This window comes from Dryobates pubescens, chromosome 2 (assembly GCF_014839835.1).
Source record: "Dryobates pubescens isolate bDryPub1 chromosome 2, bDryPub1.pri, whole genome shotgun sequence".
Taxonomy (NCBI): Eukaryota; Metazoa; Chordata; class Aves; order Piciformes; family Picidae; genus Dryobates; species Dryobates pubescens.
The window spans coordinates 33591438-33713333 of record NC_071613.1 but is presented as its reverse complement, the minus strand read 5'-3'; the positions used below and the strand labels follow the sequence as shown (position 1 = coordinate 33713333).

The following is a 121896-nucleotide window of genomic DNA, read 5'->3' as shown; positions in this document are numbered from 1 at the left end:
ATGGTGTTGGATGATGGGTTGGACATGATGATCTTGAAGGTCTCTTCCAACCTGGACTATTCTATTCTGTTCTATTCAATTCTATTCTATTCTTTTGCTAGCAATGTCTGCATAGGATTACAGCACTTTTTCCCCCCCTTAAATCAGAGAATACTTGAGAATACTTGGAATTTGATCCTTAAAGGCAGAAATAACTTGCAGTGTAACTTCTAAGTTCATACACTTTGGGGGCTTTTTTTTTTCAGAGTACAGAGGAGTAAATAGTATCTGCTTTGGGCAGATATTGAATTACAAAACAGGCACAAACTACTAACTGCTATACCAGGAGATGAAAAAAACAATAATGCAGACAAACAGTCGCCTTCAGTAATCATTTGAGAATTTGTGTATTTACCCCACAGGTTACCTCTATGTGTGTATACATGCATGTGTGTAAGGATACAAAGACCGTTACATGTGTGTAAGGATATAAGAATGGATATTTGTATTACATTTTTGTCTCTTCCCTCTACTCTTAGAATCACTACACTAATGCATTCTATTCATTCGGTGATTTGATTCCATTACCTTAGTATTTGCCTGACAGCTGTTGGATTTATGCCCCGTAACAGTGTTTCTGAAACTCTGATTAGCTGGAAGACCTTAATTTTAAAATCCATTTAATTGTTCATACAGGCAAGCTAAATGCAGGCAAGGAAAGAAAACAATGGAAAATAAAAATGATACATGGACATGATAAGTTCATTTTGATTTTTTGAGTGAAAATGAAAGCTCTCATACAGTGTGTAAGATGGTTTTTGGATATTTGTTTAGGGTAAGATGATACGTGTACAAAAAAGGCTGGAAAGACACTGCTCTACTCAAAAGTTTGCTCTTTTAGATCATTTCTACAAGTACGAGCAACAGAAACTTCGTTCATAAATAGTAGTTTATCTTTTATTTAAAAACAATAAAAAAGTTTTGTTTCTTTAGGTTTTTTTTTTTAATTCAAGAAAAAATAAGGGGGGGTGAGGGGAGCGAGAAATTGTGAAGTAGCGTCAGCAGTCATAGCATAGTATGACTGCAACTGTTCTGAGGCTGAGTACCAGTTTGGGAGGTGCTGTCGCGCTGCTGTGTCTCTTGCTGGTGGAAACAGTTCTCCGTGCTTGCCGGGCACATTACAAAGGTGAGCAGGATAGAGACTACAGACAAGGGCACTTCAGCAGAGAACAACTCCAAGACCGCCCGTTCCGCCGTAGTACAGGCCCAGGCTACCACTAACAGCAGCACGGATCAGCAACAACTAAAGGTTCTCACCTACAAACCCTAGTCCGCGGGGTCAACGGCAGAGCCTGTCGCGCCCCACTCCGCCCGCCCCACCGCCTGGACAATCCTTGCAGCCCCACACCGTGGAAGGGCGGGAAGGGGGCGCTCCCGCCCCGCCGCCACAGCCGAGGAGCTAAAGAGCTGCACCCTCCGAGGGCAGCGAGAGTGGGCTGCACGGCGGTGACAGCCACTGGCTCCAGCAGCAGGTTCCCTCTGCGGGAGGGGCGGCCTATGTCGCAGCCCTGCCCAAGACCAGCGGGCGGCACTCACCTGCCGGGCCCCACGTCCGGCACCGCCGCCGCCGCGCGCGAGTCGACCCCACACCGCCACGTCCCTCGCGTACTCGGCGCGAGGCAATCAAGCCGCCCTCCACCCCCACGCGCCTGCCCTCCGCCTGGCCTGCCGCGAGCGGCCACGTGACGCCGCCTCACATGAGCAAGATGGCGGCGCCCACAGTTGTTAACGTGCTGCGGGGCAGAGGTGAGTACGCGCTGCTATGCAGCGGGAGGGGGGATGTGTGAAGTGCAGGCTCGGCGCGGTGTGGTGTTTGGCCGTCCTCCCGCTTTTCCGGGAAGCCGCCACGACGCTGCATCTGAGTTGGGGCCCCCTTTGAGCACGAGGTCCAGCCGCCGCCGCCTCAGCGGCGAGACCGCCGCTCCTCCGGGAAGCAGCGGGAGAGCGTTTTGCCGGCCGCAGCCATGTGGTGGCGGGGCCCGGCGAGCCGCAGCGGGGTTCCGCAGCAGTTGCCGCAGCTGTCAAGGCTTGACTTTCGTTAATTCGTGTTGTCTTGGCGTTGTGGTGGGGCATGAAGCCGGCCTGGCCTTCTCACCTAGATGATACCTGCTGCCGCCGTGGTGATGGAACAGTCCCGAGGGCCTCACAGCAGGGCGGGAAGGCGGGGCGGGGCTGCAGGAGTGTTGCGCTCTAGTTTTGCTGTGTAATTTTTGTAAGTGTTTGGCGGGGGGGCCGGGGGAGGCGGGAAAGTAATCTGACATAAGTATACGTGCCTCTTTTTCCGTCCCACTCAACTGCAGAACTTTTCACGTGTTGACATGTCAGGGTATGTCATGGCTTTTCGGGTCTCATCCCACATATGCCAAGGTACCCCTAAAAGCACCTTTTCTATCAAAGAACCTTTCACCGGGGAATCATTGTAATGTGTCTTAGTGACTAATTAATGTATAAGAGTAGCTGTACAAGGTGTTGTATTTTGCTGAAAATATACATTATCTTACTGTTATAATGTTATTTACCCTTCATTCCTTCCTTTCAGGGTTTTACTGTCTTATGCTAAGTAGATTAGAAGCTCTTTGGGCCAGTCTTGCATTGAGTGTTTCTATTAAGGTCTCATGGTAAAATCGTGTGTGTGAACGGAAGGAAACACTGACAACAATCTTGACGAAAGACTTGTAGGATTAATTTTTTTGTAAGACTGTTAAATACTTAGTGTAGTAATAGGAGATAGAGTGATCCCAGATTAATTTAAACATCAAATTGAATGCTGTGTGCAGTGCTTTAGAGCTGGCATAACAAAATTTCAATCCCTTTTCTCATAGTACTGATTCTGGCCTTCTACTGTACTTTTATTTTTCCTTGTGTCTAACTGTTGAAAAATATTGCAAAATGTAATGGCCTTTTCTTCATGCATAATCCTGAATTTTGCAGAAGATAAATGCCATGTAAGTTGTTTTTTTTTCAGTAGCAAAGGCTCACATCTGTGACCTAATTTCAGTTTGGCCGGACTTTTGGAATCTGAGTATCTGCTTAATTCTGGGAAGAGCTGCAACACTCAACTTTTAGAGTTTCCTATTTGTTTTATTTATAACAGCTGTCAAAACCTTCATTCTTTCATGTGTGTGGAAATATGTGGAACAAAGTCACCAATTTTTTACTATATAATACCATACACACAATAGTGTTTTTGTTGAATCTCAAGTTAATTGAATGTAGTGTGCAGCTTCCTACTATTCTTCATTGTTTGCTTCAGCAAGTTCTGCCACCTTTTTGCTCCGGGTATTGCTTTGGTCACATGTCCAAACTTACCACTGCCTCCAGTTTCCTGCACACCTAGAAACCCCATGTCTGTCATCCAGTTAAAAAAATCAAAACCATTTAAATATGTTAAGCCTTCATACCTTCCCTTAAGGCATCAAACCTTGTTCACCTCCCCTAGTGGATATGCATTTCCAGGAGTTGAAAAAGCAGAACTGTCTTATTTCAGACAAGACTGGTTAAACTAAATCAAATTTTGTCTGAATTGGACAGTTTAGTGTAATTTAATTTGTAATACTGAAAGAAGTAATTTAAATTAGATTTCTGTTCACCTAAGGGAACTCTTCTACCTAGACTGAACAAAATTTTACTTTTTTGTAGCCTCTGTTGTGATTATTTTTCATATTTATTTATGATACTCTGTTTTTATAGCTGAGGAAATTTTTATTTATGATGGAACTCTTTCTAGATAAGTGCATTTGAGTGGCAGAGATCTCAGAAGTTTTTATACTGGTTAAAGACTTCTTCCACATATCAGAATAACTTGGGCTAGTGTAGAAAATCTATGCTGTATTTGAAAAAAAGGGGGGAAAAAAGAAAACAGTGTGAGTGAAAGGTGGTAAGAAGTTAAAAAGTTTCTGCCTTTTCAGTGGGCACATCAATTTATGTGAATAGTGTCTTCCTTGCTAGTGTTAGAATGCAACACTGACAGCCCAAGGAGAAGGTGCACAACTTTGTAAGTGTGCATGGCTTGCACAAACCTTTGGGAAATTCTGTATACCCAAACTGCGTTTCAGAAAGGCCTTGCAGTGGGTGGAACTGCATTTTACCTGCCACCCCTTTCTGGAATAGTATTGAAAAGAATTTATGGGTCATGTGTGGAGATGTGAATTGTGTTTGCTGTTTTGTAAAAGACGAAGAAACATCCAGAACATGAACACATCAGATCTGTGTGTCTTGTTGCGGCTTGTATTTATAAACAGTATGGATTATACAGCGATTTGTTGGCTTATAAATGTTTTAATCGTGTATTATAACAGTTTCAGGCATTACAATAATGGCATTTGGGATACTTCATTAGTAATATAATTAAGTAGAAGATATCAAAGAACTGCATGTGTAAAATACAACTTGGATGATTTAAGCCTTAGTAGTCTCTTACTGATTTATTCATTTTAGGCAAGTGAGTAGACGATCCTAATTTCTTGTAATGAAGTTTGAGGACACTGGGCCACGGGAAAGTAACTAATGAGAGGACATCATTTGTAAAATGAGTCAGTTACTTTGTTACGTACTGATATAGCTGATTCATGATATTGCTTTGTCATCATTAACAAAGAATAAGTATTCTGTAATGTATTCTGTAATAATCTGTGTGGTGTGTTATTGGACTGTAGGCTGACAGTGTGGGATATATCTCCTAGACATGTCGTCTGTGTTCTCCTAGGCACGTCATCTGTGTTTCAAGACTGTACATTTGCTTGTACATTGCCTTGTTAAAACTCCTTGCAAAACTGGGAATTTATGTGCAGGCTCCTATTGGGTACCAATAAACCTGGTGACTGCTGTCAGGGAGAAGATACAGGTGTCTCCAGCTGCTCAGTATGTTAGATGTTGTGAGAGACTTCCCTTCTGCAGATGCAGAGCATTTAGAAATCGTTGGTTGTTTGGGTTTTTTTCCTGAGAATGTTATTCTTTTCCCCTCCAGAGGAGGCTCAGGGGTGACCTCATTGCCCTCTACAACTACCTGAAGGGAGGTTGTAGCCAGGTGGGGGTTGGTCTCTTCTCCCAGGCAACCAGCACCAGAACAAGGGGACACAGTCTCAAGCTGTGCCAGGGGAAATTTAGGCTTGAGGTGAGGAGAAAGTTCTTCACCGAGAGAGTCATTAGTCATTGGAATGGGCTGCCCAGGGAGGTGGAGTCACCATCACTTGAGGTCTTCAGGAGGAGATTGGACGTGGCACTTGGTGCCATGCTCTAGTCACGAGGTTTGTGGTGTCAGGGTGGACTCGATGATCCTCGAGATCTCTTCCAACCTTGGTGATACTGTGATATTGTGATTAGCATAATGAAGGGGAGATCACAGGATGATAGGGGTGGGAAGGGACCTCTGGAGGTCATATGGTCCAACCCCCCTGCTAAATCAGGTGTGCCTAGACCAGGTGTTTTAAGCATGCTTTTAAAACTTTTTCTAAAAAAGGAGGGAGGCATAGCTGGAGTTTGATTTTTTTGCAATATAGCTTCAAAGCCTCTTACTTCCATTTTTTTCTTAAAGTGATGAGTCACGTTAGAAATCAGTCTTTTTAATATTACAGAGCATTTTTATTTGGACCATATAGATCACTTTTTTGGTTCACAGGTCCTGTCAGTAATACATGGTTGAGTATTGTCTATCATTCGTAGTCTAGGGAAAAAAAATAGTATTTCAATGAAATAAAAACTCTCTCCATTTATATGAAAACCATTAAACTGTTCTGAAGCCTTGAAGAAGTTAGAAGTATAAGCTTGGGTCATGTAAGAACTAATAGAAGATGTAGCAAGTGACTGAGGCAATATGAAGTGATCCGGTTTACCTCCTTTATCTAAAGTGCACATACGTAATTTTGTATTATTTTTGGTGATCAGACATGGCATTGCCTTTTTGGATGGTAAAACTAATAGCTAACTTTCAAATTACTGGGTTTTCTTGAAGTCTGCATGTTAGTGTACAGAAACATGCTATGGAACCTCCAGCTAGGAGGTGCTTACATAACTAAATAAAGTGCCTGCTGAGTCTCTTCAGGTCTCCATTTTCATGCCTTTTTGATTTTCAGAAACATTCCATTACCTCATTGAATATCTATCCCAAACTGTTGCAGTTTCCACCACCTGCAAGGGGAGAGGACTAGCTTCATTTTCTGGGAATCTTTGGAAGCAGTTCCTGTTACATTATTGCCATTGGTAGCCCATTTCTTCCATAGGCAGGAACCTGGACTTGACAGCAGGTCACCACACAGCCTGCTATAGAGAACACAGCCTTTTTTCAAATAGTTAGCAGAATCAGTATCATAGCTGTGTAGGGACATCTTTTCTGAAATGTGCTTGGTTTCCTTTTCTTTTATATTTCTTTAAGAAGAATTGAGAAATGGTACTTTTCACGAGACACCCCTGTGAAAAATAAAGTACTGAACTGTGTTTTTAGGGTCATGTAATTTCCATTACCTGAATTTGGAGTCAGTCTTTATCCTTATCAATATTTAACTAGTTTGTGGGAACCTCTTATTTTTCTACTCCTGCACTGAATTTAGAGTTAACATAAAACATTCAACCTAACTTAAGAAACTGAGTGAATTTGAGTTAGAAGATGGATCAGTAATGACTGTTACAAGACTCCTGTCTCTTGAGTTACCCATAAAAAACTACTGAATCTTTTGCTAAGCAGTATTTCTGATACACACAGTCCAGATCTTGTATTTTGTTTGTCTGCAGCCCATGATAATGTTTCTAGTCACATGAAATGCAAACTTTCTGATATCTTAAAGAGGACTTGAAAGAAGCATTCAATATAAGGTAATTTTTTCTTTGCTGAAATCAAAGCATGCATGCCAGATTTTTAAACTGCTATGTGCTACTGAATCAATCTTTTTTCCATCTTTTTGGTGATGTGTTTCAAAATAGGAATGATGTTATTTTTTTCAGTCATCGTTTCTTGCTCTTTGATAAGTGTGAGATTATTTCATGTTAAGAATGAATCATAAAAATCTCCCTAGCACTATTAATATTCAAATGACAAAAGTAATAAAAGTGTCTTTTAATCCTTCTCTCCCTCACCATTAAAGAAGAAACTTAAAGCATGCAACCCAAAAAATTAATCCTTGTGTATGGTAATTCTCAATACTTCTAAACTAGTGCTTTTTTAAAAAACATTAACCATAGCATATAGAGCTAACAGGTTTGGGGAAACTTGACTAAATGTTTTCTGGTATTCCAGACTGATAATTAAATATATTCTGTAATTCTGAGGGGGTTTTTTGGCAGATGAGGAAAAAGTGATTGCAAACTTCCACAAGAGAATTTTCAAGATCAGACATTGTTTGGCTGCACTGTACAATATAGAAGCTGGGCAATTAGCTGGAAGAAAATATTAATTCATATTTTCCATTCATTTGTAGCCAGACTCATGTCTCCAGAATTTAACATTAGCATCATCAGCTGCAAGTGATGCACGGTGGAAGTTCAAACCATTTGACTGCAGTACACTTTTAACGTTTTTCAAATGATCCTAAGGTAGTTTCATCCCTGTCTTGAAAATAATCAGGCAGACAAGGAATTATTCCCATTTCAACAGTGCAGCAATGAGTAATTCTGGGGGAGACATGCACTTTCATGGTTTGAGACACAAGAGAAAAAATATTCCCCTTTCAATAAAGTGTTTAATTGTTCTTGCAGTTGAGAGGTAATGTATTGTTGGCGGCACACAGTGCCTTTGTTCTGACAAGATCTATCACTTCTGGATGTGGGTGGATTTGTAGGGTATGATTTCTCTGTGAGATTAGCTTTCTCTATCAGCATTAGCTAAGATTGCCTATAAATGCAAGTAAGTCATTAACAGATGTCCAGCCATGGTGTAAATTGGATCAACTTGTTGATCTACTTGAAAACCAGATGCTGTGGGGGAGGCTATGTTGGGTCAGCAGCTCCCCAGTCCAGTTTGATGCAGGGGTGAGGGTAGGTTATAAAGCATCAGGCTTTTCAGGTGCGGCCACATTTCAGTGATCTGTGTAAGTGACATTAGGCATTAAATGAGGATTTTTAATTATTGTCTGGTTGCTGAAACTCAGCATTTTCTACCACATCAATAGCTTCACTGATTATGCCTACTCATGTAGCCATTAATTCCAGAACATGGAAAGACTTCTCTTCTTTGTAGGAAGGTGCACACTAACCTTGTGCTGGAGGCCAAATTTGTATAGAGACAAAATTCATGACAATTTCTGAAGAGTAGTTTCTTCCCCTTTTGTGAATGCTTTCTCCGCTCTGCAAGCCTTGTATCTTGAGTGACCAGGTCCTGGCCAGTGTCCTGTATGTGCCAGTACCTAGTCTCTGGTGAATACATTGGACAGGTACATTTTTAGGTATGAGAAGTGAAATGAGGTAAGCCTAGCTGTAATCCTTAAGGCAAGATTGAACTTCTTTGTAAATTTATTTTATATGTATCACTTTTCATTTTGCAGAGCTTTCCTAAAAGCTCACCTGGGCTGTTCTCTAAGCAGAAAGCTACCTCTTTCCATTCCCATTGCACAGCTCTAAAACTTTTCCACTGTCTGCAGCAGCCCACCACCCTGGTACGATGATTCACTGGTAAAGGGCTCGTGTCCAGCTACTCACCCCGAAGGAAAATGCCAGAAAGCTCTGGGAGAGCCTCTACCAAGAAACCAGTATGCCCTATCATAGGGACTTGGCTAGCTGCTGTTTCCAAATGGTGTTTTCTCAGTCTTCAAAGTTAGATGTGGGGATGTCCGTGAGTGAGGAGCAGTCTCTGTTTGCATGTACTTCTGCCTTGTCTGCCAGAGGGTGTTGTCCTCATCTGGTGTTTCCTTACCTGGCTTCAGGTGTAGAGACTAAGGCTCAACATAATGCCACATAATAAGGTGGAAAGTCTGAAACAGAAAGGTATGTCTGTGGTTGTAATTGCAGGTGTGCGGTTCAGTGCTGCCTTTGGGCAGTACAAAAAGCAAACTTTGTCCCTTGCTCTCTTTGGGATCATAAATGCAGTGTTAACACACAAATCTTTGTGTTGCTCTGAAAGAATAATGACTGATTTAACCTCATACAGCAAATCAATGAAATAAAGGATACCATTTCACAGTCTCTAGGGATTAAATTAACAACAAAACCCCACAAAACCAAACAGGCTCTTAAAATCTACAGAAGGCGACCCTGCTGAGTCTATGTACAGTATCAAACTGCAGGTGAAGTCTCTGGGTTCTTGGTCTTTGCACATTCTGTTGATTAAAACATCAGGAGTAGTGATAGAGTGTATCACAGCTCTCTGGTGGTCCTAGGCTTATTTACTGTAATATGTAGTGTTTGAAGAGAAGCAATAGAGGGATGAATCATCCCTAAAGAAATTCTGGACTTCAAATTATGACTTAGAGTGGATAGGTCCACTAACCAAAATCACAGTATCGGTCTGAGAGTGTATAGTATAACATCTTTCTTTGAGAGCTCACAGAGCAAGTTGCTATGGCAGACAAAAGGGACTGAAATCATGAGCACTAGCTGAATGGTTGCAGAAACTGTAGCACCAAGAGCATCATTTGTGGACAGTCTTGTGGCAGTGTGGCATCAGCAGGATGAAAGGGGCCTGAGGCTGTCCTGACGCCTGCTGCACCTAAGCTGCCAGGCTAACACACAGTTCAACAGTGGACACATGTGAGGTGACTTTCTAGATTTAGATAATGTATTCTTTTTATTCAAGCTTTTGCACTAAATGGCTCTACATAGGCCAGAAGATGGATTTAAGGCATACATAAAAACAAAGTACCAATTGTCTGTAAAGATGAGGAATTGTGTCTTGTGGCTGTTCTCCAGCTGCACAGAGGAAAGTGAACTGAGCCAGTCTGGCATGCTTCTCCCAATTTCTTGTATGGCTTTCTAGGTGTAACCAGAGTTGAAGTGTTAGGCTGTGACTGCCAAAAGAGGTTTCTATAGCGTTGTGGTATTTCATTCTGAAGAGTCCTGGATTTCTGCTGAAGTCACCTTGAAGACAAGCTACTTCTGATTTTGAACCTATTCTGGTACCAAAGCTGCAGCAGAGATCTGTGGTGCAAAATTTGAGCTAGTTTTCCTTTCCACGATACTGAGACATACTAGATACTGGTTGGACTTGATGATCTTTGAGTTCTCTTCCAACCTTGGTGATACAGTGATAATGTTTTGATTGTGACAGTTGTGAATTGTGATGAAATTTAAGAGAAAACTTAGGAGTCTGAGCATTCTTCAGTGACAATTTTGCAGGTTCACTGCAAACTATGATTTCAAAGGAATGCTTGATGATGTTTGCAGTCTATGAAAGGCTTTTTCTGTGCTAAAATCACCTGCAGGACCCCAAGTCACAATGAACTTTTTTTCTTCTTATTCCTTCTTCCTTCTGTCCTATAGCACTTGAAAATGCATATCTAGTAAGACATTCTCACTCTTTGTTTTTGACAGTTTGACACGATGATGTGCCAACCCTGCATAGCTTGCAGTGCTTCTAGACACCGTGTCCCAATGCTGTCGATCTAGCAATATTTATTAGCATTAAAATTTAACTTGAAAATACTGTGAAGCAATGAATGGGAGGGAGATAACAATTGACCCCCCCCTTTCTTTTTTTCGCCTGGTGGTGTGCCTGTTCAAGATGTGTGCCTTTGTGGCAATAAGGTGTGTTTTTTTTCCTAAGACTTAGAGTTATTGCATCTTGTAGAAAGAGGCTGGCTGCAGCAATGTTTTAATTTCATTTTTTAGTGTTCAGTTACACATTTCTGGAGTCTCCCTGGCCACTGCTGTTACCTGATGGCGCCTATATTTCATCAGGTTTAGACAAACAGTCTACCTGGACTTAGGCCCAGAGGAGGAGCTGCTATAACTGATGAACATGATCCTGGCTGCCTGGGAATCCATGACCTATAGTACCACGATTCCCAAGGGAATTGAAAGAAAATTGTGCTCAAGCCTCACCTCCTGCCTTTTTTTAAATTTTGTTGTTGTTGTTTTTATGTAGTATTGCCTAGTATTGATGGGTAGCATACCTCACCATGACTAAAATCTGGTATTAGTTTATTGATAATTAGGAGAAAATATTATCTTTTACCCTAGAACAAAAACAGAAGCAGCAAAGATCAAGACACCTCCTGATTACTGCTTACAAATGAAGTGAAAGGTCACTAAGTGAAACAACAAACAACATTGCAGCTCTAACATTACCATGCGGGGGGGGAGGGATTGGGGTTTTTTAACTTACATTATCATTTTTATGCTTTCAGAGTTTAGTGTATGTATTTTTATTTTACTCTTGCATGTTTCACTGTAATCAGGTTCATTCCATTTTAAAAGCTATGTTGTATTTTGGCTGCAGAATATTATCAGGATGGATTTTTTTATTTTAGATTTCTTTTTTAATGATTGCAATGTGAATGTTAGTGTTCAATGTAATTAATTGCATTTCCTGATGTTTTATTTTTAGTTTGCTCTTATATGCCTTTATTTTCATCAGGAGTTGTAAATTTTTATTAAAAAAACCCCAAACCTGGAGCTGGCAGTTGGGCACAAGCCCACCTGAATCCAATGAAGCAATAATCCAGAGAAGGGCAACAAAGTTGGTGAGGGGTTTGGAACACAAGCCCTATGAGGAGAGACTGAGGGAGCTGGGGTTGCTTAGCCTGGAGAAGAGGAGACTCAGAGGTGACCTTATTGCTCTCTACAAGGGAGGTTGTAGACAGGCAGAGGTTGGTCTCTTCTCCCAGGCAACCAGCACCAGAACAAGAGGACACAGTCTCAAGCTGCACCAGGAGAGGCTTAGGCTGGAGGTTAGGAGGAAGTTCTACACAGAGAGAGTGATTGCCCATTGGAAGGGGCTGCCTGAGGAGGTGGTGGGGTCGCCATCACTGGAGGTGTTCAGGAGGAGACTTGATAGGGTGTTTGGTTGCATGGTTTAGTTGATTAGGTGGTGTTGGATGATAGGTTGGACACGATGATCTCGAAGATCTCTTCCCTTCCAACCTGGTCTATTCTATTCTATTCTAATAATCTTAAATTTCTTCTAAATGTGGGGAACATGTAGTTTCTGCTTAGTGATCAAGAGCTGTTTCTCCATGTTTTGGATTGTGTGTCCTTGTTAGTATTTTGCTTCTCTAAGTAAAAAAAAATAAGATGGGGAAGAGTAATTAAAAGCTGCTTCTTTCTTCCTAATTCTAGTTTTTATGTTCAGATTGATGGGATAGGCAGAAAGAACATATTAATTACTCTTTTACCTACATATATTTTGGGTTTGATCATCTGTCTTTCATTGTTGTTTACCTAACTGACATGATATACCATTACATGTAGAGAGACTTTTTTCTTTGGTATCTTAAGACAAAGCATGGAAAATTTTGCCTTCAGCTATTTTTTTTTCTGTTATTGTAACAGTTTTTCTGACTATTTTTCTAAACATGAGCTGTTTACCTTGAGAGGAGCTACAGTGGTGAAGAACTTGTAAAGATCTGGATTTATGAGTATGGAGACAGAACAGACAGCAATTCTCAGATTTACTTATCTAAATTTAGTGACTAATAAACTTAAATAGGGATGTCATTACTAAAGTTTCATTATTCTTTTTCTCTGTGTAAGGAAATACAGAGGCTACTGTAGCACAGTACAGGTATTGTATTGCAGTTCATAACTTAAGGGAGGTTGTAGACAGGCAGAGGTTGGTCTCTTCTCTCAGGCAACCCCTGGTTTATTCTATTCCATTCTGTTCTATTCTACTCTATTCTATTCTAGGCTTTATGTCTGCTCTGGGTTTAACATTCCTGATATCTCTGAATTGTGCTGGGATGGATATTTTTGGGGTTTTGTTTGGTTTTGGTGCCTCTTTTTTTTTCTTTTAAACATGAAAAAAAAACCCAACCAAACAACATATCAGATCTGTTTAAACCTCAAAAATGTAAAAATACAATCATGTGGTATAATCACATTAAAGTGTGTTTTATTCTGGTCAAAAGCAAGGGAGAGAGTTACTGTTCTTGCTAGACAAGGTTTATTACAAGTTTTTGATACTTGGAGAATGCCTGAGGAGTGAGGCTGGAGCTGTTTTCTGGCACCGTGGCAGCACTTGGAAGCCGCAGGCTTCAGGTTTCTCTTTTTTGAATAGTAGGAATTCCGTGATTCTGTGATCTCTTACAGAGGTGATAGAGCTTATCCAATACCCAACATACCTGTGAGCAGACCGCCAGCCTTCAGTCAGAGAGTTAATGAGACACCGTGCCTTCCTGAGTAAACCCCAGAAAAACAGATTCCTGTCCCAGGAATCTTCTCCTCCTCCTCTAGGCTGGTTCACAGTGTTGCCAAGGTTGGAAGAGACCTCAAGGATCATCGAGTCCAACCTGTCACCACAAGCCTCATGACTAGAGCATGGCACCAAGTGCCACGTCCAATCTCCTCTTGAAGACCTCAAGGGATGGTGACTCCACCACCTCCCTGGGCAGCCCATTCCAATGACGAATGACTCTCTCGGTGAAGAACTTTCTCCTCACCTCAAGCCTAAACTTACCCTGGTGCAGCTTGAGACTGTGTCCCCTTGTTCTGGTGCTGGTTGCCTGGGAGAAGAGACCAACCCCCACCTGGCTACAACCACCTTTCAGGTAGTTGTAGAGGGCAATGAGGTCCCCCCTGAGCCTCCTCTTCTCCAGGCTAAACAATCCCAGCTCCCTCAGCCTCTCCTCATAGGGCTTGTGCTCAAGGCCTCTCACCAGCCTTGTTGCCCTTCTCTGGACACGTTTAAGTGTCTCGATGTCCTTCTTAAACTGAGGGGCCCAGAACTGGACACAGGACTCAAGGGTGTGGCCTAACCAATGCAGAGTACAGTGGCACAATGACCTCCCTGCTCCTGCTGGCCACACTATTCTTAATGCAGGCCAGGATGCCATTGGCCCTCTTGGCCACCTGGGCACACTGCTGGCTCATGTTTAGGCAGCTGTCAATCAGCACCCCCAGGTCCCTCTCCGTTTGGCAGCTCTCCAGCCACTCTGACCCCAGCCTGTAGCTCTGCATGGGGTTGCTGTGGCCAAACTGCAGCACCCGGCACTTGGACTTGTTAAATGACATCCTGTTGGGCTCCACCCATCTGTCCAGTCAGTTGAGGTTCTTCGGATGGAGCTGGCCTGAGCAGCAGGTATGGCACTTTTGTGAGTCTCTTCCCTGCATTATAAACCGCAGACAAACTTCTCTTCATAACCTACAGGGACAGGCTGAGAGAGTTAGGGCTGTTCAGCTTAGAGAACAGAAGGCTCCATGGAGACCTTAGACCAACCTTTCACTACCTGATGAAGGCTACAGGAGGACTGGGGAGGGACTTTTTACAAGGACTTGTAGTAATAGGGGAGTGGATTGAAGCTTGAGAATGGGAGATTTAGACTGGATATTAGAAAGATTTGGACCAGCTATTGGACTAGATATTAGAATTCTTTACATTGAGACACTGGAACAGGTTGCCCAGGGAGGTTGTGGATGCCCCCTCCCTGGAGGTCGTCAAGGCTAGGTTGGATGAGGCCTTGAGCAACCTGGTCTAGTCGAAAGCATCCCTGCCCATGGCAGGGAGATTGGAACTAGATGATCTTTAAGGTCCCTTCCAACACAAACTATTCTGTGAATCTCCTGGCCCAGACCATGCAGCAGTTTGCCAAATAAGTAAGGGAGAGAGGTAGAGGCTTTTGCCAGCACAGAGGCTTTCTCATCCCACTACTTAGTTTGAGTACCTACATCATGATTCTCATCTTGGTGTCTCATGGACTTCCCACTTCCTGGGCTTGATGGTCCTGGTAGGAGCTAGCAGTATTTGGGTACTCTCCTCCTTTCAGAAACAAGAGGCTCTCCTGCCAGTCTCCCACCATCTTCTCACAGTAAGATAAGTTCTTACTACAATTGTGTAGCTGAAGAGAAGGCATGATCTCAACCTAGAGTGGGGCTCAGGTCCCTCATGGGACTAGGAGCCAGGAGCAGGGGATTTAGAGGCTGATGGTGTGCATGGCCTTGGATAAGCCATTGAACTTTCTATGTCTTTCTCCACCTAAAACACAGATATTTATCTACCTTGCAGGTGCATTGGTTGAGATTAATGAGATGTTTGTAAAGCACTTTGAAGGTGAAAAGCACTATAAAAATGCTAAGTATTATTATGTATGAGCTCTTGAGTGCATAATGGCTGTTTGCCTGCCAGTATTTAAAGCAATTTGTTCCACACTAAGTATGAAAGTCACTGTATGAAGCCAAGTTCTAGTTTCAGTTTAAGAAAAGTCACTCATATTTTGTGTTAGAATAGAATAGAATAAAATTAACCAGGTTGGAAAAGACCTTTGAGATCATCGAGTCGGACCTATTCCCCAACACTATCTAATCAACTAAACCATGTTCAGGAGTTTAGGTCCACACCACCGGTCTTTGGTGTTATCTACAGGGAAAAGAGACTCTTGGAGATTTATTTATTTTTTTAAATAACCTTTTCGAAACTTTAAAATTGGACTTCTTCTCAATTGATCATTTCTTACCCTTTTTAGATGTTTTGCGTTTCATTTTCCATATTTCCAGGTCTTCTACCTTACTCTGTTTTGCCAAATGCTTCTTCTGTCCCTTCTTACGGTTCTGTCTGAACTGCTGTAACTTTTGTTACCAGACATTTCCATCCATCTCTGCAGTTGTCACCAAAGCTCCTGTTCCTCATGCTGCTTCTGCTCAGCGGCTCTTGCCATATTGCACAAGTTTCCTCTACCTTTTCTCTACCTGTCTTTCACCTTGGTCATTCCTGCACCCAGGCTTCCCTTGTGCTCCTGCCCCAAGGAGTCTCCCACCTCAGGCTCTTGTGCCAACACTGCCCTGTGTTTAACAGCAGAAGTCCCTGGCAGTGACCTGTTGGTACAAAGATCTTCAACCTTTTTCAGCATGGGTTTTTCTAAGCATCCTCCAGTGGTGATGTAGACCCCCCCCATCTAGGGAGCTGAAACAAACTGCTTTCTAAAAAGAAAATTATATTTTCACAGTCTTTGGATGTGACCATCAAATTCCCTTATTTTCTTGAATAACAAGATGATAACAACTGCATCTTGTTTATCAGCACCATATGATCTGTCCAGCTTGGATAATAAAATGCTCATTTTGTCCCCAGTCTTGTGAATGAAATAAAAGCCCCATCATAAATAGATTCATGCTTTGTATTATATCTATTTTTTAAGTGCAGTGCCCTTCATTTTATAAGGTATGTCATGTAACTAGAATAGTGTGTGTTTTAATTGCAGAAGTAAAATATGAGAGTAGGCATGAAAATTCATATACAGCAGAGTAAGGTGTTGTGGTTTATTGGATGCAATTAAGGCAGAAAAATATAGTATGTGAGTATGTTTAGTATCATAAGAAGTGTCAGAATTCTCTTTTGTCTTAGATACTGCATTATCTTGCTATGGTTTTCTAAAGGATCTAGGAGAAGTCTTTTAAGGTAATATTTACAAGCTGAACTGTTCCTTGGCACAGGGCTTTTTCCATATGATAACTAGCTGTTCCTCAGAGGTAGTTACTACAGGTGTTCCCAGACAAAGGAAGTTTGAATTGCTCTTAATTTTAGTCCTTTAAGATAGCTCATATTAAAAACATTTGTTCAGTCTAAAATAACCTGGAAATATTTTCTGACATAGAAACAAAGTGTGGAAAATTTATTTTGTTAAATGATTTATTCCCTGGGGAGTTCTTTTACAGCTGTTGTCCTTTCCAAATCAGTAGATGGCTTTTCCCTTTACTTCTTGAGTTCTGAACAAAGAGGAAAATGTTGGAAACCAAGTGTTCAGCAAACTACCCTGCTGCATGGAAGCCTTAGAAAAGTGGCATAAAGGGCTCTTCAGAGCTCCTCTTTTGGCAGGCGTACTCCATAGTGCGCAGCCTGAGAAAACTTTCCTGAGTGTTTTCGAAAGTAGCACTGTTCTGTTTCAAGTTTAGATGATAAACAACCAGCTTGTCTAACCGGCTGTATAGTGTCACCATATTTTAAAGATTTTTACTTTCAGATTTTTTTATGGTTAAAATACCTGTTTAAGGCTTTGTTTCAATTTTGGATCAAGCTCATTTTAAACCTCAGAGGACTATTGTAGTAATGATCTAAATTTATACATTAATACTATGGTATATCAGATGTTCTCTAAATGAACGTGTACACTTCTCACATTTTGGTTCATGTTTAATTGTACATAAATTAGGTCCTGCCTTAAGTGTTTTTCAAATCATGAAATAAACAGGTGTGCAGAAAAAAAAAACGAAACCACCACAGAAAACAGTAAAAGAAAATGGCAATTAAATGATTTGGTTCCTACATAAATCACATCTGTTCAGTCTCAGATTTTCTGATAGACACAGGTTAAGATGGAGTTGGAAAAAAGGAATATTGACCTCCTTCCATAAGTTGTAAAAATTAAGTGCTTTATGTAACAGGTGATGCAGTCACTGCGCATCTGCTTGTGTGCTGCTTGGGTTTGTAGCACTATTAAATGTGCTTGTAAACTTACTCACTGGACAAAGTGATAGTCATCTTGCAGAGACATCCTCATTTGACACTGAGATGAGATGCTCCCCACAGTGATTTGTGCAGGTCTGAGAATCAATTTGCACTCCTGCATTGTAGATGAAATGGCAGGCAGTGACGAGGACTAATTTTATTGCCATGAGCTTTCTGAACTAGCACCAGTGAGGTGACTAGGCAGGTCTCACTTCTCTGACCATTTCTGGTTGTTTTGCACTGATTGATCTGCTTCTTATGGTTCATGACAGAGACTTGAAGGAAATGAGTGTTCTTTAAAGAAATAAAGAAAGTAGTGAGACCTGTCTGGGTTTATAAGGTTTTATTCATGCTTTAGCACACCCTACTATTTCAACAGAAGCTCAGTTTACAAGAAGAGTTCTCTCCTGGGAAAGCTTAAATCAGTTCTTTAAAAATGTCAAGTTGTACCAGCAGGAATTATTTTCCTGGTACAGCTTTGTCCCAGTGGTTTTCTGAGTGTTACATTGTCTAAGAGTTTTGGGTTGCAATGTATTCAACTAATACATGTTTTCAGGCAAAACTTTAATTGCAGAGCAACTAAAAAACTGCAGTAGAAGTGGCTGTTTCTAAAGCCAGCTTCACAGAATCACAGAAACATTCAGGTTGGAAAAGACCAAGTCCAACCAATAACCCTACTTTACAAGGTTCATCCCTAAACCATATCCCCAAGCACCACATCCAAACAACCCCTAAACATATCCAGGGTTGGTGACTCAACCAGCTCCCTGGGCAGCATATTCCAATGCCTGACCACTCTTTCCAAGAAAAAAATTTTCCTAATGTCTGGTCTAAACCTACCCAATCGCAGCTGGAGGCCGTTCCTTCTTGTTCTATTGCTAATTACCTGTGAGAAGAGACCAGCACCAGCCTCTCTACAACATCCTTTCAGGTAGTTGTAGACAGAAATGAGGTTTCCCCTCAGCCTCCTCTTTTTTTTAAACTAAAGAGCCCCATCTCCCTATGCAGATCTTCGGTTACTAAAGCACTGTCAAGACAGGTCTGCACTATCATCAAATTCAGCAGGAGCTACCAGGGTAACTGGCTTTTCTTCATGGCACTGTTACGTGCTTCTCGCCACGTATGTGGCTTTACTAATAGCCCTTTTTTTGTTTGGGTTTTTTTTTCAGTTCTCCCTATGAGAACTGCAATATGTGCACATCTTGCATGACACACAGACAGCTATGCAGCCTTCTCTTCCAGTCACATTAAATCTTACTTAGAAGTAAAAATGCCCCAAGAACTGAGGTGGATGTTGGACAAATCATACAGAACAATAGAAAAATTCTAAGCAAATTAGTAATTGGTTAAGTGGGATGGTGTCCACATGGAGAATCTCATGGATTAGTGCCCGGCTTTGAGAGAGGCAGCTAAGCCTACTCTGAAGAAATGCCTGTCATGTTTAGTTGGCAAGTTAGATTATCTTCATCTTATGGAAAGCAAAGCGTTCATTGCTTCTCATAGATTTAGTATCTCTGCAGGTAAGAGCTGTGTAAACCCTTTTCTGTCTAGAGAAAGGGGCTGGAGGCCTAATTTACTCCAGAAACCCTTTCCTACTCTACCTATCTTAGACATTGGGATGGTGGAGTAGTCCCATAAACTATAAAACATGCATGAACAGCCTGGTGAAGATTGTTTAGAAATTAACTCTTCTATGTCTTTTAAGTTGCCCCTTGTGGGGAGTGGCTGTCATGGCCCTTGCTGTACCCATCCTTGAAGGACTTCAAGGATGCGGTAGGGTAGTGTTATGTGGGTGACCGATACCAGTAAAGTGTGCATCAGAAGTGGTGACTGAGAGCAAAGCCAAGACTGGGGGAGAAGAGGTCAGAGGCATTGCCTGGAGTGCAACCGGACTGCACATTCCCCTCTCTGTAATTAGTGACTTATTGTCTTTGTTACAGCAGGGTAAGTACTGCTTGCAGTTCCTCCAGGAAATGTCCTGTAGCGGTAGCTGAAGTGTTGACTGTGGGATATGCAACAGTGGAGAAATCTTTCTTACTGCTTAGAGCTCCCAGCTGGCACTTGGGATTCAAATGTGAGTTTTGCACTGGAAAGCGAAGGCCAGATGGACAGGGCCAGAGCTGGTCCCAAAGATGTGCTTTAGGAATCTCACAGATGTTGAATGTTAGTTGTCTTGACTCCTCCTGATGTGCATTACCTGGGACAGGGTGCAGGGGAAATGAGCATGCCAGATACTGGCCTGCATGTGAGTTGTCACACCATGGAATATGCTGACCTCTACTCCATGTTCCTAACACTTAGGTGAAGTTCCTAACACATGGTGAAGGCAGAACCTGAATTATCACCCCAGAAGGCCCAACTGGGTCCTGGGCTGTATCAAAACAAGTGTGACCAGCTGGGACAATGGAGGTGATTCTGCCCCTCTACTCTGCTCCTGTGAGACCCCACCTGGACTACTGCATCTAGTTACATATACATAGAATATACATAGTTCTGGTGCCCCTAGCACAAGAGGGACATCAAACTGCTGGAGCAGGTCCATGGGAGGCCACAAAGATGACCAGAGGGCTGGAGCATCTCCCCCATGGCGACAGATTGCAAGAGTTAGGGCTGTTTAGCCTGGAGAAAAGAAGGCTCTGAGAAGACCTTACAGTGGCCTTCCAGTACCTGAAAGGGGCCTACAAAAAATGGGAAGAGACTTTTTACAAGGGCTTGTAGTGATAGGATGAGAGGGAATGGATTGTAGGGGCTACATTTAGACCAGATATTAGGAAGAAATTGTCTATGGTAAGGATGGTGAGACTGGTAAAACTTAACCGTCCATTGCTGGATGCCCAGCAGTGATAAGGGAGGAGGCATGCATCCCATCTCAAAGAAGCCTGGACCCTCCTTTGTGCTGTCCAGCAGAGTCTACTCCATAGTATGAATAGTATGAGGTTTCCTAAGCCAGCTTTGCCAGCCCTTTTACACCATAATAGAGTCAAATGTGTCATCACTGCCTTTGTAGAGATTTTGTGCTGTGGCAGTACTTTTGTGTTTGAGGCAATCTTGATTGCTTCTTCTTTTTAACCTTAATAGTATATTTATTAAGTAAATTAATCTGAATGTTTGGTAGCAAATCATCCTGTCACTTTCTGCCTGTTTTGTACTTAAGTTCATTCCCTTTATTATTTATTGGAACAGCTTCCTTTTCCACAGAAATGCTATGTTTTTTATAAATTACCATTTTAATTGCAATATGCCATATATGAAGTGGGCTGTAGGTGATGGTTACATGGCTTGAGAACAAAGCCCTTAATTTTGATGTGTTTTTTAAACAATCAGCAATAAATGTCCTAATCTTGTGTCCTTTCACTTTAGTGGGAGTTTTCCAACAATTGTATTTACGCAAGAGCAGCCTGGCTGCCAGTGCAGCATCAGTGGGCAGCACGCCTTTGCATTCAGTGCAGTTGCATGTCCTCGTGCCAAGCACAAATTTTGCTGATTCAAATTTGCTCAGTTTGTCAACACACAGCTCCCACTGAACTTTGCAGGGTGAGAATCATTCTTGGCATGGGGCCGCTGGCAGCTTGGGGAGTGCTGCCGGCTGCCAGCACCAGAAGCACCAGCCTTAGCTCCCCAGTTTGCAAAGCTCCCAACTCCTGCAGCATGTGCTTGCTGTTGTTGGACTAGTGGCACAAGTCAGTGATAAAAGGAGATTTCCTAGGTTAGTTTTCAAGGCTTTTTTTTTTTTTTTTCAGTGGTTTCAGTGGCTGTCTGCATGATTAATGGGAATAGGAAAATACTGTTGACCCATTTAAATCATGTTAGACGACATCCATTGCTCTTCTGCATAATGAAATACACACTGAACATTACAGCCTAAGAGCCCGTGAACTACAAAAATAGTCTTTTACTCATTTAGATTACAAAGCAAAATATAGGACATTAGTACTAACCACAGTATTAAATTTTAAGCCATGCAGATTGTACTTGTCAGTGAAAAAGAAATATAAGTTGAAAAGGATATTAACAGTTCAGCTTCAACAGTTAATTTGAGTGGGTTTTTTTTCTACTAGCATGCAGCTTAGAAAAATCTATAGGCAAAACATTTAATGGTAAGTACAGGAATGTTTGTTTTATATCATTATTTAATTGCATCTGTTGAATAAATGTTAGAAATACTAATTTGCAGCATTAAAATCTATTAACATTTTATATTACAGAGTAAACTTCACCTTTACTTTAATTAAGTCAAATATAAAAGGCAAATTTAGTAACCAAGAGATTTAAGTACCAAAGCAAAAATTGAAGCCCTTAGAAATACAGATCTCATCAAATATAAACATCATTTTCAGCATTTTAAACTAAATACAAATTTTAAAGTATTGAATTTAGGCTGTCAGGTTTCTATGGTTACCTGCCTTTCCAGTAGTTTGGTGAGATGTGTAAATACGCCTATGAGTCACTTGCAATTATTTGGGTTTTGTTTGTTATAGTTGTAATTCTGTGTTCAGTTTGAATCTAATATAGTTCACACCACATGCTTTGGTTTATGTATATTTTAGTGCATGTGATTGACAGTGATTGAGCATTTCTTATGGAGTGCTTGTTTTTTTTGTCAGAAGTGATGTATGTTGGTACTTCTGAAAATGTAAACAACTTCTTCCTGTATCACTGTTTGATAAACAGGGACTTTAATGATAAGAAAGAGGTCTTTGTAAATGTTAAGCAAGGAGATAAGTAGAAGGTATTTAAAAAAAAAAAAAAGGTGAATTAAAACAGTTCCCAAACCATGCTCTTCAAAATTCGATCCATAATCCTATCATAATTCATTCAGTTACCCAAATGTCATATATTTATGAATAAGCTTCCAATTTGTGCATTAGTAGCACATACTAACAACTGAGAGGTTTAAAAATAAATGTTTTAATAAGGATGCTTCAAGTATCTCCAGCAAACTCTTGATTGGAACATCTCTGTGCAGAACATCTTCTTGAAAAAAAAATAAGAGCCTATTTCCACAGTAGTTTAGTAGAAACAGCTGTATACTCTTACAGCTCTCTGCTGATACATTTTGATGTCTGGGTTATAGGATGTAATTCCCCAACCACCATGAAGGACGGGTACGTGTTTTCTCAGGAAAGACTAACTTGTGTTTTTGTGTAAAAACGGGATGATACAACTAGTTAACAATGTTTAATAAAAGGCAAGAAATATTGCTGGCTGTCATTTTTCCAGTTGAGTAGTAATGTATTTTATTAAGGTATTCATCCCAAAAGTGCTGGCAGTGTGCACCTTTTTTTTTCTTTTAATTTTGATATGAAACTGGCTTACGATTCAGAAATCATCCTGTATCCTTAGAGATTCAGCTGGAAGTGTGTTGAAAATTATGATAGTTATGAGTCTTGCATTTTGTGCAGGGGAGACTCCTGACTGCCCATGCTCTTCCTATGTCTCAAAGCTACTCAGGAAATCCTGATACAATGTTCAGGAGCATTCCTAAATTTTCTCTTCAAAGGTTATTTGCATTTCAGTAGCCTTCCTCAATCACTGGAAGGATTTCTGTGTGAAATGGGGGCGGGGGTTGTGTTTGGGGCTTTTTTGTGGTGATTCAGACATATTTTTTCCATTTCAGATAGAAATGTAAGAGATTAAAGTAGGATTTATTTCTAACATTTAATACTCTGTCAAGCATATGTATAGGACATAAACACGCCAGTTGAAAAACAGTTGCCTCACAGTGCACCTGAAAAGATTTTATCCCAGTAGGATTCAATGAAATGTTAAAGCTGTGGGTGGGTGCATATTAACAGCAAGATTTGGTATTGTGTGTGTGTAAGGACTATCTGAATAGCTTATTCTTTCAATCTGAAACAACTGCTTTTTTCTTTTTTAACTAAGTAACTTGTTCTAACAGTTGTTACTTCCCTACAAAATCAAAATAATGAATACAATAGCAAATCTCTCAAGTGAAAGTAATTTTTCTGATATATTTTTTAAAAATAAAGATGGTTAGAAAGTGATTGAAAGTTCTATTTAAATATGCAAAGCTTAGCAGAAACGTTTCTTGTTCTAATTTGTTCACTTTGCGATAAATTAATTTACTTAATTTAGGAATGCAGTAACATAAGAGGAATGTTTCTCCTGACAGTCACAGAAGTTGAAACTTGCCAGATGCTGTGATCTGGAGCCTAAATTCCCCTGACATTAACTGTGTGTGAAACTCTTAATATTGCCTTGTCCAGCTTTTGTACTTGACTTGTTTTATTTTACTGTGATACTGCTCTAGGCAATACTTTCTTTTTATTTTCTGCTATGTTATTCTATTGGAGAGAGAAAAAGTAGTAGGAATAACCATAGGATGGAAGGCTCTATTGGAGAACTCCAATGTCCTGTTCCCAAAGTTAAGCCTGTGTAGCCCAGTGCCATTTTCTGTAACAGACAGTTAATTTCCTTTGGTATGTGAATGAACATCATTCAGATACAGTTAGATTGAATTCTGTATTTTTTACATGCTGTAATAAAAAGAGAAAGTACTGCTTACTGATACCAGAATTTTACTCAGTCAATGAATTTATTTCTTATGCCAGCTTGGTGTGACTCTCTGTGTGTGTATATAAATATATATATATATACACATATATGCACACAGTTGCTCAATTGGTCAAATGGGCTTTTGAGGATATAAAATTAATTTTTCCTTTTCTTCTTGTTTGTTAAAGTTGCATTGTCAGTTGCTGCTGATAAAAGGTGGCACTGAGCCAGCTTCCTGAAGGAGGGTCATGGCTTGTCATGACCTGGGCACTGTTACTTGAATGTTGTTATTATTGGGATGAAGTACCCTTAGGCTGTCATCCTTCCTATAAATAGAAGAGATTCTGGTTCTCTGTGGTTTCCCAGTTTACCAACTTGTAGAACAGCTATTTTGTTGGCCCTAAGTTTGACTGAATAATGAATCAGAAGAACAGCACTGTTCCAGAAGGCACCAATTCATCATTGTAGTGTGCTGGTCTAAAATAAGTCATAATAACTAAAGGCAAACAAGAATGTATTTCCATACAGTTTATACATTTACACCCAATTGAGAAACTCGTGTATACTGACATATGGCAAACAAATTGCCCTGATCCACTCTCTGTGAAACAAGAACCAAACTGTAACTGTAGCAGGGAGCCAAGCCTGACTTTTTGCGGTGCCATGGTGGAATCCCAATGGTGTTGGCAGAGGGGCTTACTCTGCTCTCTTGGAGACAGATGGCATTTGGCCATTGCTTTGCTTTATTGCCTCTTATGAGAGTAACAAGAACAGCAATTCTGTTAATGTCTTTATTAACTAAACAACTTCTGTTGTTGATTTCTAGTTAATTTCAATATTTAAATAAAAGAATGCCAATTAGAATAGAACATTTGCAAGATACTGGCCTATGCCTTGGTTTGTCAGGGTACAGTCATAAACATGCTGTTGTTGAGGTTTTCTCCAATATGTTACTGTTTTAACTGAAGTAACATCTATCCCGATAAATATTTAATTTTCCCAATCATGGTACGAAAAACACAGTGGTTTTACCCTTTCATTTCTTTTTTCTCTTTTCCAGTATCACCATGACAGTTGTGGCAGTGTCCTGTTTACAAATTGCTGCTAGTCACATTTTCAGTAGTCCTTACGGGTTTTGCTTTCCCCTAATATGGACAATTAGGAGGAAATAGTTATCATGAGCATGGACTTGCTCTTCTCCTTGTAATGACATAGTCCTGCAATCCAGGAAACAGTGCTGCATGGTGTCCATGTCTGCAATTTCCTGATGTGGGAAAAACGTGTGGAAAGCATCTGGAGAGGAGGAGACCCCCTTTACCAGCTTGTTTCCTGTAAGCGAAATTGGAAGACCTTGTCTGTGCAAATAGATTTCAAAATAGAGTCTGCCCTTTGACTGTCTCCATAATTACACAGTGCTCTCTGTATTTTATTTGGCTGCCAGAGCAGTTAACCCCTGGAAGTAAGGTGCTGATGATGGCATGACCAGCACGGGTATGCAGACATGACCATGTGAATACACTCTTGTTTGGAGAAGCCTGTTGTTAAGACCTCATTACAATATACTTTTAACAAATTTTAAAATTATTCTATATTGGGTTGTGTTGATTAAGATAAGTTATATCCTTAATGTACAGAAAACACAGAGGTATTAGTTGCAAAACAGAAAAAAAAAAAAAAAAGGAAGTAAAAAAAGAGAAATAAAAGTTCTTTCTTGGCTTTGATGTAATCAACATCTGTCAACAGAATGAATTTGCTTTTGTTTAATTTTCAAGGGCTCTTGTCCTTCTACTCTGCCCAATCAGTTTCAACTTCTGCCTCAGGCATTTCCCTATGTTGTTCTTCATCCAATCTTTTTCTTTTTCTTTTTCTTTTTTTTGGCAAATGCACAGGTTATTGCTTGTGAAATGTGAGCTACTCTTCTGCTACACAGGTTACACAGAGTTGGAGAGAACCTTTAATCTTTCCCATCCTATTTTTGAAGCTTAGACCTTTGTAACATCAGGATTACAAAGTCAGTGTTTTGTTATGCAGTTAGAATTACAAGTAAAGATCTTTCAAACCACAACCATTACTTCAGATTGAAAAGTGGGAAAATTTGATAAGTAACAGTAAAAGCAATATATTCTTACCTAGCTGCATGGGTTGGATTCAACATATTATTTCCCATAGAGATTCTTAATACTTCAGTTTAAACTTTATTCCTCTGATGTTTCAGTAAAATGAGTATTTGCACAGGAAGCTGAATTATGACACCCTATTAAAATGACCTGACAAGCCAAATTTTACACAGATTAACAGACTGCGTTGGGTTGGAAAGGACCCTCAAAGGTCATCTTGTCAAACTCCCCTCATGTTTTAGCCTCAAATGCATAGTAATTCTTTCAGTTTAAAAGAAAAAAAAAAATCACACATTTTTCAAAGAGTTATCAGGGCAATGCACTTGATTTTGTCAATTGTTTGTGTCTATTAAAATGTACTTTATCAAGAGCAAGTTGATTTTATTTCCTAAAGGAGTTGGATATTAAATCTTACAATCCTCAATGATTTTGGTAATGTACTTCTGTTGATACTATGACTAAATTATTTTAAAATCTTGTTATTTCTTGTCTCTTTTGAGATGTACTCTTGTATGTATTGTAGCTTAGAGCTGTCATGAAGTTTATTCTTTGGTAACATTATTGCTAATTGCTTGGAAATTTTAAGTCTTTCATAAATACAAACAAACCAAAAAAGCTGGTAACAATCACATTTGATGAATCATGCACAACAGCGGATTTTTGCACAGCTACCCCACACCTCATTCATTGAAAACATAGCGGATAAATTGCTGTAACTGTTAAACAAGAGGCATTCAAAAAGAGCTTATGTGAGAGTTCATTTCCAGCATCTCCCTTTAAAAATACTTCTTGACCAGAGGAAAATCACATTTAAATGACTAAAATCAACTTAATTAAGGGTCATTAATAGAGATACACATAAAAAACTCTCTACTCTGTGAGTGAAATGGGAGCATTTCATTATATAGTGTAGCATGCATGAACAGATAACAATTAAAATAGACCTAGAGTAAAAGGCTAATAAATAGAGGGCACATTGTGCTGCAAAATCAGTCACTTAAAATGCTCCCACCCATCATCATACTTTAATTCCATATTCAGCCCCATTGGCTGACTCATTTAAAAAAGAAAGGAAATGTAATTTCTGCACAAAATAAATTCATCTGGTAATTCACAAAAGCTCACAGTGCATATTTACTTTATTAATACAAATTAAGGTCTGTAAGGTATGCTGAGGAATCCAGCAGCTACAGCGGGACATGCGTGCATACAAATTGCACAGTGTGATTCAGAGTCAGAGGAGCAGTTGTCTGTAATTTTCTCTGCTCAGTACATTGTATCTGCAGATGTGATTCAGTAATGCTGGTAAAAATTCTGCTTATTGCAGCTGATAATAAATACTCTGTCACTTGTGGAAAGTGACGTAGCCTTGCCGTTAGGGAAGAGAAAAAAACACAAAAAGGGTCAACTTTGCATCCTGGCTGTGCTAGTCATCTTCAAGCTCTGGGCTCTCTTTGATGGCTGCAGTTTCTGCTGGAAACTGCATAAATCCTGCATTTGTGAACTATCTCACAGTAATTAGTATACGTAGAAAGCTTAACAGAAGAGAGGTGCTTGAGTACCAGTGCTCCAGAACTAAATAAGGCACTGGGAAAAGCTTTGATAGGTGTAAGGGATGGGTAGGAGATAATATGTGAACCAGACTTGGAGAATACAGCTAGTTGTTCCTGTCTCTGGTGATTGATGATGTTGGTATATTGAATTAGCTGTGAATGTGAGAGCTTAAAAAATAAGAAGAGCTGTGGAGGTATTAGAAAGGCCTTCTTACAGAAGTGTGTGGATGAAGTCCAGATTTTCATTATAAAACAGTAACTTCATTATATTTTAATGCCATTTTATTTAATTTATTTTTACATTGGAGGAGAATGTTTTCTGTTACATTTTCCATATTTCAAATAATGTTTTAGTTGTTCTGTGCTTCTAATTCTTCTGGTGTATTTTAGGAGTCATATACTGTGGCGATATTTATTTGGTTGTCGCATTCACCTGTTCAAGTAGTAGATATTTTTGTATGTGTCTGGTTTATAATGAGTAGTTAGTAGAATAACAACAGTCTACAGTACCTTATTATCCTGTTATCTTGTGACAACAGTGTATCTTTGGGAGAATGGAGGTAAAAATTTTATTCCAAATAAAAAGGTATCCCTTCTTAACGTGGGATAGTCAATAGATGTGCAGGCATGAATATAAACTGGTTTAATGCATTTAAGAGTCTGTATTTTGGACTTTTTGACGAGTTTTGCTGAATAATTGACAAGCACACTTGCACCTTTTCCTCCCAGATTAAGCTTCTATGTAGTAGACAAGGTGCCCAGCACACGTTCACTTACTGATGTCTGCATGGACTTTAGCTGACCGCATCAATGAGTACAGGTTTTCAGTATATTTGTAATAACTTCAGCTGTGGTAAAAACAAGGTATTTCTGCCCACTGTAGATGAGCTACCTTAGCTTACATTGGTGGACTGATTCCTACTTCTGATGGTCCAGAAGTTGCTGCCTCAGTGGATTCTGTGCTTTCAGCTGCTAGAAGTGGCTGCAAACCACACGGAAGCTTGGGGGATGCCTTGGGCTCTCTGGGTTTACTTCAACATTGTGCAGGTTAGATGGCCCAGATTTATTTTTAATTACTTTGCTAATCAGACAATTTTTTTTCTTACGAAGGAGACCCTAGGAGGGTGATAGATGATGAGGTTGTTTATTAAATTAAAATTAAACCACCATCAAAACAATCCAACCCTCTATTAAATGGTCAGCTCCACTTCTGTGGAGACATTCTCTTCACTTTTGAATCAGGCAGATTCCATTGGGGTACCTAGTTTATATTGATCCTCACTCTCCAGCTTGTTACTTACGAACAAGTTTTTAAAACAGTAAAAATTTGCTTGCATTGACTAAAAGTCTTTAAAACCTTTCAGATAATAGTAACTAAACATTGCACTTGTTAGTGTGCAAAGAGACAGTTGGGAACACTTCTAAAGCAACCTCCTTGCAACTATTTCATTCATTCTGGGTTTTGGGGCTTCAAAAGGATGTGTAATTTGAATCTCCTGTGTATGATGGAATGCTGTAAAAAGGCTGTCTGTGAAGCTGAGTGTGTATGTGGAAGGATAATTTCTGCATCTGGACATGATAAATGCATCCAAAGGAAAGGAAGGAAGGTATAATAAAATAAGATCATACCCAATATGGCAGAAACTCTTTAAAAAAAAAGAGAAGGGGAAAAAAAGGAAAAAAAACCCCAAGCCCACATCATTACAAAATATGCAGTAGATTATTTTCTGAATTTCTGTGATGTGAAAATGTTTAGATACTTCTGTTTAAACAAAAATACTTCCTTTTTACTTAAGAGTAATTATTCGTATGTGTTACTTGCCACAAAAGATTGCTTTTGTGTTTGTATACATATGACATTTTTCAGAAGCAGATTAACTATTATGTGAAATTTAGGTTTCAAGAAAACCCTCTGTTTAGATTGTAGAATATTTAAGTAATGGAAATACGCACTACATGTAATTGTAGTTTAATTGGGCAGTGTCAATAACCCTTTTGAATTTAGTATACTTCCTGGTTTTGAAGCTAGCATGGTCTTTTGTGATGCATTATTTTGGTTTTGATGTCTCTGACAACCTCTAGGGCTTAATGCCTTTTTTCCCCCTTCTCTCCTTTTTTTTTTTTTTTCCCCTGTTTTGAGGGGAGCGAAAATGTGTCTTTGCCCAACAATTAAGTTTGAGCAATGAATACTCTGATGAACTGTCATCCCAAACTCCCATGTGAATTAAATGAAAATCCAATTCAAGTATTCCGAGTCAGTGACAAATCTTAATCCTTTCAATTAACCTGTGGATAAGATTGAAAATATCTCCTGAAGTTTGTTGTGTTGCCCTGCTACACAGGAAAAATTGAACCATGTTCCTTGTGTCTTGGTGCAAATGAAAAGAGCAACATTAACATGGTTATGCTCAAATTTATGGCCAATTCTGCAAATGTGCAGCAGAAAATATTGTCTGAAATCAACATTAAATAATTTTTTTTCTCCCCTCTTTTCTTGCTGTTGCCCCATACTCACCACTTCACTAAGACTGGAACAATGCACCAAGCTGCTCTGAGCAGGCACCAGTTGGAGCATCCCTCCTGGCTGTAAGCTTCGGGGAATTTATCCACACTACTTTTTAATGTGTCAAACCAAAACAGATCCGGTATTTTATAAAGCTTTGCAGTATTGTTTGGGGAGATATTTGTTCTCATTGATTCTCCATGTTAATGCTTTCCTTTTAACAGTACAAGACTTGAACTACCCTTGGCTATTACTTGGGTTCTGTGGTTTGTTTGACATGATACCCTTCTTTTTGCATGCTTTCAATTTTGTAACATTGTAGTGGGGAAAAAAATGTTAACCATTTTTAACTTGCCTGTTAACAGGTTCTGTGACTGGCTGCCACATAATCTTTTCTTCACGCAATTGTATCTACCTGCACAGGCAGTCAAGCAATCAACAGCGAAGATGCTGCTTTTCTCAGGGACAAAGAAATAGTGCTTATAGTGTAGTTTGGCCAGCCACTGTTTCTCCAGCTCACCCAGTTCCTAAGGTACTGCTATTTCTATTATCTAATCTGTTCTTCAGTCAATATAGAGTTTGACTGCAGGCGTGATCAGTTGTATTCATAGTCTGACAACTGGGGACCTGGATCACCATCTTGTTGCTTGATCTGGTATTTGAAATAGGAGCATTGGTGGGAGGGGTTTTCAGCTGCCTACTCTGTTAAACACAGTGCTATATCTAGTTATTAAGAAGTTTAAAACTGGAGTTTGTTCAATTATGGTATAAACATTAAATATTACAATAATCTGTCAACACTTAATATTTCAGGGTCCAGATTCTTGTTTTAGATAATTGTAGATGATCCTACAGAAAACCAGTAGGAATCATTCATGATCATCTGAGTCCTTTTCTGTACAAATCTCTAGCAAGCTGATTATAAAAATGTTTAGATTTTTCTGAAGGTTTTCTTAATTGGTTATGTCATGTTTAGGAAGAGAACATACAATACTTGCTGGTAGTTACCCTTCAACCTCATCTTGTCTGAGGGTTTTTTCCTTGCAAAGTATACTTTTATTTGTATTTACTTTAGAGCCAAAAGGAGCCCTTTCGTGCACTTTTAACATGTTTTCTGCTTCTGGTTTCCTTTATTTTTCTTTTTTTTGTTTTCTTTTTTTCTTTTTTTTTTTGCTGCTGTTGTTTTGGTTTGGGTTTGGGTTTTTTTTGTTTTTATTGGTTGATGTTGGTTTTGTTTCAGTTTCTTTTACTGTTTTTTTTCTTTTTTCTTGTTTAATTACAGCATAGAGGTTGTTCAGTTAATATTTCCTGTAGCCAAAATAATACCAAAATAGCCTATCTAAGCAGTGCTTTTTAGGTTGTGTATTAGCACTTTTAAAAAAATTTTACTTTTCTTTTTATTACTGAGTTCTTATGCAAAATACAGAATATTTTCATGAGCCAGGAATACTAAAAAGTTGTTCCATAGGAAAGTAGATAAGGACTTTTACACATAGGAGGCTGTGAAAGCTCTGTGTGCAGGGGTGACATTTTTGAAAGTTTAAAAATTTTACAACTTAAAACCTTTTTTTGCTGTATTTAGATGCTTCTGTTAGAATAAAGGGTGAAAAAACCATTGTCATACTGAAAAGCTGCCTTCACAAATCAGAATTCACAGGCTGTCTAAAAATCAGTCCAATTCTTCAACTTATAAAACTGGAGAGCAAAGTTATTACTTTATATGGAGTATGCCAGAACTCACATTGAAATAATGTGAATTTTTTTAAGATGTTGGTGTGAGCCTGTATACATAGACATAAGTATGAATGCTTCTTTGGGCTTCTCCTTTAGCAGGTCTTGCAGATCTGTAGGGTCTGTTCTCAGCAGTTCCTATATAAGTCTCCTGCAAGAAGAAAGCAGTGGTACTACTGTGAATGGAGTTGCTAATCCATTAAATTACGTGGGGTTTTTCTATATTAAATGTCAAACTGCTGCAATAGGATGTTGTTAGGGTTGCTATGCCATTAATTTGAATGAAGTAAAAATCTGAAATTTTGTTAACGTAAGCCCAGTAAACACAGTGTCACTTTTTATCAGAGTAGAAATTAAATACCCATAGGTGTAACAATAATCTTCCTATTTGAAGTACTGCTAGACCTAATTAGTTGACCCACTCTTCTTCATGGCCATCTTGTATACAGCCCAAATGCCACTTTGTTTTCTGCCTGATGGCTTGATTCTTCTGTATTTTGTGAAGTTAGTGCAAAACTCTCCCTGTGGCTGAGGTGGCAGAGAATCTTCCCAGCTGTGGTGGGCAAAGGGTCTCTTCTCTAGCCAGTGAAGCAGCCCAGAGAGAAAGTGCACTTCCATGTCTGTGCAAGATTTTACCATTACTGTTAGTTTATTGTGTTTATACATGTGTAATGAAGTTGAGAATTTGAAAAAAAGAGAAATGACATTTCTTTACCTCTGTACTGGAGCTGAGAACTTTATGTGGGGGAAAAAAACAGGAAGCTTATGATATTTTTCTCAGCACAGCAAATTGGTATACCCTTGCATAGTGTTGCACATGGACAAATTTGGGCACAGTATATGAACTAGATTAATATATAAAAGCCTCTAAATTAAAATAAATTAAATCCTAAGGCTCTTAGTCAAAAAGCAAACTCGTGGAAGGTAACAGTTTTGTCTGAACATGAAACAGAGGGTTTGATCAGTTTGTCCTGATTCCTTATGTCTGTCATGTCAGTTCCAGTAATCAGATCCCCTTTGTAGAAAATATGCGTCCTTGCAAAAGAAAATTAAGAGTTTTTAAGTCTCTTTCTAACAGTTTCAAAACTTGCTTCTGTGCTGGAAGTCAGCTGCAGTATCTGAGGTTTCAGCACTGGAAGGCTAACAGCCTGTGTAAGTCAGTAGTAACAGGCAATGTTAAGTTCAAAAGGGCAGTGGAAGAAACACTGAGGCAGCCTTGAGGGTTTGCCCTGATGGCTTAGGAAGGTCGATACTACAACAAAAAGGGCAAGCTGCCATGAAGCAGGAGGCAGAATCTGAGAAAATGATCCCATTGTCATGCTCAGTTTTCTGATCTTCATTTTCAATCCTTTTTCTCCAAGCACATAAAGAAGCCAGACTATGTGACGACAGGCATTGTACCAGACTGGGGAGACGACATAGAAATTAAGAATGAAGATCAGATTCAAGGGCTTCGTCAAGCTTGTCAGTTGGCCCGCCATGTCCTGCTTCTGGCTGGAAAGGGCTTAAAGGTAACAATTACAGAAGTCCTATAACAGCTTAGATGTCTTTTAGGCTTTCACTTATTTGGAACTATTTTCTAATATTTTTCTTTCTTTCTTTCTTTTTTAACTTTACCTTAATATGCATCCAGCTTTTAGTTAGATCCTGAAAAAAAAAGAGTTATTAGCTTTTGTTTCAGTCCCTGATAGGTTTGTGTAATTATTTCTGTACTTTACACCCATGTAGTAATTATAGTGAGTTGCTGGCTCAGGTGTAGAATCTTTGTCTATAATCTCTCTCTGTTCAGATTATGCCAAATCACATGAGTTTCTCATAAGGCCCACGCTACATTTTTTTCCTTAGTTTCATGGCCCCTATTCCTTGTGCGTTGTGCTCTCTAGCTCTGCGTGTGTGCAAATCCAAAGGGCTTGGCTACCTCCTCCATTCCTGTCCATCCTTCAGCCCCTTGCCATCCTGTGTGTCCAGAATGACTCATAGAGTCATTGCAAAAAATATCTGCCAAATTCCACTCCATTTTCCAGAGTGCATTGGTAATAAAGCCTTGTGGTTTCTATAAATGTTTTTATGGTATGCTTTTTGGGATGCCTACCAAGTTAAAACTTACTGCAAGAAGCACTACCAAGTTTTGCAGATGAAGGAGTGCTTTTTTAGCCTTGCCTTGGTATTTCATGTAATAGCATACTGGATAGAGTAAAATGAGTTGAGTAGCTATGAGATGCAGAGATGAATAGGGACTGTAGGTCAATGCCATTGACTTAAAAGGGGGGGTGGAATTACCAGTTTACCATGCTTTTTTTTTTTTTTTTTTTCATCTATCATCACACTTTTCCAGAGGTTTAGTTCTGGAGCTGGAGTGGCAAATGACAGAACTGCCTAAAGCTTTAGCCTGTGCGTGTTGAACTTCTTTATATACAGTTATTTCCCAGTACAGTAGAACTTACTCATATAAAGTTAAGGGCTTATGCGTGTTTCTGAAGGATCAGGATGCAGTGTGAGTTTTGAATGAGAGCAGTTCCTCATTAATACTCTGTTTCTTGTGATGTGTAAAATACATATGTATGCTGCACAGTTTAGCCTAAGACGCAGTTCATAGTATATGCCCATTCATACATGATAGCAAAATACTACATACATAATGAATATTCTGGAGCAAGAAAGTCTGTAAGGTTAGAATTACCTGACCAGGAGCTGTACAGTGGGAGGAAGGTGGCATTTGGAGTCACAGCGCCAAGAGTGCTACATAGGTCAGCTGCAGACAGGTGGTGAGCTCTGTTTTAAACCAGTAAGTGTTTGACCAAGACTCCCCTGACTGGTAGGATGCTCCAGAACTGTCCCTCAATGACAGCAAGTGTCATCTGCTTTCCAGCCTGGCACTATGTGTGGCCAGTTTATCTCCCTTTTTTCTTCTGCCAATGCCATTCCTGGGTTTGAGGTAGAGATTAGGGAATGAAGCAGCAAATTCTATGACATAGATGTGTTTTCTTAGATGCTATCAAGTTGCCCTGTCCAAAATAAGGGATGAGGTACACAGTACCTCATCTGTCAAAAACTCCTTTTAAAGTGAGGTGGATACTGTTAAAAGCAGAACTTTCCACAGTGTCAGCCTGCCATGCAGAGAGCACTTGTGTGTGCTGAGTATCCGAAAGCTGTGTCAAATTCCTTGAGTAGAGCAGCAGCAGGCAGCACCTAGTCTGGTGCATAGTGGTTCAGTTTGTCTGTGGGCTGAAGATAGTAGATAAGTGAGCAAAGGCAGGAACAACAAACCTGTATTTATCCAGAAGCAATGGCTGTGGTATCCAATACAGGCAGCATGCTGGGGCTGGGGCTGCTATCCAGCACAGAGGCTGCAATGGCTACTGCAAAGCAGAGGGCTTGCACAGTAACCCCAAACCCTGGTCTTGAGTGGGTTCATCGCTCCTCATCATGCTGAACAAGATGCAAGCTGAGCAAATAGACCCATTTGTATCCTCAGCACAGTATACAAGTGCACTCTGCTGCATTCACTGTGTGTGATCACTAAATATTCCAATATGTGGATAAGCATGCCTCCTGTGCCACAGCCTACCTATATTCCACCTGACTAAAAATTCCTCCAAAATCGCAGCCACTGTAGTGTGTGTGTATGGAGTCTGATTTTCAAAGGCTCAAAACTCATTGAAATCAAAATCAATTTGCAGAGGAACTTTCAAAGGCACTTCTTCTCAATGAGGGAGGTTTCCCTACCAAATTTCAAATTTCAGCTCTAACCATTCCAGAGACAGAGTCAATGCAAAAGAAAAGTGAGAAGGGCATTATTTTAAGTGTGTGCATTTTCCACTCCATGGATACTCAGAAAATGGCTGAATGACTTGGGGGGGGGTGGGGGGGGGTGTTAATATGTAAAACTCTGAGAAAAAGATTAATCTAGAAAATGTCAAGCATAAAAATGAAGGTTTCTAAAAGCAATGCATAAGTGCTGGGAGGTTCACTGTGATCATATGAGCTATGGCAACTTTAAGTAAAATACCCTCAGCATAATGAAGCCAAATATTTTATAAAATTAAAGAATATTTTGGAAACAATTTCATTAAAATGCACAAGTACATGAGGATACATGTGCTGAGCAGTTATATTTTACAAATCAAAAGGGAAAGTAATGTTTTGTTTTAAAGGGCTGGAAGCATTGAAACCAAACATTTCTACAGCAGCTACTGAAACGAGATGCCATGGAAAATTGGTGTCTTTGAGAAAGCAAATGTGGAAAAAACACCGGAAAGGAAGTAGACAGTGCTTTAGGTTTTCTAGGAACCTCTGAGTGCTTGTTTCTATTGCATGCTTTATTTAAACCTTTTCTCTCTCTCTTTTTTTTAAAGGGTCCAGCATAGCAATAAAGCATTGTCAGAGAGTGTTTTGTATCAAAGCAACGCATTTAAAATATCCAAGATTTCATTGAGATGCTTGGCTGCAATCACATTCAGTAAATATGATAAACTCTCTTTGCTTTTTTAACAAGATGTTATGTTTGATATTTTAGGTTGGCATGACAACTGAAGAAATAGATTCCATTGTTCATCATGAAATAATCAGACGGAATGCCTATCCATCACCTCTGGGCTATGGAGGTTTTCCAAAATCTGTTTGTACTTCTGTAAACAACGTAGTATGTCATGGTATTCCTGACAGGTATTTCCCCAATAATATATGTTTTACCACTGGGAATGAACAGTGTTAAATTGAAATTAATAAATGGTGTTTAATATTGAACATACTTCAGCTTAACTACATGTCCTATGTAAACATACTGCAGATGCATATCATGTTACCACACGATTCTGATAGATGTTACAGAAATGCATGTGAAATAGGAAAAAAAAAATATTATCCCAGTTGTCCAGACACTTTAAAAAAATAGCATAATGTCTTTAGAGTTTAGTGTGTGGAAAAAGACCTAGTACAGTCTGCTTTATTTTTTTTCCCTCCAGCAAAATAAGTATAGGATAATAATAAATATATTTGAATTTATGTAGTTGTTGGGGTTTTGTGGGTGGTTGGTTGGGTTTTTTTTCATTTGCAATACATTCAGCTACTCACAAAGTAAAATATGAACCCTAGTGAGAGAGAAAGAATAAATACAATGGTAGATTTTTCAGATGTTGATATGTTTTTCTGGTAGTTGTTTCTCATTATTTTATATTCAGCTACACTTGTTCTCTAAGTAGCGAGAGCTGAACATTAAAAATGGTTATTCTGTTTGCCTCTGCCTTCCTCCATCACAAACTATCTACCCCCTGTTTTTTTATGTGTGTGTCATTAGGTGTTTATTCTTTTATTCCCTTTGTTGGGAACTGTCTGTCACCATTTTTTTTTTTCCTGTTTATGTTTCAGTCGACCTCTTCAGGATGGAGATATTATCAACATTGATGTCACGGTGAGTAATTCATATAAAAAATAGTCTTTGATCAACTTTAGAATCACTAGTAGCAACAGGAAGAACAGTGGATTGTAGATGGGGGATGCACAGATGGATGTGCTGTTTACTTCAGAGCCAGGGCACAAGCAGCTGGTTTCCTTTTTTGTTTTAAACTGTGTGTTTATTCCAGCTAGACCCAGGCCTGACTTGAATTTAGGACTGGAATCAGATGCACTGAGATCAATGTTGGCCTAAGTGAAATGTCAACCCAATCCTGCTATGTGTCATGTTTTTGAGAAGGTGTAATTGTTATTGATCCACTGTGTAGTTAATGCAGAGCACCACAGTACTGGGCAGCAGCTGAAGATAGATATGTATGAGATGAGCTAACATGAAGAAAGCCAGCATTTTTCCTTCACTCTGCCAAGATTGATCTTCCTCTTCCTGCTGATTTTGAGTGGGGCCTGTCATTATCTTACTCTGTCATTAGAGGCTACATTGGCCTGTGTATGTCAGTCTATTTGGACAGCAACTCTTTTGCTAGCAGTGTTCCCTACATTTATTAAAATCCCCGAAGGTAGTGTTGTGTTCCATTTCTAGTATAAAAGCCCTGAACCTTTTGCACAGAAAGAGAAATTGTGTGATATAACTGTGACTTAATATTTCCAGAGAATGATCAATTCAATATTTAAATTAACACTTGCTGGATTTTCTTAGGAGCAAGAAAGTACAGGAACTGGAAACCTAATAATAATTTAATTTACCTTTTTTTTTTTTTTTAAGTATTCATCTCTTGCAGAAGCTTTTTTTGTTTGTTTTTATTGTGCATATTATTTTGCCAAAGTGCCATTTATTTCTGATACGAACACAGGCATCTTCTGACTCCCACCACTATTTTGCAATAATATGTCATGTACAAGACAGTTACATCTCATGAAACCAAGCTTTTTTAATCATTAAAGAAACACTTGGTAACTTGATACCATTTTCCATGGGACCAAATTTCATACTGGCAGAGTCAAGGAATTCTCCAACTAACGTATTTCTGAGTGTGAGACTCGAGCTTTCAAAAATATTTTTCCATTAGAATTAGGGTCAGTGACCTTTTTCCTATGGTTTACTCACATGTATTCCGGAAATGCATTTTGTTTGGTTTTGTATCCCTTCTAAATTTTTCTCTATCTCCATACTGTCTAGTCATAGAATTCTGACTATCAGGTTTATACATTGCAATCTATAACTTTTAAAGCACATTTTTGTATGCTTTTTAAAATACATTTTTACTTTGGTGAACTGGTGTGGCTTTGCTCATATTATTAGAGTTCATCAGTTTGCAACAGCTAAACATTTAGCATCTGATCTCTTTGTATCTCATTAAGGTTCATTTTTTTGTGTTGGGTTGGGGTTTTGTTGTTGTTGTTTTTCTGTTCTGTCAGGATAATAATGATGCCTTAGATTAAAAAGTAGTGTAGATTCGTATTACAGATGCTTTCCATGATGAACAAAATGAAACTTATGTTACTGATCTTTTTGAAGATACATCTTTATTTGTTTTCTATTTACCCTCAACAAATAAAATATATCTTGATGTTTCTTTGAGTGTGGAGATTCCTGAAAAGATAGAAATTGCTGATTATCTTTTTAAAGCTTTTATCATTTAAAACCAAACCCTGCTGTGTTTGATAATTGCTGAGGCAAAAATACTTTTCAGCATTACTAACTGATCTTTTAGCTTATTTTACCAAGCAAACCCAGGACATTTCCCAGGTGGACAGAGCAAAAATCAAAGTAAATATTGCATAACAAATTGTTTATAACTGTGTATAGATTCTATAAAATGATTAAATAATATTCTGGTTATTAAGTGTAAACACTTCACACTATGTACAAATTACTTGAAGAAAAAATCCATTTTAGCACAGTTAAGATAGTAGAATTTCATAGGTGAAATACAAGTTTTATTGGTTTGTATCACATAGGCTTTAAAATATATTTTAGTGTAGAAATTATAGCATTATCCTTCAATGAATCCTCAGCACAGTGCAATTTTCAGCTTGCCATTACCAGGTTAATGTTTCTTACAACTTGGTTTTTTTGTTGACTTTTATGGAGTTAATGTGTTAAGAGTTGCTGTGGTTGTAGCTTATTAAAGTCCAAAATACGTAATTGCAGTTATGTGCTGCAGTAAATATTGCTATTAGTATTTATAATTATTATTATGGTCGTTTATCATTGTTATTATTAAACTCGCCTGTGTTTTAAATCTGTATTTGCTTTTCCAGGATGGTGATGTTTAATGATGGGCTTCTGTATGCTGTACTTGCTAGAAGTAAAAATGAACTAGTTTGGTTTAAATATGAACTTATTAAAAAAAAATTACTGCAGTCTGGACTGACAGAGGAAGGTGTAGAGCAGTGGATTGCAGCTGCTCCCTGATGGAGCAGTGGCATCATAGTTGGGCCCTTGCTGGCACTCACCTTTCTTTAAAATACCCCTCATTTCTAACTGCCTTTATTTTCTTCATATCTCTGCCTGAACACAAACCTGGCCTTGGGATAAACTGTCTGTAGCCATATTTTTTTTTTTCTTTGAACCTGGTCAGTTATTAGTTCTAGAAGGATAGTTGCCCACCATTTGAGGAAGAAAAAATGTTTTAGAAGATCAAAACTGTGTACCATTATAATTTGTCTTTACATAGGGATATTTGAGTCTTGCAATTATTTGCCTGTCTGCCATACTTCAGAGCGGCAAACCCCATTTTAACGGTGCATTGCCGAGCTCTGTAGTGACTGGTAAAGAATTTCCTAAGAGCTGAAGTTTAAAACCTATGAAATGTCAAAAAAATAACCCCAGCAATATGTAAGGGATTCAACAGTGTGCTACATTTTCAGCATGTGAAACTTTGCAGTGCAAGAATGCTGTATTTATTCTCTTTCAAAATTAATCTCTGGAAGTAAGAAGTAGAATCCAATGTTAATGCCACATGTTACTTGAAAAATTAGATTAAACATAAAGTGTAATGGCTGGTGGTGGATTTGTCCCACACTTTCCATGGGGCTCCCTCTGGGTGTTCATAGCAGGGTACAGCTCTCACCCAGCTGTTCACAGCATCATCTCAAAATCCCTTCTGTGCAGGGGATACTGTCTGTGGAGATACAGGTGTCCCTGCCAGCTGCCAATGGGTCTCCCAGTGCCTGCAGCCAGCAGTGGGGCTTGATACCCGACTCCTGTGGGGTGCAACCTTGTTGCAGGCTCCAAAGGCCGATGTCCAGGGTGTTTGGGCACCTGATGGCTCCCAGAGCCCCCCTTAGTGGATGCATGAGCCCCACTTGTCTTCTCAAATACAGACCAGTTAGTCCCACATCCTGTAGCTGAGCAATGGCATTGTCTGGTGCACTGCTAGGGCAGTAAAGCACAAATTCTGCTTTTCTTGAATTTTAATTGGCAAGCCTTACAGACCTTGCAGTCTTTCATGCCTTTTTTTTTCCCCTCTGCAATATTTTGCTTTTCCCATCTCATTCTCTCAAACACAGCTTACCCATGGTCTGTCTATCTGTTGCAATATATAGCTCATTCCTAGAAAGAATGGATTTAATTAAAGAAACAATCTGTTTCTGGATGCAGAGTGAGAAAATGTCTTTACATTTCTGCATATGTTTAGGTGTATTACAATGGCTACCATGGTGACACTTCTGAAACCTTTTTGGTGGGCAGTGTGGATAAATCTGGTCAAAAGTTAGTGGAGGTTGCCAGGAAATGTAGAGATGAAGCAATTGCAGCTTGCAGAGCAGGGGCTCCCTTCTCTGTAATTGGAAACACAATCAGGTAAGCCTTATATTGACAAGTAAAGGGAGGGCTGGCAAGTGGGACAAAGGTTATTGGTGGTTTGGTATAAAGCTGATGACATGTTTTATGATTCAAAACCATCATTTCAGTCTGATATGAGTATGTGAACTGCCAAGCTATAATGTTGTTCTTTGGGTAAGAGAGAAATTTTTTTTTCTAAGTGAATTACACGAGAGTCAGCAGAGATAACTGAAGAGCCACAGATGTTCCTAAGGTAGATTCAAATTAACAGATGTAATTTACGATTTTTTGTTTATTTTTAATTTGTGTGTCAAACACATCTGTCTAAGGATGTAAAAGGGTTAGAAACCATTGTGTTCATTGTATAGCAATGATGAACGTTACAAAAGAATTAGTCAACATAAATAAGCCCTCTTTGTTTAAAAAGTACAAAAATATTTAACTCAAGAGCTTCTGATCGTACAAAGAGCAGTGCATGCTAACGTCAGAGGGTAAAAAGAGCTCACATTCAGGGATTTTTTCCTATTTTGCATCTCTTCTAGCTTTGCATAGAGGCAGTCATGACTCTGCTGCTGCTGGTAGTTTTTAAAGAAAAACACAGCTTAATTTTATAAAGGTACATATGGATAATTGTAAAATGTTTGCAAAGAAGAAACAAACCCAAACATATATCATATACATTTCATTAAGCAATACTTCTCTGGACTATTAATAGTCCAAACATGCTATTGAATACATTCTGATTACTTGAAAGCTGCAAGGCTTAGTCACCTTGAAAGGATGCTGCTTTTTTTTCTTTGCAAATCTTCAAATACTTTAAGGCAAAAAAGAGAACAGCAAAATATCAGTTAGATGTATTTATAGCTTTAAAAATATTGTAACAGAGTCTGAATCAAACTTTAGTAAAACCTCTTTGGTTTATATGTGAGAAGCTTTTATTGAAGACTTTGTATAAAATTGTGTTTTTGACAGTTTTAAATTATAGGCTAACTAGCCTGGAGAAAAAGGATAGTGTCTTTCTGTTCTTTCATAGGAAATGTTGAATCAGACCCCTACTGGGAAAAGAAATTTAATGCATATCTCACTATCTTACTGTCCATGAATATAATAGAAGTGAATTCAAATGTAGTTTTATTTTTGCAAATGGGATGAGTCGATAGATGCACCTCATATTTTTGAACACCTAGGGTTCAACAAATTTACTGGTGGTGCTCTTGCATTTTAACAAAATTTATTCTTGAGTAGAAGGGGGCACAGAACACTGGATTCTTATTCAAGCATTCTATCGAGCTCTGCATTCATGGCTGTGTCTAAAGGGCATGTCAGCCTTTGATTCTCTCTGAGAGGTAATTATCCTTTTCCTGTCACGGAACAACAAATGATAGCTAACTACAGAGGCACATTTGCAGTAGTCACATTCATCAACTGCAGAAAAAAAAATTCAATTTAATTGTGCAACACAGCTGCACATAGGCTTTTTGAGCATTTCTGTTGTTCTCCCTGTCTTGCTATTCCTCCCTCCAGATCTATTTTTTAAACTTTTTTCTGGTTATTTTTTTCCCCTTTTTTGTCTCTTCTTCCATTTTTACTCTCTGTACTTTCTTGTTAAAGTAATTTTCCTTTGTGGCTCTCATTCTTTTTTCCCCATTGAAGGCTATGAATGTAGAAAATTATCACAATTACTCATATAATTGAGCCTCTTTGTAGCAAGTGCAACTCCAGTAGCCTTTCTCCATCATGAAAATGGTTTCATTATAGGGTTTTTCATATTCTCTGACACCATCTACACAGAGGAACAGGCGTGCAGATGAGATGTACTAGGAACAGGGTAGATCAGTAAGGTCACAGTAGGAATAATTAGCTCTGCTATGGAAAGAGCATCTAGGCCTTTTACTGCTACATAAATGTACTGTCCGTGGCTTTTAGTCACAAAAAAACTTACTAACAAATGGAGCTCCCGCCTACTACTTTGAAAAAAAGATTTGTATCAACACTACAATTTTCCATCATTAAGACTAATAACACAGAGCCTAGTATACATCAAGGGGAATAAAAAGAAAAATCTCACATTCAAGTGGCGGCTGGGTGCTGACCTTTGTTCCCTTTTTTTGTGTTCAACTTAACTCTTTACAAAAAAGAGCCACACGCCACACCAACATGCAGGTGAACTCCAGCTAGTGCTAGCAAAGCATGGCATTCAGTTGGAAAATCTGGTAAATCTCCATGCAGAATAATGCATTTCATTACAGATTCACTACATTAATTCTAGCTGTAGTAAAAAAAAAAAAAAAAAAAAGAAAAAAAAGAAAAAAAAAAGAAGAAATAAAAAAGAACAGAACTGAATGTGACATTGGGTTTTAGCTGTGTTGGTACAGAGGTCAGTTTACTTGCAAAGTGTAAATATATAGTCAGCGCCCCCTTTACAAAGCAGATTAATTAAAGCTAGTGGCTGTTCAAAGCTACATATGAAATAGCAGGTCATTAACTTTATTTCTCAAGATTTTATCGTGTTGATGATTTCAATGTGCTGATTTATTTAGAATTACTGTAACGCTGCCTCTGCTGAAAGATGGCTTTGATTTGGCGAAGCTGTGTGTCATTTGTTATTCAGTTTGTTATTTGTCATTCGGTATTTGCATGCAGTCAGACATATATAATACATACTTCCATCAAAATCTTAAGGTTTCAGAAAAGTTAAATAGCATAGCTACCTGGGAACAGGCACCTACAAGCTGAAAACATTTAGGCCCATCAGAATGGAAATTCATCTAGGTTTCTTTCATCCATATTTCTATAAAGGTTCTCAAGTGAAAGGCAAAACGTATCTTACACACAAATAATCAGAATATTTCCCTTCTACAGTAGATTTAGGAATAAATGTATCATAGAGGTAAGATTGCATTCAATATTCTAACTTAGTCTTTGCTACAGAAGCTTGATAGCCAACACTGTTCCATGGATAGCAGTTCCTTCTCCCTTCAGCTACAAGTTGCAAATAAAAGGCTACATGGGGTCCTGAGTTACTTTGCTTAGGAAATCTGAATCTTTGATAACCTGCTGTTGTTGAAGGTGGTGGCCAAACTATCAGTCAGCTCCAGTGGAAACAGAATTGGGCCCTATGTTTCATATTCCACTGTTTCTGACATTTGTCTTTCAGACAGAAACAAATCTAGTTTGAAATCTACTTTTTAGACAGTGGGTTAAAGAACTTGAAAGTTGTGAGTGTAGTAAGCCAAAAAAACATAAATGTGATATTGTTAAATAAACCAGTTTCCAAATCCTAGGAAAAAATGGTAGTGATGAAAATATTAATAAATGGTTTTAAATGTTTAACTCATAAGTATATGTTTTGATATTAATTTAGAACAATATAAAGGCAGTTTTTAGAAAAAAAATCTGTTTCTATCAGATTATGCACATTTAAACAATAAGTGGCTCAGGCAAAATAAGTCATTTTAACGTCATCTGTGATGGATTTTCCTTGACAGCTACTGTAAATTACAATTACACTGCTTCTCTCTTCACTTGAAAGTAAGCATTGCAATAAATTATCTTTTATTTCAATCCATCATGTCTGCTTTCAGAAAAAGAAAACCTCAAATAAAAGTTCAGTACTATTGTAAGAAAAATACAGTAATTTATGTTACAGTTTGAAACTAAAATGTACCTTTCTTTTACAAAAAAAAACCCGTTGGTTTTCAAAAATATTACTAATTATACCTCAGCACTTATTGTCATTATAGGGAATCCCTGAAGTTATGCATTCCCTCAGTCTAGGATTACTATTTAAGAGAAAAATACTTCAATATTTTCCCAGTATGATTTTGTAATTTCTCAAATAGGTATTTTTATCATGAACAAGTCTAGGTTAGGGTGATGCTGTTTATAAGAATAAATAAAAAGCAAACAATAAATTAAAACAACAACAAAAGGCAAGATATGCCATTCAGTGGTCTGTTTGCTAACTACATCTAAGAAAAAGATGAATGCTTCTAATTAAAAAAAAAAAAATCCCCAGGAAAGAAAAGTTATCATAGGTTTGTTATCTATTTCATTGTTTGCCAAATGTGTTCAGTGCCCAGAAGTGTCAGACAGGTTCATTTAGCAACTTCAGCCATTCATACTGTACTGCTCTGCAAGACAGTTGTTGACAAAGTTTCGTCCCAGGGGAAAGAAGCTGGAGAAGCATCCCTAGGATCAGTTCACCAGGATGTTTAGCCTGGGTAGTGAAGCAGTCTGTGCTATCTTGTCTGATCAGCCAAATTCTTCCTTGTGCCACCAGAGAGCCCAGAGAAGCAGTTACTGTCCATGCTGAAAATGGGATTTGTTTCACTTTATTTCTCTAATGAGAGCTTAGAATACTGGACCAGACCTGCCTTGAGGAAGAATAGACAAAATTGATACTGGAAAAAACCCCCAAGGTGTTCATGTCCTAAGACAGAGTGGTTTTTCCTTCCTATTGAGCTGGGTGGGATACCTGTTATCCCACAGATGCTCCCTGGAACCTATCTGCACAGGATAAGGAAATTCTAAGAAAATTCTTAGCCACCTAAGGAAATTATTTCAACCTGCTTTTCAGCTTCCTAGCAGGAGGGATTTATCACCCAAGAGCTTCTTTCAGGGGAGGCTTCTGAGTATCAGGGAGAGCTTTGTAAAAAGTCTGCCTGTTGCTACTTTGTGGCAGTTCCCGTTGGGCTTCTTGAAGGACAGCAGTGCACGTCTCTACATTCATCCCTTCTTTTGAGAATTAGCTGTTGTCTGGCAACATGAGGAGAGGATGCTCAGGAGGGAACTGATACCAAACTCTCCTGTCTCTGTCCACTCTCAGAAACATGATACCACCATATAAGAGGCTCTGCCTATCAGTTTAGGCACACACCCTGGCCCTCAGTGATGTTCTTTTCTCAGCTTGGCCACTGCCAGTCCATCCCAGCATGACACTTTACCTGGCTTTGCCATCAGCAAAAGAGAAGCAGCACTGCAGGTACTCTTGACTCCACAGCCACTGGGCTGGAACACATGGCCATAAAACCTAAGTACTGGGATCATTAAATGATTGTGTTTTTAATCCTGCCTAATTCACCTCTGCCAAACATGCAACATGGATCAAAGAACACAATGTGTGATGACAAATGTTGTCAATGGGTATTTTTAACAACAATCATTGTGAAGAAACTCTTTTTTTCTCCATTGATGCTATTGGTGTGGTGTGGCTCTGCTGCCCCAGCCTTTGCTCTTCAAGTGATTTAACTGGAGTATGCCCTATGGCCAAAGGGAACTGACAGACTAGCACATCCACCCAGCAGTGCAGCTCTCCTTTCCCATGGCAGCTGCCAGACAGCCTAGCTCAGCCATGCCAGCTCCTGCATCCTACCGTCACTGCTTTCCCACTTGCAATCAGGACTCCTCCAACTGCCTGATTTTATACTGCCTGTTTGCAAGAAGCAGCGCACATAACTGGAGCTCCAGTCTTGTAAGGGTGCCTTCCAGGGAAAGCTGGAAAGAAAGGCCCATCACTGACAGATCCTGAACTGGAAAGTGAGACAGCAAGACCATAGTGTTGAGCTGCTGTCAGCAGCAAAAGGCAAACTTGTGCAAAAATGCTCCACTCCATGGCGTCCCTATTTTGTAATTGGATTCCACAGCCTGGGAATACTCAGGGCTGGAGAAGATGAGCAAGATCAACAGTTCAATTCACTCTTCTCAGAGCTGCTTCAAAATTCTCCCTGACACCATTTGCAGCCAACGTGCACATTCTCAGGACTACTTTGCAAGTTGTAGCTGGGGTTAGCTTTGGGTTTTTATGAGAGCTGAGTGTTTTATTGAATTCCACAAGGCTCTAAGAGCTCACAAGGGTTTTTTAAATATTCCAGAGTAAAGCTGGTAGTTGTGAAGTTACTCATAAAGTGCTTCCGAGGCATGTGTGATACTAAAACCCAATTGAACATGGCTGAGTTTCATATCTGCAGCATATTTTCACTACAGTTTTCCTCTGTATTGCTTCAGGTTCATTGACCGTGTAAGATTTTATGTAAAGAATACCCAAGCTGTGTAAGTAGACATCACTAAGTGGGAAGGAGGAGGGGCATGGGCATCTGTCAGTGCAGATGTCAAAGCCCTGTGAGTTCTAAGATCACTTGTTTTGAAGCTGTTTGGCAAAAAAAGTGGGAGAATTCACCATTGAAATGCACAAGAACCACTTCTTTCACAATGTAAGGACAGGATACTGTCTTAATGCTGCCTTCTGTGTGCACTGGTACTCATGCTCCCAGTGCCCAGTATGCAGCTGCTGCTACTGCTGCCCTCCTCAGTAGCAGCTGAGTGCTGGGGCAAGAGCTTCCTCTGACACAGGAAAGTATGTAGCTGTGATGCTCAGAAGAAAGCTGCACAGAAAAGAAGCTTTTGTGTATGTTTCTAAGTAATTTGGCTTCCTAACTCCTTTCTATTCCCTGGGCTTCTTCCTTACCTTTCAGCACTTTCATAGCCAGTGGGCCAAGTCCCTGACCCAGGCATGGGTGACATGATAGAAAGGCAGGGAAGAAAGTCTTTTCCATCTCTAGTAGGACTTTTCAATGCGTAAACTTTCATAATTTTTTTTTCACATAAATGATGTGTAAGGTGAAAGCCTGGGATTTGAATGCAGCTAAGTGAAGCCCAACTGCTAGCCTTATTGTGTAGCACTCTTTGATAGTACTTGCGAGTTTGAGGGCACCTAAACTTAAAATTGCCATTCTTCTCCAGAGTTAATGAAATAAATATTGCAAGTCTTTGTATCAAGGTAAAAGCTAATATGCAAGTCCTGTTAAAAAGTGCTCTTAAGGTCTGAACACTGCAGCATTATTAACCATTCACTCTCCTCCCTCATTGCCTTTTCACTGTAGTGGAGCACTATGTCCCTCAATTGTGGTGACATTAAATTCTGGGGCGGTGACATTAAATTCTGGGACAGTGACCCACAGGCACTGGAGTCGTCACTGCAGGGTCTGTGAAGCCTGGTGTGCAAAGGGATTACTTCATACAGCAAGCTGAGGCCACATTGTACTGAGTAAGATCCTCCCTGTGGTTTAACATTTTAATTGCTATGAGACCATACACTTCTGAGTTCCTTAACTTTTCTTAATGTTCTTTTTTTTTTTTAACATTTTTAAGTGCCTACCCTGTTCTATAACAAACAGATGAAGCTTTTTATGTTGTAGGTGAAGTCTTTTCAGGCTAAGTGTCTTCCTGTCTTGCTCCTCTTTGATTTTTAGAAGCAGCGTGAGGATGATATGCAGGGACAACTGTAGCTTCCTTGTCACTTCTAATCCACCTCCAGGTCAAATCTTCATATATTTCTGTTTTGGATGTGGGCAGCCCTCCTGACTGAGCTGTCTCAAGTCACCCCCTCTACCACTGCATCCACCTTGAGTAAGGGTAGAGCCCTGAAGAGTGAAGCCTGCAGACATGGGTTGACCCAGCAGCTAGAGGACACCCCACATATCTCCAGGTCCTCTATTTATTTAGGGATCAAGATAGGAATTTGCTTTCTTGACATGGGTAAGGATCAGTGGTTGGTTGTGTACCTGCAGGCACCTCTTAAAGATGGTCCTCCTTGAGGCAGGACATGAGGGACAGGGCAGATGTCCCAGGAAGAACCGAAACAACATAGTTATGATTTGGGTTTGCTGCTGTGGTGATGGATTAGTTAGAAATATGTTGTTAATTAATGTAAACAGATTTGCTGAAGTTTCAATGTGTTTTGGTACTGAATGTTTGCAGTATTCTTCAAGGGAGGTGGTAGGGTTCGTAGACTCACCCTGCTAGCATCAGGACTCTCATCTCCTGCAGAAAAAGAAACAGTGCTGGCAATGTGTACATGGCCCAGCATGGGCTCTGTACCTAGGGTGGACTCTGCAGAGGTTGCAGTTTGGTGGTGTGCTGGGTCTTGTCTGTGGACTTGGCTGCCATTATCTGTCCCATGTTAAAATGAGTTCCCAGTGCTCTCATGACAAAGGTTACCCTCAACCAGACAAGCAGACAACACACTGCCATCTTGCTTAGACAGCAAGGCTGGCACAGAAGCTACCAGCCTCCACTGGCAGGTAGGCATGTTAACTCTGAAACTTAACAACAGTTCACCAGTGCTAGTTCCCATGACTGCTGTCTTTCAGCATGGGCACAAAGTGGTGATGCAACACTGGGGCAGGAGTGAAAGCATGCATGAGCCAAGGCATGCCACTAATGTGGTGGCAGGGGCCAAAAGTCAGTTTGCAGGTGTGGTGCCCAGGGCATGATGCCTCACCTTGTCCCCTTTGCCCCTTCAGCTCCGTGGCACAACGTGGTGGCTTCCAGGTTTGCCCGTCCTTCATTGGCCATGGCATCGGGTCGTACTTCCATGGGCACCCCGAGGTGTGGCACCATGGTAAGTCTGTCAGACCCGCCTGCCCCCGTGCTCACACGGACACCGCAGGAGCGGGGGAGGGCGGTAAAACGCGTGGACCGCCCCCATACACACATCCGCGCACGCTGCCGGTCCCAGCAGGGTAGCTTTCCACGCTGGGAAGCTGGCGGGCAGCCTCGGCCTCCTTTGCGGAGAGCTGCGTGGGTATTTTTGAAGACAAATCAGTCGCTTAATGTAGTCATCTGGGCAGCCGGGCCCCGCGAATTGCTGCCCCTGGCTCGCTGTGTCCCGCGCACTCCTGCACCCCTCATCCCGCCCGCGCCCCAACCACGCCGGCAAAGTTTGTCACGGAGCAAAGAAAAATCCCCGCTGAAATGTTAAAACTTCGGGCCCGGCGTGGAAGGAGCCGCCGTAGGGGCGGTCCCGCAGGGCCGGGGTGGGAGCGCTTTCGGCGGGTGCTGCGGTTCGTGGCGGGGACAGGCGTGTGCGGCGCCTGCGAGCCAAAAAGGGGTCGTTTCAGCCAAGTGCTGGTTGCGTTTACTCAAAACAAACAAAAAAGCCACAGCTGCGTTTTTATTTTGTTTTGCAGCCAATGACAGCGATTTGATAATGGAAGAAGGAATGGCGTTCACAGTAGGTTCGTAACGCTCTGCTCTGGTTTCCGTTTAAACGTTACACACAGAGCAGCCCAGGTTTGCCTCACCTCTTTATTCAGGCACAGAGACCCCCATGCAGACAGAGGGGTGTTTGCAACACTGACCCCTTAGGAACAAGATTAGAGCATCATTTTTTTTAAAGGCATTAAGGAACCAATTGTGTAAAATAACTTCCAAATGACAAGATTTAGAAAATTAAATGTTTATTATAAATCTTATTAAATTGCATATTTGACATCTATGTTTGGCAAAAGGAAGACTCTGCAGGCAGACTTGCGCTGTGGAGGATGAAAAGGATGCAGTGTCTCCCAAGCCATGGTTTGCCAGCAAGCAGCCTGGTGACTCTTCTGTCATTTGCTGCTGTTTGGGTTTGGGGACTGCAACACTGGTAACCAGTCAGAGCCTCGCCCCACAGACAGAGCTTGCTAAATACCAGTCCTGGAGAGCTGACAGGAAAAGCCCTTTTTCTCACTGTGTGGCTAAATGGTGCAGCAATTAGAGGGAAATAAGAAAATTGTTGTTTTGCTGGTTTAATGAACATTTTAAGCCTGTTTAAAAAAATCAAATATTTAAAACTATCTGCTGCTTATAAGTGTGGTTAGTGCTTTGGTTATTATCCACAGGATCTTAATTAAAGCTTGATTAAAATTTCCCGCTTTTGCAACTTCCTGCCTTGATATTTCATCATCTTTGGTTCACATTTTAGTGCTGCAAGAGAATACTGGCCCAGGAAGGACATGTCCTATTCAGAAAGGGAGCTACCTCCTGGGACACCTGCACCTTGCTTTCTTGCTTCACAGTCCACATGGGAGTGCAACTAACTTTAGCATATTTTGTTTTTCTTACTGCAGAACCAATAATAATGGAAGGATCCCCCGAATTTAAGATTCTAAAGGATAAATGGACTGCAATTTCTGTAGACAATAAAAGGTGCCTAATTTCATTTTTCGGTCTTTCTTAAACCATGGAGCTGATCACTGACAGACAGAACAAAATAAAAAACAACCAACCAAAACCAGGTGAGTTTAAGAGCATGGAGAATGTATTGACCCCTAATTGCTAAATGTGCATTTCAGATCAGCGCAGTTTGAACATACCATTGTGATTACCTCAGAGGGAGCAGAAATCCTCTCTAAGCTGGTAGAAGAATCCTGAAGATGGAATAAGAATCAGAGGAACCTGCTGTACTTGTGGGATTTCAAGTTTCACTCAGGACAGAGAAGAGGTTTCTATAATGCCTGTGGGCAATGGGTGCTGCATAATTTGCTGCAGGGGAGAGAACAAGCAGCTTGAGGAGTCAGTTCTGGACATAGTCCTTTCTGTGTTTTACCTGTTGAGTGTTTAATAAAAGACTTGTGGCTTTTTGTGACCCCGGAAGCAGCCATGCGCAGCCTGCAAGCGCAAAGGGTTTGGGTTATTTGGGGTGAGGAGCAAAGAGCCTGCCCTCTCTCTTCCAAATCCTATGTGGGACAAACATATATCAGATGACACAGCCTCTGTGCAGCTGAGAGAACACAGGAACATAGCATTTTCCCTTTATAGCTGAGCTATTGAGTCAATTTGTCTTCACTGCGATTAGCACAGTGCCGTTTCTCAGGCTGTAGCTTCTACTAGGATGGAAAAAGTTTCCCAAGGGTGGCAGGCAGAGGCAGCAGGCTTTTCCCCCTCAATCTTCCTAGCAGCAGTACTCTTGTGTCCTGCCCTGGATAATTCTCTTTACACAACACACACACACACAAAAAGTAATTAAAAATTAGATGCAAAGTGTGCTTCTCTTGAGATCAATATTTGCAACAGTTAAAGAATTAGCCAGTTTGGGGTAATTGCTGCTCTGTGGTGCCCAAGTTAGTTAAGAGAAAGGCACTCCACAGTTTAGGCATTTATGAGTCCTGGGTCCTGCTCAAAGTTTGGAACTCATGGTCCCTGTGAGCTGTTGGGTCCTGCTCTTCCCTGTGGTCACCATGCTTGTGTCCTGGGCTTGCCGGGGATGGAGGGTTTCCTTTGCAATTCTCCAGTTGCTGATGCCCTGTTGGGACAGATGGGTCCAGCCTTGGTACTTAGAGGCAACTGGAGTAGGACCCAGTCCTGTGAAATGCAGGGTAACCTTGGAGGAAAACAAATACCTCTAGAATTGCCCCATACCTGCAGCGATGCCAGTTTGTAGACAGGTGAAATGCAGTGCTGAGGAGGGGCCAGTTGCAGGTGACCAGGGCCACTTGGCACTGGCATCCTCCAGTGGTACAGGACAGGAATAAGCCACCTTCTGGCTCTGATGTTTGTTTTCACTCGAGTACAACGAGCTGCCAGCTCTAATAGTATCTAACAACATCTTTTCAAAAAGCAGGACACACACACCCCAGCAACCCCGAACACAGTGAAAACGGTGGGGCATCCGTCTTTCCTGAGAGGAGCTCAGAAGGCCTGAAACCTGGAAAACAACCCATGCAGCCAAGTTCATCAGTGCGGCAGGGTTAAAGAGTGGGGCACACCATCCCTGTTCGGGGTGGGGGGAAGGAGACGATGTATTTTCTTCCCCAAGACCCTGCTGCCGAGCCTCCTTCAAGTGGGGCTGGGAGTGATTTGGGGTTCTGTGTGTCTCGGGGCACACCAGGGCCGCATCCTGGATTTTTTGGCAGTGCCAGGAACCCCTGGATTGCACTGCAGATGCTAAGCTATTCCGTGTGCCCTACCCCTCCATCGGCCACCGCCACCTCCCATTCAGTCAGGAGGGGTGAGGAGATACAAGGGAGTGTGGAGCAAGGAATCACCCCCCTCCGCACCCCAGCGTAAGGCGATTGCTGGCAGTTTCTGGTAGATCTCTGAGGTCCTCTTGGTGACTAGTATGGCACTGTGGGTTTTACCCACCGCTGCGGAGCGCTGTCAGTGATGGCACACATTTGTAATCCTAATTATGAACGGGACTTAAAAAGATACCTACTCGGCTGCGCGGGAAGAGCCAGCAAGCGCCTTGCACAAGCCCTTCACGCAGGAGGTCTTGAAGGGAAAGCACGATGAGACCCCCGACGGGCCGATCGCCTTCGCGGAGCCGGGTCCTGCCGCGGCCCCTCTGTGCCGGCCGAAGCCGCGTTGGGGCAGGGATGGAGGGGAGGGGCAGCGGCGGCCCTGCGGCAGAAGGACGAGTATGAGCATAGTCGTAGCGTCCGGCCTACGGGGATTTGGCAAGGCCGGCGGTATTGTGATTCGCCCCGGGGCCGCCTGCACCCAGTAGACCGACAGACCCGATGAGCAGCGAGCAGACTCCCCTTCCCGCAGCCTCCGAGCTCGGGCCCGGCAAAGTTGCCGGAGCTGCCGGGAAGCCCGTTCCTGCCTCAGATAAGCGCGCATACCCACCTCGGGTGGTCACTTACATGGCCCGGGGGGCAGAGCTGGAGCTGAAGGAGTCCGTGCGGGGACACACCACCTCTGCCCGCGCCTGGCCGCCGCCGTTTGGGGAAAATCAGCGCTTGGAGAACAAAACAACAAAAACAAGGCGGGGGCGGGGGGGGGGGGGGGGGGGGGGGGAAGAAGTAAAAGAGGCGTTAGGAAATGGGCAATTAAACCCGACAGAGACACTAATGAAAGTTGGGGGGGGCGGCGGCGGCGGCGCCGTGAAGGGAGTGGGTAAAGACCAGGAACAGACAGGCTCGGTCTTGTCAGCTTCACACGAGTCGGTTGCTTCCAGGACTGTCGCGGACGAAGGAGCCCGAGCACCGTACGGGCACGGCTGCGGATACCTCAGCCCCGCTGCCGGGAGAGCCTGCCGCCGCCGGCGGGGGGACGGCAGACGGCAGGTCGGAACTGACACCTCGAGCGACATCAGCGCCGCGATTTGTTTTGAATGTTCACTTTTATTGGTGGTCTCCCTTTGCCAAAATGTGCTTGATTACAGAGATGCGGTGCCGTGATAACTGTACCCTAGACAGCCTAGGTGTAACCGGGAAAGTTCAGACCAGACCAGATCAAATCCCAGGCTGCTTAATGCTGGAAGGCTGCATGTTGCTATTAGTGTTAAATATATGGCTAATTATGCGTATGAAAATTAAACATCAGTGTTATGCTAATGGGGCCGCCTTCAGCTGTGGATCAGAGCACTTGAGACTAGCATTTAATCAAATGAATCAGTAACTAATACATCTGCACGTGTGAACTTTCACAAGATCATTTTCCTGTTACAGTCACACCGCTGAATTATGAAAGAAATAATTATCAACACTTTCTAATTATCTAACAAAGTAATTTGGGATTCATCGTGGGCTTTCTGGGGAGGATCTCCCAAGTCCCACCTCATTTACCGCTCACGGGCACGGAAGTTTTCTTTAATTTTAAGATCAAATTCGGCGTTTGGCTCTTTCAGGGCCATTTATGCTTCGTGGGGTGTAGTTTTGGGGTTTTTTTGGGGTGTTTTTGTTTGTTTGTTTTGGGAGAGGGGGTGGTTGGTTGGGTTTTGATGTGGGTTTTTTGGTTGGGGCTATGCGTGTTTATTTTGTTGCTGTTGGGGTTTATTTCCCTCTTCAATAGCAATAGCGGCATTAACCGGGCGGCGCTGGGACCGCGGGCCAGAGCGATAAGCCCCCGCGCGCCCGCGGAGTGTGCGAGGCCGGGTAGGCGGGGGCGGCCCGCATTGCCTGCCGGAATGGGGAGGGAAGCAGGATCCGCACCGTGGGCCAGCACCCCCGGGAGCCCGCTGGGGCCAACGGCGGGTGCCTGCCAGCCCCACCGCGCCGCTTGCGCGGCAAGGGGCGGAGGGAAAGGGCGGAGAGAGGTGCGCTACCTCCTGCCAAGCTTCATCTCGCTGCCTTCCCTGGCCGGCGGCAGGAGCGGGAGGCCCGCGATGGGAACTGGGAGCCCAGGCGGCCTCCCCGGCCGGAGAGCGGGACCGGGGAGCCGGCAGAGCGGGTCAGAGGCCGCGGAGCGATGCCGGCGATGCCGTCGGGGCGTGCGGCCGGCGCTCGAGGACGCGCGGCGCTGCCAGTCCGGCTCTCCGCGCTCACCGGGGTCCGGGCGAGCCCTGAGCGCCTTGGACCAATCCAAAGCGATTATGCAAGACGGCGGACCAATCAGCTCCGCCAGCTCATGAATATTCATAGACTTGGCTGAGTCAAAGCTTTTAGGCGAGTTTGTGTAGATCTACAGCATCATGCTTAGACTTTTCAAAGAGACAAACTCCATTTTCTTATGAATGGAAAGTGAAAAACCCTGTTCCGCTTAAATTGGGTTCTTTCCTGTCCTGAGAAACACAACAGACCCCAAAAAGGCAAGCTGAAGAGAGAACACACACACAGACCAAGCGACAAGAAATGACCATGACTACCATGCCAGAGAGTCTAAATAGCCCCGTCTCAGGGAAGGCTGTTTTTATGGAGTTTGGGCCGCCCAGCCAGCAAATGTCTCCTTCTCCCATGTCCCACGGACACTATTCCATGCACTGTTTACACTCCGCGGGCCACTCTCAGCCTGACAGCTCGTACAGCACAGCTTCGTCCTTCTCCCGACCGCTGGGCTACCCCTATGTGAACTCGGTCAGCAGCCACTCGACCAACCCCTACATCAGTTCAGTGCAGTCCTACCCCAACAGCTCCAGCCTGACTCAGACCCGGTTAGAGGAGACAGGTAGGTGCACTCGGCTTTGGGAAGTTGGGGGAGTGGGGGGAGGGAAGGAAAGAAGGGAAGGAGGGGGCTTGTGTAAGAAAAAAAAAAAAAAAGGGGGGGGGTGGAAATTAAATTAAATTACAAAATATTAGTCAGGAGAGGCTGAGGATCACAGGGGAGCAGTACACAGAGCACACAATGCCAGGCTGAAAAATAAATCAACCCAGATGTGCACGTATTAGTCTTCGTAATTATTTATTGCGTAGCACTATAAACAATGTATGCAATTAAGGGTAATTAAACCTCAACTGCAGCTTGTAAAAATAGCAAACTTTCTCTGGGAAGAAGCCTGGGCTGCCATAATCGCCCGCAGCCTTTGTTAGCTTTACTCGAGCTTCACTTTTCTTCCTTCTCATTATTGTTATTGTTGATGTTGCTGCTGTTATTGTTGCTCTTGCTGCTGCTATTGCTGTTACTGCTATTGCTGCTGTTATTATTATTTATTCTGCATCGTTTGTTGTTTGTAGGGGCCGAATCGGAGAAAAGCACTGTGGTAGAAGGAGGGGAAGTTCGCTTTAATGGGAAAGGGAAAAAAATCCGCAAACCCAGAACTATTTATTCCAGTTTGCAGCTGCAGGCTTTGAATAGGAGGTTCCAGCAAACTCAGTACCTGGCTCTCCCAGAAAGAGCTGAGCTCGCAGCATCTCTGGGACTCACTCAGACCCAGGTATAGCTCCCACTAAGCCGACCCTTCTCCCATGTCCTTTCTCTATCCCCGGTACCGGCGTGAAAGACCCCACGCATGCTGCAGACGGGTCACAGCCTCAGGCAACGGCACATGGCGCGACGCCCACCCCACCGCGGTGTTGCCGCCTGTGCCGGGGGAACCGTGGGGCCTCCGCGGCACCGGCAGCGCCTCCGCGGCGGGGTGGGTGTGTGTAGGGACTGTTACCGGATATTTTGCCGTGACAAAATGGCAATGGACCCAGCAGTCGCGGGGAGGATAGTGGGAAGAAGCTGGGAAGCCGCTGGGTGCAGGGGTCCATCGGACCCCGAGGGAGGGAAAATTCTGGACCGTACTGAGGGATGCTGAGCCCTGCCCTGTTTCCATTGCAGGTGAAGATTTGGTTTCAGAACAAGCGCTCCAAATTCAAGAAGCTGATGAAGCAAGGAGGGGCCGCCCTGGAGAGCAGCGCCTTGAGCAACGGCAGGGCTCTTTCAGGAAGCTCGCCGCCGGTGCCCCCGGTGTGGAATACCACCTCCGCATCCGGTAAGGCCTCGTCGGGGACCCCGGGCACCTACATCCCCAGCTACACGTCGTGGTATCCTTCAGCCCATCAAGAAGCAATGCAGCAGCCGCAGCTTATGTGATTATAAACCCTTTTACCCTACCGCAAGCACTACCGGTCATGAAAATAATTTAAATTATTACGGAAACAAAAACAATCAAACAAACAAAAATAAAATTAAGGAAAATAAAAGGAAATGGGGGGGAAGGAAAAAGAAAAAAAAAAAAGAAAAAAAAAAAGAGAGAGAGAGAGAAGAGAGAGGGAAAGAGAGAGGAGAGAGAAAAACCCACAAAGAAACCCAAGCGTGCAAACAAACAGGAGGTCTCTTGCCCATCCAGCCATTAGGACGCTGCACTGTAGCTCGGTGCAGGAGAGCACAGATGTGATGCGGGCCGGTTCCCACCGCTGACAGCTGACGGAGCGGCCCCGAGCACCGCACAACAGCCCGGGAGCAGAGCGAGCGGCGGCCGCGGCTTTGTGGGACAATCAGAGAAAGATGTTTGTGGGGGGGAAGTCCTCTCCTCTGTCCTGTCTGTCTGTGTCTGTTGAAATGTAGGTCATTTATTTACCACCCGGACCTGACGGTCTCTTCAATTGCAAAGAGAAAGGAAGCTGTACAATTTCCAGAGCTTCTTTCCCTCGGCGTTTTCTGTATCTTTCACTCTTCATCTATATATTTTTTGTTGTTGTTAAAAGGGGAACACAGGGTTTTTATTTATTGATTTAAATTACCACTACGAGAATGCTAGAGACAAATGGACAATCCGGCTTGAATCCACTGTTCGGACACACAGATTACCTTAAACAAAATCACACAAAATCACTCCCCTGGCCGCGGTCCCCTCTCCCCCAATAAATTACCGCAAGAGAAGAATGCGATTTTTAACTTTTACAATAACTTTTATACTTCGCTGGTGTGGAGAGGTTTGTTCCGAATGATTTGCATTTCTTGCGTATTAAACAAAATGAAATAAATAAATACACATTGTATGGTAGTCTGAAGTGGAACTGCAGCAGCTGCCGAGCGCTTTGCTGAGGTGAAGCAAGGCATGGAGTACGGAAAGACACGAGGGCGGCAGCGGGGGAGCACCCGCCGGGCGGGCGCAGCCGCGCAGCCTCGGCGAAGCTTCCCGCGGAAAGCCGGTCCGAAGTCGAAATGCACAAACCGACGTGCAGGAGCTACTCTCTGTACATATTTTATTCTTTATTATTATTATGATTATTATTATTATTGTTCTGTAAACATGTTGCACAAATTTAGCCTTTTTCTATTATTATTATTTTTTCTGTTCTGTTTCGTGTGGCTGTAAAACATGATGCTTTGTGTACTGAGATCCTGACATTTTACTTGTGAAACTCGGAAGATGTGATAAGCTGAGTTCGTCTGTGTTTAGTGTTCTATATGTCAAAGTTTAGTTTTATATTGAGAATGTTAACTTATTACTTTGTATCTGGGGAAGGAAAAAAAAACCCACACAAGCAAACAAAACCCCACAAATCTTTGTATATAAGTTATAAAGTTTCTTTGAGACAGTAAAATTATGGTTTGGAAAAAGAGACACGTGTGCTTCCTGTCTGGTAGCGCGGCCAGGAGTGGGGCCCGGGCCCCGTTCCATGCTCCTCGGCGAAACGGCGATGGCTGTAACCAGGAGGCAAGGCAAGGAAAGACGACGGCGCGGTTAGGGCCAGTCCGCTTTCCCCCAGTGCGCCCAGCCGAACCTAGCCATGCAGCTGGGACACCGCGCTAGGCTGCGGAACCCCCCGCGGAGGGGCGGCTAGAGGCCGGGGAGGACGCGGGAACATTTCGGAGGCAGGAACAGCGGGATGCGGGTGTGCCGGCACAGCCTCGGCCCCGACTGCCGGGCCGGTGGCCTGGACCGCGCATCACCTCAGCGGTGGAGCCGTTCTGGTGCCGTCGTCGCTACCCTAACGCCGGGCCCAGACGTGCCTTCTCTCTGGGCAGCGTAGCGCCGGGCACGGCCCGCGGCTACTCTTTGGAGGCAAAGTACTGCAGAACGGAAGGCTCGGCCCACTGGCCGTGCGCGGCTCAGCAGGCAGGTTCGCGGTGAAGCGGGTGCACAGCCCTTCTGGGGCAATGCTTGCCCGCCACGAGGTACGCACCCGCTCCACGATGCGCGACGTGGACGCACAGCCTATGAGCCGCAGCACAGCATCCCCCTGGGCGCACAGAAGCGGCGCGGCGGCCTGCAGGGGTACCGGACACGGCCCGGAAAACACTTCCCAGCTCTGTCATTTCCCCAGCGCCACGGTCCAAGGCCGATCCCGGGCCGCTTCGAAGCCCCGAGAGGGAGCGGTGAGGCCCCGCAGCACCCCAGGACCCTAGCAGCTCTTGCGACAACTGAGCCAGAGACCAGACGCCTTTGGCTGGACAGGAATGAGGTGGTCAAGTAGTTCGGAGAGCTTTAAAGATATATTAGCTCCACCTAATTCAATAACGTCTTACTAACAGTTCAAATAGAGAAATTATTAGTTTTCTCACAGCGAGGCAGTTTGCGTTAGAGTCTACTATAATTGTATATTTGAAAATGTTAATCTCAATACTGGCCTAATTAATTCTGCCTTGTTGCTGACAAGTAGTTCATCAAATATCTGATTCGAAGATTTTCATAATGAGGATATTAATTAAACTATGAATAATCCAAAGGTGCTTATATTGAAACAATACCTCATTACAATGATTAAGTCCTGATTTCGAATATTATACCTTTAACAATTGTCACCCTGCAAACACAACCTTATGGATGAGCCTGTAAATGGCAAAATGTAATTTTGGGATATATTTTTTCCTTGTTGGGGGGAAAAAAAAAAGTGCCCCTCATTTTCAAACACTTCTGAAATAGGTTACACACAGCTTAATGATGATCAAAATGACTCTTTTCTGCAAAAAAAGACCCCAAAGTGCGCGTACAGCTGCAAACCCAAGAGGGTCAGCATCATTTCACTGTATTCTCTTCTTGATTACAAGCCGAGCCCATCAAACACAACATAATTACAGTAATTTCAGGTTTATTTATTCTAATGCAGTTTCCCCATCTCTCTGGTAATTATGAGCAATTTTTTCGCCCAGGGAATCTTTTTGCATTAACAAAAGAGATAACGCACTGAAAGCCAAATTTGCTGTGCATTGAGAAAAGCGAAGAAAAAAAAAATAAAATAGGTGCGAGCTGCCATCTCTGCAATTCTCCTATATTGGAGCTCTGCAAATTGCTTGCAGGTGTATGGAGCAGAGCTGTCAATAGGAAGGGGCTTCCAAATTAGCAAATGCACAATGTTGAAGTAATGAAGACAGACTTAGCAAAATCGCCAAACAACAGATACCTCTTTAATATCTTCTACCCAAAAAGAAAAAGGAGGGAAAAAAATCCTTTGGAGTATCCCTGCGAACCCCCTTGAATGGCTGGGGATGTTGTACATGTGTCAATCTAATTACAGAGCGGCCCCTGAAACTAGGAGGGGGGAAAAAAATCAAATATCAGAGCCCAAGACCGTTTGCATTCTGTGTTTGCTCCCTTCGTGTGACAGAGGGGAGCAAGCAGTCCCCGCCGCCGCCCTCTCCCCGCCGCCGGCCGCCTGCCCCGCTCCCGATACCTCCGACGCTCTCACGCTGGTCAAAAAGTACCATGTCCCCCCCGCGCCGGTGCCCTCTTCTCCCGCCTCCAGGCTGGGAACAGGGCAGTAACTCTCCCCTTTCCAAGGAACCAACCAACAAGCGCGAACAACCGTCGAAATCGAGCGCGCCTCGTCCTCAGCAGCCCCCGGCCCCCGCGGAAGCCCGGGGCGGCCAGTGTCCCCTCTCCGGCTCGGCGCTGCTTTACCCGCGCAGCGCTCCGTGGCTCGGGCCGAGGGACGCCCCGAAGCGGCGATGTGCGGCGCCCCCGACGCCCCGCTCACTTCCCTCGCCCTGGCGCCGCGGCGGGAAGTTTTGCGGGTAGACTGGGCCGGCGGAGCCGCCGCCGGTTATTTCCCACCACCACCCCTTCCGCGGCCCACGCGGGGCATCCGTCCACGTCGCGCCCCGTGCACTCACCTACCCCCGCGGGAAAGGAGCCTGTGCCGCAGCCCTCACCTTCCGCCTCAGTCCCCGAGGGTGTGAACACAAGTCTTTGCTTTACAACAAACCAAAGGACAGAAGCGGCTTTTTGCTACGAAAGTTACAGGAGCAAGAGAGTGTGAGAAAGACGGGGAGAGGTTTGGGAAGGGAGAAAGAAAGAAAAAGGGAGGAAGAAGGGGAAAAAAAAAAAAAAAAAGAAGAAGAACAACAAAAAAGAACAAAAAGATTTAAAAAAAAAAAAAAAAAAAGAACCCGAGCACAATAATAATATCCTTAGAGTGTAAATGTGGATGGAGATCCCCCAGAGATGCACATGCCTCTGAGCGCAGCAGCCTTTTTGCAGCTCTGCTCTTGCAGAATATGACTGAAATTTTCTGCTATATAGCCTCTGTCTTTATAGCTGATGAAAAAAATTGCAGATTATTAGCATAAATGTTTACTCTTCATTACGCTGATGACATTGTGCACTCGAGATCTTGGTAATCTTTGGGAAAATTATGAGTAATTTTTAAAAATTTTAAAGCAGCAGCAGTTACCATGCAATTCAGGCTAATTCTGCGTAGGCTCCGAACGGATATAATTATCGAGGAGTCAAGATGTTATGCTAAAAACTATGCATTGATATTCCCATTTATTATGTACATACAACTTTGACAATGTTGATGCTTGAAATAGCAGGAAATTGTCTTGCGCAAAAATTACAGTCCATATTAGGACATGTGAAATTGCGAAGAATTATATAGTAATTGCAGGCTTTCAGATGGGAGAGCCAGAATGCTCAAACTAGTGCAAATGTGGATAAAATTACAGATCAGAGCAAAAATTAGGGAAAAAAGGGGTCTGGGATTTTTCAAGTTGGCTATAGGATTCCGGAAGTGTCTAATGCCACATGATTGCTGCAGCTTTAGGGGAGACATTCATGCCTCAAATAACTCCTTTTGCCAGAGCCGCTTTAATTGAATTTCTCGTGCTTTTTCTTTTCACCAGGGTAAATGAGTAAATTGCCTGCCCACGGCACAAGCCCGGCCAGCCCCGCCCGTGCGCCGGGGAGGCAGAGGGTGCCTGCCCCTAGCTCGGGCGGCTGACGGGCCGGCTAGCCTGGACCGGGCTGGCCACGGATCAGTCACTTACCCCTGCCGGCCCCTCCGGGGACACCCTGCTCAGCCGCCTCCGGCCGAGGCCGGGACCGCCCTGGGGCCATCGTCGCTGGGACGTGGGGCGGAATTCGCCCAGCCTCCATCCCCCCACCTCCCCGAGACCCCCAGCCTTCCCCCTCCCGTCTTTCCAGAGTGCTGGCGGGGCAGAGGTAGCCCTCGTCCCCCGGCTGCCTTGCTCACCGCGGCTCTTCTCTGCCACGGGCGGTGGAGCCCCGAGTATCTACCGCTGTGTGGGGGACACATTGGTTCACCGCGGTGCCTGCCCCATCTTTTCGGACAGGAAAAGAGAGTGATAAAAGCGATTGCAAACCCTATACATATCTATACGTATGCATCTGCTGTACGTGCGGAGGTGTAGCGTTCCTGTGCACCCTCTTTACTTTCGCCGTCCCCAAGTACGGTGTGAGCCGCAATCCCTAGCCCGCTCCAGCAGTGGGCAAAATGTGGAACCTTGGAGGGCTCAGGGAGCTGAGGAGATGCTGTAGGGTGAAGCACGAACATCACCACGCACACGAATGCTGCAGGCAGCCCAGGGAGAACTGCAGCTATCAAGCAGTAAATAAATGCTAATGAATATGTAATAAAATAATAACTAAATAGGAGAAAGAAAGCGCGGAGGTCAGCTGGGGTGTCCCGCGGAGCAGACCGTTCCGAAGAGGGGTGTTCTGCTCCCGGACCACTAACAAGTGTCCCTCGCCTTGGCAGGGCCCCGCCCCGGGAACCCCACACCGCTGTCCGCATTCTCCTGCCCGGCCCCGGGGGGCTGACCCATGCCTCACAACACACCGCTGCACCGGGAGGAAGTCGGTAGACTAGGACGGACGGCGGGGAGGAGACGGAAGAGGTGTTTGGGGGACGCTTAATTTAAACAGCGAGAAACGCTTGTGAAAGCGAAGGGGCGGGTGGGGGCTTATCCACATCTCGGCTACGTCCCACGCGTGCGGTATAACTCATGCATTCCGGACGAGCAGTTTAGCAAAACTGGTCACCTGGCAGAGGGGTGTCCCAGACACTCCACCCTCTCCCCCGTCGATGCCCGCGGGAGGCACTACGCGCTGCCGGGAGCACAGCCCCTTCCAGCCCACGGGGGCGGAAGGCTCCGTGGGGGCCCAGCCACGAGTGACCTTGTCTCTGTAGGCGGCCCCACTGCTTCCCATCGTGCACTCTGCCGGCCGCCCCAGCGCTTCGACGCCCGCCAGCGGAGAAATTATTTCCCCTCTGCCCGAGCGGGCGGTCGACGCCGCTGCCGCCGCGTCTCCCCCGGGGGATGACATGGGGCAGAGGTGCGGGACAGTTCGGTCCAACTGTTTCTCGAGCGGCTCTGGGTTGTCCTCCCCTCCCGCGACACTAGGGAAGTGCCGGTGGGCAGCGGCCACTTCCCCCTTTGTCTCTCCATGTTCCTCCTCTTGCCTCCTCAGCCGCCTCTCTCGCCCTCCAACCCCCCCCCCACACCTTGTCCCTCCCCCGCCTTTTTATATTTTCTTCACTCCTCCTTCGCCCCTCTGCTCTCCCTAGGTTTTCCCCAAGCTCTCAGGGCAATCCGTCCTCTCGGCTTCCCCCAACCCCTTTCCTCCGGTGTGTCCCTTTTGGGGCCTCCCCCCTCGCCTGCGCCCTCCCCGGCTCCGCCTGGGGTCCTCATGCCATGCTAAGGTCGTAAGAGTCCGATCCGGGCTGCACGTTCCCTGCCCCGGGAGAGATGGCCAAGCCTCTTCATCATCGTGCCTGCAGTGGGATCCTCTGCATGGGATTCTTCCTCTTCGCACCCCATACCATCAGGCTGGCAGGACCCTCGGGGCGACAAGGGGCATAAACCACTCTCTCACCTCCCTTTTACTTCTTTCATCGGCCAGAACCTCCGGGACTGCAGTCTGGAGGAGTACACTCGTCATGGACACAGTTTGGAGGGGTACAGCCCGTGAGGGGTATACATGTCGAGGAGGGTAGCCTATAAGTGTGAACCCTAGGAAGACGGTCCATCTCAGAGGGGTGCAGGGAGGGGTACGAAGCCTGCCAGAGGACTACATTCTGGTGTGGTCCCCCCCTCAGAGGGGTGCAACTTGGAGAGGATGCAGCCTGGGAGGGAATTCAGCCTTGGAGGGTTACACCCCAGGAGGGGTACATTCTGAGGTGTCCAGCCCGCCAGGAGCACATCCCGAAAAGGTCCAGCCAGCGTCTCCAGTCCTCGAAGGACTGCCCCTGGTAATGGTTCAGGCAAAGCTCTCACACATGCTACCGGCCTGGGTGTCACATTCTCGGGCAGTGGGAATCGGTCGCAGGAGTACTTCTGTCCATGGACACAGCCCTGACTCAAACCCCTCCCGCCCGTCTGGGAGACTGACGGTAAGAGCTAGACCCGGGCGAAATGTCGCTGGCGCCAGTAGGCGCGGAAGGGGGCGGGGGGTCGACTCTGGCGTTCGGCAAGCAGCGGTGAGTGATTCATACGCTCGTCGAGATGGCTGGCAGGACCGAGACGGGGAAGGAGATGGGGGGTAGAAGGGGAAAGTTACCAGACTGACACAACAGTTTCAATAGGGACGGAGCAGCAATCCCTCCTAACGAGCCACCGGGGTCCGGGATCGACACCCACACCTTCCCCCATGCAAAGAAACTCATCGCGGGCACCGTGGAAACAATAATTTATTTAAATAATCTCTGCTTATTGTAAAAGAAACATTAAAGAGTGTTTATTTTTTCCATAATAAATAACCAAAACCATCCTGTTTGTTTGTCCCCCCCACCGTCTCAAAACATCAAACGACGCAGGGGCAGGTTGCTGGCGGAGGGGGCAGAGGGGATGGCTCGCCGCGGCTCGATGCCCAGTCTGAAAGGCGCCTGGGGGCACCGCGCGAGCGGGAGCCCCCGGACCAGGGCAGACAGTCGCGCCCTCACTGCCGCTTGTGACCATCGCTGTACAGTTTCGTTCACCATGAAAAAGGGTAACTTAAACACGAGAGGCTCTTGTTTTAAATCTACATATAAAAATTATGTATCTTGGGTTTGGTGGGGTTTATTTTTTTTTTTTAATTATTTTGTTTTAATCCCCAGCATCAAAGTGAGGTTATCTGCAAAGGCACCTAGCAACTTTAAAAAAATAAAAAATAAAGTTAACCAAAGTTCTGCACCGGTGGTTTGATGCAAAAGCCGGGGAGAAGGAAGAGGGACGGAGGGAGAGGAAGGTGGGCGCTTGCTCCGCAGAGTGGGTATTTTGGCGGCAGCAGGGCAGACCCCGCGGATCCGCCGCTGATGGCGCGATAGGATGGGGTGCGGAGCTGTTCTCGTCCGGGACGGCCGGAGACAGGCTTCACCAAAACAACAGTGCTGCACCTCGATGCTCCGCGGCTGCCGGGCTCGGCACCGCGGGCTTAAGTCTCTGCGGCGTCTAGAAGATGCTGCTGCCGTGGTGATGCGCTGGCTGCGCTGGCTGAGGGAGCGACGCGGCTGCCGGCGGGTACCACGAGTAGCTACCGAGGAAGGCGGCGGCGGGGCTGGGGCTGGCGGTGCCGGCGCCGCCCGCTGTGCGCGGGTGCGGGGTGAAGTCCCAGGCGGGGGGCGAGGCAGGAGGCGGCGGCGAGACGCTGCGGCGAGGGGGCGGTTCTGCCGGGATCTCGCCGCTTTTCCACATCTTTTTAAACTTGGAGCGGCGATTCTGAAACCAGATCTTCACCTGGGGTGAGACGGGTGTCAGGCGGCCGCAGCCTCCGCAGAGCTGCCCTGGCTCCCGTGCCGCCCGCAGCGGGGCGGGGACGAGCAGCTTTCTTAGCCCCGAGCGGTCCCGGAGCTGCTTTGGTGGCGTGGCCACTTCCCCAGCACTCCGGGGCCGTCGAAGAGCCGCGGGCCAGCTTCCCTCCCCTGCCCACACCCGACCCTGCCGAGGGCTAGTGGCCATGGCGGGGCGAGACGTATCTGGCGCCCGCGGTTGGAGAACCCTACCTGTGTTTGGGTGAGGCCGAGTGAGGCCGCCAGCTCCGCTCTCTCGGGCAGGGCGAGGTACTGGGTTTTCTGGAAGCGCCGCTGCAGAGCTGCTAGTTGGAAGCTGGAATAGATGGTCCGAGGCTTCCGCACTTTCTTCGGCTTTCCGTTCACGATCCTGATCTCCGGCTCGCAGTCTTCCTTCTCTGCTGCGGCAGAAACGGCGGCCCCGGTAAAGAGAAACGCCCCCTCCATCCCGGGCCCTGCCCGCCGCGCGGCTTCGCTGCCCGCCCCATCGGGGCAGCCCACCGGAGGCAAGCGTCCTCCCGGCCCACCCTGAGTCCCGTCTGCCTCCTCGATAGGCCTAGAGGGTCCGTCTGTCTCCCTCGAGCCGCCCTCTCCCACGCCCCGGGGCTCGGACGTACCGGAGTCGTTGTTGGCCGGAGAGGACCTGCTTCCGTATGGCCCGTAGGATCCGTAGGCGCCCACATAGCCCAGGTCGTAGGCAGCCTTGGTGGAGTACGGGGCGGTGCCGCCTCCTGTGTAGGGGTAGGAGCCCACTGGGCCGTAGGGAGGCCCGCCCGCCGACCCATGCTGCTGGTTGTTGTAATAGCTGCTGTCGGTGGCCGTGGAGACGGGCAGCGTGGGGGACTCCTGCGGCTTGTGCAGGCCGCCGTGCTGGTGGTAGCTGCTGGCGGAGATCTGGCTGGCGTGCATGTCCGGCACCAGGCTCTCCAACACTCCGGTCATCCCGCGCCCCTGCCCGCCGGGGCACGGGCCGCCGCCGACCCGCAGACGTCCCCACCGGGGAGAAGCGGTCAGTGTCGCGCCACCATGCTCACCGCACTGCGCCGTGCTCCGTGCCCGAGGGGTCGGGCCTGGGAGGGCAGCCGCGCTCCCGCCGCCGCCAGCGGGACGGGCTCTGCGGCGCCGCGCGCCGCCGGGACGGCATTTAACAGCGGTCACGTGGCGCGGCGCACGTCACCTAGCAACGGCCAATGGGACGCCCGGCTGCGCGGTATCCCCGCAGGTTCGCGGAGCGTAAGACAGGAACGGCGCCGGGCACAGGCACGAGTGGCCGTGGGGTCGCGCCCTGGGCGACACTCAGCAGCGCCACGGAGCGCCTGGGCTCCGGTGCCGGTATCGGTACAGTACCCGTGCCTTCTCCGGCCGCATTGTACGGTTCATGCCGCTGCCCGTCTTCACTGCCACCGGCGCGGTAGGACGGCACGGTCTCCCACTCCCGCCCATGAGCGTTTGACTGTGGCTCAACCCGGTCACTTCTGCTGCTTGATCCCGCTCGGCCAGCGACCCCAGGGGGTCATTCGCGGCCTTTCTCCCTTCTTGAGTGGCATTCAAGTGCGGCCGCGGCTGGCGCTGGTAGGACAGCAAACGGCAAGCAGAACTAGGTGGGCCGCGGTCGGTGGGCTAGGTGGTCCCTCCTAGGTGTCTCGGCTCGGAAGTATCGGCCACGTGGGGAGAGCACTGCCCACCTTCTACACACACACGCCTATACTCCCCAAATTGCCAAGGTGTTAGTCCTTTCTAGTGAAACGGCATCAACATTACACATTGAGAGCCGGCACTCCACCTGGTGCACATGTACATGTATGTTACACAGCAGCTGCTGACGGCACCCACGGGACGTCCCTCCATGCGGCAACCGAGAACGGCGCGTTTTTGCAGACCTAACACGGACATGAGAGCAGCGGTGCCGGGCACCCCCGAGCGGCTACCCGTGTCCCTGCCCCGTCCCTGCCCGCTTGCGGCTGCACCGAGGACTGCGCCGGCCGTCGGGGGCAGATGTCAGGTGGGCGCGGCAGCACTGCCCTCGGCCGCCCTTTGTGGTGGGGAATGCCACGAGACATCAGAAATCAGTGTGGTGACCGTGGGCAGCCCGTCTGTGCTGGCGGCTGCCGTCGCCAGCTGGAATGGCGTCTCGGAGGCGATGGGAAATTACTTCGGAACTGTCTTTACATATCTTCGGCGGTCCCTCTGCAGGGCGCACCCGCTCGTCAGGGAACGCGGGGACTCAAAACTCGGCCAGTCTTCGCGCTGCCCAGAAAGAGGATGGGAACCTCACGGGTGTTTGTCTTAGGCCCCGCAGAGTGGGCAGGGAGGGAGGCGGCACTGGTGAGAGGGTGGCTACAAATGGGACAAAAAGGAAGTAACAAGGATAAGAAAATAATAGAGCTGCACTGTGTCGTTATTTTGAAGCTTCGGGGGTGTCTGATCCGCGCGTCCCTTAGAGCCCCGCGCGTGTCGACCGCGTGCCCCGTCTCACGAGCCGCGGCTCGTGCCCCCTCAGGACTCGCCCTGGCTCTTGCTCCCGCCGGAGGGAACCCGTTCCCTCACCATGCCGGTACCGGGAGTACCGCCCCCGCCACGGAGCGGCTTCGCTTGCGGTCGTTTTGAAGTGGGGCGCTGCTGGAGCCTGTCCGTCTGTGCCTGGCGGGGCGGCGGCTCAACGCCGGGCCCCGAAGGTGAGCGGGGCCCGGGCGGAAAACAGAAGCGGCGCTTAGGCAGAGAGGACGACGCCCGTATGGCTGCCTCTCGGAGAGGGGGTAGCGTTTCGCGAGTGCCAGCAGAGATCGCGGCCCCCTGCTGCTCTTCGTTGCGCGCAATTAGAAGCCTGCGAGATAGTTTTAAAAAAGAAATATACAGCGGAGAAGGGATACGGCACCTTATTATCTCATTCTGAGGACTTAATGCAAAGGACTTTCTTGGCAATTTGTCTTGCTATGTGGCAAAACGTCTTAGTTTTGTTGTTGTTGTTTGTTAGTAATTATTTTAGTGATCTATAGCCCCTTGCATGATCATAGTGATTTGCACAAAACGTAAAGGGCATGGTTTTGTTTACTTCAGTTCATATGAATAGTCTTTCTCATATAAGTTGTTCCTCACAAGTTAGCACAGTGCTCACAAATGTAAGTGAACTGTCACATGGTAGCTGCTCCAGAGCCTTATGGCAATTTGTTTTGCCTGTGTGGAGGCACAGACTCTGCTGAAATGACCACTGGAGAGTTATTTATGCATATATTCACATGGCTGATTTTATTATTTGCCATTTACTTGAACTCTGCTCGTAAGTCAGGTAGTTGTTTAAACACCAGCTTGTATAAATAAGGACATGACTTTCTGTGCCTTGAAGGTGAACAGGTTATGATGCAGAGAGGGAAGACATTAACAGGAAAGGAGGATTGTACTAAGTGCGCTTGACTACCATGAATGTTCTAAACCCATGCTTCTCTGAATCACTTTTGATATTAGTGAGGTGTTTTTAAAACATAATAGCTTTAAGCTAGCCCATGTTTATATGTTTTAATGTTTTCATGTTATTACTAATTTTAAGTCTACTTTTGTGTGTGTGTCTGCTGTGGGAGTTGTGAATGCTGTCTGGATGGGTAATAAGAAAGGACCTAGGGAGGCTGAGGCATGAGGTAAAACTCACGTGAGTATTTTATGTACCAGCTATCACTACTTGGCAGTCTTGTTTGGTTTTGGTGTAATAGATCATGTGTTATTATTTATGTCTTGTGAGAAGGAATATTTGGATGGTGCAAAAAGGTATTAGCCATTTGGTTGGACACGGGAGAAAGATGCTTGCTTTCATTGCACAGCAGCTGAGTATTCAAATATTTTGGTTGTGAGATTTATGTAAATGTACATTTATACTCATTGCCAGAGGCTGCAAAACAACTGAGCTGGCTTTGTTGTTGTTGGCTTTTCTGTTTTAGAAGCATCATCATGCTGCTAGGACTGTGAATACATTTTGTTTATCAAGTATACTAAACATAGTGTGTACAAACACAATAAAGGACTGTTGGTCTTCAAAATCATTATCTCTCCAGCTGATTTTTTGTTTTTTCTTTTTTTAAACAGGTCAGTTGTGTACGACTAGAAATGACTACAGAACTCCTGCCTGGTATGTTGTTTGTTTGGCTTTGGGTTTGATTTTGAATTTTTGTCCCCATTAACTAGCATTTCTATGATTCTCTTCCTAAAACAGACTTCATCTGAGAAAAATGTGAAAGCACTGAAAGGCTGTTGTACTCAGCCTTTATATATGGTATCGATTTAACCTAGAGGTCAACAGAGCAAATTGTCCCATAATGCTTTATCTCAGATTTGACTTGAAGAGAACCACACTCAGCATTAAGAAAGAGACTCATTTTTAATAAACTCTAGTTACTATTATTATTTTATCACATCTACCTGAACCATTTCACTTACTCCAGTGAGAATGTGGTGAATCTTGGGAAATGTGCCTGTTATTCTGATAAAGTTATAAAGCAGTAATTGTACAGTAGTCTCTACAGCAGTGGCATGTTAAGAAGTATGGATTTATTTTCATGGCTGTGAGAAATGCTTTCTAGTAGCTTTATGGTGATACAATGCATGGTACAGTTCTGAGTGTTTGCCCTCATAATAGAAGGATCATTTAAATCATATGCCACAGGAAGCTGTGAGGAGGCTTTATGCTTGCATTGTACCTAGGAGATACGGTATTATGCTCTGGAGTAATGGTAACAGTTGAATCTTCCTTTTCCTGAGGGATTATAGATAGCACCTTTTAGGAAATTGTATGAGTCTTTTCAACACCCATCCAGAAGCTTGTACTTAGTTTAAGAATACAGCATTATTGTTTTAATCTCTAAAAACTGCTTATTGTCTCATTATCTATGCAATAGATTACTTCATTATGAAAATTACAACACTCCTCTGGGAAGACTATACCCCCTTGCACGGCTCCCTGAGGTTTCCTTTCTTAGCCCCTCATTGTAAATAGCATATACAAGCATGATAGAAGACATAGGCACTGTAAAACCCTTTCAGAGTCTTAGCCTTGGATTTTCTTTCTCAGTGAAGGTTCCCTGGCAGTTCATCACCTTTCTTCAGCAGAGAACTTTGCAGGCTGCAGCACAAACTGTGATTTTTAACAGTGGATTTATCAAATGTTATTTAGCACAGCTGTTTCTCATTTCTTTCCTTGAGGAAACAATATATATTGAGGAAGCATACAGCCTGCTACATTGGGGTGAGTGTCTAATATCAGTATGTGCTTGGGTCTAATTATTGCAACAGTTGCAGTGGAGAAGGAAGGTCAGCATGCAGAAAGCAGTAGGGCAGCAATCCTCCATGTATGCCACATGGATTTTGGAAATAAAAAAATAGCAGAGCATGCCCAAGCAGTCCCTCCTGCCTCCTTTACGACTGTGAAATCCCAGCCAGTGTTTACGTAGGGCCCTTCAGCTTGGTCTGACCACCTGTTGTTTTTTGTAGGTTTGTTTAATTATTTATTTATTTATTTTCTAATGCAACTGTTTTAGAAATAACAACACTGGCAAGAGTTATATGCCTTTTTATAAAGAAGGGAATTGGTAAAACATCTAGAAAATGATCTTTTAAATAGTGTTATGTAAGAATATTAGCCAGCCACAGGCTAGGAAACCATGGCTACAGGTACGTGTGCTGTCTGGAACAGGTGGTTGTGATCCTACTTTATAGTGCATTTGAGAAAACGCAGGTTTAATCCACAGGTGAATTTTTGTTGAAAGTGTAGTGTGTGAATATTTAGATGCAAATTATCTTTAATAAGAGTGTGCATGAAAAATACTTTCAAGATAAATAATTGAAAAATGTCTAATATTGCTGTAGATGACAAGTGTGAGAGAAGCTGAAAAGTGTGTTTTACAGGGGCAGATTTAGGCTGAGTTGATAATTTGTGTCATTATGAACTCTTGTTTTGCACAGGTAGTAGAGAATAGATTCCTTTTGCTTGTTTGTAACATCTGAGCAACCTTTGCTAGTGCAGTCTAAGCACAGTTTAAGCAAACTGTTTGACACAGATAATAACCTAGACTGGTTTGGTTTTAGTTGAAGGTGATTATTTTAAGGGTTCAGTTTAGTAGACAATGGTTTTTGGAGGCTGGAAATGCTCTATGACCTCAGTGTGTTTGAATGAGTTTTGATTTATAATGCCAGTGAACTGCTTGATGCACAGAGTGCAGTTTCTCCTTCAGCACGCTGCTCTTTTCCTGCTGGAAAATACATCTTCCTTGGAATGATGGGATATTTGTTTTGCTTTAAAGAAGATATGCTCAAGAACAGACCTTCTAAGTGGATTATACAGTGGCAACACACTTGGGGCAAATCCTGAATGGCTTAATTTCCATCTGGAATGCCATAATAAATGGACTCAAATTGTGGGCCATGCAAACTACAAACTCTTCATGGAAACATTTGGACATGTGTTCTGGGATTTGGCACTGGCTACCCCCAGCCTTCATAGGTCTCATAAGTGGAGTGAATTGGTTGAAGATGTATATTTAAAGGAAAACAATAATCTTCTCTGTAGTGAGAAAATATGCACATAAAGATCACACACACACAAATTGTCCCTGAAGTTCATTAGCTTTTTGGTTTAAAAATGATGTAGTCAACATAATCAGGAATGAGTTTAAATGATATTGACTTGTGAAACCACAGCTCTTCTGTGAACTGTCTCTGTGACCTTTTCCTTGATCTTTATAGCTGAAGTCCATCATGCAAATATGAGAGCAGGGGGAGTTCTGGGCAGTGAGTTGTCCATAAGGAACACTCAATCTTATAGTCTACATACATTATCTATCATGAAATTGTACCTCCCTCAGAGGGAAGAGGATGAAAGGAACTGTTCAGATTCACAACAGTTAGTAACCTTTCATTTTCATGTGGTTGCTTAGCTTACAATATTGGCAGGTGCTTTATACATGCGTTTCGTCTAGTAGTATTTTTCTGGTTGGCAGAATGCCTTGATCTGAGAATTACATGCCATTTATGAACATTGCTGTACATTAAAATGTCACTTTTTCAGTTGTATTCATGGCTACCAGTGGTTAGTGTTGCCACTTAGAGCAGCTCATGCTTCCTTTTTTTTTTTTTTTTCTTTAACTTGGAAACTATATAACTTGAAGAGATGATACTGGCAACTCAACAGCTGAGAATAGATTACATAAAGTGGTAGACTGGAAGTTAGGTAAGCAAATTCTATTGGTTTCAGATTCTTAGTAGGTGGTTTTATATCTAATTTGTGGAAGTGATCAAACAAACATTAAAAATAGTAATAGGATCGTTGACGTGTAAAGAATCTAAGTGGCCACAGGATGTCCCCACTGTTCCATGCTAATGCATCTTGATAGGCCATTTTTCCTGTAGTACAAAGCTTGATGCATTTCTACAGTGTGATGTGTTCTATATCGGAGGTTTAGTATTGATTTTCGTATTCCCAATGCTTATTAATTGTCAAGGCAACCAATTAACATCTAGTCTGATGAATGGAGAAAAGAAAAAGGAGAATGTTTTGCTTGACTTGCTCTGAGTCTGAGTTCTCTCTTCTATGTATGTATAATTTCCAAAAATTAGGAACAAATGAGACTGCTTGATTATTTTTGAAGCAGCAGGTATTCATTCTATGTGAATGTGATTAGAATTAGAATAAGAATTTATTTATTCAGAAAGGTAATTTTCTGCTCACTTTTAAAAATCTGCTACATTTGGTTTGCATGTTGACTAAGAAAGTGAAGGGACATACTTATCTAAGGGCTTATTTGAAAAAGGCTGGTGGCCCTGCATAAACTAAGTTGTACGAGTAATGGTTTGGGACTGTTAGGGTAACTTACTGTGGAAGTGGTTTAATTTAAACAGAAAGGAGGCATTCTGCAAAACAAATCTATACATGCAGGATGTTGGTGCAGAACATATAAAAGATAATAAAATGTATACTCTGGTTCTGAATAACAAATATGTCTCAAAATTCTGTATGTGCCATATGTGGCAAACCAAACTGTGGCAGACGCTGTGCGTGGATATATGCAGGGAACTGTGGAGAGCATAAAGAGCTCTACATTAGGGCTGGAACTCTGGAAAACAGACTCTCTGGTTGAAGACCATGCTGTTGCATGTGGCAGTGATATTTTACTTAGTGATAGCTACAGCAACTATACCCAGTTGCTTCAGATTTTCAGCACCTCTGCAAATCACAGCCTGTGGTTTGAAATCAGTATCTGTGATAAGGAACAATAATATTTTGTGTAGCATATTGTACCTGGAAAACTGTGCAGTGAGGCTTTGTACACTGAGTGCAGACAAACAGATGTTCACATTCACATGCTTTTTGCATGCATGTACCCATTCAGCCTTCTGGGAAAGGCCGAGCCAGCGGCTCTTTTTCCCTGAGCAACTTGCTTCTTTTGATTGCCTCCTCTGCAGTGTGGGAGCTGTGAATTGTGCTTTTGTATCAGTGTCACACTACCTTTTCTTACTGAACTGAATGCTGCAATACCAGCAGCATTCTGCAGTCTTCTTTATCTAGTAGCTTTAGGGCTTGGATTGTCCATCCTATTTAAAATAACACTGTAGAGGAGACTTGTCTAAGTAACTGCAGTAGTTATGCTGCAAATTCATGACTGGCATTTCACCTAGAGGTGTTTCCTTGGATGTAAGTGAACTGTGAACTTACTTTCTTCAGAAGAACTACTCTAGAAGTAAGTTTGGAGTGCAGCACTATGTCTATTCTTGTCCATGAGCACATGCTGCTCAAATCTATACGATTGTGTATGCTTCTATTATTGAAAAAAGTTGGGGGAGACAAATGCTTTTCTCTTTTCCTGCAAGCTATGTCTTCTGAATGCTTTATGTAGCAATATGTTAGGGTTTTTGTGTCTAGGGTTCTCATGATCAGTGTGAAAGGATTTTTGTAAAGGAGGCACTTTTGTCCACTTTACTATATGCAAGGTTTCCACTGGACCAGATTCATAGTACTGCTACTACTGCCTATTTAGTCATTTGGCTTATTGACATCAAAGATAGCTTTGCATGAAAGACAAACCTCTGATGGAGTTGTTAGGGGGTTTGCACTGCAAAACAATGGGACTCTTATGTATCCATAAAAGACTTCAGATCTTGACTTGTACCTAGCTTTCAGCTGTTACATTGACTGATGCGAAGTGATCTGGTGATGAAAGCTGATCACCAGGTAGATAAAACTTTTACAGTGCTTCTGGAACTGAAAGGCTGAGGTCACAGTATGGTGTGCGCAAGCTATGTGTGAGCTGGGAAGGTGATTCATGGGAAGCTGGGCTGTTGAACTTGTAGTGGTCAGTTTTTTTAAGGAGTCTGCAGTGCTTCTAATTGAGAGTCCTGTTGCATGGATCTCAGTGCTGGAGACATAACTGCATTCCTAAATGAACTGCAGGGGAAAAAAAAGAAAAAAGAGGCTACCTTACAAGCAGAGTGCCTTTGTGCTCTAACTGAAGGACTGGGAGCAGGTGCTATTGAACAATGTGATGCAGCACAAACTGGAGGAATAATTGCCCTTCAGACATAAACTATATAGTATGTGTTGCATGCTTGCTTCATCATACTTTTTATGTCCCCTTGACTACTGCCTGCCTTTTTTCTTCTTGCATACACATAACCTTTTGGAGTGGGGAATATTTACTGCAGTTTCCCCAAGACATATACAGAGGTTATGAATCCTTTCCTTCCCTCATTCCCTAGTGGAAATGAGGCAGAATATGGTGTTTCTGCATGGGTGGGTCTGAGTCACTTACTAAATCTCATTCTGTGTATCTGGCCCTGTAAATGGTTAGTAGAAGGCAGAAATAAGAAATATGAATATGGTGTTGCTGGCATAGCTCTTTTGTCTCTCTGCGTATGTCTTTGTGACACAGGAATGCAGCCATACTGTGACTGGAGTATAGCAACTCCCAGATTGCTGTGGAAATGGGGATTTGGATGCTGTGGTCTGTGACCAGAAGAGATGTATGTTATCAGCCAGCTTGCCTAGGGGGAAGAGAGGAACAGAGCAGGGAGCATTGCCCATCCAAGTTTTTGGCCTCTGGTCCAGTCTTGACCAGGAGCAGAGACAGATAGGATGGTGTCTTCATAGCCATATTTGTCAGGAAGAAAGCTCTCTTCCAAGAGATGGCACTTTTCCACTGGATTTGTGCCAGCACAGCTGGCTGGGCAGGGAGACTCTAGCCCCCTGGCCTGGAAGGCAATTCTGTGTTTCTCCTTTCATTCATCCATTAATTAAGCCTTACCCTTCCTGGCAAACTCTGGAAAGGTAAAATAGGTATGACACTGACTGGTAACTAGATATTGCTCCCAGTTGGTATTCAACTACAGCATACCAGTAGGTGTTAAATTATCTTGTTATAACAGTGGCTCAGGAGCTGGGAAGGGGAGAAGAGTACTGCTGGCTGTGAAACTTACCTGGCTTTGGATGGGGAATAGAAAGGAGACAACACTGTCATCACTCAAGTCGTGTAGGGAACAATGATTTTTGCAGTCCAGAGATTACATAACCCTCAGAGCATAAATATTTTAAAGTTGAATCAGCTTGCTTTACAGAAGCACAGAATTACAGAATGATAGGGGTTGGAAGGGACCTCTGAAGATTATCTAGTCCAATACCCTTGCTAAAGTAAGATCACTTAGAGCAAATCACGCAGGAACACGTCCAGGCAGGTTTCAAATATCTCCAGGGGTGGAATCTCCACAGCCGCTCTGTGTGTCCTGATTCCAGTGCTCTGCACCCTCAAAGTGAGTATTCTTTTTTTTTTCCTTATGTTTACATGGAATCTCCTGTATTACAGTTTGTGTCTGTTGCCCCTCGTCCTGTTACTGGACACTACTGAGAAGAAGTCTGGATCCATTCTCCTGTTGCTCACCCTTTGGATATTTATAAGGTACTCTCTCAGCTTCATCTTCTCTAGGCTGAACAGACCCAGCTTTCTCAGCCTTTCCTTATAAGGCAAATGTTCCAGTCCCCTAATCATCTTACTGGTTTGCTGCTGAACTCTCAGTAGTAGTTCCTCGTCCTTTTTGAACTATGGTGCCCAGAACAGGACACAGTATTTCAGATGAGGTCTCACCAGGGCACACTAGAGAGGAAGGATAACCTCCCTTGACCTGCTAGCCACACTCTTCTTAGTCTTTACTGTTTGCCTTCATTTGTGATATGTGCAAAGACGACAGTGAATATTTATGGATTCTGAAAGTGTCCTCACTGTTCTGGGGAGGATTGGATAGAGATAATTTAGCAGTTGGTAAGAGTGTCTTGTGTTTAAGACAGATTTTTTTTTTTTGAGGGGGGGTAATTCCTGTATGACCCTGTTAATTAGTTAAGTTTCTTAGAACAGAGAGACTTACTTACCTTGTGTCGTAATCAGCAGTTCTTCAAAGAAATACCATGTTTCAGCAAAGATAAAGATAAATAAATAAGACAGTGTGACATCTTTTGTCCCGTTTGCCTGATCTGCTGCCCAGCAATTACTAAAGCATGTTACAGGAAGGTAAATAAATTTACCCTTCTTTTTTTTGCCAGGTAAAATGTGACAACTAGTTGTTTTCTTACTGCCTCTTATGCATTTTCTTTTTTAACAGCAACTCACCCAGTGAAGTTGGTGTTCTGGCTTTAACACAAGTTTAGTGTTAAACTTGTCATGTTAAGTCATGATCTCTTTAAATTTCATTAATCTCTTTCTCATACTTCTCATGAGATTTATTAAGGAAGCAGTTAAATATAACAAGACATTTTAGAAACAAATATATGTCAGATCTGTTTCTTAATTGAACAGTGATATATGGAATAGAATAGAACAGAATAGACCAGACCAGGTTGGAAGAGACCTTCAAGATCACCATGTCCAACCTATCATCCAACCCACCTAATAAACTAAACCATGCAACCAAGCACCCCATCAAGTCTCCTCCCGAGCACCTCCAATATATCAATACTCAGTTCATCGACATACTCAACAGAACAGGAGGTTTTGGATATTTGGTCTTTCTCCCTGGTATTTAAAGGTGAAAAGTATAGATGTATACTTGTGAAAGCTGGCAGAAAAATCCCTTTTGTAATAACAGTGGTTGTGCTCTTGCATCCTTGCTCCCTCCCATTACACACTGTTGAAAATGGATGATTGAAATTGTAGTCAAAATTAATCACAACAGTTTTAGTGAAAAATAGTTTTAAGAGTTTAGCCAAGCAGCTTTAAACTGTGCTTAAGAGTAGGGCCAGGAAATCTTGGGCAACCCTCTGCAGAACTTGCACAGGGAACAGCAACCATCTTGCAGACTTAATGTAGTTGCTTCAAGAGGTTGCCTGAAACTACTGTTTGGAGTTAAATTTCACACAGCATTCCTGAAAAGGAACATCCCTGTCTAATTCCCTATTTGCATCAGTTATTTGTACTCTTCTTACAAGGAGAAGAACAATGCCTGATCTTTCTTCTGCATGAAACAGAAACTTCAAAACCATGTTGGTGGTTTAGCCAGGAAGGGGTTGGTCTCTTCTCCCAGGCAACCAGTACCAGAACAAGGGGACACAGTCTCAAGCTGCACCAGGGGAGGTTTAGACTTGAGGTGAGGAGAAAGTTCTTCACCGAGCAGGTGGTTCATCATTGGAATGGGCTGCCCAGGGAGGTGGTAGAGTCACCGTCCCTGGAGGTGTTCAAGGGGAGATTGGACGTGGTATTTGGTGCCATGGTCTAGTCATGAGGTCTGTGGAGACAGGTTGGACTTGATGATCCTTGAAGTCTCTTCCAACCTTGGTGATACTGTGATAGTGTGATGTTGTTATCAAATGCATCTGGTGTGTTTGTACTTTCTGTTACTGGAGCACAGCAGCATCTCTTGCACAAACAAAACTGTTATGACAAGGTGATTAGTGGATGAGTACTTTCTAAACATGTCCACTTGGCTACACTGCAGATTTATAAACGTTGCCTTGAAAATCTTCCTTTCCTGGCTCATTTCCTAAAAAACTTAGTTTCTTATGATCTTTCCAAATTTCTCACATTAGGTCTTCTGTGAGATCAATAATTTGGAAAATCATCCTGAACATAGTGTCTTCCTCTTCCATCTTTTTGCATCTACTCTTCCATAACATGTTGAATACAGAAATTGTGACTCTAAATGGTTTTGTTGGTCTGTCAGTGTGTCATGTTCAGTATAGTTTTTGGGCACAAGCATTTTTTCTGTGCTCAACCAACTCTGGAGCTATCTTAGAGGGTATGTGGCCTGGGTACAGCCACTGGATGCATCTCATCCTGTTGGGACTCACCTCCAAGGGTGCTGTGTATGGCTCTGGATGCATGCAGGAGCCACAGAAGAGCCTCTCATCTAGTCAAAAAAAGCTGCAGAAGGCTCTGCACCATGCTGCCTGCTCCAGTGGGGTCGGCTCCTCTAGCATTCACCCTGTCAGTGCACTGGGCCTGTGGGGACAAGTGGGGCAAAGCCAGTGGGACAGGTTCACTATGGAGGCATTAAGAATAGGTGAAATGAGATAAAGAAACCTAATTGCTTTGTAACAATGGGTTTCCAGGCAAAGATCTGGATCCCAAATGATCTGGAAATTGGTTTGATTTGATAGACACTAACAGTGTTTCATGTTTCCTGCTTCTATCATTGAATATATTTAACTTGGGAATTATATTTCAGATGAATCTCTTCTTCAGATAGCAGACCATAGCTATCAACTTATGGATTACTTCGTTCAAATATTATCTATTATTATTACATATTGCTCTGTCAAACACAGTATTAGCTTTAAAGATCATGCATAGGGGAACAGTGTTTAGTAATGCATAGGATTAACAAACAGCATTGCTTGGCAGCCTTACCACCCAGCTTATAATAGAGGCTTTCACATCAGTGAGATCTTTGTATTGCTGCCAGCATGCTTTCCACAACACTGCTTCATGGTTGGGTAAAACTTCTGAGAGGGGGAGACTTACAGAAATAACAGACTATACCATTGTGCAACAAGATTATATGCTGCTTATCATAAATGAAGTGCTAAGTACTGGCTGAGTCATCAAAGAGATTGAGATTGATGTTCGTGTGAGTGGCTGAATGTATAACTTCTTCCTTGTGTTGCTTGATGTAATATTGTCTTTGCAGTTGAGCCTCAGTACTTTCTCTAGTACTTGCTGTGTTTAGCTACTGCTAGTTTTGACAAAGCACCAGACACAACAAGGAGCAGAAACTTTCTAAACTCTTTCTTCTGTAGCTATCTGGGATACTTGTGCCAAATTCCTTAAAAGAAGTTTTGTCTTTTTTACCTGCAGCTTCCAGCTGTCTATTATGCATTGATTATCTTGATGTATACCTCCAAAATGTGCTTAATCATGATTTGAGACCAACAGTTTTTACAAACATTTTAATTCATAAATGTTTCTTACATAAAATTAAATGGCTTTGTTATATTACATAGGTGTACAGCACTTTCCCCCTTTGTCTTGTACATATCAATAATGTGTACTTCAAACACATCTCAGTTATTGCAGTGAAATCAAAGACTTTACAGCATGTGTCTAGACATATCCACAAAACAGTGGCTAAACTTAAAGGCAATGACAAATAATTAATTACTTCAGTTATGAAAACTTAGAACAGTAGTTTCTCCAAAATACATTCTTCTATCTGGAAAATCAGGTAGGTGTCTTACAAAATAGTCTGGAGCATTCAGAAAAGTTACGGGTGAGATAATTCAAACACTCTAGTGTTATCCTGAGAGCAACCAGAGTCTATGACAACTTTATCTTCCACCCCACAGTTCAGAGACCACTTACATATTAGACAGAGAACATTAACATCTTTATATTACAGAGAAAGCTACACAGCAGAAAACAACACCTAGCTGTTTCTTGCACAGCTTAAACAGAGCGGCAGCATGTATAGTTAGTTAAGCACTATATGAGCACTTATTTTAATTGTACAGAGACTTGTTTACACTTTGTTTAGTTGCTTAGACCTTGGCTTTTTTTGCTTTTTACTGACAAGCATTACTCAGTGATCAATAAGATTGTTTCCCAGGCTGATGAAGGTGCTGGTAGTAACGTCAGGGAACCACAGCTACTCTTGGCTGAAACACCACAGTTTCAAATTGCTTTTTGGAAGGCTCCTGCAAGCCTCAGATGAGGTCACTACATAGCTGAAAAAAGAGCAATGAGTGAGAAGCTGTAAAGTTTTAGAATCCAAACTTTTACACTTTAAGGAAATCTGTAGACCTGCTACAAAAACATAGAATAAGAGTGAGAAGAAACAGAGATGCAGTAGTAATCCCAAAACAGCAGCATGTGTAGTAAGAGCTGTCCTCTAGGGCTAAGAGTTTGCTGACTTTTAGACCTCTGCTTATTAGGTCATTAGTGCCTGGTTTCAACTTTTGGTCTTTCTGCATTTCTGGAAGCACTCTTCATTTTTTTTTCCAACACAAGGCTAAAGCTGTGTGATTACAATGAGGCCATTGTACTAAACAGCCCACATATAGATGCAGCACAGAAGACTCTGAGAAGTGGCTTATGTTGCAAGAATGCAGCGATCTGCATTGTACAATGTATGTTCATTTCAAAACAGCCTTTATTAAGCGAATAAGGCCTGACTGCTTTTGTTTGAACAGAGCTTTTCTGCAGGAAGGAGGATACACACATCAAAATGAGATAAGGGATAGATAATCTAAGCTCCCCTGTAACACATTAGGCAGACAAAAGGGAGCTGTTTGTCAAGTTAGAGCTGTTGGAGAGCAAAGCTCTTGGGAGAGAATGAGGAACAGCCACATGAGACTACAAAAACTCAGGGTCAGTGTTAAAAGTCTAATGAACCCCCAATAATGTTATGCCTGGAAAAACATCAGAGTTGGTAAGCTCTGCACAACAAATTAATTAGAGACTTGACCAACGTGAAATTACTCATATCTCAGGAAGAAGTGTGTCCTCTGTGTCAGGATGGGAGATGCTGGATATATGTATTCTTTAAGGAGTGTTCTTCTGTTTAATTTTTAGGAAGTATTTTCTTTTTCCCTTGGTATTTTGGTGAGTCAGGTAGTAGTGTCTTTAGTAGTTTCTTGTGATTGCTGTCTATGCCTGCCTTCACTGGCTATTTGTGGGTATCACTGACCATTCAGGAGTACTGATGCACAGTTGGGAGTACAGTGTACAGACTGGAAGCACCACAGCTTCCTCAGTGTCTCTGAAGTTGTTTTGGTTGGTGAATTAGGCCCAACTTGGGAGCTCTAACCACTTTCCCTAGGCTGTGAAAGAAAAGGACTTGGAAATACCTGTATTATCTGGTTACCCAAGGCTGCACACTTACATATCTGCTAACTTGTTGCCCCTGCCTACTTCTATGGAATGCCTGGTTTTTCTTAGCTTTGCTTTGTACTCCACCACTACTGACAATCTGATCTGGACTATGGGTCTAATGGCTCCTGGGAGCACAGCTTTCAAACTACTTTCTTGTTTGTTACAGTATCAATTACTTGCATTTGGTTAGCTGTGCTACTGCTTATGAAATCTGATTGAAGCACAGACATCTTGCTCATGTTGCATTATGTCTTTGTCTTCCTCCTCATCTATGTTTATTTCAGATGAGCTCCTTCTGTGTTGCTCAGAAAGCCTGCCCAGGAGTAGTGGGTGAAGCACTGAGTCATGGAAACAGGAGATGCGTACATTGCACTGGCAGGGTTTTTAGGGCATGTTAGATCTGACTTCAGGACAGGCTCATTCAAGCTCACTCTTGCCTCTCAGGCTTAACCACTGGCAGGCTCTGTCTTGTCCCACATACCAGTGCCTGGACTCACATGGGGTTAACACAGAAGAGTCTCAGGATGTCTATGCTGTAAACAAAGATGTAACTGTGGAGCCAAATACTGAAGTCTTTTGAAGGTTTCAGAGGCTGGAAGAGCTATGTCATGAAATCCATTTCAGCCAGTTCACTTAAGTGACTTTACATACCCTTTGTATTTTCCTTTCTTGTTTTTTAAGTATAAAACGAATGGGAACCATTAGATAGATAATTTGTCTTGGCCACTATCTGTCATTTAGACCAGCTACCAAATTATTTATCACACAAAACTGACAAAATGTGTAATGAACTATAATTAGAAAGAATCCCAGGACTAGCATAGGCATTAATAGCAATAGGAAAGTTAGAGAATCACATTGTGATCAGGGGATGGTGTCTAAAAAGCTACCACTTAAAAGAATAACAACAACAACAACAACAAAGGATATGTCTTATTATTTTCTTTGAGATCACTGCCAAAGATGAATCTATTTGGAAATTATGTGCTTTTCTGTAACTAAAAAGGGAGCATGATAACACAGCTAGGCTTCCTGTTAAGATTTGGTATCTTCCTACATGGTCAGTAGGCAGAAAATATTTAGCAGGAAATGACTGCCAATCTTTCTAGAATATGGCAGACACCCTGTCCAGCACCAGCTGTCTCTAACGGTCCTGGCAGCAGCAGAGCTCTAAAAGAATCCAGTAACTGGGGATTTATTTAAATTAGTGACAGCTCTCCTTTTGGGTTCAAAGAGCTAACTCAGTAACATTCAACTGTCAGGCAAAATGCTATATTATGTTGTGTTCGGTCTGAAGAATGAAACTATTCGCTTCATGTTGTTATTATTCATGTTGTTATTCGAGCACTATCACTATGTCTAACAACATGGCATTAAAAAGTGAATTTGGCTTGTTGCTGTGCAGCTATGCGTGCTTATCCTTGACTACACTAGGTTTGGTCTGTGTGAGGTTGCAGAAACAGATAGCCAGCCCAGGGAATCAAACTTCTTGTGGAAACTGGCTGCTCTGTTGCAGTGTCTGCCAGTTTTATTCAGGAATAGAGGAGACCCATGGAGCTGAGTATAGTAAAGATCTAATCTATTTACTGGTTTGGAATAGTTTTGTGTATGCACATTGTTAAAAGTTGGTCATGGTATAGAGACTGCTCTTTAGAGCTTAGCATGTAAAAATTGCAGTCAGCAGTGCCTTGCCTGTGCCATTCAGAAATAGTAAAGTGAGGCAGGACACTGGAAATCAAGAGCTGGAAGAATGTTCCCTCTATAGAAAGAAGCATGTCCATTGCTCTTAAAACCCAGTAACTTGCATTACTGAGGCAGATAGTGTGGGTGTGGAGCAATAGAGACACTGGAGGTGGTGTTTCTCTTCCTTTTTTAATTTTCCACTGCTTAGTGGTGTAAAGGCACTTCCCCATATCCTGAAGCTGGCTGGGATCCTGCAGACATGGCAGTGTTTGATTTGTGCTATAAAGGGCAAACCTGCCTGAGCAACCAAAGAGTCCTCTTAATCGCTTCAATCAGTAATGCCTCAGTATTGGGGCATTCCTGTGCAGGGTGGGGTGAGGCAGGGAAAGGCAGGTGGAGCTGAGACATAGCCCAGGTGCTTAGCCTGGGCTGTCTGTAGTGACCAATAACCCATCCAGCATCACTACTGCTCACCTTTGGGAGGCGGCTGGAGCAGGCAGCTTTAACTAGCCCATCTGCTTCTCTGACGTTGTTTGTCTCATTTCCACCTCATGTACTCCTTTTGAGCACAACACCCAGAGACTTGAGGTCTCTCACAGGTTGACTGCAGTCTCATTTTCACCCCTGAAAGAGGTTGAGCCTCTGTCAGTATCTGAGGCTGCACTACTGGCTCCAAGACATACTGAGAAATCTTTAATAAATCTCTAAAGGAAGTTGAATTATGTAAGGACATTAGATAATCCAGCTGGCTAAGTCTGGTCAAGTTTGTCCTTGCAAGCTAACACCTCAGGTTCATGGTTACATTAGCCTAGCAGAGGCTGGTACTGTGTCTGAGTGAGGTGGCCTTGCTGCTCCTGGTTGCTCTTCCATCTGCTGTACTGTTCATGTGGTGGTGTAAGTGTACTTATGGTAAACTGTGTATACAGTAGTGTGACTTAATAGTGAAATGATAGCCTAGGTGCCCTTAAGTAGTACATTTTCCTGTGCAGTTGGCACACATGGCATTATGCAAACCTGAAGGTGTGTCCAAGAAGCGGAGTGAGGTAATTTTGTGGCTGGAGGTATAGAACTTAGATCTGAGAAATGTGTTGCAAAATTTTTGAGCTCAAGGCAGGAATAAAGGAAAGCTTGGCCTTTTTAACTCCATTACTTTTTCCTGTGATTCGTGAACACAGGTTTAAGCTACAGGGGTTGTTCTGAAGATGTCAGTGCTGGGTTCTTTAAATACCACTATTTATGTACTTTGTGCCTCTGAATTGACAGAACTAAGGGCGGATTTTTCTTTCTGTAAGGCAAGTTCAAACCTTTTCCTAACCAGGGAAGACATTTTAACACTCAGAAGCATTTTTCTGTAACTGAAATGCTGCATCTCCGGTATTTGTACCCTTTCCTGGGTTGCTCCCAGGAGTGTGCAGGAGAGAAGTATTTACCAACAAGGAAACTGTCATGGACTCCAGAAGGTCTGAAAACAAAACCAGCTATGTTAAAATTCAAATTATGACTTTTTATCTTCTTTTTTTTTTTTTTTTTTCTTTTTACAGAATGATGGTAGACAATGGCTTGCTGGAATTCTGTTTCAGCTGTGTATAATATGTTCCAGACTAGCAGAAAACACAAAAGTCATGATACTGAAGGTGTAAATTAGCTTGTCCTTAAGGCTGTTGGCAAATCAGGGGACAGTGTGTGAAGCATACCAAATGATAGAGCTGGGTACAATGATAATTAGTCCAGAGAGAGGCTGCCACCTTTTTGCTCTAGAGGTATAAGAATTGGTGAGGAGATAAAGTGCCCTATCTTGGAACTGTTCATAGAGAGTAAAGGGTGCTAAACTAGCATTTAGTGTCTTTAGCTGCCAAAATGTCTCAGGCTGCATGTGGCTGCAGGGTCATGTATTCTAGCAGCATGAGCATGTTTCTGAAGCCTAAGAAGACTGGGGATTTGCTCGAAAGCACCTGCTATGGTGCACTCTCAAGACTGCAGCTAAGTGTGAAGGCAGGAGGTGGCTGCCAAATCATAACTTCTGCTGGATGGTTGAAGTGTCTGACCTACCTGTGGAAAGCTGCTTGGGGTGTGTATGGAGCTAAAACGGGCAACAGAATTCTGGTTTGAACTTTAGTTTCCAGCTCTGTACCAAGATTAAAGGAATGATAAGATGTGCAGGTTGGGCATGTAAATGTAAAAAGGAAAATTGTTGAAAATAAGTGTTCACCTTATCCCAGACAGAACAACCTACAAGACATTGGCACAGAAATGTTCCACCACCAGACATGTAAGACCAGCAGCCAGTTAACAAGGCTAAATTGCTTTATCTAGGAGTTTGAGTGTTTCTATCCACTCCCTGATATTGTACTGGATTAGAAAATAAGAAGCAGAAGCAGAAGAATGATGTGAAACAGAGCAGTGTTGGAGCTGTGGCTAAAACAGGGCTCAGATATCTTCTGCGTTTTCCATGTATGTTTTCCGTGTGTGACTGGCAGATGAAATGTTGGTATTCCCAGGAAGGCTTTATTTTGTGCATCTTGAAGGCAGAAATATAAAATCTCCCTGACAAGAAAAGTCTCTTTCTTCTTGTAATAATAGTTTTGATTATTATTTTTTTTTTAAATTGCATTGTGCCAACACCTAGGACTTGGTTACAGACTGTGTTTGCATTGTAAATACCTATTGATGAATACAGCTACTTTAACTAGTAATGCTGCATTGTTAATTTTTGTTATTTTCTCCCCTCTTACAACAGTTTATCAGAGCAGAGATTTTGTGTTAAATAGCCACCTATATTTACTCTGTTCTCAAAAGCTGCCTGGTGGATCTTGTTTTGGTGCAGGCTGGTCTCATTTAGGACCTTTGTCAATGGATGTGTGTAGCAATAATCTGCCCTTAGACACTGGAGTATTTATTAGCAGATTATTATCTTTAGAGTTGTTATGTGGATTTTCAGGTGTGCTTTAATCTCTTGCTGCCTGTTGCCTAGAAGATTGATTTTTAAGCGGCAAAGCTGATTAAAGCTTTTTGAGCTTTATTTTTTTGTTCCTTTTTTTATTTAGAAGAAAAGAATGGCATGCACATTTATTTCTTAACCAGTGTTCATCTAAGCTGTGAGTAACCGTTTGCTTTCACAGTTCAAAATAAAGCCTTTATGATGGTGACTTGTTCCACAGCATTCAGCTCTGACTCTGTTGCTAATTTATTTAGTTAATCATTAAACGAAGAGTATTCCTGATCAGTGATAAAGTGGAGTGAGTTTGATACTGAAAGAAAACTGCTGCACAGGCTTAAGGTGGAAACTAATGTAAGAATAATAGTGATAGACCACCAGCTAGGTCTAAGAGTTGGGTTTTATGTTTATTTCCTTTTGGATGTAGAGGAAGAGAGAAGTTTGGAAAGAGGAAGAGAGAAGTTTGGAAAGAGGAAGAAGGTACTTGGCATTAATTCAGTCCAACCTATTTGCTAAGATATCTAACAGAATCTATTTAATGTAATGCGTTCTCGTCTACCTGCACTTGTTTAAAAAAGCACATTGTTCTGACCTTGGGGAAATGGCTTTTCCTAGTATTCACACTCTGAATCACAGATGGAAGAACTTTGATTCATAACAATGCTGAGCTTCTATATTCCCTTCCCCCCCACCTTTTAATAACTGAAAACTTAATCATATAATGGTTTGGGCTGGAAGAGACCTTAAACATCATCTAGTTCCAGCCTCTCTGACATGGGCAGGGACACCTTCCACTAGACCAGGTGTTCAAGGTCTCATCCAACCTGGCCTTGAACAAGTGTTCAATTTCCTTGGGCAACCTGTTCCAGTGTCTCACCACCCTTACTGTAAAGAAATTCTTTCTAATATCCAGCCTAAATCTGCCCTTTTCCAGCTTAAAGCTATTCACCTTCATCCTATCACTGCAAGCCCTTGTAAAAAGTCCCTCCCCAGCTTTCTTGTAGGCCTCCTTCAGGTACTGGAAGGCTGCTATAAGATGTTCCCAGAGCCTTCTCTTCTTTAGGCTGAATAGTCCCATCTCTTGCAGCCCATCCCCACAGGGAAGATGCTCCAGCCCTCTGATCATCATCATGGCCCTCCTCTGGACCTGCTCCAACAGTTCCATATTCTTCTTGTATCTTTTAAGATAGCTACATTTAGTAGTGATAGCATAGGATACAGTGAATACCGCAAGAAGCCTCCATTATATAAGAAGTATGATTTTGTGACTAAACACATAGTGGGATCTGGGTAGATGAACTATGATTACCCATTCTGCATCTGAGTTAGGCAAGTAGCTGAAAAAAGCTGCTTCCTTTTTATTTGCCCCACATCTCAAGCCCCCTTTTAATTCTGCTTGACCACCTGCCTGTTCAGACCGAGAGTGGTCCTGACTGGTATCAGTTGGACTATCATCATGTTCTCCAGCACAATTGAAAATGTTTAGCTTAATGGGCAGAATCAGAAACCATTTTGGTATGAACACCAAGGTCATTTAGAAGAAGCCTAGGCAATGCGACAGATAGATTTTTACAACCACTTACCCTAATTTAACCTAAAGAATGAATTAGAGATGGTGATTAGAGGAGAGTGTTGGGGACCAGTCTGGGAGAACTATTAAACATTCTCTTTCCCTGGGCAATTCAACTTTTGTTCCTAATTTGCTATATTTAAGGCAGTTTCTGTGATTCAGCAATCTCAGCATTGAGAAAAGTGCCAGACTGATTTCTTATAGGCAGTTCTGTCTTCTGTGTCCCTTCACTCATGTCTGCTACTCATAAGTGTGACCCTGCTTTACAGAGGTTCAAGTACCTCTTCCTGCACATGCCAGCTGTTTGGATCCCTTTTCCCCAGTCTGTTTTGTGTTGCTTATTTATAATGTGTGGCTTGTTGCTACTTGTGAACTTGCTCCATGGTGTCTTGCCTAGAGGTCCCAGCTGATGCAGCGTGCCCAGGCTACTAATAGCCACTTCCATGTCACTACCTGGACTCAAGTCTGGGTTCATTCCTACCTAACCCAAGTCTCAGACAGTCAAGGTAGTTTCTGACTGTTTTGTGCAAGTGATATGCTTAGCTGGTGATGGGCAAGAAAGCCAGGGGATGCCATGCCTTATTTTATTACCTGGATGTGTGAGTTACTGCAGAAGTGTCAAATGCAAATTAAATGCGAGCAATGAATATGGCCCTGTTTCTTGGTACAGCTATTAGTAATGAAATACTGTCTATCTTGGGCAACAATTTAATGTGTGCTTTCTTCATGCTAAAGGCACTAAAGACTTTTTAAATCGCTCTCAAGGGATACTTATGAATGCTTAGTGCATACAGGATAATGTGATTTAGAAAACCACCAAATAGCTTCTACAGAGAGAGGCTTGAACATCTATGAGTTTCTATGGATGCTGAAAGGTAAGGGTGCTGAAGGGAAACTGAACACTAGGATGAGAAGTTTTACATGGGTGCTTTCTTCAGCAGTAGCCTGTGGCAGGTTGAGGGAGGCATGTAAAAACAGAGAACAACAGAGTACTCCTTCTTTGTTCTCTAGTCTGAAGCAATCTGCAGCTGAAAGAGATTCTGCATTGAGATGTTGCCCTTGTACAGCTAAGGTTTACTAGTCTTACTTACTAGACCAACTTACCCTCCAGGAACACATCTAATCACTTCTTGAAAGCATTTATGCTGGTAACACAGGATACCATGGAATTAAAATTGGCATTAAAAGCTTAGAAATTAAAATATTCTTTACATGCAAAAAAAGACTTATTGTGTGTTTAAATTTTGCCACCTGATGACATTTAGTACTGATGAGTAAAACCATTTGTGAGAGATCAATTAGTTATTTCCTACACAGTTTCTCTTATATAGACTGCTGTCATGTGCCTTGGCCATTTGTTGGCATTACAAGCAATGATGGCACGGACTGAGGAAAGGCAGCCCTCAGCTCTGTATGCCATCAAAACTTTAGCTTTCTGTGTGCAACATAGCAATGGGTAAGTAACCAAGTGTACCAGCCTTCTGACTTCAGGTCCTCTGTATGCAAGAGATGTAGGATCGAGGGACAGCTGACTCAAGGTAGTCGTAAAGTAGCTGTTTATTGGCAAGCAGAATCATTATTAGGGATAACACTGTATCCTGTGTGTAGGATATATCCCACATTAGTGGTATGTTATATTTCCTCATCCATAACAATGACAGCTCTTACTATCTCTCTTTCACAGTTGTAGATTTATAGGACATCATAGGTTGACCTGTTAGGGTGAAGAACTCTAAAGGACCCACAATGCCTGCATTATATCTATTACAGCCCCTGCATCAATAAACTCATGGAAACAGAATATTCCTTCAGATATTCACTCTTATGAGAACAGGGGTTGCATTTACAAAAATGTTTCAGACACAGAGACATCTGCTTTTACTCCTGAAAAAATAGAATGCCTGACATAGCTTGATACCATCAGCTCCTAAAAACAGTCCCAGAAGAACACTCTTACTAAAGAAGAGATTAAAAAAATATATAATTTGCCATTAAGTAAAATTTGCACTTGGACTTGTTTTGTGGTCCAGAGAAGGAAGCGATGGTCATATTCTGAAAGCCTTAAAAGCACAGGTTGTCTCTGCCCTTTAGTTGATTCAGAAAAGAAGGACGGGATCTTGAAGAAATTGAAGCAGTTACTGGAAAGTTTATAAGAAAACCCCTTAACAATTGCTTCAGTGCTTTCCCTTTGTTTATAACAGAGCCTGTGTGCAGTGAATGAAATATGCCCTTGCAGCCTTATCAAAAGAAAAAAATGGAACTTATGTCCTGTGAACATTTGCCTTCTGGAGGTTGTTTCATATGATGCAGAGCAATTTGCTTCCCTCAATTATATTAATTGTTTGAAGAAAGCAGCAGGAACTTGTTGAGCAACTTGTTACTTTCAGTGAGCTGCCTCAGCCCTGCAGCATCTGGAACCACACAGAATCACAGAATGTTAGGTGTTGGAAGGGACCTCAAAAGATCACCTAGTCCAGCCCCCCTGCAAGAGCAGGATCTCTTACAGTTAGCCCATCCTTAATTAGCTTGTGAGACTTAGCGGCTGCCAGTTGACCCTTTCCCTCGTTTGGTCAGCTCTGCAGAGGAGAGAGACAACTGCTGCTATCTCCTGGCATGTTAAGCCCACATGGGAAAGGCTTGAAGGTGGAGTGGCACACTGTAAACAAGTCTAATGCCTTTAGCATAACATAATCTGGCATGTAGTTTTAAAAATATGTATGTATTTTAGTATGTATTCTTAAAAATATGTATGCATGCAGTTTTAAAAATAATTCTGCTGGGAGGAGAGCAACACTGTCACAAAGCAGTTGTTGCAGCATTTCTGCCAAAATTAGTTTTTCAGCAGCTTTAAAAATAATTTATGAAATCCTTTCCTTAAATGTCTTTTTCTTCTCATTGTGCTTCTGAGTCAGACTTCTTCTTTCTCTTTTTAAATAATCAACCTTCCTAGTCTGAGAATAGCAATACTGCTGTGCCCTCCAGTTCCCCTCTTCTGTGGAAGCTTTTGTTACCCTGCATTACATGGTGCTGCTGCCCTGCAGTGAAGAGTCCAGATGCAGCTACAGCCCGCAAAGCAGTAACCTGCTGTCACACCTCTCTAAACACAGCTGATTCCTACCTGCTGTGATAACACCTCCTAGATCAGTAACTACTTGAGGTAGTTACTGAGGAGAGTGTTGGTCATAGGTACTGAAGCTGACTTCCTTGTTTGAAAGAGGAAAATTGTCTTATGGGGGTAGTCATAAGGTCTTTTGAATTGCTCCTCTGCTTTTCCTGTGCTGCATGTGCATTTTGAATATGATCCAGAGTCCAGGAGTGATTCATTGTCCTTTTGTAACAGGCACCTGACTCATGTATATCGTGATGAATCAGCTTCCTAGGGTTGGTGGATGCTGTTCTGAGAAAGAAATATTCTTTGGGGATGGTACCAGGCAAGCACACGTTCCTAACTCTCTTCATTCATCCCATCAATTACTAAGACTGTAAATCCACATCTGAATTGTTTTACTGTTTATGCAAATTAACATTTCAGTAAGCTGGTATTTTGTAGTTGGTTTAACTCACTGTATGAATAGAAATGCTTGGACTGCTTTTACAGAGCCTCAGGGTGCTTTCCTTTGTGACACACTGCTACTAGTCCTCAGTGGCAGCTTTGTACTTGCATCGGAATGGCTGGGCAAAGGACAGATTTGCAAGTGTTACAGTATAAGTAAGCCTTTCTAAAGCTTCACCTTTAGCTCAAATGTAGTAGGATGAAGTGGAAATGAAACAGGAGAGTTTAAAAATATGGATTAAGATGACATCACTCTTAAAATATTTTAATTGACACTTTATTAATGCCAGTGTGTTTGGAAGATTGAGAATTATTTCTCTCCACAGAATTGGTGTCTGTTTGCCTTGAGCTATATGCTGGACATTGCCATAATGTCATTATTATGAGAATGAAATAGTGACAAAAGCTGCTTATGAAAAATGGCCGTGAGCACATGACCTTTTGTGACATGTGAACCAGGCACAATTTTCCGGTTGCAGATGCACTTCTTGAAATGGATGGTGATTATCAGAGGATGATTTCTTAACAATGAAATATCTTAAATAACATACACATTAAAATTGCCTTTTTTTTTTCTTTTTAAACTAAAGTCAAGCATGTTTACCTTGATGGTCAAGAACTCTCAGAAGAATTTTGTAGGTGTTTTCTTTTTAACAACAAATATGGTACAAGCATATGTTAACTAATATTCACTATGTCATGTGCTTTGGTTTTTGGGTGTCTGGTTTTGGTCACGAAGCATGATAATTCCGGTAGTAATATTCAAAGTGTGTGAAAAACAGGAGTACTATATTGTGGTGGTTTGAAAGGAAAGGCTCTGCTTTCCCTCCCCCACTGAGAAAGAGACCACGGCTAAACCCAGTCGGAGAAATGAGAGTATATTTTACAAGGAAACAGATTCTATGTAACACAACAAATACAGGTATTTTACAATATATACAGGAATATACAGCAAATGAACTCAACCAGAAACCAGACCCCCCACAGAGGGGGCTTCCCCCTGTGCCCCCTTCACCCCTCTACCTCCTTTCTCCCTCCAAAAGAGGTAGAAGAAGAGACGAGGATGGTTAGCAGGACAGGGAAAGAAGCGGACAGGCCTGTTACAGGGAGTTAGTTAGTTCTTATCTCTTGGCAAGAAGCCCAGAAGCAGATCCAGCTGAAAGGGACAGCGAAGGAAGGAAGACTGAGAGAAAGTTCCAGCTGCGCTGGGACTAACCTCACCTCCCACAATTACTTGGCCAATGAAATTCGTTTAGAATACCAAAATATTTTATAAACATTTAGCCAGTGTGCCCCTTCCTTAAAGGCACAGCGTCAAACAGCCACATATATGCAATGTATATACTTCAGTATTACTAATAGAGATGATTGTATTGCTTGAAATTACAGTTGTCTGACCCTTTTCTGTGGAAGATCACTTTTCAGATGCTTATAATTTTACATCTTGTGAAGTTACATTTTCTACATTTCATCTTCTGTGCCTGAGGGTGCAAATTTATGTTCATAAATTTTATGGAAATTATTTTTCTGAATATGGCTTGTGGTGGTTCCATATAATAGAATTTCGATATTTTGTTTTTGAGAGTTAGGAAGTCTTATCTAAAGAAATTATGTTAAAAGAACATGAGTTAAATGCAGAGCAAAGCATGTTTACCAAGTGCCAGAATTACATTTTCCTGTGTAACTTGTGCTCAGTAGTGACCGAAGCATAAGCTATGTACCGTAGAGGATAAAAATAAATACTGAATACTCAAATACCACATGAAGTATTATGGAAAAACCAATGCTCCAATAATGTAATTAGAGGCCATAATAAAAATCTAAATGAACATAGATGACCATTCTCTGGATCATCTTTTGGGGTTCTGCAGAAATATGAAGGACAACTTTCATTGCCATTTTATATTATGCAATACAATTAATCCTCGCTAATATATAAATCTGAAACAATTGCTTGGATATAGGGAAATATTTTCTATTTATCTCTGTTGTAATCCATACTGAAGTTTTGTTTTTTTTTTAATGCTGTAATAGTAATATTTAATTGCCAATAAGGTGTTCTGTATTGGATTTCATAGTATACTTCCATAATTAAAATAGCTTTTGTATATTCCACTGCTGTTATAGTTGCCACAAAAGTTGAAAGTGATTGATTCAAAGACTGATTTTTTTACATTGAAGTACAACCTGGAATATACTGCTGATTTGTAAATGGGAAAGGATGAGCTGTTTATACACATTTATCAAGTGTGCAACAACTTGGGACTTCTTGATCATCATATGATTTCTATACATGGTATAAAGAATTGTCTTACACCTGCAGAGAACGGAAACAGCTACTGTATTTACAGCTAAGTATTATTACCACAGTGTTAGATCAGAAAATACTACATCTTTGCAACTTCTCTTCATCAACCACTGGTTCAGAGGCACTTAGTGGTAATGGAAGCTACTGATGTGGCTGCAGGACTGCCTGCAGCAGGCTGTCTGGGGTGTGTGGCTGTGCTTTTGAAGGCTGGGAGGGGTACCTGTCTCATTGCTTCTCACTTTTTTCCTTTTCCAAGCCTGCAGGATGGATTTTTTTTTTTTTATTTTATTTTTTTTTAAATCCTGCCCCCCCCTCCCCCCCCCAGTGCAGGAATGTCCAAGCCCCAAGCTTTTGGTAAATTTGAAGGTTCTAAATACGTGTGATTTTTTTTTTTTTTTAGGTCTTTGTTTATAAAGTTGTATAAGCATGAATAAAGAAAATGTGTTGCTAGAAATCCTCTCTGGCTGCACCTCTTCACATGGAGGAAACTGCCCATAAGCAAGGTCAGACTGCTATCAAGAGAATAAGATTCAGCAAAAGGCAGCACAAGATAAGCAAGATCAGCTTTTGTGACTCCTAGATACAGAATTTCCTTAAACATAATTTAAAGTTTGTGTCTGTGAGTAGAGTCAGAGGGAGAGTCAGATCCACAGTTCTCAATAGCTGTATGTTTCTCTAACACATCACTCCTGCTAATGTGAGATCACAACTGAGGAGAATAGTGGAGTGGGCTGAAATAATTGTTTTAAACCACTTTTGTTTGCTCTCCAGCAAACTTCTGATACAGTGAAATGAAGCAGGGAGACCCTCATGAGGTGATTCACCTTGCTTGCAGGAAACTCATTGCCATACTTGAAACAGCAGGGATAGGAATGTTGTGTACATCCTGTTAGTGCCATCATCAGAGCATGCAATTCTATCTTCAAATCTTGCAGCTAATTCAGGAACTCTTCCAGCGTTGACAGGTGGTGGAAACAGCACGGTACTAATGGCCTTGAAAACACCCAGGACATCTGTGCTGCCCCTAAACTTTAACTGTATCTGGACAGATGGCTAACAGATCTGACAGTATGGGCTGTTGGTTGTCGCAGGGCTGCTGAGACATTATCAGTCCCCTTCTGAATATTGTTAACATATGTGAGGTAGAACCCTCGTACAGCCTCATGAAAATGTCTGATTGAAAGTTTTGGACACAGTGCATGCTGCTGTGTGTCTGTTTGCACCATGGTTGCACAAGCACAGCTTGTTTCTCTATCCTCTCTCACTTGCTCTAAACACCAGCTGTATTCTCTGTCCTCAGACTAGCATTAGAGGCTTGTCAGCCTTACATGATAGTTGATAGTTGCTTGTGCAGAAGCAAGGAAAAGAAATACTGGCTTCATAAAAAGCAGCAATGTTTGGTTCTGGTAATTAGGGACAGTAGGATTGATTTCCCTGACATGTAGAAGCTTTTGCCATGCAGCTGTAGCCTGCTGCCAGGAAATGGATTTTTGCAGACCTGGACCATTTCTCCCTATGATTGGAAGACTAAATGGGCAAGCTGTCCTGTAACATTTTGTGAGTGTTCTCATAAGGTAATGCAGTGTCTTGCAGAGTTATGAAATGGGATATGATTGCAGTGAGTTTGTCATGACTGGTGCTCATAGGTGCAGCCTAGCAAGATGAAATAATACTGTACTGGCAAGGGGAAATACAAGTGCTTATTTTACAACTAGTGTACAGGACTGATGGTGTTAGAATTGCTTTAGGAATTAAAAACACTTTTTGTGGGTTTAGGAGATCTTGAAAAGAAGAAACAATGCTTTCATTTTTCTCCTCAGCCAGTGTGAACTTGCACTTTATCTGCAGTGGAGTCTGAAATCCACTGTGTATTGTGTTTTCCTATAGACAGACTACTTCCTTATTGGTCTTGATAAAAGTCAAATAACCTACTGTATTCAAAAGGCAGTGTTCACAACTGGCTTCTAGTTTCAAAGCCAAAGTCTTATTTCCCATGAAGACTATGATGCTGCATCAGCTGAAAATGTTATTGGAAGACACATCAGTAATCTACTTCCACTGAAGATGAAACGTTCCAGTGTGCAATTTTACTTTCTGTTCCAAAAATGTCAGCCGCATAGCAGGCATTGTAACTTGCAGGAGGAGTTAAACAGCTGATACATTTTTGATACTTGCACACATCCTTTAAAGTTGATAAAATTCCTATTCTAGTAACAATGAATAATAGCCCTTTTTTTTCTTCTCCCCCCTGCCCTGGGTATTGTGCAGACATCACAGCTGCTGTGATAGTCATCACACAGTGAGTAATGAATGTGGTACAGCAGAAGTGGGCCTTGCCCAGATGGTGGTAGAGAAAGCTGGAACTCCTCCCATGCAAACGCTGACCGCACCTGGCCCTCTCATTCTGAAAGGATCTCTATAGGTTGTCAAGGCTTAAGTAATTTCACTTTATGAGTTTATGACGCATATCTGTTGGCTCATGTTTTTTCTGGGTCTGCCTGCTGTGTCCTATAGTACTTTTGCTTCATGAGTATGAGAAGTGTATATCAAATATGTATAGAATGGCTTTAGGGTAGTTATAAACTTAATGTCTTAATGATTTTGTGTAAAAGAAACTCTGCAATTTTGTTGTAGAAAACAAACAACATGAAGTTGGGAGGACAAAATGGCTACACTGTTTCTGCAACAGGTCATGGAGGGAGGGTTGCACAAACTTCTTGCATAAAGTAAAATTATTTTGATGATTTTGAGTTGCGTTGTAAAGAATTGCATTGGTAATCTATTCCACATCAGCCTGGCTCTGTAGTGAATGATAACACTTGACGAGAAGAGTGGCTGAGTGGTGCTGTGATGGGTTTTGGCTGGAAATTGTTGAGGCAGGAGATGAGCTGATTCAGCTGTGGGTGGTATATTTCTCTTACTTCACTTCCAGTTTTATCAGTCACAATGGAAATGCTGTAGTACCTTCTGGCTTTTTTTTTTTCCTCCTTCCCCCCACCTGTTTTCCTCCTTTTTTCTTCTGTAACTTCAAAATAACAGTTGCCAGGACTGCTTCTCTACTGCTTTGTTGTACACTTTGTAAAGCTACACCAGAACTGCTCTGTTCTTCACTGTTGTCCCCTCTGAACCTTTCACTCACTGAGATAAGGGGACAAGTCTGAACTTCACTCAAGCATGAATTTATTCGGCAGTATAATGTTGTTCTCATTTTCTCTCTGTTCTGTTTCTAATAACTCAATGGGCTTTTGGCAGTGGCCAAACACTGAGCTGATGTTTTCATTGAGCTATCATAATACAGTCAAAGCTTAGAGAATTAATGTCTAGGAATATGCACTTCCTCCTCTGAGGTGAAAGAATCTGCTCTTTTACACAATGGGGGTAGTAGAGCCATACCTATTCTGAATAAATGTTGGACCTGGTAATTAAAAAATGGTCATCTGCATAGTCTACAGTCTTTTTAAAGTGGCCTGCTTGTAATATTCCTATAAACAATGCCATGCAAATCTGCCATTTCTATGACATCTCAGATATATCTTCATAGGGATTTATAAATTGCACATTTAACTTTATTGCAATTGTCCAGGCATTTTGGGGCAGTCTAGCAATTGCATTTGGTTATGCTATATGCTTGATTAGCAAAGGAAGCCACTCTTCTATATGCCAGTGGATATGTTCCCTATGAGGTTCCTGAGCCCTCTTTTTGTTTATTATCAGCTCTAGACAATCAGCCTTGTTCATACAATCCTGGGAATTTATGCTTGACTACATTTTCTGGAAATATTAGAAACATAATTTTGTATTATGGAAACACCTTTTGCTGAGTTGGCATGAACGTGGGGTTGTGTTTTGTAGCAGGCTTGTTTATTTCTAAAAGCACATATAAACTGCACCTTGGTGGCTGAGGGCTAGAAGGAAACTTTTAGTACTGTCAGACTGTGCTTAGACTGTCCTACGTCATGTTGAGGAAGATTTGGAACTTGAAGTGTTTACAACTCTTTCCTGAAATTCTTGGCAACTGGGCACAAGGTTGTACTGCTATTCGGTGCAGTGCTAAAGAGCTGCAGCCCTAGGAATGGTCATCATGGCAGGATAACAAACACACAGCTGGATGCAGAATTGAACAATGACATGGTTAATAAGTATTTCTCTTTCCCTCTATTTAAAATTCTTGCCTATGAATTTTAGATATATCAATCCCTTTAGTACACTTAAATGTGAAGTATTTTATTATACCTCTATTAACTGTATATTTTTAATGTGTTATCACTGCTTAGTTGCTACTGTTATTAAATGTGGTTGAACCGAAAGCAAAAATGGCTTGTAAACAGGGGAAAGAGGGTTTCAATACAGAGAAAAATAGCAGGGCAAAATTTAGCAAGGATAGATAGCATTTGTGAGAGAGTAATGAAAGCAAAAGTAGGTGAGTTAATTTTCAGATGGCTTTTTCTTTTTTTTAATCTAGAGGTATGTGGTCAACCCTGATGGCAATGATGAAGAAACATCTACATTTGCACTGTGTGTGTATCACATTCTTTTTCTCCCTTTTAGTCTGCCATAACTCTTGAGCCCATTGGCTGCAAAATTTGACAGGGACTGAGATGTCTCAAATATATTTAGGTTCTTACAAACTTAACGAAACTCAGCAGCTGCGTAAAAGAGAACAGCCTGATTAGTGCTCCCTGCTGAGAAAAGGCAGCTATACCTTGGCTCCAGTCACCTCTGCTGGGCATCAGCCAGCTGGTCAATGATCATGGGCATGCTGCACCGGCCGGTCAGCCAGCATGAATGTAGCTGTGAAAACATCATGGCCCATATGTCACTTGTCTGGCTGAATAGTGTGCTCGGGGAAAAGTGGGTTAAGAAATCTAGGACATGTCTATAGGACAGCAGTCATCACATTTCTAGTGGTGTACTAAAATAACAGTATGTTGTTTTAGTAGCAAGAAAAACATAATGTTCTATCTCTTGTCAACTAATGTGCGCTTAGAAGGCTTCTGGGTGTGTAATCTTGAGAAACTCATGGTCAAGTCCTGCAGGATGGGAGAGGTTCTGAGAGTACCACTAGAGCTCCTGCTGTTTTGAAGGAGGAAGGAGCAGTCACTGTGCTGTAATTACAGTGATGTCAGCTGATTTATGGATGATGCACGTGTATTTCACTTTTCATAAAAGAAAAGCAGATTTATCTAGTCATGAAGTGATATGAAATGTTTTCAATTTTTCTCCATCTCTTTGTGGAGATGCCATTAGGATTGTTTTTTGTTCGTTTGAGAATGTATTTTGTTGAAATGTTTTTATGGGTTTTATACTGAGATCTTGTTTTTCTAACCCTTAATCTGTGATAATCAATTTTTACTTGAATAGATAAGAGATCTGTCCAGCATATGTTTTAAGAAATGAACTTGCCATTTTAGTTACACTGATGCAACTTCTCTATGTAGCCACTCTTTACAGCATAAGGGGGCTTTCTTATTCTCTATTCAGTTTATCCAGGTAAACCTGTTTTAATAAAACAGTATATTGGTGATGGCAAGATTATTTTAATGAAGAGAACAAGGAGGCAAAGCCACTAATAAACCTACAATTGTTTGAAAAACCGTGAGGGAACCACAACCTGTGAGACTTCCAAAGTGATGGTCTCTCTGTCTCTCTCACTCTGGTTCTGGAGCACATTGAGCACTCTAACACAACATGTACCTTCACTCCGTAATGTTCCTATGTGTGTTAAAATGCCAGTTACTAAAATTGGCATACTGCATGGTCTAGTCCCTGTTGCTTGGGTTAAATCTGGGAATGTTTTTCCTGTGCTAGAGAAAGGTGGCCACTGCAGAGGCTGTGGTATGCCCTGCTCACATCCCAGCTCTCTGCTCTGTGGACAGCATTTGTTAGTCTGCTCTCACCTGGGGCTTCACAATGATCACACAGCTGATGGTGATCCTTATTGCCACAGTCACACTGGTGGTGATTTGATCTGGGAAATTATGCCATTGAGGTGTTTTGGGACATTATTACCAAGAACTTGGAATGTCTGTATAAATGCATGGGAAACCATTCCTTCTAATATCTTTTAAACTAATGTGATTATGAAGAAGAACTTACTCTGCCTTCTGATTTGTTCATGATTGTTCCATTGAAATAAACATGTTGAAGTACTGCATGAGATGTAAATGCCATTGGTTTCATGAGCATTTGTCTTATGTTAGAAGTTGGAAGGCACGCTTTATTTGAATCACATTTATGCGTGTAAATAGTACTAATGGTTACTGATGGTTACATATGTAACCAAGGTGAGTGGTAATTTGCTCTCATGCATGTGCTATGCAACGATGTATTTCAAACTACTAAGAACTGTGCAATTAAAAAATACTAATTTCCACAGAATGTTGTCAGCAGTAAGATACTGATTAGCGGTGAGGATCAATATCTTCACAGTGGAAAGACTATCTTTGATACCCATAGCACTTCCATGTGGCTATACAATGGAAAATGAATGCCTGAATTTACAAGTGCTATAGTTGCCTATGTTTACCCACTACTTTATTGGATAAAACAGCATGTAGCAAAACATAGAATTGTTTGTTTAGCAGAATCTTTACATTTAGCAAAGAGATTAAATGAATAGCAATCAATGACTTGCAGTAAAGTGAACAGAAAATGTGCTTCTATTATTTATTGATGAACTATGCTATACTTGCCTCCTCCATGAGTGAGCATGTGGTCTTTTCCTAAGGCAAATGAACATAAGACAAACAGTATATGTAGTGTGTGGTCATCTCCACATTTCAGGAAGTTCTGGAGATTGACTTGATAGTACTGTTTTCTGTGTTAATAATAAATAAAGGTGCTCAGGCATTGAAGATGGCTTTTTAGGGACAAGGATTAGGAAGAAAATGATACTCTTTGATTTAAGACAATGTTTCATTTTTTTTTTCAGCAATAGAAGGCAAATTACAAGGCATGACTTCATAACCATGCTCATTTGGCTAACAGTGTTGTACAGTCAAATGCCCTTCATGCAGTTAGATCTGCATTTGCTTCTTAGTATTTTTGTTGAGGTTTTACACTGATTTTGATCACCACCATGAATTTCATTAACAAATTTCTCATTCACTAATACATAATCCCCAAAAGCAGGGTTATGTGATTTTGGGGGGGGGGAATTTTCAACCCACCACAGTGATATTACACTACTTAACAGGTTTTAAAATTCTTGAAACGTAAGATTATAGTAATGAATGGAAGTAAAAGAATATGAATAAAGCTATTCTGGATGGAAACTGATCTAGGTAGACGGAAGACATACCTTGCAATTATCCAGGTTGGAAACGGTAATGGAAAAACTGGCAAAGGGCATTGCTAGAGAGGGATATAGAAAGGATTTTTTATTTTTATTTTATTCTTAGGCTAGCAGGAACAAGTTTAACAGGAAGCAATAAAAAAATCAAATCATGAGACTGGCAAACATATTTGGATTTGGTGATGAGATATTGGAAGGCCTGTGCTCTGAAATGCTTGCTTTGCTCTGACTCCTGCCTTGAAAGTTTTTTTCTTTTGTCAGATACTATATTTCTTTATGCATGAAGTAGAATGGAGTAGAATATTAACAGTATTAAAATCTTTTAACAGCTGAGCAAGCCTAACAAAATTGTCTACAAACTATTCAAAATTTGCTTTATTTTTGAAGAGTTATTTTATTAAATAGCAAAGAACAAACACTTTCAATGAGAAATTAAAAACTGGTACACGAATCACTTTCAGCTGAAAATTTTAGCAAAACTGTGGGCCTCTGATTTCCTGGGAAAATGTGTTATCAACCTCCACTTCTTCACTGATGTAAAACTAATAGGAAAGAACAAACCAGATACAAACTTTCTAGGCTTTCCAGTGTGGGAAGACAAAGGTCACTGAATTGATGCTCTGTGAGCTGATGCCCGGGGTTACTCTTCAGCAGCTTACTTGCATAAGCAAGGTCTTTGATCTTTCCCTGGTACAAACGTGCAAATTATATTTTCCTAAACTCTTGTTAATATATTTAACAATAAACCAGAAGGACATTAAATGGCCTAAGACAGTGCTTATCTTCTGTATTTGAAAGATCAGTGCTTTTGTTAACCTCAGAGAGATTTAGCTTAACACAAGTGTCACAGGGGAAGAGCTAGCTACACAGAGAGAGAGATAAATGGCAGGAAACTAAAACCAAACAAACCAAACCCACCCAAACCTCCCAAACAAAAACAACAACAAACCCAACCAACCAAAACAAACAAAAAAATCCACCCCAAGCAACCCCCCCAAAACTCAACAACCCTACTCTAACACAAACAACTCCTTTATGTAGGGAAGAAAAAAAAAAAGAAAACATCAACAAACACCCTATGTCTTAAACATGTCTGTCTTGTATTTTTAAGGTATTTCACAAATTAAGTTTTAGATTACTTTTTTCTTCTTTCAATCTTTCTTGACCTGGAAGAAATAAATCTTATTTGGGTTTTTCATTTTGAAGAGCCATACTGTAAATTGTATAGGCAATATTTTATCTTCTAAGAGAATGTAATTTTATACGAACCCAAGGAATGACGGCCACCCATTTAATTGGCATTGTGTCTAAGGCAGAATGTACACAACTGAAGGTTACCTTGAGGTCTGCAGCTATAATTACTTTGCATTTAATCAGCCCCCTGAGAAATGATGTTGCAAGGTTAAAGGTTTACCGTTTTTCAGGAAAGATGTCAATAAGGAATGAAGACTGCTTACAGTTTTACAGTTTGTGTTGTCTTTGCTGTGCTTGAAATCTGATAGAATGGGACCCTATGAGAGAGAACTGTATTCAGTACTCATTTCTACTACCCTCCCTCCCAATAAAACACAAAACCAAACCAACAAAACAAATAAACAACTCAAACCAGCCAAACAAAGAACAGCCCCAAATAATTTTAAAACTGGGAAGACATTCAAGTGTCTTTTAAGCACCTTTAAGACTTGATCACATTGTAGTGATTTTTCTTTTGGGTAACTTCTAAGGAACTGAGGTGAAAAAAAAAGCTGGAAGTACAGGAGTATCCCTTGATGCACAATTGGATCTAGTGGTGGCTTAGATAATTTGAGATGCTGAATTCACAGCTGTATAAATTGAGGAGGAGACTAGTCATGGGAACTTTTAGATCCTTAACAAAGGCTTCTTAGCTCTAAAATGTGCCTCCTTCTTTTCATGGAGGTTCATACTTGGTTACAACAAGAAAATTCTGACTAGTTGTTTACTAGATACTTTCTAGTGTTGAGGTAAAGGATTGATTGAGACTGGAATGCACAGGCTTGAGAAAACAGATACTGTGACAAATGTCCTGTGCAGTTTGAATACAGAAATACAGCTAAAATCATAGATATAAAGACAGTTGCTTCTATCTTTGAATACAGGGCATCAGGAGAAAAAAAAATTAGATCTTTCTATCTTTATGTAGCTATATCCACATGCCTTATGCAAATGAGATCTCTGATAATTTTCGTTAATGAACTGCAAACCTTTTAAGTGGCTTCTAGATATTTTTTTGGCATGGCTTTATTCACATAAAATGGACAAATCTAAACACCATCTAAAATGAAAGTGCATCCTCTTCCTGTATTTTCTTTGGTTAGTTGGTTTCATATCTTGGGATAATGAGTGTGATAGTTATCTGAAAGTGGAAAACATGGCAAAGAGGGGGCACATTAGCACAGAGTGCTGAAAACCCTTCTTGCTCCTTTTGGGGAAGCTGTGTTGTTAGGATGATGGAGCAGCAGAGCAGTTTCCAGGTTCTGGTGTCCCTCTTGCCGCATTCAGATGCACATCCCTCACCAGGCAGGGGTTGTGTCATGCCACACCACCAGGTGAAAAGCACAGGGCCACTGCTGTAACATTGTTTCCCTCCTCTTTGCCATTGGTCAAGAAGCCTGTATCTGCCCTTTTTTTGTTGCTGTCTCCATTCCTTTCATGTCATCTCCTTCCATCTGCAAACAATGTGTCTGGTTTAGTCCTCTTTCCTTAGCAGTATGATCTAATGGCTAGATAGTGTGGGGCAGTTAGCACCACTGTGATTTGTTCATGCAGCAATTAGCGCAGTGAGGCCTCAGATTAGTGTGGCAGCTACTATCATGGTGAAGACCAGACACTTCGCTGCAGATCTCCAGAATTAAAAGCACAACCTCTGTAGGAATCTTAAGAGTTAAGTGCAGTAGCTGTCAGGCTCACATCCTTATCACATAGAGGGGCAGTGTAGCTGACTGATGGGCTGCATTCCCAAAGCACATGCAACAATAGCACTGGCACCTGAGGGGCTGCTACAAGGGGCCAACATAGGAAAGCACAAGTACTGTAAATTTATTTATCTGTAGTGTGGGAAAAGTGTGGTTCCTGGCACTTTCACCCTTGAGCATTATTCAACCCATCTGTATCTTATTTGGTTACCATCTCATTGATTCTCAAGCTATTTCCCTTTACCCTCATCTGATTTTCAAATCAACTGCAAGATTCAGGATGTGATAGGGAAGGATCTTTAATGTTCACAATGAGCTCAGCTTTCCAACTTTCAGCATGCTAGAAACACATATTTGAGACAAAACATGGAAGTCCTACAAATCATCAGTGAATACCAGTGTTCTCTTTTTCAGGAAGTATGCTTTGGCTTGCACATCCCTCTTGGTACAGAGTTCCTCAGCAGTCTTGCTGGACAGTTTGAAAGTAATTACCTTGGTAACGCCACTTCCCACAGCCAAAAACGCTTCAGGCAGCTTGTCTTTGTATGGCCTTTGTGCTCAGTGTTCTAAACAATTACACTACAAGTTCCTAATAATCCTGCTTCACAAGAACTTTCCTTCTTTCCTGCTGGAGAGTTTGTAAGGGTGCAGTAAATAGAATAAAACAAGGATTTACAACTCTGAAACTTATTCAAAATTAAGTCCTGATAGCAAACTAAAATGCGTTACAAAAGAAAACGTTTTGATTATTAGTTTCCTTCTGCTACATCCTCCTTTTTAACACTAGTGTACACGCACATATTATTCCTTTAAATCTCAGATAGGAATATGATGATATGATAGGAAACTGATGCCACATAGGAGTATAATTCTAGAACTACCAGACCCTAAAAGTGTGTGGCTAAGTGGGAAAAGAAAAAATGCTTGTCTTGGTTTGTTCAGAGATCCTCTCATGGGCTGATTTTTTAGGTATTGAGCATTCAAAACTGTATGGAGGTGAGAGGAACTGTATCAATTTGCTGTTTCTGAAAACTGGGTATTAGTTATTCAGCTATATGCTATTGCAAATACTACTGTCCTGCCTCTGTCAAGACAATTAATATCTTGCCGTGAGTCTGACAAATGTCCGTTTGTCTCAGGATTGTAAAGCTACAGTTCCACAAAGAAAGCTGCAAAGGTGAGGAGATAGAGAACCTGTGATCTTTAGCTCAGAGGCAGGAGTGGGAAGCAGTATATTTGTCTCTGTACTGTCTTGCCTTGATTCAAGGTTTGATATCAGACACTTTCTTAACTCAGATTTGAGACTGTTGTAATTGCTTTGCAGCTGAATTCAAAGACTTGCCATATTTATGCAAACAAACCCCACACTGAACTGGTTCTTGAAAATAAGGTAAATGCTTCTATGCTTTATAGACCTTGATGTCCCTTCACATTTCAATGACTGTAGCAGAACACATATTTGTTTTGGGATCTATGGAGGATACTCCACATGGGCAGAAAGCAGGAGACTTTTGTTAGCTTGAGATTGTACTGTTTGTGTAGGTAATGTCAAGTATTATGACAAAAAATCTGTTAGTATTTGTTAGAAAAAATCCTAGTTGTCTTTACAGCATTAAAAAGGCATATCTCTCTTAGGTAAAGAGACTATTAAATGAGTCTTTTGTTGCTGATAGAAATTCCATATTCAGTTGTGATGTGTCAAGTACGACTGTAAAAAAACTGCCAGTCCACAATAGCTGTCTACAATATATTCCAATGACAGTGAAGCCAAATTAATCTGCTGTATGTCGGTCAATATTTGCAATTGTTTAGAGAGTTTCCTTGATGGACATTTATATAAACAGTGGTTCATTGTCCTTTAAGTGGATGTCACCTCCTGAGAGACATAATCTTGGCGGGGCTGGGGGAGAAACAATCATGGCAAACCTATCATTAGTCCATAGACTGAAGGACATTAATTTTCTTTTTGTTTCACTGTGAATACCTATTCCGTGTGCCCAATACTTATTTAGTTATTTATTTATTATATTTTCACATTCTGTAATGAATGATTGCAGTTGTCTAGTTTGTGCTATTTCTTAGCACAGTTTGGAATGGTCACATTTCACACATCAAATCATTCACAAAAAGCAGAAAGAGACGAGTATATAGATTGAGGTTATTTTGGTTAAAACATTGAATATTTCCATGAAGTTTGAGAATTTATGGGGACTTAGAGTAATTCACAACTGTAATTCACAATTCAGATATGGTATGATAAGGCCACCAGTATGTTCAGTTCATCCTTAGCTGACTCTGTCTTACCAGGTCTTCTGCCCAAAACCTTCTTATAGTGACAACAAGAGAAATCTGTGCCCTTTCTCTTCTGTAATCCAGGCCTCTGTAAATCACCAGGCTGTTCAGTATTGAAACCTGCTTAGATAGCATAACAACAGGTGACAGATTTCTAATATGTAAGCACTTCTATAGGAAAAAATGTTTGGTTAACTGTCTCACTGGGCACTTTATCAAATTGATGTTTACTTCACTAGATTACTGACAGGTTTAACTCTTGTGCTTGTGAACTACTATACTTCACATTAGGTAGTGGCTTCACATTCCCTAAATGTTTCTTTGAAAAATTATCCAAATAAACTTCATTGCTCCTGAATACCTTTGTGAGGCACAATAGTTGTGCTTCTGACTCATCCATCAGGAAACCTCTCAAAGGAACTTCTACCTACATGAGTGGATTTTATTTATAGAAGAGTGGAGCTGGTTCTCCTGCAGGAAAGGCATATTTCTTCTGTCAGAAAGAAAAAGAAAATGTAAACAAGGAAAAGGTCTTTTTTGGCTGCGCTTACTAGCTGAAGAAGAAATAAAAGGCAAAAGACAGGCAGGCGAAAGGAGATCAGAGTTTGATTTTCTGTTTGGATTCAATTTGTAACTTTTTTCCTGGTTCATTGTTAGGAAATCCTCTTCCTGTGCCCCTAGTGACACAGAAGAACAAGGGGAGACATCTTGGGGTCACAGATGAGTATGGAAATGGTATTAACTTTAGCCAGCAATAAGTGAGTTAAAAAGCTCAAGAGAGGGACTGACCTTCTAATAGCCCCAAAAGCATACTGAAAGGGAAGAACTGCTATGGCAGCATGATGCTGGAAAAAAGCATCCTGAAACAATTATTTTTCTTTTGTGTTGTGAATTGTTCGAGCTTCAGGAGAATTAATTGCGTCCTGACAAGCTTTCCTGTCAGTCTGTGACACCAGTAGCATCCAGCCCTAAGGTAGCTTGTCCTTAGCCTTGTGTACTTGCCATTCTGGGCTGTGAGCACTCTTTGTCAGTTTTGAGCCACAACATGTTGTCAAGGCTCTCAGGAAGCATGACTTGGTTGTTATCTGTGCCTGCCTGATTCACCATGTAACACTTCTTTCACTCTAGCTTATCCTTCACACTTGACTTCCAGAACTTCCAGATGCCTGAGGATTTCACAAACAGGCTGCATGAGGAGAAAATGTGTTGTCTGAACACTTCTGTTGGTAGGAAATTAAATTTAAATAGGGGCATTCTCTGGGCCATAGAGGCATGACTTCTGCATTTCTGTGCCTTGTGATGCTTGGGTTTCTTTTGCAATGATTTTTCTTGCAGTGTTTAATAACTGAACAGTCCTTTATTAAAAAAAAAAAAAAAGTGATTATGACTAAAGTTAACAGTGGTTCATTGTGTATACGTGTCTGTGTGCACGTGAGATAAGTTTTGTTTAAAACTAGTCAGGAAACAATTATTAAACAAAGCAAAACACATTTGTGGCTTGATTATATACAGAAAGCTCTGGACTACAGCAGAAAGTGACAGAATAAATAGATAAAAATGAGACTTGATTGATAAATAATTATAGCAGTGTTTTAAAGAAAGGCAGTTTACAAATAAGTCCTGCACACAGGCCTAGGGTATTTTGTGGTGCTCCCAGAATATTTATTGATGCTGTCACATGATATTTGTGCTTGGCCATATGGGCTATCATTATGTTTTTGTTGGGAACAATGCCTCTTGGATGTGCTATCTTGTATGACAGCTCAGGGACAGGAGAACGTAGCTTATTCAAGGTTACCCAGGAAGTCTGGCTGTTGAATTTCTGTGAAACTAATCTCCTATTGTAGTGCTGGTGGAGTCCTCTGTATGCCAACTTCTAGAGAATTGAAATACAGTAGAATGGCTTTGCAGGATTCCAGATTTTCAAGTATGATATGGTGCTTTTAGAATGACCCCTGCAGAAGCGGTCACAGAAGCAGGTAGGGCTAAAGGAGGAATTAGTCTGCAACACATAGCCACAGGACTCTGAAGTTAAGTTAATAACATTAGTACCTGAATCTAATGTTGTCTCATCTACAAGAAATCTTGTTGCCACTACAGCATTGAGGATAACCCAGATCAGTGCTGCAGTTATTGACATCACTTTGATGCAATACACAAAGACTCTGTGGGTTCTGTTTCAGAAACCCTCCTCATACAGCAGATATTTTAAAAATAGTCACAGTTGAACAAAAGTAATATTAAAATGCTTTATAAATGATGAGAATAACTTTTCCCCCTCTCTTGCTACTACTGTTTCATGAACCCCCAATTAACAGCAAGAAATTCACATCGTAACATATTGGGTATGAATTGCCCTAGGATATACTGTTGGGCTGTGGCTCTAGAGGAGGCAGAGAAATGTCTCATTAGTGATTTTATCAACAAAATACCTTAAAGACACTTCACTAGTGCTTTTGTTTGTTTCTTTCTTTCATTTACCTTCCACCTCTAATACTAAAGGAGATACCAATGAAAGAAAAAAAAAGGGCGATACTCTGTTTCTGGTATTGCTTGGATATTGATAATATTTCTCTGTAATGCAGCCAATGGCTTGCAAGAAATGCATTGGATAATGACCAACTGCAGTGTACTATGCTCAGAGAACTAATGAGGTGCTTTGTTCTTCAGCACCAGTGTGTATTTCGTCTACACCTTTCATATAAAGAAGTGACATTATATGCATCTAAAAGGAAGTGAATTTCTGATGCAAGCATACATACTAATAATCTAACCATGATGATTTCATTATGTCCTCCAAACTCAGCACCAGACTGTCCTTGGAGGAAATTAACATTTTGAATCTAAGGCAGGAAATTACTGAGGGGAACTGAGGATGCCCTTCTGAAAGTGTGTCATAAAGATGCAGTGACTTGTTAGTAAGAACATGGGTGGGGTGCTTGTTCAAACATGTCTTTGTGAACCTTTCCTCGACTCTAAGCCCCTCTGTTGAATGCTAAGAGGCTGTGTTTCTACAAGGCGAATACAACCAAATGATAAATGTGCAGGAAATACAATTTCAGTCTTGTTTGTGTTTTTGTTTTGTTTGTTTGCTGTTGTTGTTTTTTAATTCAAACCAAAACAAGAATCTCATTAAAATGCTGGTATTCTCAAACCATAACTCTATGAGGGAATGAACAGGGAAAATATTCTTTTTGGCTCTTAAGAAAATGACTAGGGGACCTTCTGCCTTTTGGTAAATCTTCGCCCTGAAACTGAGCTGCAAAATTTATTAGCTCCTTGGAAAAGTCTGTCTGCTGCTTCCTACCTGTATCATCAAAATCTGCTTTTGGAAATCAGTGATAATGATTTCAGAGCAGTATTTCAAGGTGATCTAGAATCCACATGTAGGCTATGATTTTACTTCAGCTATTTTGCAGACACATTAATGCAGTTTAAATAGAAGAAGATAGAGGACAAGTTGGTGCAATTGAATTTGCAGAACAATAGAAATGGGAGTGATCAAAGGCAAGCACATGGCTGGGTCACTTTGCTGGAGTGCTCCTGATACATAGCTCTCTTCACTTGAGCTGCTTTTAGCAGTTTTTCAGGCTTTTTTGAGCAGGAGCTGGAAGTATGCCCAGGGAAAGTGTTTTGCCATTATGCGTTAATTTTTATTTACTGCTCAAGAGCTGAGAACCAAAGACTAGAGCCTGTTCTTTGATATATATCTGACTTATTACACACCTCTGATCAGAAGGAGTTAGACTTCAGCCAATCTTGAGTTCTGAGAACTGAATGCCTCTTTGGTATGTGACAGATCTTTTTGAAGCTTTTGCAGCTACTAAAGATGGGAGTGCTATCAAACTCCTAAATTGTTTGTAGAGGGTGTAATGGCCCATTAGAGAAAACTAGGAAGCTAGGGTATAACAGTGAAATGTCCATGACCTAAAATTGCCCTCTTGTTGAACAAATGGCTTTACACTCCAGCACCTCAGTTTGCCTATCTGCAAAGGAAGGGGTCGTTACTCTGATCTGCAGAATACTTTGAAGCTGAAGTGGACTGTGGAAGTGTTTGGATTAAATACTGTTTATTATGGTGCTAGTGTTAGAGCTACAACTGCTATAATCTGATGTAGGTTCATTTATGTAATTAAACAGTTCTGTTGTAAACAGAAAGTTGAGTTGTGGCTTAAATGGGTTTTAGTAACTGTTACTTAGTGAACTGATTCACTATAAATTTGAATAGCTGATCTGTTTGTTTTTTTTGAGGAGAACTGCCCTCCAAAAGTTTGGTTGTAGATACACTTAGATGTCTTTGTAACAGCTAAAATAAGTCTGTCTTAATGATGTGTTCAAGATAATCACATAATCAACCAGGTTGGAAGCGACCTTCGAGATCAAATCCAACCAATCACCCAACCCTATCTAATCAACTAAACCATGGTACTACATACCTCATCCAGTCTTTTCTTAAACACCTCCAGGGATGTTGACCCTACCACCTTCCTGGGCAGCACATTCCACTGGGCAATGACACTTTCTGTGAAGAACTAATTTCTAAGATTAAGCCTAAAGTTCCCCTTGCACAGTTTGAGACTATGTCCTCTTGTTCGGTTGCTGGTTGCCTGGGAGAAGAGACCAATCTCCACCTGGCTACAACCACCCTTCAGGTAGTTGCAGACAGCAATAAGGTCTCCTCTGAGCCTCCTCTTCTCCAGGCTAAACAACCCCCCAGCTCCCTCAGCCTCTCCTCATGGGGCTTGTAATCATAATAATATGGTTAATACAATCATATGGTTGAGACCAGACTAGCAGGTATAGAATAGAAATTGGTAAAAACACTTGAAGAATGAAGCATCAAATGTTACAACTTGAGAAACAGGCTCAAAACCTTGAGGCTAAGAAGGAACTCACTGTTAACTCAGACATTTCCTTACAAAAACTATGAAGTCAGTAGCTTTTGTGAGAAGGGTAGGATAGGATAGGACTGATGGGTGCAAGTGAAATGGCACTGGGGAAAGCTGATCTGCTGCATGATTTATGGCAGCCACCTACAGCTTGCCGAGCACCAAGGGCTGCTGAGTTATCACGCTGTGGTGTTAACCACTGAAAGGGATGGATGGTCTTGGTTTTGAGACAGGTTTTGCAACTATGACCCACAATATTGTTGTCTTGTTCTGTCCAAGGAGATAGTTTGCTCCAGGAGAAATCTTGCACTGTGTTGACTAAAGAAAGATTCTGTGTCCAAAGGGGGTAAAAATGATCTTCCTTCTCATACAAGATATATATTTTGTAGCATACTGATTTCATGACAGTTTGAAAATGTGGTTTCTTTAATCATACCTTTTATTATTATTCTCCCTATCAAATTTTTATGGTGTTTGGAGATGTTTATTAATCATGGCAGCTTGCCTTTTGACATGGGTTTGGTGAGGCATCCAGCATGTTAGTGCCTGTGAGCTGGCTGCCTCTTGCTTCAGCCAGCCACGGGATTACCAGTCTGGCATAGGAATAAATAGCTTTACCTTCCCCCCATTTTATAAATCTGCTGACTGGGTCAGTCTGACTTATTTCTTTCCTTGGCTTTCATCCTTCCAGCTCTCACTCAACAGAGATGGTATAATACCAATTTACAATAACAAAAGTGCAATAACTTGTCCATGTTCAGGAAATAAGCAAGGCAACAGACAGAAAAACTCCTCAGTTCCAGACCCTATCTGGTAGAGCCAGCACAATCCCCAGTCTGACAGCTTCTTTCTTTGCCTCTTACCATTTCTTTCCCATACATACTTGAAGAAAGTTTTGGGACCTCATGCTTTCTTCTGCACTACTTGATCTCAATTTTCTTCTGCAGTAACTGAAGTGCTTTGAGATTCCCAGGATTTTACTTGTAACTGCCTTTCCCCCCTTTGTTTAGCTACAGTTTAAACACTAGCCAAACCGTGTCAGAATTGTTACTTGGCATGACTACTTCTAACTGTCCTCAGCTTCTCTCTTGCATAGGCTAATAGAGGTGCTTGAGAACAAAGTCTGGTAATGTAAATAATTTTCGTGTCTCAGTAGATTTCATTCCTATTTCTAACCTGTCCACCTCCTCAACAGCATTATCTGGGAAACCATGCTTCCAGTTTATGATTAAAGACACTTCAGAGATTACTTTCATAGCATCAGAAGGTAACAAAGGAACTTCTGTTGCACAGGTTAACAAACAATGAATAAACAAGCCCTGAACTTAATGGTTCCTGGGACTGTAAATGGCTTCCAGACTACAGACTAATTACTAGTGTTATGGAAGGGTAATTTGAAGGTGTGAAATAGTATTTTTGCGCGTGTGTGTCATTAATGTCCAGAAAATTAACTGTATAAATTCTGTCCAAGTAGGTGTAGATCCACCAAATGCAGAGTTTCAGCCTTCATATGCACTTGTTCCACAGTTGCATACATTTTGAATATGGAGTGCCTTACACATCCCTATCTCAAATGACAGGCTATAACATAATCATCAGGGTATGCATCAGTTAAGAAGACTAACAGGCTGGAACACAGCTCTCAACCCCAGAGCATTTCACAACCCCAGAGCATTTCACTCTGGGCAGAAAACAGGTACCTAAAGCTATATGTGCCTGATCAACCCTGGGTCTGATGCACAAGTATATCTCTCAATGTTGCAGTGCAGCATTTTCCAAACACTCTTTTTGGCAATTTCTAGCTGTCTGAGCTTGTTTTGTGAATTTTTACACTTGGATGTTGGCTGTACAATGGGATAATATGCTGATTTTGTTTATTTATTTAATTATTTTTCTTTTTTGCTCAGTTAAATGTACTCTTCTGCTTCAGAGTGCACTGGAATTTGTGTACCTTTTTAATGCATAAAAATGGCTTTATAGTTAGATGTTTTCCTTCCATACCAGTCTATTACTTCACCTGTCTTCCTTAGGGGTTTTTGTTCTGAGGGCAGGAAAGAAATGGATGAATGAACTCTCAATTTTATGCTGTTGGTTATCCAAACCCACTTTGTCTATTATCTTTGTGTTTTTCACTAGCAAGATCTCTCAATCATAATTTGATCTTTAGAGATGATTTCCAAGAACTGCTTTACAGACAGCTTATGCATGTCATGAATCGTAACTGACATTCATAATCCGGGAAAAAAATTTGTTCAACTGAGAATCTCTGTAACATGTCTACAGTATAAATGTGATGTCACTAATTTTTTCAGTGTTTGTGGTGGTTGTTTGTTTAGTTTTTTGTTGTTGTTGTTTTTTAATCCTTTGATGAAGTTTAGCAGAAGAAGTATAAATAAGGTTTTTAGGTAATACAGTTAAGTTCAGTGTTTTACTGCAGTGGTTAAGATTGACTGCTCTATCATGTCTGACTATGTCACTAAATGTGTTCCTTTCATTCCCAGATGTTAACTCTTATCGTACACTTTGCCTCTTACATGCAGTGCAATAAGCTCAGTAAAAGTAAAGGTAAAATTTCTAGAATCAGCCATATTCCATGATTCTTCTAAAGAAAAATCAGAGTCTCTTTCATTGCATGTTTGGGGCACCTCAAATAAATAGCAGGTCAAATTACTAATCTATTAGCTCTTTGTCTGCCATGGTATGCACAGTTAGTCATGAAATATTCATGCAATTCAGGAAAAAGCTTTGGGGAGGGGGTGGAAAAGAGCTCCTGTAATGAAATCGCAGAATCATAAGGTCAGTTAGCTTGCTGCAGTTAGCTTGCTCTGCTTTCAAGCAGAGGTCAAGCCTTTCATCCTAGAAACTTTGCCCAAGAATTATTTACTTTCAGCTGTCAAGCTCGTTAAATGATTACTTAAGTCAATAGTGTTCATTTTCTTTATTCACTGAAAGACTTTTATAAATCACTTTTTTTCCCCCTTCCCCCTAAAGGATTACATTTTTACAGTACATGGTTCTCTTATATGTAAGCCGTTCACAGAAGTCCTAATCCACCTTCAAATTAAATAGGTTTGCAACACTTCTTGACTTTGGTTAGAACAGCACAGTGTCTGTCTGTCTTACTGCATTTGAAAGAGAGTGCTTTCAGCAGTAGAAAGCATATTCAGTGGCACACAGTTATAAGATTATTTGGTTTAAAAGACTATGGATTTGCATATGCACATAAATACAAAACTAGATGTACTCTAGTTGGGGTTCCTACCTCATCTTCTCATCCATCCCTGGAATTGAACAAATATGCGATAAAAGAGAAGATAATATAACATTTAATTATAAAGAAAAAATAAGAAGCCACATTAATCCTATAACATTGTGTTCATTATTATAATGTCAAAGAATTTTCTGCGCATCCGTGCCATATACATTTTTCTGTTCTTCGTTATCATAGGAAATGTGTAAGGGAAGTTTACAGTTTGAGGGTGATTTTTCATCTTTAAATTCACATATGTGCTAGGGAAGGTGGAAAGAGTCCAAAATTTGATCTGGAGCAAAAGCTGACAAAGTGGGCTCCAAAGCTGGTTGAAGAAAATTGATTTCATAGATTCAGGCTGATTTCTGTAGAATCTTTTGTCCTTTTCCATTGTCAGGTGAACAAAGCAGTGCCTGTCATCTTTATTTCAGCATCTCATTCATTTATTTGGATTACTCTAGATCAAAATTTTGGAAACTTTGCAGATTAATAGCTGAAACTCTGATTTTATACTTACTGACCAGTATGTTGTAGTCTGAGAAAACATATTGCAGTATCTTGTATGACATGCAGATGTCTAAACATGTCTGGATTTTTGACACAATTGAAGACAGGAAAGACATTCAGGCTGATCAGAAACACTGACTGAGGATACAGAAAAGTTGTAGAGTCATAGGGATGTTGGGTGGAAAGGCCCTATAGTCCAGCATCTCTCTTGAGGCAGAACACTTGCCATTGGGCCAGCTCTAGTTTTGTCTGTCTGCATCCTGAAAACTTCCAAGGATGATTATTTAACTTCCTTCAGGTTCTCTAGGGCAAACTCCCAATGGAAATGTTATTTATTTGTTTGTTTGTTCATATTTTCCCCTTCAAATATCCACCCTGAATCTCCCAAGCCTCTATTTCCAGTTGCATTTTGTTGTTCCATGTTATGCTATTTGTTACTAAGGGAAGAGTTTAACTCCATCTTTTTCATAACTGCCATTGAATCACAGCAGCTGTTGTTAGAACCTTCTGTTGCCTCTAGCTAAGCTCAGACTAAATATGTTAGAAAGGACAAAATATTTTGTTGGCAGAGTTTACTGTGTTAGAAAATATATGTGTGGCACATGCCACATACAGACATCACCAGTGGCTGCTGAAGCTGATGAATTATGGTAGAATAGAAGTGTGATCCATAAAACATGAAATTTCCACTGGCTGACAGCCAGTGTTTTTCCTGAACAATTTAATGCTCCACCCTGTAGCAGGATACCCTGCCCAGCAGCAGGGGCAGGAAGTGATACATGGATTTGTTCTTTTGAATCAAAGCCTTCCCTGGCATGAGAAGAAAATGTGTCTAAATCTAACTGCCTTTGTGTGTCTTCCAGTGGAACTGACACATTCCCGTAACCTGTTGCTTTTTAATGACATCCTTTGGTCTGACACACTACCATTAAAGATGGAGAAGGCATGGAGAAATGGAGTTGGTGTTTGTGTCCAGCTACAGTGGGTTGTTTCTAAATAATTGTGTAGACATCTTCATGTTACCCATTTCCAGATAGCACCTTCATTGTGGTTGCTACAATATTTATGACAAAGTATAAAGTAGTTCAATAAAGTTTTCAAGACTTTGACTATAAAAGATTTGCCCCAGGACTTATATCAATTCACCAGAGTAGCAGGATTTGCCTACCATAAAACCCTAAAGAGGTAAACATGACGAAACTAATCTGAAGGTCTACATTTACCTCAAATTACTGCATTGTATTGCAATGCTAAAGCAAATCTATTTGCAATATGTCCTGCTCTTAGGAAAATGATGCTGGTTGAGGAAATGTTTTCTGGGAAATTTAGAAACTGTTTTTCTCATGGAAGGGGGAATTGTCCATTTCTTGTGCCATCCCCGTTGACTATGCCTTGCACTAAAGCATTCATGTTTGTGTCATAAGGGAATTAGAATTTTTAATGGGAAATAACCTTTTCTTGCCAGGATGTGGAAAAAATACATGGTACACTTTGAAAAGATGATTTTGTATATGGCTATATAATCAGGATTTCCTTCAAGAAAAGGCAGGTTTTGGAGATTGTAAAAGAGTGTGTTTTACATCTGTGATGACTCATAAACTGAGGTGCTATTGACTTTAAAAGTGCTGTGTATGCTGTTTGTTGGCACAACCTTTTTCCGTTACCATCAATAACAACAAAATCCAAAAAACACCCAAACAAACCAAACAAAAAACCCCAACCAGGTGTTGTGCAGCCCACAAAATGCCAAGTGCTGTTCTCAGTTTTAGATAATGGCTGCATCAATAACTTTTCTTGCTGGGGAGTTTATGGGGACCTGCACAACAGTCCCTGTGATGCTCACCTCATTGCAGTGTGGAATGTTCCCTTTCTGAGTACTGCTGCTGGCACACTGAACCCCTGGCCTTTGCATGCTCTGCCACATAGGGCTCAATAGAAAGAACCCCCTAGAAATAGGCTGCACACTGAAAAATGGATTATGTTGTTGTGTCATACAATGAGCTCTAAACCAAGGATTGTTTTGGATATTGTCTGACAAGCATATCCCACAAAACCAAAATGAGAGGCAGCTGTCTTTCCCATGATAGCTTTGATCCACCCTTACAGGAGGGCATCTCCAATTGTATTTCAAGTCCTGTTTAAATAATTTGGAGATATGCTGCAATGGGGCTCAGACTCCTAACTCCTGCCAGAGGCACTGGAAAAACTGCGGGTGCACCTACATAGAAAATTTTTGTATTATCACCATAAAGAATAGAAACCCAGCATGTGTTCGCAGGCATTTGTGTCATGATTATCACATTTCTCAGTTGAATCTGGTCAGTGGTGTCATATCTGTAAGGAAATACTAAACCTGTAGATGAAGACAGGAGCACAGATGACTAATGATTGTCATGATTCCTCTTGTTTGTGGTTGGAATCTGGGAAAGGCACTAACTTGTACACTGGTAGAAAATTTATTTAATACTCCTATATTTCCCTTCTTTGTAGACGATTTTTCTCTGATTTTTAAGGGAGGAGAACAGTACAATATCAAACTGAGGAATATAAAGATCTATCTTCAATGTTTGGTGTTACAGAATATTTAGAAATTGGTCTTTGCTCTCATTACAAAGGTTAGGCCTAAAATCAGTGCTCTGCACTGGATATGAAAGGTACAAGCTCCTTTCCTGGCTTTTCTGCAGATTTCCTGTATTGCTGAGATCTTTCCAGTTTCACCATTTCTGAAGCACTGATACTGATTTCTTTGGCAAGATGTTTTGACAATAATGAATGCAATGAGTTACTAGGAGCTGGATTTTTGTTTTAAAAGAAATATTACATTCAGATTATTTCTTTGTCACTGAACATACTTTGCTTGTAAACTTTGCAACTTTTTCTCCTTTGATAGAATAATTTTCATTGACAGTTTTCAAAAGGTATTTCATTTTAGTTATGATTTTTTTAGTTGATGAGCTCTAAGTGGATTCTACTCAGTACATGTTTTCTTGTACTTAAGTTTTTATTTAAGGAATAACAATGGAGACAGCAGGTGTGGTGACTGATTCTGGTGACTGATTGACTAGTTAAGTGCTGATGTCTATAGAAGGAGTTAAGGCCATTTTAATAAAATTGAAAATGAAAGAAAATTATAAGGGGGTGGATTTCTGTTTAGTGATTAAGACAGTTTTTGCTGTGTATTGTTAGAAAATGTATTTCCTGCACAGTGGCAATTAGATTTCATGAATTATGATATAATTCTCTTCAGTTTAATATTATAGTTGTCACTTACATAATAAGCCTTCTGTATGCAGCTCGAATACACTGAGCCTTGCTATTTCACACTGGGAACGTGAAAGAAACAAGTATTTACTTCTGGATTTCCCTGCATGTCCAATAGTCTGCACAGTAAGTTTTCAGGTCCAAATGATGGAACCGGCATGATCTCTAAATGGTAAAAGATGTCTTTTCTTCTGGCTTCCAGTGAGCAACACAAGCTCTCAGGAGGCACATTTTCATTGTTGCTGCTTTGTTTCTATTTAGAGATTCCTATGTTCACACTGACTCATACTGAGAAGTATCAGCAGTTTTATGGTTTTATTTGCTCAGGTACGTTTGTACGTTAGTGTTTAATTTTTTACTTAGATTGTACACTAAATTATAAATCACCATAATTCTCTAGCATGAAGACAGAATAAGAAAATAAAGGCATGAGACAGGGTAAATGATACAAGAAGTTTAGCAAGTATCTAGTTGGTCCTTTACTACTGTGCCTTCCTTTAAAGATGTCTTTGAATACCTTCCTTTAGGAAAGCACTCAGATTTGTTGCAGCCTTTCAGCCATGTCATGCCAGTGAAGAGAAATAGGTCAGTTCCCAAGGAACTAGAGGGAGAGGAACTAGTGCAGGCAGGTTGCCCAAAGGTTTTGGATCAAAGCCGAATGGAACTGCATGCTGTGAAACACACAAGTTTCTAGGACAGATAGGATCAAGGAACTGAAATTACATTAGCAGGAATGGAAATGTTTTGGAAAATGCTTTTCTAGAACAAAGCTGGTCCAGTGCAAACAAGAATGCCAATGCCATTTGGAAAACTATGAAGAATAATTCATTTGTTTTGACCTCTAGGTAGGACCAACCCAAGTCCAATATCATTCATAAATTGTAGATGATTATACAAACTGACAGTAACATGATCCCTAGTTCTGTACTCCAGACTTAGGAAAAAAAATTATAATTCCCCAGAAATGTCAAAGCAAATTTGTGGTCTCTTTGCAACGTACTTACATCACAGAAGGCCATAAAAGGAGTGAGAATGAAAGTAAGGATGTAGCCTATGCAAATAACTTACACCACCTTCATCAAGGTATGCATATCCCCAGATTTCAAACAGGTGCATCTAGAGAGATCTATGTTTGTGTGTTAATACTTATTGGTAAATGAAGCCATCATTTAACTTGACATTCTACTACTTCTGTCCACATCACTGAAACCACAATATGTTTTAGGATGTTCATGGTAAGGATTTAGACAGTTTCTTTTGAAATAAGTAAAATATTCTTTTTCCCCCCCCCCCTTTTTTTCTTCTTTTTTTTCCCCAGTATGCCATGCTTCCGCAAGGTAGCTGGCAATGCTGGCGATGTTAGAGCATCTGAAATGCTGGGCTCCTGACAATACCTCACTTCCCAGCCAGGTCCAATCTCCAATTTAGGCAGGACTCTGGTATATTTGGAGCACAAGCCCTGTGAGGAGAGGCTGAGGGAGCTAGGGTTGCTTAGCCTGGAGAAGAGGAGGCTCAGAGGAGACCTTATTGCTGTCTACAACTACCTGAAGGGAGGTTGTAGCCAGGTGGGGGCTGGTCTCTTCTCCCAGGCAACCAGCACCAGAACAAGAGGACACAGTCTTAAGCTGCACCAGGGGAGGTTTATGCTGGATGTTAGGAAGAAGTTCTTCACAGAAAGAGTGATTGACTATTGGAATGGGCTGCCCAGGGAGGTGGTGGAGTCACCATCACTGGAGGTGTTTAAGAAAAGACTGGATGAGGCACTTGGTGCCATGGTTTAATTGATTAGATGGTGTTGGGTGATAGGTTGGACTTGATGATCTTGAAGGTCTTTTTCAACCTGGTTAGTTCTATTCTATTCTATTCTATTCTATTCTATTCTATTCTATTCTATTCTATTCTATTCTATTCTATTCTACTTTCTTGTTATGATAGTGCCTGATTATTTCCTTTTTGTGCTTATTAGGGCTTGCATCCTTAATAAAATTATGCTCATTAGAGACTCCAAAATACACTGAGTCTCTGGTATTGTTTCAGATGATTCATGGAGTTTCTCTTTGGTTTGTACCCAAACGACATTTTGCTGATTTCTGCATGTCTGCAGTTGTGTATGGCCCAGCTGCAATGTGGGCTGAGAGCTTCTGAAAAAGAGACTGTCCCATCTCTGAGACAGGGGCGCTGTTGGGAAAACAGAGGCAAGAAGACCTGATGGATGAGAGGACTTTACTGCCTGGCAAAAGCCCAGGTGTCTCTCCTCCCTGGTTGCATGGGTGGAAGTTCTAGGAACAGCTAAACCTCTGAAGGGAAGCCACAGTTGTGAGCCAAAGGGACTGTGCATGGCCACTGGCATGTGTGCTGGCTGGCAAGTCTGACAGGTAGAGATACCTTTTCCCTAGCCTGTGTCAGGGGACCCACTTGTTTCAGGCACCCACTTGCCGTCCACAAGCTTTGCCTGGTTGGTTGACTTCTTATGTTATCAGGCTTGTGGCTGGCACTTAGAGGAGAAGATGATGGATGGGCTCAGCTGCAGCATGAGGGGTTTCAGGAAAATCAGGCTTAGCTTGGACTTTAACAACATTTGAAATAGGCTTCTCTGCTTCAAAGGCAGCTACTTAGTCACATTATCTGCAAAATGTTCTCTGTGTTTTTATGAGAAGCTTGTGAGTACTTGGAAAGGGGGATATTGCAATTTTTTTTAATGAAGAGAGGGATACTGTATAAATAAAAGGAATAATTGTGAAGTCTGTGGCTTCCCTGCCAAATCAAATCAGATTTTTTTTCAAATGTGTGATGCCTAATAGAGGGACACCATCCTCAGACATGAGGACTGGTGACCACAAATCAAAACAAGAAAAGTATCTTTCCATAAGTGTGATGCAGAAATAGTTTTCAAATCAATAGCTATTTTGCTAAGCCAGCTAGTCTGGGCTTCACATTCCACACTGCATCCTTGTTTAGCAGCAAATGCTTTTTGTGATAAACTTATTGCTTCATTCATGACTCCTCTCCTTGTGTGAATAAACCCTTTCCATTTCACCTACTCACCTTGCGGCAAAATCAGTTCAT

General features: G+C 42.0%; 3 protein-coding genes across 6 annotated transcripts; 2 read left to right on the top strand and 1 right to left on the bottom strand.

The window, feature by feature from the left end:
• Positions 1–1731: 1731 nt before the first annotated feature.
• Positions 1732–52894, top strand: METAP1D (methionyl aminopeptidase type 1D, mitochondrial). Of its 3 annotated transcripts, none has more exons than XM_054174532.1 (10): positions 1732–1785; positions 30609–30775; positions 33336–33485; positions 36491–36639; positions 37342–37384; positions 41028–41191; positions 49477–49574; positions 50143–50190; positions 51061–51139; positions 51286–52892. In XM_054174532.1, exons 1-10 carry the CDS (start codon positions 1737–1739, stop codon positions 51362–51364), a joined length of 1026 nt encoding a protein of 341 aa, XP_054030507.1. In that variant the 5' UTR covers positions 1732–1736; the 3' UTR covers positions 51365–52892. The 3 variants fall into 3 exon arrangements, with proteins under 3 accessions (XP_054030507.1, XP_054030514.1, XP_009903807.1); XM_009905505.2 differs by lacking the exon at positions 1732–1785 and adding an exon at positions 25087–25401 and having other exon boundaries at positions 51286–52893; XM_054174539.1 differs by lacking the exons at positions 30609–30775; positions 33336–33485 and having other exon boundaries at positions 1748–1785; positions 51286–52894.
• Positions 52895–55176: 2282 nt separating this feature from the next.
• DLX1 (distal-less homeobox 1) lies at positions 55177–58646 on the top strand. The gene is made up of 3 exons (XM_009905506.2): positions 55177–55819; positions 56326–56525; positions 56915–58646. The coding sequence occupies exons 1-3, from the start codon at positions 55507–55509 to the stop codon at positions 57167–57169; spliced, it is 768 nt and encodes a 255-aa protein (XP_009903808.1). The 5' UTR covers positions 55177–55506; the 3' UTR covers positions 57170–58646.
• Positions 58647–65137: 6491 nt separating this feature from the next.
• On the bottom strand, positions 65138–67064 carry DLX2 (distal-less homeobox 2). 2 transcript variants are annotated; one of them, XM_054168510.1, is made up of 3 exons: positions 66651–67064; positions 66247–66434; positions 65138–65980 (listed from the first exon to the last, which is right to left on the bottom strand). In XM_054168510.1, exons 1-3 carry the CDS (start codon positions 66973–66975, stop codon positions 65696–65698), a joined length of 798 nt encoding a protein of 265 aa, XP_054024485.1. In that variant the 5' UTR covers positions 66976–67064; the 3' UTR covers positions 65138–65695. The 2 variants fall into 2 exon arrangements, with proteins under 2 accessions (XP_054024485.1, XP_054024489.1); XM_054168514.1 differs by having other exon boundaries at positions 66247–66431.
• Positions 67065–121896: the final 54832 nt, after the last annotated feature.

Coding starts and splice junctions, on each gene's coding strand:
- METAP1D (XM_009905505.2), top strand. CDS start 25,338: ATGTGGGAAAAACGTGTGGAAAGCATCTGGAGAGGAGGAGACCCCCTT. Junction 49,575..50,142: donor CCCCGAGGTGTGGCACCATG/GTAAGTCTGTCA, acceptor TTTGTTTTGCAG/CCAATGACAGCGATTTGATA. Junction 50,191..51,060: donor AGGAATGGCGTTCACAGTAG/GTTCGTAACGCT, acceptor TTCTTACTGCAG/AACCAATAATAATGGAAGGA.
- DLX1 (XM_009905506.2), top strand. CDS start 55,507: ATGACCATGACTACCATGCCAGAGAGTCTAAATAGCCCCGTCTCAGGG. Junction 55,820..56,325: donor GACCCGGTTAGAGGAGACAG/GTAGGTGCACTC, acceptor TGTTGTTTGTAG/GGGCCGAATCGGAGAAAAGC. Junction 56,526..56,914: donor TGGGACTCACTCAGACCCAG/GTATAGCTCCCA, acceptor TTTCCATTGCAG/GTGAAGATTTGGTTTCAGAA.
- DLX2 (XM_054168510.1), bottom strand. CDS start 66,975: ATGACCGGAGTGTTGGAGAGCCTGGTGCCGGACATGCACGCCAGCCAG. Junction 66,435..66,650: donor TCCGGCCAACAACGACTCCG/GTACGTCCGAGC, acceptor TTTCTGCCGCAG/CAGAGAAGGAAGACTGCGAG. Junction 65,981..66,246: donor TCGGCCTCACCCAAACACAG/GTAGGGTTCTCC, acceptor GTCTCACCCCAG/GTGAAGATCTGGTTTCAGAA.